Below are 144,179 nucleotides of genomic sequence, written 5' to 3'. Positions count from 1 at the left end.
CAAAGTAAAACGCTCTTTCCTGTGGAGATGTGGTAAGTGAAAAGTTGAGCCGCACATTCGCCATATTTACGTAACAAACACTACCTGCGCGGTTTCTTTTGCTTTTAACCAAGAATCAAAAGAGTTTTAAGTCCATAATCTATAGACCCCAATCACCAACATCACACAATCACGTGATTGCTGTATTGTGCCGCCATATTGTCCGTCATTGTGTGTCCGTATTGTCATTGATCGTAGTTTCTAAAGGTGGATTCACTTGCAAATTATGGAAGCCCCGGTGCTTTCAGACGCTGTTAACTCATTGGATAAGTTGTATAAAAGCCGTTATTTGGAAAAGCTTCGGTTGATCCAATCGCCAGATCCATATTTGGTGCCCAAACCGATGTTTCCTCTCGTCCGGTCCCGTGCGTCAGAGCACGTCCCAAGACCACAAAATTTCCGATCATACTCCAGTTTATGTCACGATGAGTCGGGTACCCAAAATCGGCACCGGCTCGAATATAAACCGACATTTGGTCAGCTGAGCGTCACCGTTGTCATGATTGTAAAATGAAACTTGATCGACAACGGGCCGGTGTGTGCCGAAAAATAGCTGCCCTACGTCTCCCCTGACGGGAGCGCTTATTTATAACGCTTTATTGACGTGAAAACATCAAATGTTTTCATGGACGCATTACAGTAATGGATTTACGACTGTAAGATCAGTTTTAAATAATTAAATTACACAAAATATTAGTACTATATTTTAGTAACAAATCGTGGACTGGGCCACATAATCACCTTTGAACAGAAATGTATTAGTCTACAGGTTTTCACGACCATATCCCAATGACAATCACACGGGTATGACATTTATCAGTTCAAGCAGAGTAAAATAATACATATTCAAGGTACAAGAAAGTCGTTTCCGTGTGGGCGCTCCCGTCAGGGGGGATATTTCACGGAGGGCGGCTATTTTTCGGCACAACACCTGTTGTCGCGCTCACCTTCTTGCTGCGCGACCGTGGCAACGAGCTTCGTAGTCTCCGTCTGATGATGTCTGCGATCGTGTTGGCATCATATCATATCGAGATTTTCCCTTTTAACAATGGGTACACAGCAACTACTAAAATGACCGTTCATCTTCTCTGTTACTGCAACCAACCGCCACACATGCCTTCACCATTTTGACTAATCAATGTTAACGATTGTCAGGAACGTTTTTGGGTTCGTTTACTAGGCGGTGATTCCTTAGACAAGCAGAAAAACACGCAGTAATAGGAGTAATATGTAAACACGATGAGCTGACGGACAATATGGCGGCACCAGTCAGGGGGGCGGAGTTGTGACGTCACGTGATTGGGTTCTATAAATAATTCAGGGATTAAAGCATTTATTCACAAGAGTTTCAATGTAAAACGCTTTTTGCTGTGGAGATGAGGTAAGTCATTATTTGAAAGCCAACTTGGAACAAGGATGGACTTGTACAGAAAGTGAAAACATCTTTTGGTGATAAAAGACTGAATTACAAAGGGCAACGCACTTGTAAGCTTTCTGTTGTGGAGTGTGCTGTACAAAATGTAATTCTTGTGTTGGAATGTTTGAAAGCTTACTGAATTGTGGTTATTTCAATGGTGAAAATTATTCATTTGTTTGTTGTTACTAGTACACATAATTTTGGTGGGAGTGTAAATAAACAAAGCCTAATTTCAGTCTCCCCAAACGTATTTTATTTTGGACTCACCATAACTTCCTGTTACGCTTTTATTTGGTGCATGTCCTGTTCCATGTGTTTTGCAATGTTTGAAACATGAAGGCGGGCCAAAATGAGTGACTTTGAACTGGGAGAGTTATGATCTAGTCTAGTAGCTCCTCTGGAAGAGGCAAAGCTCTTATTTACAGTGATCCTTTTATTTTCTAAGGTCATCGGTTGGTCTAATTGACTAGATTATATCAGTTCTAAAATTAGAGATTAACTAATACTGTAGCGCTTGCAAAGATTGGCAGCAGAATGTTGCTCCAGTAAATTAGCTCTCTTTTCACCACCAATGGAAGCCTCGCATTGCCGTATCGAACGCACCAACAGGAGCGTCACATTGCTGTATCGAACACACCAATACTGCGGCGCTGACAGTACAACCCCTCGCAAAAAGTATGGAATCACCAGTCTCAGACGAGCACTCAGGTATTTTATTATGTAGAAACAAACTCAGATAAAAACCTTGAAAAAATAATGAATTAGTTCAAAAGTTCAACTCCCTAGCATTCAGAAATACTAAAAGAAATGGAAAAAAAACATTGTGGTGGTCAGTAAATGTTACTTTTATAGAGCAAGTGCAGGGAAATATAGAATCACTCCATTCTGAAGGAAAAAAATATGGAATCACTCCATTTTGAGTTGAAAATACAGACACACCCAGTCAATTTCCTTACCTTAATTGGGCCCATGCCTCAGATTAGATCTGCTCATTAGACAGCAGTTAAAAACAGTGCAGTTATCACACCTTGAAGGGCTGCTGGACCAAGTGGATTCACAAGAATCATGGCTCCAACAAGAGAGATCTCTCTTGAGACCAAGGAGAGGATTATAAAACTTCTTGAAGAAGGTAACGCTACACGTATGGTTGCCAAAGATGTGGACTGTATCAAAAATCTGGACCAAGTACAAACAGCAGGGCAAGGTTGTTAAAGTTAAGCGTACTGGTAGACCGAGGAAGACATCCAAATGTTATGACAAACAACTAAAGGCCATATGTCTTGAAAGCAAAAGATGTACAACAAGACAAACGAAGAAGAAATGGTAGGAAGCTGGAGTTGATGTAAGTGACAAAACTGTGCAAAATCGCCTAAGGGAAATGGGATTTTCATACAGGAAAGCTAAAAGGAAACTATCATTGAGACTTTAACAGAAAAGAACAAGACTGCAGTGGGCTAAGGAGAGGCAATCATGGACTATGAATGACTGGATGAAGGTTATTTTCAGTGATGAGCCGAGAATCTGCATTGGACAAGGTGATGATGTTGGAACTTTTGTTTGGTGCCGTTCCAGTGAGATTTACAAAGATGACTGCCTGAAGAAAACATCAAAATTCACTCAGTCCTTGATGATATGGGGCTGCGTGTCAGGCAGGGGCACTATGGGTAAATCTTCAATAAATGCACAAGTTTACATTTAAATTTTAGACAGCTTTCTTATCCCTTCAATTGAAAATATGTTTGGGGATAATGACATTTCCCAAGATGACAATGCAACATGCCACAGAGCTAAAACTGTTACAGCATTCCTTTGAGAAAGACTCATCCAGTCAATGTCATGGCCTGCAAATACCCCAGATCGCAACCCTATTGAAAACCTGTGGTGGAAATTGAAAAAAATGGTCCACAGCAAGGCTCCGACCTGCAAGGATGAGCTGGCAACTGCAATGAAAGACAGTTGGCACCAAATTGATCAACAATACTCATCAAGTCCATTCCTCAGAGACTGCAAGCTGTCATAAAAGCCAGAGGTGGTGCAACTAAATACTAGAGATGTGTTTTGATTGTTATTCCTTTGTTTGTTTCTCATGATTCCATATATTTTTCCTCAGACTGGAGTGATTCTATATTTATTTCCCTGCACTCGATGCCATGGCGTAAACCTTACATCAGTTTACGGGTCTATTGCACAGCTACTAAGCAAGCAAAGCCACTATATTAGACTGAAAGACATTTCAGTACTTATGAGAAGCTACTATATTTGATTTCTGCCTCATTCGAGAAAAAAAAAATATCGCTTAGAATGACCTTGGATGGGTCCGGGCTCTTGCTCTTCTTTGATGCATGCAGACTCCTGGTGCTCAGGACGATGGGCTTGGTTGACGTATAGCTCTGCAAGACCACAAACACATGGGCCAACATGTCAGGTAAATCTATATTGCCTTGGATAATAGAAAAGTCAACTAATCTATAAGTGTAGAGAAAAGGAAATACAATTGCTTTCATCTCTCTTTTTTTTTTTTTTTTTTTTTTTTAAAGTTACTGAATTGGCCCCAATACTCCGTCGTAGCATCGTATCAATGGGGATCATTAGAGTTTTTTCACTCGAGTGATACGTGACATTTATCTACTCTGCTGGTGCTCACTCTAATGCTGGGAACAATATAGACAGTACACAAAAAGAGGAAGAATTGTTTTGAATCATTTTGGAAAAGTGAAGTCACAGTGTTTTGAAACTGTTTGAATTCCATTCTTTCGCACTAGTTCAGGGTTTCCCCTGCATAGAAAAGATTGTGGCGCACAGCCACACCAAAATAAAAGCCGCCATGCATTGCAAATGAGATTTTTAAAAAAAATTATTTTATTTAAAGATACATTCTATTTTCTAATCTGTATACCGTATTTTTCGGACTATAAGTCGGAGGTGGTTTTTTTTCAGTTTTTATGTGTGAAATTATTAACACATTATTATATCATTTCACAAGTTACTTTGGTATTTTGGAGTGACACTGATGGTTTGGTAAACTTGTTAGCATGTTCTTTATGCTATTGTTATCTGAATAACTTAATAGCTATGTTACGTTAACATACCGGCCACGTTCGCATTTTGTTGTTCATGCATCATGGAACATTATCATACTGTACACTTATTCAGCATGTTGTTCTCTATTGTATTTTTTATTTTAAATTGCCTTTCAAGATGACATATTTGTTCTATGTGTTGGATTTTATCAAGCAAATTTCCCCCCAAAATGCGACTTATCCTCCGATGCGACTTACACGGTTATTCAAACTAACTAATCGATATATTAATAGATTACCTAAATAACAAATAGCTGCAGCCCTAAATCAATAAAAAAAAGAGTTCAAAAGTTTTTTCACTTTGACCAAAAGTGAAAAAATATAATATATATATATACTGTATATATAAATATATTTTAAGAGGGCAATTTTCTTTTTGAATGTGAAATTTTTCTTTGATTCAAAATTGGGGGGTGGGGGGGATCGATTGAGACACAAAAAGGATTGCTTCTATCAAAGAAGACATTTTCAATTTAAAAAAATGAAGAGTTCAAATGTAAATTTTTGAGCGTCAAATATTTGTTCGCATTTAAAATTTTTCTATGATTGAAAAAACTTTTTTGATTAAAGTGATTTTTATAATGAATTTTTTTTGTTTGACGAAAATTATTTTTTAAATTTAATTCTAAAGACACTAGGGCTGCAGCTATCGATCATTTTAGTAGCCGATTAATCGATGAACTAGTTCGAATAATCGAGTAGTCGGATAAGGAACATGAAAAATTAAAATACCGAACGTGAGCCTCAAACGGTATAGAAAAATAAATAAGGATCTATGTACAACAAAAGAAAAATTGTCTAACTTATATAGCATAACGCCGCAAGCTTAAATGCTATAAAACGCTTTTTTCTAACAATGCTCTTGACAAATGGTTCAGACACATTCCTATAAATAAATAAAAAAACGGCTAAATATACATATAAACTAAATAAGGAATGCATTAAAAAAACATTAGCTCAAACAAACTTATGTTGGTCTTAACATGGAGAAGCTGGATTCAGCCATGTGAAATGAGGCATACTAGAGGGCAGTGTATCCACCCAAATCAATAAAACTAAATACACTTTCAAAATTGATCAGAACAACAATTTAATTAAACGAATACTCGAAGCAGCAAAATTTAATTTGAATCTTTTTTTCTAATTGAATACTCGAGTTAATCGATTAATCGTTGCAGCACTAAAAGACAAATGTCCGACCCAAAATGTGGCCCAAACTCAAAATAATAGTACTTCAAACAAAAACAAAAAAATTATTTTAAAAAAAGTTTTAAATTTTTTTTTTTTTTTTTTTTGAGTCTCAAATTTATTTTTAGATTCAAACACATTTCTTTTTATTCAAGAGACTTATTTTGATTGAAACAACTTTTTTACATTGAATAATAAAGACACAAATCTACCTTATTAATAAGGCATCTTAGAGTGAACTTGGGAGTAAACTTCTCGAACCCGGGCCGAGCGTCCTCTTTTTGGAAATCAAAATACAGTAAGGTAAATTACTAGCCAACTTTGGGTCTCGGAGCGGAACTTGAAACCACCCGGCGTTTTCGGACATACCCAAAGTTCCCCTATGCCTGGGGATCAATAAAGGATTATCTTTATGATTCAAAACGATAGACCTCCAATTCATTTAAACAGGGAGGTCTGCTCTTGATTGCTCATCTTTCAATTCAAATTCAACACCATGGAGGCAAAAAATGAATAGTATTTTTCGAATCGGTGAACCAACCTGCTAGTCCGCGAGGCACAACTTTTCCTTGCATCTTGCAAGCAGTCGAGAGTTGCTGTTGTCGCTGATCTTTTGCGCCACAAAGTTCCGCCTCGAACTTTAAGTCCGGCGTCCTTTTTGCGAGCATTTTGCACACTTTAGGAGGCTCCAACTTGGTGTTTAAGCGTCGAACCACGTTGTTCTGTGTTCGCAAGCTAAGCTAAGCTATGTAGGCTCCGAAGTTTCAACGCACACAATGACCACTTGAAGATGGACGGACCAAATCTTTCGATTTTGCTCCAGTTAAGTAGTTCTGAACCTCCTGCGACGCGAATTTAGTGGGTTAACTCCGCACAAAAAGCAACGTGTTGCTGGTAACTGCCCGTGTGTGGCGACCAGATGGCGGTGCGCATGTGCAGTAGGGATGGGCGGATCGATACCAAAATATCGATAGTTCGATCCAGTGTATTAAATTTTACGTATCGATCCCTAAGCAAAAGTATCGATATCTGGAATTCATATATTATATTTTCTTTGTCAATTTTTGGGTATATTTTTGTGCACACTTTTTGTACTGCTTTTCCCTTTCGCATTCTACACGCACGTAAGCAGTGCACACACATAAGCAGTGCACCGGCGTTTGCTCCCGCTCCCATTCACGTCCCCATCCTGTGTCGAACAATATGCCTTTCCTCTGCCCCTCTCACGCCTAATTTCTTACTGAACCTTTTTATTATTTCTTATTCATTTATTATTATTTCTTGTGAATTTATGTTTCATATTTTTATTTTTTCATGTAATATTTTTCCATATTTTTTTTATGTTACAAACAATTAAATGCTTGATTTCTTATGTTTTGTTGCTATTTGTTTTTATTTTGTTAAAGGTCTGTTTCAATTATTTCAAGATCTGTTTTTTTTAATTAATTAATTTATTTTTTTCAAAATTTGTTTGAAAATTGTGTTAGTAAAATAAAATTCAAAAACGGAAAGTGACTATTGATTATTGGATTTGGTTTTAGTGATCTACCATTTGAGGGCGGTAACATGCTACTATTAATTCGTTCTTTAATTAGATCAAAAATATTTAATTTAGGTAGATTAAAATTTGACCAAATACAACGTGTAGCAGGGAAATGTTCTGTGCATATGAATTTAAGGGTCATGGTTTAAGAGTGAGACTGACTAATCAGAGTTTGTTGTTGATGGATTGGTTTGTGAGTTTGAGGGAAACTGCTTTGCTTGTTATTAAAAGCAGCAGTTTTCTATTGCAAAGCATATTTGACACAAAGAGACTTACCGTAAAATCCGAACTATTGAGCGCCCCTGATTACAAGCCTCACCCAGTACATTTTTAAAGAAAAAAGCATTTTGTACACACATAAGCCTCTCCTGCCTATAAGCCGCGTGTGCCCACATAGTAAACTGAAATATTTATAAAGGATTACAGTTTTCTAAGTTTTAATACCATACTTTAACGAATCGGGTTATGATATAGCGCGTGACTTACAGGAAAGGGAGGTGCAGAAGAGCAAGAGACGTGCTGTTGTTGCGGGTGTGTCTGTGTGTGCGCGTCGGCTGCTAGAGGCAGCAGTCGTGTGTTGTTCGACGAGTTTCCAAAATAAAGAATTGCAACCTAACTTAGCGGGTTACTCTTTGTCATCGTTACATTACATTAATTTTCTTTCCAAACAGCGCCAGCAACACGGCTCTTAGCTGACTCCTCAAGCTCACTCAGAAGCGTGTGTCGTCCTCTTCGTCACGCAGCAGACCGGCTTTTGGAAACCCGTTGGTGATGGTGGATTTTTTTCATGCTGCTCCATGCTGTCAGACTTTTGCAAAAGTTGCTCTTCGCATACGGCCACTTTTGTAAACGATCTGACGCCGCTGGCCATCCAAGCCTTCAATTCAACTCGGCACGTCATATCCATTCCTTCTAGCATTTTCCATCATGCGGGTATGCTAATTTTACTAATGCACAACGATGAGGGTCTGCTACTTTTATTCGTGCACAAAGCACAAAATTAAGATACGGGTAAGAGTGCAAACGAGCGTCTTCCTCGACACATATATTGCACGTGTCATATGCTTACATTTTATGCTCTAGCGCTCCTGGCGGTCGTTAGAAAAATTGATAAATTGGCCGCATCATTGGATACGCCGCAGGATTCAAAATGAGGGAAAAAAGTAGCGGCTTGTAATCCGGAAATTACGGTAATAGTTTTTGAGTGCTTGATGTAGTTGTACATTAGATATCATCAGAATGGCTGAGAACACTGCAGGGTTGTCTATATATATATATATATATATACAGTGCCTTGCAAAAGTATTCGGCCCCCTTGAACCTTGCAACCTTTCGCCACATTTCAGGCTTCAAACATAAAGATATAAAATTTTAATTTTTTGTCAAGAATCAACAACAAGTGGGACACAATCGTGAAGTGGAACAAAATTGATTGGATAATTTAAACTTTTTTAACAAATAAAAAACTGAAAAGTGGGGCGTGCAATATTATTCGGCCCCCTTGCGTTAATACTTTGTAGCGCCACCTTTTGCTCCAATTACAGCTGCAAGTCGCTTGGAGTATGTTTCTATCAGTTTTGCACATCGAGACTGACATTCTTGCCCATTCTTCCTTGCAAAACAGCTCGAGCTCAGTGAGGTTGGATGGAGAGTGTTTGTGAACAGCAGTCTTCAGCTCTTTCCACAGATTCTCGATTGGATTCAGGTCTGGACTTTGACTTGGCCATTCTAACACCTGGATACGTTTATTTTTGAATCATTCCATTGTAGATTTGGCTTTATGTTTTGGATCATTGTCCTGTTGGAAGATAAATCTCCGTCCCAGTCTCAGGTCTTGTGCAGATACCAACAGGTTTTCTTCCAGAATGTTCCTGTATTTGGCTGCATCCATCTTCCCGTCAATTTTAACCATCTTCCCTGTCCCTGCTGAAGAAAAGCAGGCCCAAACCATGATGCTGCCACCACCATGTTTGACAGTGGGGATGGTGTGTTCAGGGTGATGAGCTGCGTTGTTTTTACGCCAAACATATCGTTTTGCATTTTGGCCAAAAAGTTCAATTTTGGTTTCATCTGACCAGAGCACCTTCTTCCACATGTTTGGTGTGTCTCCCAGGTGGCTTGTGGCAAACTTTAAACGAGACTTTTTATGGATATCCTTGAGAAATGGCTTTCTTCTTGCCACTCTTCCATAAAGGCCAGATTTGTGCAGTGTACGACTGATTTTTGTCCTATGGACAGACTCTCCCACCTCAGCTGTAGATCTCTGCAGTTCATCCAGAGTGATCATGGGCCTCTTGGCTGCATCTCTGATCAGTTTTCTCCTTGTTTGAGAAGAAAGTTTGGAAGGACGGCCGGGTCTTGGTAGATTTGCAGTGGTCTGATGCTCCTTCCATTTCAATATGATGGCTTGCACAGTGCTCCTTGAGATGTTTAAAGCTTGGGAAATCTTTTTGTATCCAAATCCGGCTTTAAACTTCTCCACAACAGTATCTCGGACCTGCCTGGTGTGTTCCTTGGTTTTCATAATGCTCTCTGCACTTTAAACAGAACCCTGAGACCATCACAGAGCAGGTGCATTTATACGGAGACTTGATTACACACAGGTGGATTCTATTTATCATCAGCGGTCATTTAGGACAACATTGGATCATTCAGAGATCCTCACTGAACTTCTGGAGTGAGTTTGCTGCACTGAAAGTAAAGGGGCCGAATAATATTGCACGCCCCACTTTTCAGTTTTTTATTTGTCAAAAAAGTTTAAATTATCCAATAAATGTTGTTCCACTTCATGATTGTGTCCCACTTGTTGTTGATTCTTGACAAAAAAATTAAATTTCATATCTTTATGTTTGAAGCCTGAAATGTGGCAAAAGGTTGCAAGATTCAAGGGGGCCGAATACTTTTGCAAGGCACTGTATAATGAACTTCCGGTTTCGATATCGGATCGGGATCGCAATATTTGGCCTTGGTATTACTTGGTATCGGATCGAATCCAAAATTACTGGTATCGCCCATCTCTAATGTGCAGACAAATGTGGCTAGCTCCGTGAGTAGCTCCGCTATTGCGCATGCGCCACTCACATCCTGTCGGGACTCAACATTGGGTTGTGACACACCTACTGAAACATGATGAGGGGCAGCTGAGTTCAATTCTTGAGCGTTTCACTCAAATGTTCATTTCCTTCTTAATTTATAGACTCAGAGGACGTAAAATTCAGGCCCGGATCTAGGTTTACCCACCAGAGTGGGCAATATGAAATCTTGAGGGGGCACCCCCAATGCAGGCTTTTTTTAACCCTCTGCATTTCTCCGGGCTTGGGACCGGTGCAAGTAGGACACTGGCTTGTGTCCCGTTGAGGCTGCATTAATTTTTTGGGGGTTTACTTGTTTGTTTTTTTTCATTCATCTATCTGCTTATTCTCGCAGTCGGTGTGATGTCACGATGACGTCATCTCGCATAGTAACGTGTCGCCATTTTGAGATGGGGGCACGCGCAGGTAAACTTCCATAGACAAACGTTGTCCAAAATTCATATATTTCAGCTGTGTTTTGCGTCTTTTTTTCATAAAATCGTCTTAAACATTACTTATTATTATCACAAGTCACTGCCGACAGACGCGAGGAGGCGATACAACTTAAAATTTGTGTGTATTGGCTTGCAAATCTGCCCATACAAAGTCGCATCTGATAGCTGGATAAATAATCCAAAGGAATTGCCTGCAGTGGAGTTCGGAAACATCTACAACTACCTCATAAAGTCACCCAGTAAGTCAACCTTTATCAATTACGTGGAATATGCACTGCGTGGAACTAAGAAAACTGGTAGTATATGCGGAGTGATTATTTCTGCCGTAACCGGTAATTCGTCTCCACGTGAACACGTCACGGCAAAATAATCAATTCCCACCAGGCCAATAATATACCGATCGACCTATCAGAGTAGTTCACGGCAAGAGAAACATAACGCTTTGCGAGTTGTCGGTTATGGTAATAATAACCACTGCCTTGTCTATTAATCCCAGCAGCTAATTGGGGCAAAAAAAAAAAAAAAATCGGTTAAAGTTTACTCATCAGTAATAAAATGTCGGCTGCAAACGTAAATGTGCCTGGATTTAAGTTCCCACTGGCGAGAATGATCCACAGAACAGTCTTCTTTTATTGTTCCTCGATTGATTGCTTTCAGCCATTTGCTTGTCCTTTTCTTCTCACGAGGAAGAATGAAGAACTTCAAATGCGGCTCTGAATTTTTCCTTGTGTTACTACCGGCAACACTGCAACTTTTAGTCATTCCGACGGAAAAAAAGACCGCAAATAAGACAAGACGCGTTTGTACTACAATCTACGACAAAGCAACTGCTTGTGACTCATGTTTTGCCCCCATTTCAATATGGCAACGTTTTGTTGTGGCTGGTGACGTCATTAACGCCCGGATGTCCGACTGCGAGAAAGCGAGAGGAAGCTTGCGGATAACAAGCGAGGTTGGAAAAACAGCTTGTTTTGGTGATTGCTTGTTCGGCGTGGTTGCGGCCAACAGTAACCGTTAATTCTGCAAAAAAAAGTAGGTGAGACCAACTCTCTGTGCGTTCTCTATATCTAGTGCAACATTATATAGATATTCCCGACATTTTGATTGGGTTGCCACGACTCACGTCTGGGTGGGCCATGCCCACCCCGGCTCCCTCATACATCCAGCCCCGTCTTGAAGCCTCTACTTTAAGCAAAACCAAACTTTTACCTTTTTGGTGGCACTTTTTCATTTACTGTAATTTGGACCTAAGCAAGTAAAGCAACACAAATAAAATTACAAGCCAGGAACATTTTTTTTTCTGTCACATGGTGTAATGTATAAAAATAACAACTCATTACCCTTTACTAAAGAAAATCATATTTTTTTATTGAACAATTGGTGAAATTGGTGTCATGGTTCGTTGTTTATGTCACGGGGTAAAAAGCAGTGAACCCGGGTGGAGAGCGACACTGTGCGACCAAGGAGATACTAGAGCTGTTTTACAGGTCACAATGATTATTAAAATTACAAAAGCTAAAAGGCTAAAATTACTATAAGGTTAAATGCTAAAAGGCCAAAAATGCTAAAAGGCTAAAAGTCACGGTCCAACAATGAGAAAAGGGCGCTGAATGTGTGCGCCTTTTAGTGACCAGGCTCACAGTTTTGTCTCGCCCGTCGGCCTCCAATGGCGTACCGCAAGCAACACGTCATTTCTGCTCATTAATATTCATGACGTTAGCTACTATTGTTAGGGGGACATGCTCCCATTTGTCCCCAATAGGAAATGAATGGAAATAGTGTACGAAGGAGATGTTTAGAGCTAAACCTACTAATTTTGTCCGAAAATGATGTCCCTGGTGCCAAATTCACTAATAAAGATGTGGAAGAACATACAAATGTTCAGTTAAAGAGATGGCTTGTGTGTCGAGGACTGAAAAAGACGGAAAAAACAAACGAGCCGACCTAAGCTAAGCTTTAGCTTTTTTATCGACACAATTTTCTTACGCCACCGACAATGACATTCTCCTGTTTCAACAATCCATCCTTTACCACCATATGCCCCGTCTTTCTTATACATTGTATCCTCTGGTTGTCTTACGTCTCTGACAGTTCTTTTGGGCAATTTCTTCGCTATTTTTGTGTAGCGATCGCAAATGCTATTTGTTGAGAGCTACCGAACACTTCATTAAAAACAAATCTTAATTCTAGAATTTATTTACACTTCCCCCTTACTAAAGTCCTTTGGGTTTTTTTTTTACACGAGAAAAGGTAACAGTGGCAGTCAGATACTATTTACATTTTTTTCCAGGTCATTCATTGTCAGACAGAAGCAGCACGGCAAAACGCCACGCAAAAAAAAAGGAAAAATATCAAAATGGCTTACTTATTCGTCCTCTGTAGGATCATGGCGCCCAACAAAATGTTTACTGCATATGAAATGTGAATAGCTTCAACTTACTGGCGTTAAACGTCCACGCAAGTTGATCCATTCTTTACATTTTTCCTCCGAGTTTTTGGTTTCAGGAAACGTATGAAGAAAACATCCTTCATATGTCATAATGTCTAGAGTCGTTTCTACAAGTTCCATAGTAGCAGGGTTTGATCGGCATGTTCGTTTTTGAAAGATTACTGGCAGAAAACTACCAGAAATATAATGGTTTGTATGCAAGGGTGCGTCAATAATGTCCCACTTCCGCTTTACGATGCAACGTCACGGTCTTAAAATAGCATTCGAGCGGTACGCTATTGTTGAGCATTTTACTCACTTAAATGTTCATTTCCTTCTTAATTTATCGACTCAGTTTGACCTGAAATACAAGAAAATGACATGAAACAAATACTGTATTTTCTTCAAAACTAGGAAGTAAAATCAGAAATCATGAAGCCTCTAATTTAAGCAAATTCATTTACTGTAGTTTGGACCAAAGCAACACAAATGAAATACAAGCCAGGAATATTTTTTTCTGTCACATAGTGTAATGTGTAAAAATAACAACTCATTACCCTTTGATAAAGAAAATCATATTTTTTAATTGAACAATTAATGAAATTGGTGTCATGGTTACATGGCTAACATTTTATAGATCAGTGGGTTGTGATGGTTGGTTGTGCAGCATTTGGATGCACCAATCCGCCCGAATAGGGCTATCGTATGTATGGTTTCCCCAAGGCAGGGGCGCCATATAGGGATGATAAGTGATACTGATTCTAAGGGCCCATGCCCTGATGGGGCCAACAAAGAAAATTAGAACATTAGGTAATTGTTTGCAAATTTAAGTATTAATCATGATAATTTTAATAGGAATAAAACAAAGTGTCTTGTTTTGTTTTTGGCAAAAAGTAAATACCCAGATAGCATATGTATTGCCAGCCATACCCCTGTATTTTCATTAAATGGTTTGGTCTGCCCTTCCTTCGATCAGAACGGGAATAGCGGTGCGCATTTACACCAGTCGATGACTGGGAGAGCGCGGTACAGCAGAAATGTTTTCAAAACAGAGATCGGGTTATCAAAAGTGGAAAGAAAAGAAAGCAAAACAGGAGAGGGGTAGAAAAGGCCAACAGAATGTGACAAAGTACTTCACAAAGGAAGGTTGGTGTCTTTTGTCAGTGTACTGCTGAAAATTAACCTGTTATCTTAGCCTACTCCAGCCCCATCTGGAACCTCGCGATGTCTATTACAAAGCTCCGAAGTGAGGTCCAAGTTCACTCCGTATGAAATACGGGATTTTCCGGGCCTCAATGAGCGACATTCACCTATTCAAAAACATCAATTCCAAATAACGACGGCAATTTTTGGGATCCTACAGATGTTGAAAGTTGGTGTGCAAATGTTCTTTTTTCAAATCTGCTTGAATCCAGTTTGTCAAGAATTTAGTTTGTCACCAAGGGACCTCGCTTCGGAGCTGTAGCCTATAGTGGAGATCGCAAGTTTCCAGATGGGGCTAAGCCTACTCCATAATGAAATACTGTAATTGTTTGCTCGCTAGTGTTTGCTCCACTTTTAGCTTACGTTTTAATAAGTACAGCAGGCAAACCCTTAGCAAGCTCTTCATACTAAAACAGTTGTCTCCGCCCTTGCTTGTTGCAACAGGCACAACTCCTCTTGCTGCGTCTAACACCACAGTTTGAAAATGAAGTAAGACACCCGAACACTGTGTATACTGCTACTTTCCCCCCTAACTTGTCCTCTCTTTGTCTCCTGAATGCAATTTGTAAGACGCAGCTGCAAAGCATTTTTGAAGGAGTGTGCATCGCTCTACTTATATTTTGCACACTGCCTGTTACGGTTGCAGGTGGCGAGAGCGCTTTCAGTAAGCTAAAACTCATAAAGAACTATTTGAGGTCCACTATGTGTCTGGAAAGGCTTTCTAGTCTTGCCATGCTGCCCACTGAAAGTCAGTTGGCTAGGAGCTAGACTAATGATTTGATCAGTGACTGTGCTAGCAAGAAGGCTCGGCGCTGGGCTCTTGGTGAGTAGCGCTGAGCAAGGGACCATGGATCCAGCAGTGACAGCTGTTAAATGTATACATTAGATCAATACACTTGCTACAGTATGTATACAAGGTCAAACAATCTACTGGTCGCTTTGTTATATCGTTCTAAAGATGATGTTATTTTCATTGTGGTTAATGTATACTGTAGTATAGTTAAAACATTTATTCTAAGTCATTTATTATGGTATTTGCTTTGAAAATATTTCTAATAAAATATAGATTGTAAAAGATGGCTTCAGTACATTTTTTATAGATGATATCTATTCATTATTGCTCTATACGCTGTGTGTTTACATAAATATATTTTCATCTTAAATTAATGCAGAAAAAGCACAAATTAGTCTGTAAAGATTCACCAGAATGCAAGAAATTACGTAGTTGATACTCTAAATGTGTGTGTCTGTGTGTGTGTCCCGGCACTGGTTGTGGGGCTCAAACTGATATCTTTTCATGGGGCCCAAAATCCCTGGCAGCACCCCTGCCTCAAGAACCTAGAGCAGCAGAAAAAAATGGATGGCAATGGTCAGCCGTCACAACATAAAATTGAAAGGCTTTTTTTTTTTTTTTTTTGCCGTTTTAAAAATGGGGCTCAGTCGCCACGGCATCAGCAGACACCGGCAGCTATCCCACCCCAGCATGATGTGCATCATGAAAATGTCATCGAAAAAAAAAAAAAAACATACATTAAATTAGTTTTCTATTTGAATTTTGTGTCTATTATTTGTTGTTATCACTTTTCAATATATACACTATGGCTGTCCAAAAACAACTAATTTTCTCCCAATTATTCAGGTTACTATTTTTACGAATAATCGACTAATCTGATATATACTGTATATGGCGGAAAACAGACAAGACTGAAAAAGCAGTTTCTGCTCTTGCACCCCTCTTTAAAATAAACTGCTGTATTTTAAGCCAAAAGAACTGTTGTGTTTGATAGAACAATATGTCTATATGCTGCCATTGCAGATTCATGGTGCACTAAGCCTCCGAACTATTTTGAATTTGTCCGTTTTACCCTGAAAACCCGTTTACAAACGTATCGCAACCGCTTTTGTTTCAACCTAGCCATAAAAAGAAGGTAAGTAATTATATTTATTATTCAAAATGTCTGTCATTTTTAGCTTAGAATCATTTATTGATGTCTAATATTTAGTTTGGAGAAAAAAAACGACTTTAAAAAATTATTCACTCGCATATTTTAAACTTTTAAACAGATTGCGTCACAATGAAAAATTTGGCGTTGGTAAAAAAGTCACGGATATATACCTCATAACTATCGCTTAATTGTATTTTTTTTGTTACTGTCGCATTTTCCCCAATATGTTAGATGATAAATAATCAATCCAAACACAGAAAAATTGAAAAATAACGTTTGAAAGGGTAACTATATGAAAAAGAAAATCTCAACCACTCCTTGTTGTCTGCGATTTCTGCATCGCGACCCTTGTTTTATCCAGGGCTGAAAGTGACTAGAATTTCTTGCCAGAACTCCCTGACGTGAAGGTCGTCACGGAGCCAAAAGTTTTTTTTTTTTTTTTTGGTGTGTGTGTGTGTGTGGGGGGGGGGGGGGGGGGGGGTGTAAAACCTCCCAAAACTACTGAAATGCAAAGAAAACTGTTTTGGCACAGTTATTTCTATAACATACAAAAACTGATTTTCATTCAAAATTCTATTTTTTCAATGATATGCAAAATAAAAGTTAACAAAAACAGCAATAACCCCAACCTCCATCTCCTAATTTTTATTTTCCCTCATTTACAAGTACAAAAGACTTATATAATGCAGAGTGAAATGGAATATATTTTGAAGATCACGCATTGACTTTTTTTAAATCATAAGGAAATGAATAAGTAGCCTAACATAAATGAACAAATATACCATATTGGCCCGAATATAAGACGTTTTTTGCAATGAAATAAAACTGAAAAAGTGGGGGTCGTCTTATATTCGCGATCATTTTGTTGTTTTATCACAATGGATTGGTTTATTTACATTTCAAAAACCAGAAGCCATTAATTTACGACTGTGATTGCACTTTAGTTTACATATTTAAATGTTCTGATATTAGATTTGAATGAGGCAAAATAACATGCTTTTTCTCTCAAATACATTGTTATAATCATGTTTCAGATGTACTGTATTTTCTGTATAAAAATTAATTTGGTGTTTAAAAAGTCTTTTTTCAAACTTCAGTCCTGAAAAAGAGGGGTCGTCTTATTTTCGGGCCAATACGGTAAGTCCAAAGTGCACATTGACAGCTAAGATGTTCTGAACCTCCCCATCAGCGCAAATAAAACTAAATATGATAAATAAGCCTCCTCAACTCTTTCCTGGCTCTTAAAGATTTGATCCATTTTCTGTTGCATTGTCCTTTTTTTGTCGCATCAATTCGGCTTTTTTTTGCTGTTCCAGAAAACATGCACATTTGAACCAATCAGAGGTAACTATCTCTGCTGATCACATGTCAGTATGTCAGCCAATTGAACGGATAAATGAGTCCAGGCGTTTTGCTTTGCTGCGTGCATTCGCACATTGACGTGACTCATCATCGTCAGACTCAGATAACTGCAGCAGCTGGGGAAACCTCCATGCCGTCGGTGGAATAAAATTAATAATAAATATCGGTGGAAACAGATTATGCTACACAAGCACTTTATTATGCTTGTTGTTAACACTTGTGTATGTAAATCTGATGTTGGTAGATTGTTTTCTTCTTGTAGATGAAATGCATATGTGGCAGCTTAGCATTTTTCTGTTGTTGTTTTTTTTAAATTTTTTTTTTACATAGCGTTTTGACAGTTGCCGTCATATTTTTGGAGTGAAAGCACTGTGTACCGCAACAGCATTCAGGCCCTGAATCTTATACCGGAACTGAATCTTATACCGGAACTGTGTTCCTGACCATTGTGGCCCACTTTCACCCCTGGTTATATCATGTTTCACCCATAACATTTAAAAAAAAAAAATCTGACTCTGGCCATTCACAGCTGTGTCTTGACACTCGGTGATACATGCTACATGGAGTTTTTCGGTCGAAACAAGGTAAGTACGCGATAATATCTAGTTAAAATTGTGGCGTCTTTAATTCTGCTCTCGCGTGCTCTTGCCTCCATTTTGGGTTTTGCTGTTTAATTTTTTTTTTATTTTTTAAATGCCCTCCTGTTCAGATTTTTTCTTCCTCCAGAAAATAGACATTTTAAGCTTTCCACGATGTATCACACATGCATATCGGACAATTTTGAAATTTGGCCAAATTGGGGGTGTCAGAGCGGAACTTCAAGTCACCTTAGTGTTTTCCGCCATATATATTTTACTAATTTAGCAATAAAAAAATGTTGGCGCTTATTAATTCACAAAAAAAAAAAAAAAAAAAAAACATTTTGGAACACTGAAATTATTAACATACAAATAATAAACATAAATAACAATAATAAATCACAAACAGTGAGGTCAAATGCTGCTGGCATTATCTAGTGAAAAGAACGTAAACGGAAACACTGACTTCACCTTTCCAACAGGAGTCAAAACAATTCTTACTCTTTTTGTGGTATGGCTATATTGTTCTAAACCAGGGGTCTGAAACCTATGGCTCATGAGTCAGATATGGCTCTTTTGACGGCTGCATCAGGCTCGCAGACAAATCTTCAATAGCGTACCGCATGAATGCTATTTTCAAACCGTGACGTCGCATCGTAAAGCGGAAGTCAAGCGGAAGTGGGACGTTATAGACGCATAGAAACAATGTAGTTCCCGTTCACCCCGAGATCGGCCAAAACAAATGTGCAACAAATGTGCGACAACTGTGGGACCACTGGACTTACGAGAAAGTGAGTAAACATCGTGTTTTGTATTATGTCAAATACTGGGATCATGGCACACGTTTTAATACGGAGGTGGATTGCATTTTGTGGCTGACATGCTCCTTGTCCAACAATAATGCCACTCGGCCGACGGCTTGTCGTACATCCCCCAGCCGGGAGAGCGCTATACTCGGCTTATTGCTCTCTTCATGTGCCTGGTGTTCTGTCAAATTTTCCACTTCATCAGAAATTGCAACATTGTGTTAAAAATGGTATTTTGGCCCATTCCTCCATGCAGTGATGTTTTGGGGCTGTCGTTGGGCAACACGCACTTTCAACTCCCTCCACAGATTTTCTATGGGGTTGAGATCTGGAGACTGGCTAGGCCACTCCAGGATTTTCCACTTGATCAGAAATTGCAACATTGTGTTAAAAATGGCCGCAAATACAGCGATTACAAAGTAAACACTACAGCTTTCTTTAAATTAAGGACTATTTATTTAGGTTTAGGTTATTTGGAGACTGGCTAGGCCACTCCAGGATTTTCCACTTGATCAGAAATTGCAACATTGTGTTAAAAATGGCCGCAAATACAGCGATTACAAAGTAAACACAACAACTTTCTTTAAATTAAGGACTAATTATTTAGGTTTGATCATGGACGGACATGTAGAAAAGATCCCCTCAGACACACCCTTCCATGTAAGCTGCACAACAACTGCCCGCCGCTCTTAGTTTTTCTTCGCCATATAGTTTAGGGTGACCAAACGTCCTCTTTTGCCCGGACAAGTCCTACTTTCATGCAGTATTCTCGTTGTCCGGGCGGATTTTATAAATTCATAAAAATGTCCGGTTTTTATTTTTTTTACGGGACGAACTTAAAGAGAATTCCTCCGGCCGCTAGGGGGCAGCGCTTGCCTGCGTTGACGTTGCTCCTACTAGTAGGGGCGGGAGAAGGAGTAGATCTTCTTTTTTGTTGGCAGTTCACCCTTTCTTTCATGGGGAATTACCACCATCTACTGACGGTTTGGCGAGAGCTCAGACTACAGTAAGGAGTTCAATAAGAATTTCTAAAAGACGTGGCTCCATACACCTCTCTGTAAGTTTCTCCTGTTAATGTCGATCACGTGTCTTCTGTTGTACATAGGGTTATATGTGTACAGAGAGATGCAGTATATTGTATGAGTCTTGTATTTGTTCAGCGTTAGTTAGTGGTTGAATGCTAGTATAGCTAAATAGCTGTGTTGCTTATGAGTTTTTTTTTTACGATGAATACGTATATAATGGCAACTGTTGACTTCTGTCGGAGATTTGTACTGGTGTAATCTGTAAAATCCCGTTTGTTGACGCATCTTTGCGCTGCCGATGGTAGTAAACTTTTATAGCAAAGTCTGATTTTGCCTCGGCTTCCGTATTCGCTAATAGGGTAACAATCAGTGAGCTCAGCTGTGCTAGGCATTATGGGCAATGTAGTTTTGAATTTGAACTGCTGCGTTTGGAAACATGCTGGTTGAATCGCTTGTCAGTTTCAGTTATTGTTTGCGTACAATTTAAAACATTGTATGAGAATAAAAATTGAGTAGGAATAACATTTTGTCAACGACAATTGTCGTGATCGTAATTTAAAAAAATGTTGAGTTGGCACATAGCCAACTGTGTGTGTATATTAACTGGACTACATTTCCATGAGTCTGCATTATATTATTTTTTTAATTTAAATTTTTTTTTTAATTGTTTGATTATTTTTTTTAGGAAGAATAAAGCCTGTTGAGTAAAAAAAAAGTGGGAGATATACGCATCTTTGAGTGATCTTCGAGTAAAATTAAGTATCTCGAGGCCGGGCCGAGTGTCCTCTTTTTTGGAAATCAAAATATGGTCACCCTAATGTAGTTAATTATTAATTTACGCCATATTCGTGTTGACCATGCGGCAGCTATACGCTCCTCCGACGTCGGCCGGTTTGTCCGGTGGTCATTGTCTAGCTCCTTCCCCTCAAACGAGCCCTCTGCCCTCAGCAGGGGAAAGACGAGCTCTAACTTGCTCGCCGCCGGGAGGGTTGCCGATCAGCGAAGACAATCGACAACCCTGCCGCCGTGTGACCCGGGTAGTTTTGAGTGATTTTTTGCTTCAAAAGCCAAGAATGACATGAAATACATTAGACTTGACAGTGGATGTTAGCAAGAACAAAAGATTTTGAATTGAAAATTTCGTAACTCACCTTTCCAAGCACAAGATAGATTCCTGCCGAATTTTCGTGGACGAGGACCTGTTTCACCCAACCAGCAACGAAGTATTTATAAGCCTCCAAGCTCTTAAAGTTTTTCAAACTTTCGTGAGAATAGGCTGATTTTGTGTGGACAAGATAGTTGTACATATCAGGCTAGCTAGCAGATGTCAGGCAAATACGGCGGAGACAGCGGGTCGAAAAACATCGATTTAGGCATCAAATATGGATCTGGCGAATGGATAAACTGAAGCTTTTCCACATTGCGCCTTTTATGCAACGCATCAAGTGAGTTTACGGCATCCGAAAGCACCGGGTCTTCCATGAAACCCATTATAAATTGCTCGATCAATTGAGACCATTGATAATACAGACACAAAATGACGGACAAGGGGGCGGAACAATACAGCGATCACGTGATTTTGTGACGTCGGTGGGTAGGGTCTCTAGTCGAATCGTCTCAAAATATGATTCTAATTCACATACTAATGCTATTTAATACTTTTTTTTTTCTGTCGTTGGCACTTTAAGGGACCCTCATTGTAAAGTGTTACCATATTTTCCAGAGCCAATTCAACTTGCATTGTGAGAACATTTTTTTCTAAAGATTGTTTCAAAAAACAAACAAAACAATATACAACAAAAGCAGTGCATCTAATCTGAATGTTGTTTTTAGAATTTGTTTAATTTGACTGTACCTAAAAATCAGAAATGACATGCAGTTCACAGCTCACGCAAATGTGAGGCTCTAAAATGGCAGTTCAGCTCATTAGAGTGACCATGCTGCTGGAAGCAATCAATATAGCTGAACTCCCAGATGAAGACTCTCAATACTTTGATCAATGAAATGATTTTTAGGAGAGGACCCCCCACACCCCGACAATATTGCAAATGGCAAACTTAATGATAAAAACAGACCCTCAAGAAGTTAACAGAATGAAATTATACAGTGGGGCAAATAAGTATTTAGTCAACCACTAATTGTGCAAGTTCTCCCACTTGAAAAAAATTAGAGAGGCCTGTAATTGTCAACATGGGTAAACAAACCTAAACCCTGAGAGACAATGTGGGAAAAAAACAGAAAATCACATTGTTTGATTCTTAAAGAATTTATTTGCAAATCATGGTGGAAAATAAGTATTTGGTCAATATCAAAGGTTCATCTCAATACTTTGTTATGTACCCTTTGTTGGCAATAAAGGAGGCCAAACGTTTTCTGTAACTCTTCACAAGCTTTTCAAACACTGTTGCTGGTATTTTGGCCCATTCCTCCATGCAGTGATGTTTTGGGGCTGTCGTTGGGCAACACGCACTTTCAACTCCCTCCACATATTTTTTCCATGGGGTTGAGACCTGGAGACTGGCTAGGCCACTCCAGGACCCTGAAATGCTTCTTACGAAGCAACTCCTTTGTTGCCCTGGCTGTGTGTTTGGGATCATTGTCATGCTGAAAGACCCAACTACATCTCATCTTCCATGCCCTTGCTGATGGAAGGAGATTTTCACTCAAAATCTCTCGATACATGGCCCCATTCATTCTTTCCTTTACACAGATCAGTCGTCCTGGTCCCTTTGCAGAAAAACCGCCCCAAAGCATGATGTTTCCACCCCCATGCTTCACAGTGGGTATGATGTTCTTCGAATGCAACTCTGTATTCTTTCTCCTTCAAACATGAGAACCAGTGTTTCCACCAAAAAGTTCTATTTTGGTTTCATCTGACCATAACACATTCACCCAGTCCTCTTCTGGATCATCCAAATGCTCTCTAGCGAACCACAGACTGGCCTGGACATGTACTGGCTTCAGAACGGGGACGTGTCTGGCAGTGCAGGATTTGAGTCGCTGGCAGTGCATTGTGTTACTGTTAGTAGCCTTTGTTGCTGTGGTCCCATCTCTCTGTAGGTCATTCACTAGGTCCCCCCGTGTGGTTCTGGGATTTTTGCCCACCGTTCTTGTTATCATTTTGATGCCACGGGATGAGATCTTGCATGGAGCCCCAGATCGAGGGAGATTATCAGTGGTCTTGTATGTCTTCCATTTTCTAATAATTGCTCCCACAGTTGATTTCTTTACACCAAGCGAAGAGCGAAGAGTGACAGAAAATGTTTGGCCTCCGTTATTGCCAACAAACGATACATAAAGTATTGAGAAGAACTTTTGGTATTGACATAATACTCATTTTCCACCATGATTTGCAAATAAATTCTTTAAAAATCATACAATGTGATTTTCAGTTGTTTTTTTCCACATCGTTGAGGTTTACCCATGTTGACAATTACAGACCTCTCTAATCTTTTCAAGTAGGAGAACTTGCACAATTGGTGGTTGACTAAATACTTATTTGCATTTTGTCTCTGCATTAGCATTGGTTTCAATTGATCGAGGAATTTAAAATGCATTTCATGGAAGACCCAGTGCTTTCTGATGCCGTAAACTCACTGGGTGTGTTGCATAAAAGGCGTTATGTGGAAAAGCTTCGTTCTATACAGTCGCCAGATCCATATTTGATGCCCAAATCGATGTTTTTCGACCCACTGTCTTCGCCCTGTCTGCCTGACATCTGCTACGCTGATATTTACAATTATCTTGTCCACACAAAATCAGCCTATTCTCACGAAAATTTGAAAAACTTGAAGAGCTTGGAGGCTTATAAATACTTCGTTGCTGGTTGGGTGAAACAGGTCCTCGTCCACGAAAATTCGGCAGGAATCTATCTTGTGCTTGGAAAGGCGAGTTACGAAATTTTCAATTCAAAATCTTTTGTTATTGCTAACATCCACTGTCAAGTCTAATGTATTTCATGTCGTTTGTCAATGGAGTTAAGGCTTTTAATGTTTATATGGTTTAGCGATAGCACTCTCACTACATACATACGTGTATGTTGTCGGCGATTAGCCTAGCAATGATCTTAATTGTGGTTATTTGTCAGCCCCAAACCCTCTAAGTATATCTTAAATGCATCTTACCGGATATAAAATGACTACTACATAGTCTGTGGTGATTTTTTGGTGCCCAGTTTTCACGTCGAATTGCAGCCGTCCATTTCGCTCTCCTCTTTGGATCCCTCGGAATACGGTAAAACTTCAAGTCTCTCCTTCCATCTTCTCTGTTAGTGCAACCAACAGCCACACACGCCTTCACCATTTTGATTATTAATGTTAAGGAGCAGAAAAACACGCCGTAAATAGGAAGAATGTACGTAGCCGTAACAGGTTAACACTATGTTTTGACGGACAGTTGGGCGGTACCATTCAGGAGAGCGGAGTTGTGACGTCACGTGGGTAGGGTCTATAGGTCATTCTAAAAAAATAGCATATTGTGATAAAGTTCATTATTTTCTGTAATGAAACTGATGAACATTACTTTCATATATTTTAGATTCATTACACACAACTGAAGTAGTTCAAGCCTTTTATTGTTTTAATATTGATGATTTTGGCAAAAAAAAGTAAAGAAAAACCAAAACTCCCCATCTCAAAAAATTAGCATATCATGAAAAGGTACTCTAAAGAAGCTACTAACCTAATCATCTGAATCAACAAATTAACTCAAAACCCCTGTGAATAATTCCTAAGGCTTTTAACAACTCCCAGCCTGGTTCATTACTCAAAACCGCAATCATGGGCAAGACTGCCGACCTGACTGCTGTCCAGAAGGCTATCATTGATACCCTACAGCAAGAGGCTGAGACACAGAAAGACATTTCTGAGCGAATAGGCTGTACCCAGAGTGCTGTATCAAGGCATCTCAGTGGGAAGTCTGTGGGAAGGAAATGGTGTGGCAGGAAACGCTGCACAACCAGAAGAGGTGACTGCACCCTGAGAAAGATTGTGTAGAAGGGCCAATTCCAGACATTGGGGGACCTGCAGAAACAGTGGACTGAGTCTGGATTTCCTGTCGTTTTTTGTGTGCTTATGCACAAAACAGCAGCTCAGAGTACCCACCCTTTTTGGAGTCCTCGGAGGGTGTGCTTGAGAGTGTTCCCTCTGGGAACTCCCTCGTTCTGGTGGGGGACTTCAACGCTCACGTGGGCAATGACAGTGAGACCTGGAGGGGTATGATTGGGAGGAACAGCTTCCCCATCAGAACCCGAGCGGTGTTCTGTTAATAGACTTCTGTACTCGTAACGGTTTGTCTATAACTTACACCATCTTCAAACATAGGGGTGTCCATTTGTGCACTTCGCACAGGGTCTTGCCGTTGAGCTGACTTCCCAGGTCTTGCCTTACTCATTGCAGATACTTGACTGTTGCATCATTTCTTGTGGCCTCTTCGTGACGTGATATTTCAAGGTACTTGTAGCTCTCCTCAACATCTGCTATCCGTCCCTCTGGGAGTGCAACCTCCTCTCTTTGGACTACCTTCCCTCTCTTTGTCACTATTCGGCCACATTTCTCCAGTCCGAGTGACATTCCGATGTCACCGCTGTAGACCCTGGTGGTGTGGATCAGTGAGTCAATGTCTCGCTCACTCTTAGCGTACAGCTTGTGTAGAGGAGGTGAGTGACGCTGGCCCCATTCTTAAGTTGGTATTTATAGCCAGTCTTGTTGATGCATTGGCTGAGGGGGATCAGGCCTATGCAGAACAGCAGTGGGGATAATGCATCTCCTTGTTATATGCCACATTTGACGGAGACTTGCGCAAATGGCTCAAAGTTGGCCTCAAGAGTAGTCTGCTACAGCCTCATTGAGTTTTTTTTCCAAGAAGCGACAGTTGTTTGTTAAATGTTCAGTCTTTTGAAAGCTGCAGTGGAGTGGGCCGGGCGGAAGGCGTGCCGTCTTGGGATCATCCTTCTGTGGCAGGTTTGGGCGGTCAAGTTCGTGTCATCTTTTGTGGCTGGGTCATGGTTGCCACGGCAACTGACACGTCTTGACGTCTAAGGCGCCCAGCTATCAACTTGTTATCTTGGTAGGGCGAGGGTGTTCTGACCTCACAGACGAGTCGCTGACGTCTTCTCCTTACCTTATCAGGCGAGGGCTGATAGGCTGGTCTACTTTACTGGTCAAAGGACATGGAGTATGTTTCCTTAAACTATGGTTTAATGCTTTACTATTATGAATGTGTTAGTCTAATGCAAACAGTTGTACGGTGTCTGCGAGAAAGGTAACTATCCCCTTCAGCTCTTAGGCTAGGTTCATAGTGCAGGTCTTAATGCACAATTCCGATATTTTGTCATATCGTTTTTTTGGCATGCCTGTTCAGACTGCCTTTGTCCATTGAGCCCCTTCAAGTATGTAAGATGTGCTTTAATGCTTTTGCGCGCTAAGGTTAATAATGTGTTTAAAACTAATAGCTATAACTACTTGTCTTACTTAAGTCTTAAGGCCTTACAAAAGAAAGAATGTGTTGTATAAGGTCACATCCAACTGAAGGACAGATGTCAGCATGACCCAGTGGGGCAGATTTCCTGTTTTAGGTTTCTATTGCTGACCATAAAGTTTCAACACAATGAGACAAGACAAATAACTGCCCGCACCCATCTCTCAAGATAACAGCTATTTCTCAAGAGGTGAAACTTACACATGTATGTTGAAACTCTCCCACTTTGTCAATAAAAGGCAACCCCAGGTAGAGGGCTGAGAGAGAATTACTGACTTGCGAGTAAAGCGTACAGCATAGTCAGTTCTCTCCCTGGCGGCCGCCGGTGAAAAAATATCTCCGTTCCTAATCTGATCCTTCTCCGGTCCCTCTCTAGGTCTTTAATTAATTACAAAAGTGAGTTTAGACCTAACAAAGTATTACACATGCGCACTAATTCACAGTCCGACACGCGCTGAGCAAACAGATTTGCATGCCCAGAAGCATCAAAACAAATTATTACACATGCTGGTCATATGCCATTCCAGAGTGATCACATTTTGATTTCCAAGAAGAGGACACAAATAACTGACATTAATAATCTGAGTTTAGTCTTATTGACAAATTTTATATGGACTAATAGAACGCACGCACGCACATAAGCCTTACGTGTGTGCGTCAGTTGATTATGGTGCAATTGCTCCTTTGGCACAGAGAAAGAAAAATCGAGCATTATCAGACTCATCTATTTCTTTCTTTATTTTTTTATGACTGGTCACGCCCACCACCTACAAAAACGCCGAGTTCAAGCTAGGTGCTAACGCTAATGCACAGCTACATCACTGCCGTCCTCGCTCTTTTCTGACGTAATTGCTGCATTAATTCCGATTTGGGAGACTTGACAGTTCAGACCGCCGCCACATTCTGGAAAAATGTGGTCCAGATCACATTTAAACCACATACGAAAGTGACCTATATCGGATTTGAAATGGTCCATTTGTCCCATTTGGACAGTCAAATTAATGCCTCACTCGAGTCGGAAAAACATGAAAAAAATCTGATTTGTGCATTAAGACCAGAGGTATGAAACTAGCCTTCGTGTGGTGTTAACTTTGTACAGCTTCAGGCTTTCCAGGATCCATGTATGCGGCACTGAGTCATAGGCTTTCTGGTAATCAATCCAAGCAGTGCACAAGTTTGTCTGTCTAGTTTTACAATCCCATGCAACAGTTCTGTCCCCCTTCAGTTTTTCTCCCCTAACAGAAGGAGACATGTAAAACACAATGGGAAAAGTGGCCCCGAGGTCTGGATTTGGTGAACCATGGTCTAGGTTCTTATACTTTCATTGTAGATTCTTTGAAATTAGCAGTAACAGTTCATGAAAATAAAAAAAAATGAAAAAAAAAACAAAGAAAAATTGTGAAAAGAATCAGGAACGAACGATATAATTTTTTGTTTTTGGCATGTAATGCAGGCCAAGGATCACGCAACTTAACTTCATCTATATTCACCTTCATTTTAAATCAGATGAGCCAGTTCTTGACAATAGTGTGAATACAATTCACACAAGGAACCAAAAAAACACCCGTATAGCACAAAAACTGCAAATCCTCAACAGGATTTGAGGAATGTCCACAGAATACAATCGTCTTGCATGCACAAACTGATGAAGCCAGCATGGATGACGGGCAAAATTGTCCTTGGCCACCGCTTCTCACATGTCTCTTAACATGACCCTTCTGATTAAATCGCGGACCAAACACTGAGCACAAAAAAAGGTTTTTCACCAATGTGGGTTCTCATGTGTATTGTTAAATTTTCCTTTAAAGAGAATCTCTGGCCACAAACTGAGCAGAGAAAAGGTTTTTCTCCAGTGTGGGTTCTCATGTGTATTGTTAAGTTTTCCCTTAAAGAGAATCTTTGGCCACAAACTGAGCAGGGAAAAGGTTTTTCTCCAGTGTGGGTTCTTTTGTGTCCTGTTAGGTATCTCTCTGCAGAGAATCTTTTGCCACAAACTGAGCAGGAAAAAGGTCTGTCATCAGCGTGGGTTTTTGCGTGTGGTTTTAAGTATTGCTTGTGAGCGAATCTTTGACCACAAACAGAGCAAGAATAAGGTTTTTCTCCAGTGTGGATTCTTGTGTGTGCTTTTAAGGAGCTATTGCGACTGAATCTTCGATCACAAACTGAGCAGGAAAAAGGTTTTTCGCCAGTGTGGGTTCTTGTGTGCGACTTTAGGGTGCTCTTGCAAGTGAACCTTTGACTGCAAACTGAGCAGGAAAACGGCTTTTCTCCAGGGGGGGCTTTTGTGTGTATTTTAAAACATGTCTTTTGAGCGAATACTTGACCACACATTGAGCAGGAGAAAGGTTTTTCTCCAGTGTGGGTTCTTGTGTGTTGTTCTGAGGTTTGCTTCAGAGAGAAAGTTTGGCCACAAACTGAGCACGGAAAAGGTTTTTCTCCAGTGTGGCTCCTCATATGCCTACAACAAATATACTTATTAATAAAGGTTTTCCCACATTGAGCACATTTCTCTTCGTTCTCACTGTTAGCTTTCTTTTGAACATCATCATTGTCAGGCAAGTGTGACATGGCGTCTTTGCTATCTGATAGTGGAGCAGTGAAACTGTCTGCCTGCAAGCCTTCTGTTGAGCTGCTGCTGCTGCTTGGAGTCTCCGCCCCTCTGCTGGTCTCACTCAGGGCCTCTTCAATCTTCAAAGGCTCACCAGTTGGCTTGGTGATAACATCCTCCTCTTTAATGTATCGCTCTTCCTCTAACGTGAGCTCTACCTCCTCTTTTTTGATTGGGAGTTGCTCATCTCTCTTTTGCCGTTGATGGTCTTCCGGCTCTTCCTTTTTCATTTGCGGGTGCTCAACTTCCTCTTTAATGCCAGGAGACCCTGACTCTTGCCGTTTAGGACCAAGGTATTTTCTGAAACCTGCAAGAGACAAAATAAAGACCAATAAAAAACTAGAAAAAATCAATAACATGTTGGATTAGCATAAAAAATCATGAAAAGTATTTCCAACTGATTAACTCATTCACTCCCAGACATTATCAATGGTGCAAACCCCTTCGCTTCCGGCCGTTTTACTGGATTTTGACTGATTTTGCAAGGCCCACAGAAAATTATTTTCTATTGCTATATAAACATGGAACCCACCAAAAGAAAGATTAGACTCTCTTCTTTCAGCAGGAAAAAGATATTTTTCCATTCTTTAGAAATCAGCATTTGAAAATAGCTTAGTTTGAGCAGTTTTCCAATTTCTGATGAAAAAACAGAGAAATTGAGCTTTTTGTAAAAGCATACATTTCAGACATAACTTTGACATTAACACAGCTATTTTTTCCTTTAGTTACATCCCAAACATCTGAATAATGTTTTCCTTTTACAAAATAACAAACAAAAAGACAACTAGAGCTTTTGATAGCAAAGTAACAATTTATTTACACATAACCAAGATGACGATGTTGTGGCCTCGACAGCCGGGGTAAACTTTTCCCTCATCGCCGCCTGTCTCATAGAGAAGGATTTTTTTTTTTTGTGGTGACCACTAGATCGTGGCAGAGTTCGCCTTGGGAACTTGTGCTCCTGGGGGGGAACTGGTTTGGCCGTGCACCTTTCTGTGCGGGACACTGGAGGGTGCGGGGGACGCGAGCGGCCGAGCACGGCGGCGCGGGCTCTGCTCAGCGTGCAGCACGGACTCAATGGCATCGTCCGCTGCACTGGTGGTCCCGGTCGTTCTGCTCGGTCAACAATTAAAAATAGAACATATTTATAGGGAGCAAATGACTTAAGTGGCTCCTTTCCAATTTGAAGCACTTGTGTTGCAACTAACTGCGTACCGCACGAGTGCTATTTTTAGACCGCAAGACAGCTTGACGTCACCATCATAAACCGGGATGGGGGTCAACGAAGTGGCTCCTTTCCAATTTGAAGCACTTGTGTTGCAACTAACTGCGTACCGCACGAGTGCTATTTTTAGACCGCAAGACAGCTTGACGTCACCATCATAAACCGGGATGGGGGTCAACAAAAAAAGCGCGCTCGCAGACAACCAATGCTAATACTGCTTGTTTTCTTCCAGTTATCACCCCAAAAAAAACATGCCGAGTAAACGCTGCTGCTGTGGAACTTGTAAAAACGACTCCAGACATTACGATCGTCCACATATGAAGGATGTTTTCTTCATTTGTTTCCCGAAGCCAAAATCCCTGAAGTATAAATGTGAACGATGGATCAACTTGTGAGGGCGTCGAAAAGACCAGTTTAACACCAGCAAGGTGAAGATATTCACCTTTATACATAGTAAACATTTTATTGGGGACCATGTCCTAGAGATGACAATCCTGATCATTGCCTGCCACAGCCTGCCCCGAAGAGGTAATCAATTTAGATATTTTTACTTTTTAGCTTGGCATTTTGCCGTGCTGCTCCTGTCTGACAATGAACTGTACAAAATGACCAAAACCATCCTTCGATTCATCATCTTCCGCTTTATCCGGGGTGGGGTCGCGGGGGCAGCAGCTTTAAAAGGGAAGCCCAGACGTCCCTCTCCCCAGCCACTTCAACCAGCTCCTCCGGCAGGATCCCAAAACGCTCCCAGGCCAGCTGAAAGACAGTCTCTCCAGCGTGTCCTGCGTCGTCCTCGGGGCCTCCCGCCGGTGGGACATGCCAGGAACACCTCTCCAGGGAGGTGTCCAGGAGGCATCCGAACCAGATGCCCGAGCAACCTCAGCTGGCTCCTCTCAATGTGGAGGAGTAACGGCTCGACGCAGAGTCCCTCCCGGATGACCGAGCTTCTCACCCTATCTGTAAGGGAGAGCCCGGACACTAAGCCTGAACGATATATCGTTTAAACATCGCCATCGCGATGTGCGTGTGCGCGATAGTCCCATCGCAAGCACGTGCGATAGTTTTAATTTTTTTAATCCACATACGCCTTGCTTTATGCTCTGCACACAGCCTCACACCCTCCCTCTCCCAGCCCTTTGTTCCTCTCAGTCACTGCGGCACTTGCTTATTAAAGTTAACGATGGCTTTGATCTGGCCAAAGAAGCCGGGCAGCAATCTGTCAATCACCGTTTAACTTGTTAAACAGTTTCTGCAAGGAAGCCGCGCTGGAATTAATGTGTGTGTGTGTGTGTGTGTGTGTGTGTGTGTGTGTGTGTGTGTGTGTGTGTGTGTGTGTGTGTGTGTGTGTGTGTGTGTGTGTGTGTGTGTGTGTGTGGAGACTTGGAGACATATAAATGCCAGAAGTGATCATGAGGAGTTTGAAATTTCTACATGTCACTCCAACGTCCACAGCTAAGGTAGATAAACAGAAGCATTTAATAAAGCCAAGCATTTATCTACTACAGTACTTTATTCTTGTTCAAAAATGAGTTGGTTGGATAGTTAGGTTTAAAACTGATCATAATTATGACATTTGAAGTGCTTGAAAACCATTTATTTATATACATTTTTTAAATCACTTTGGGGGGGAAAAAGAAAAAAACGTCTTATATGTATCTCTTTCCAATGCTAAATCTGAATAAATACATTGAGCACAAAAAACACACACAAAAAAAAAAAAAAAAAAAATTGGGGGGGTGGGGTGTGCTACTTCGCGGTTTTTCACTTATCGCGGCAGGTTCTGGTCCCCATTAACCGCGAAAAATGAGAGATCACTGTACACTGTGGTGATGGTGAGTCATTCAAAGTCTTTCCAAACAGCTATTCAAGTCATCTAGTGAAAATGTCTTTAAAAAATATATACATTTTTTCTTTAATATCGCAATATAATATCGCAATATATCGCAAACCCCCCCAAAAAATCGCAACAATAGTTTTTTCCAATATCGTTCAGGCCTACCGGACACCCTGCGGAGGAAACTCATTTCGGCCACTTGTATCCGGGATCTTGTTCTTTTGGTCACCACCCACAGCTCGTGACCATAGGTGAGTGTGGGAACGTAGATCGACTGGTAAATCGAGAGCTTTGCCTTTTGGCTCGGCTCCTTCTTCACCACTACGGATCCGCCTGTCAATCTCCCGCTACCTCCTTCCCCCACTCGTGAACAAGATCCCAAGATACTTGAACTCCTCCACTTGGGGCAGGATCTCATCCCCGACCTGGAGAGGGCACTCCACCCTTTTCCGACTGAGGACCATGATACTCGGCTGCAAACCGCTCCAGTGAGAGCTGGAGATCACGGCTTGATGAAGCCAACAGCACCACATCATCTATAAAAAGCAGAGATTCAATGCTGAGGTCACCAAACCGGACCCCTGCGCCTAGAAATTCCGTCCATAAAAATTATAAACAGAATCGGTGACAAAGGGCAACCTTGGCGGACTCCAGCCCTCACTGGGAACGAATTCCACTTACTGCCGCCAATGCGGAACACAGTCTGACACCGGTCGTACAGGGACCGAACAGCCCTTACTCACCAAGGGGCTCGGTACTCCCGTACTCTCGGAGCACCCCCCACAGGACTCCCCGAGGCAAACGGTCGAACCCCTTCTCCAGATGCACAACACACATGTAGACTGGTTGGGCGAACTCCCATGCACCCTCGAGGACCCTGCCGAGGGTGTAGAGCTGGTTCACTGTTCCACGGCCGGGACGAAAACCACACTGCTCCATCAGGAATCCGAGATTCAACTTCCGATGGACCCTCCTCTCCAGCACCCCTGAGTAGACTTTTCCGGGGAGGCTGAGGAGTGTGATCCCTCTGTAATTGGAACACACTCTGCGGTCTCCCTTCTTAAAAAGGGGGACATCATCCCTGTCTGCCAATCTAGAGGCACTGTCCCCGATGTCCACGTGATGTTGTAGAGGCATGTCAGCCACGACAGCCCCACAGCATCCAGAGCCTTTTGGAACTCCGGGCAGAGCTCATCGATCCCCGGGGCCTTGCCACTGAGGAGCTTTGACCAAAACCAAAGTGCTGGAATCACTGAAGAAAGCATGCAGGACAGCTCTGACATGTGATGCGTGGACTTCAGTTGCTCAATAATCGTATATGAAATGATGTTGAAAACGGACTACACTCACATTTCAGTCTAAGCTGCACTAGAAGCTATAATGCTGGGGGAAGTCCTATCCCGTTTCTCACTTTAGTTAGTTGGATCGTCTTCAACTTTTCTAGTTGACTAGTCTCTTCATCACTAGTCACCCGGTAAACCCTTTCCCCACCATCCCTCTCGGGGAGGGGCTATTTTTCCAGCCGTAGCCTCCTGACCCCTGGCTGGATGGATGTCTTCGTCCCCCCCGTCTCATCTGGCTAGTTGGACCCCCTCTTGTTTCTTCACGCCATTGCATCTCTATAAAGTGGACCTCCTGCTGCTAATATCCACCATTAGTCATGGTGCATCGATAAACAAAAGTTTTAAACATGTTACTGTCCCACCATGCCACCTTCATAATATGAATTCTTTTTAAACAACAACAACATAGAAAAATACTTGTCTTCAACAAATGCTTCACTGATTAGTGGACTAAAATTCACTCAGGCTGAAGAGAACAGCTTCTCACTTTCCAAAGCACACTACCGCTAGTGTAGAGCTGAAACGAATACTCGAGCAACTCGAGTAACTCGAGTTTAAAAACTGATCCGAATAATTTTATTCACCTCGAGGAATCGTTTAATTTTGCCAGCTCTAAGCATCACGTTTTGCCCGGACTACTTTCAATGCGGGACAACGCACTGCCGTCACATGCGTAGAGGAAGAAGGAATAAAAATAAAAAACAAAACCTTACTGCAGCCGACAGCCGCTTCAAACTACGCCGACGTTGCTAAAAACTACGCCCGCATGATGGTAGTTTGGTAGCGGGTAATGTCCAATGCGTCTCATAGCTATCGCATGCATTTAGAACGAGATGCGAAATGACAGACTCGGCCGCCACTGGACAGCGTTAGTACACAGCCGCCATCTTTAAGCAGTAGACATCTTAGCGCTAATAAATATAACGTTACTGTCACTAGCTCACGTAACGTTAGCCCTTCGGAGGGCTAGGTTTCTATTGATTATGACCACTGTCGATGCGTGGCTAACGTGTCTTACATACAGGCTTTATTTAATCTGTAAAAACACAGCGCTGTAGAGTGATGAGGGTGTAAAATTAAAACATAATAAAGCTAACTGTCAGTTTTAGCTCAGTAGTCATTGCTGAATAAAACACCAAGTAGCACTGGTCCCTAATGTGCTCCAATACAGCAGGTTTCATACATTTATTTTGAACACTTCAAAAACTCAAAATCCAATCAGTACTTACGACTGGTGTCAACAATAATCGATGCGGCGATGCATCCCGATGCGGGCCATGGACGATGCGATTCGATGCGGGCAACAAGCCGAATCGATTCAGCACATATTAAAATATATAAGTCCGTTCAAAAATCTTCCAGTGATGCAATGGATTTGGTTTCCCCATTTGTATTATTATTCTCATGTTTACCTGTAGAAGGAGCTACTGTACAAGCAATGGAGGGGGGGACGAGGAACTCAAATCTGCTTCCTCATGGGAGTAACGTCACAGACATGCGCAATTGCGCAGTGGCACTCGAGAAAGCAGAGATGAGACATAACAACAATGGCTGAAGCGCAGAAAGAGGGAGCGCGAAAGATTATTGACGCACCAAAGACATTGAAAGCAGGCATATGGAGACATTTTGGCTTCTATGAGGTTGGTGGGAAACTTGACCAAACTTATGCGGTGTGTAAAAAATTAAAGGCTGCTACTATGTGTAATAAATAAATAAATAAATAAATAAATAAAGCCCTGGTCTCATTCAAAGCACTAATTAAATGCCGTGATGTTTTTTTAATTATTTTTATATATATTACTATTTTCATTTGACTACAACCAGGAATGACACAAGAGCCTATAAAAAGGTGTTTAATGTCTGACCGCTTGTGTTGCCTCATGATTCACGAAAAATATGCTTTGCTTTAGCATTTTAATGCATCCCAGGCTTTAATGCATCGTGATGCATTGCCGAATCGAACCGAATCAAATCGTGGCCCTCTTAATCGAATCGAATCGTGGCCCTCCGAATCGTAATCGAATCGAATCGTGAGGGCAGTGCCGATGCACACCTCTAGTACTTACAGTTTAGACTAACCTAAAACTTAACTTTTTTGAGTGAAAGCAGTGAATTTTTTTTCCTAGTCACATCTGAGATGCAATTGTTGACTGTTTTCAACAATGTACATAGAAAATAAAAAATATTGATTGACTGAAAATGGTTCAATATAGGAATTAAATGTTTTATCCGATTACTCGATTAATCGATATAATTTTCAGTCGATTACTCAATTACTAAAATATTTGATAGCTGCAGCCCTACGCTAGTGTGTAACAAGCTAAATGCTGATTGTTGACATTGTTGACACATGGTTTCAATTGCTCTTCAAGTCCCCTTAGGCAGAGGGTTGCAAACAATGACAGAAGGGGTAAGTAAGTGACTTACCCCTTCTGTCATTGTTTGCATGCTATCCTCATTAAAATGTGAAAACCTATAAATGTTTGGGTGGTTTTACTTAAAGCAGACAGTGTTTTTTTCCATCTGTGTGATTTTAACAAAGATTAGATAACATTTGATGGTGATTTTATGCAGATATGTGAGAAATGCCAAAAGGTTCAGATACTTTCATACCACTGTAGCTACTTAAAGTTAATGATGTTTGACAGTTTTTCTAGCTTTGATCTTGCCAGAGAAGCTTGGTAGCTTTACGATCAAAGGCGGGATGAGTCCGTCATATCGTCAAACAACAAGGCGTTGCGTAAAACTATTGCGTAAAAACTAAGCGGGTGGAACAAATGACACCAAATGACAGTTCCGGCTTCTTCTTCAGAACGAGCCCTGCTCTCTCCTCAAGGTGAGTAACGTCATACTCACAGAACAGCGAGTGTGATGTGAAGTCGTCACTCTCTGATGGTCGAGCGATGAGGTTGTCTGCTTGGAATCCTTCTTTTGTATTGCTGCTGCCACTCTGAGGCTCCGGCCCTCTGCTGGCCTCACTCTGACTGCCATCTTCACCCTTCAAGGGCTGACCAGTCCACTCGGGGATGTCCACCACCTCCACTTTAACATATGGAGGGTCCTCCTCCTCCTTTTTGAGTGGATGAGGTTGCTGATGCTCCTCAATGTGGTGGTGCTCCATTCTAATCAAATACTCCTCCTGCTCCTCTTTAATGTGGACAAATTCGTCCTCCACCTTCTTGACATATAGCGACTCTTCCTTCTCGTCTTCTTCCATGCCAGCAAATCCCTGGCGTTTAGGACGATGCTCTTCACTGACATCTGCAAGAACAGGACCATAATCACACATTGCTGATTTTGGGTTACAGGACAGAAGGTGACTCAAGAATCTCCCCAATTGAATAGGCAGTGACGAGACCGGCAGGCAGGACGGTGTTCTTTCAAATGCAGCTGTGCATTAGCCTTAGCACCTAGCTTGACCTCAGCTTTTACACAGGAAGCGGGCTTAACCACAGTCATATAAAAAAAATAAAATGAAGAAATGGATACGCCTGGTAAAGCTTTGTTTTCTTTCTGTGCGCCAAAAAAGCAATATTTCAGTTTTGCTTACAGGGTCTCCCCTTCATATAAAAGATTGTTGCGCACCTCCACACCAAAAGAAAAGCCGCTACGCCTTGCAAATGAGATTTTTTTTTTTTTTTAAGATTTAAAGATCCATTCTAATTTATAATTTGTATAATTTAACATGACATCTAAATGAATATAGGAAGCTTGTTTTGTATGCACTATATGCCATATGTCATCTGAAATAGCTCGTCAAAAACAAATTGGATCGTCTTCAAAGTTGGTGAGACTATTCATGAGACATATGAGATCTATGAGATTTATAAAAATGGTGAGTTTTCATTCACGGGCCTGACCTGGGCCGGGTGCCAAAGTTGGCCTTTTTCTTTCTTTTTTTTTTTTTTTTAAAAACACCAAATTCGGAAAATGACTAGTAACTCCCTGATACAACATTAAATCTTTTTCATATTAGGCATGTATGTGAGGTATCCCAGCCTGAACATGACTGCATTGAAATACTGCCCTTTAGGCCTGGCGCGCCCTAATGGGATCAGGAAATAAAGGTGTGCAAAATTTCCGATTCTTAGATTATTCGCGATTCGGCCGTGGAAGATTCGAGAACGATTCACAAACATCCAAATTCCGATTATTGAAATATGCCAAGTAAAGCGGAAGTACAACACACTCAGCGCGCCGCGCGGTCTTCAGGACGGAACGGAACGGGAGTAGCTAAACATCATGCTTCTCATTAACCGGCCCCTCAGGTAATGCCAACGCTCAACTCACAGCTCTAGCTCAACTCATGCCACGAGATAAAAAAACACAACAACATACCTGACTGCTGCCGAAAAGCTGCTACAAGTACAGCTAAGCTACATAATGTTACGGTAGATATCATTTATATAGGACTAGATGCATTATACAGGACTGTCTCAGATAATTAGAATATTGTGATAAAGTTCTTTACTTTCTGTAATGCAATTAAAAAAACAAAAATGTCATACATTCTGGATTCATTACACATCAACTGAACTATTTCAAGCCTTTTATTATTTTAATATTGCTGAATTTGGCTTACAGCTTAAGAAAACTCAAAAATCATATCTCAAAATATTAGAATATCATGAAAAAGTATACAAGTAGGCTATTCAACTAATCACCTGAATCATCTAATTAACTTGAAACACCTGCGAGGGTTTCCTGAGCCTTAAAAACACTCAGCTTGGTTCAGTAAACTAAATCACAAGTATGGGGAAGACTGCTGATCTGACTGCTGTCCAGAGGACCATCATTGATACCCTCCATCAGGAGGGTAAGACACAAAAAGAAATTTCTCAAAGAGCAGGCTATTCACAGAGTGCAGTTTCAAAGCATATCCACAAAAAGTCTGTTGGAAGGGAAAAATGTGGCCGGAAACGCTGCACAACCAAGAGAGATGACCGCAGCCTTAACAAAATTGTGAAGAAGAGCCGCTTCCAGAATTTGGGGGAGCTTCAAAGACAGTGGGCTGAAGCTGGAGTCCAGGTATCAAAAGCCACAGTTCACAGACGTGTCCGGGAAATGGGCTACAATAGCCGTATTCCCATGGTCAAGCCACTTCTGAACTCAAGACAACGGAAGAAGCGTCTGACTTGGGCTATGGAGAAGAAGCACTGGACAGTTGCAGAGTGGTCCAAAGTCCTCTTTTCAGACGAAAGCAAGTTTTGCATTTCATTTGGAAGTCAAGGCGCCAGAGTCTGGAGAAAGGCTGGAGAGGAGCAAAATCCAAGTTGCTTGAAATCCAGTGTGAAGTTCCCACAGTCAGCAATGGTTTGGGGAGCCATGTCAGCTGCTGGTGTTGGTCCACTGTGTTTCATCAAGTCCAGAGTAAATGCAACTGTGTACCAAGAGATTTTAGAGCACTACATGCTTCCATCTGCTGAAAAGCTCTATGGAGATGAGGATTTCATTTTCCAGCATGATCTGGCACCTGCCCACAGTGCCAAAACCACCAGTAACTGGTGCACTGACCATGGCATCACTGTCCTTGATTGGCCTGCTAATTCCCCTGACCTGAACCCATCGAGAATTTGTGGGGTATAGTTAAGAAGAAGATGAAAGACACCAGACCTACAAATGCAAATGAGCTGAAGGCCGCTATCGAAGCATCCTGGGCATCAATAACACCTCAGCAATGCCACAGGCTGATTGCCTCCATGCCACGCCGGATTGATGCAGTAATCCGTGCAAAAGGATTCCCAACCAAGTACTGAGTGCATCAATGGACATTTTCAAATGTTTGATTTAGTTTTGCTGTTATAAAATTATTTTTTTACTTGGTCTGAGGAAGTATTCTAATTTTTTGATATAGGATTTTTGAGGTTTCTTAAGCTGTAAGCCAAAATCAGCAATATTCAAATAACAAAAGGCTTGAAATAGTTCAGTTGATGTGTAATGAATCCAGAATGTATGACATTTTTGTTTTTTTAATTGCATTACAGAAAGTAAAGAACTTTATCACAATATTCTAATTATCTGAGACAGTCCTGTAGTTCAGTTGATGTGTAATGAATCCAGAATGTATGACATTTTTGTTTTTTTAATTGCATTACAGAAAGTAAAGAACTTTATCACAATATTCTAATTATCTGAGACAGTCCTGTATATACTTGATTTAGCCTCCAAATGTGCACAACCGAAGAATTCAGCACACCAGCTCCTGAACCTCTCCCCTCTCTGAAGCCCCTGAGGTAGGAGGAGTTGAGGAGGCGGAGTTACACGACAAGAAGTAGTTGAATATTATGGCGGCTGTTACTAAAAGAAACGACGCTCTCGCCATCTGCGAAACATGTACCGCAGAAGTTCCATGAGGCGGAAAGAAAGCGTCCTCATTCAAAACCACTAACCCAGCAGCCATTTAAAACTGCATCACAAAGATTTTTGGAACGAATACGAGGCTGCTGCTAGCGGGAATTCTAAAGCTATTGTAAACACAAACTAAGTTAAACTACAGGGCTTGTGACGATACAGAGTTGGGCTGTTTGGGGATGCAGCCCAAGGCGGGTGGTGAATTCACATCTAAGCCTTGTGACGGAGTAGCCCCGTCAGATCCCGGGGGGAACTCGGCGTCCGCAATATAACGCGTCAGACACGGCGTTATCAATAGTAGAGCTGTCCCGACTAGTCGACGTAGTCGACGTCATCGATGACGTAAATCCGTCGACGAGCACAACATGCCGTCGACGGTTAATGAAGGGTTAAAAAAATATATGCATGGAAAGTTAGAATGTCGGATGCTCTGTTTGCAAGCGGGGAAAGCGGGACAAAGCCAAAAAAAGCGCACCAGAGTGTCCAAAACATTGACTTATTTCAAAGAAACAAAGGAGAGTACACTCTTCTGTCCTGTCTCTTCAGTGCCAAGCTTGGCTGCACGTCGGCCGTGAATAAACACCTCAAGCGCCTTCACGCAGTTTGTAAAGTTTTTTTTTTTTTTTTTTTTTTTCATTTTTGTACACCAGAGGGTGCTGTCGCCTTACTAAATAATAATGTTTCATTGACAATGGGCCTATAAGTGCTATTAGTATTGTTCTTAATGCTAATTGAAAGCTTTATTTCATGTTATGGTTTATTTTATGGTATAGAAAATTATATAAGGTTAAAAGGTCATAAATATATACAGTATATACAGTGATTGCACTCAAGGGAGAGATTGTCAATGATAAGGTAATAAGGTAAAGGCAATTCATATAGGCAATTAATTGATATATAAATAAGGTTTAAAAGGAAAAAGGTGAAAAGTTTTTGTTAATTTCTAATTGTGTTGCTTTATTTATGTGCACCATAGCTCTTACGGTGTGTTTACATCAAGGATGGAATAAAAGTTGTAAACCATCAGTTTAAGAGACCATCTTTTCAATCGGGATGCTACACTAGTTAATTCTATCAGCATTTGAACTCATTGTTTATTTGTGATTTATTATTGTTATTTACGTGTTTATTTGTACTTTAATAAATGATTTGAGTGTTCCAAGTATGTTTTTTTTTAATTGATAAGCGTCAACAAAAATTTCATTGCTAAATTAGTTAAAAAATAAAAAATAAAAAATTTAAATAAATTAATTATTAGATTAGTCGACTAATCGTAAAAATAGTCGGCTGACTAATCGGGAGAAAATTAGTCGTTTGGGACAGCCCTAATCAATAGTATTCATTTTGACACAATATTATTCATTTTGACACACACACACGTGCGCACGTCCACTCACACCGTACCTGTTAACTTTTTAGGCATCGTGGGGGACACTAGACTGCCGCCACAACATCGTTATGCCGTACTCTTAACTAGAGCTGGGCGATATGGCCTTAAATATGCATCACGATAAATTGAGCAGATTTATCTCGATAACGATAAATGCCGATAAATTCGCCCAAGCGGTCTGTTATATAATTTGAAAATCTGAATCAATGCATGAAATACAGATTAACTATTTCTTGTTGATTTATTTACCAGCATTCAATTTGATATACTGTATTTAACAATTGTACATGCAGTCTAAACATTAAGTTTATAAAAATGTATTGTAAGCAATAAGAATTCAAGTATGAACATTTATAACAGCGTGTATGACTTGAACAATGTACATTGTCACAATCAATATGCCTGTGCAAACATGTAATTGTAACACAAATGACTTGCAGCTTGAACAGTACACTTCAAAAAGACAACTTATTGTTAATGGCTGCTGTGACATAATTATTAAATACAAGTGTTTACTTTATGGTTTAAGGGTTTTTTCCCCCCCCAGTGCATTTTTTAATAAATGCACGCACAATAAAAATAGCTGGGGCCATTTCTCGGTCATTATAAGTTTTGCCGTTGGATTGTACTTTATGCTGAATGCTTTACCATCACAAAAGCTATCAGAGGAATAACACACAGACAGATACAAAATAACGCCACATACTAATTGCTAGATGCAGTCCGTGCCCAATCCACTCATTAAGTTCAGCCGTTTCGACAATGTTAGAGCCGCTATCCGACTCCATAACGTTCATTTGTAGCGTTAGCCGCTAGCTAGCGTTAGCCTCGCTACCAGTAGAAAGCACTGAAAGCACCATCTCCGGAAATCGTGAGAACAAAGGAGGACAGCGGGTGAAAGCCCGTCTGGATGCCACCAAGAGTCTACTAAATGTCGGTTGAAAGTTTGGTGAACCTCCCTTAAGCCACACTCCATCACGTTTTGCTTGTAGCGTTAGCTGCTAGCGTTAGCTTACCGGGCTTTTGTTTGATTGGCTTCCTGATGATCACGTGACTCCCTACGTAAGCACATTCACTGCTTTCTTAAAGGGGAATGAACATAGACGAACAACACAGAATCAAAGCGGGATGAAAAGACTATATTTTCTTGTTTTATTAATTTACCGAATTTACCGACATGGTCAAAATTACGTCGGTCATCGTTAAGAATTTCGGTGACGGTAAATTTTCGGTTTACCGCCCTGCTCTACTCTTAACAAACATTTCCACATGTAGTCATCCTCAATTCCCGTGCTGAACTGTCAAAACCGAGCGCACATTCACTTCCTGGTTTTATGACGTCGCGAGCGGGACGTCAGCGAGTGACGTCACCGTACGGGTTGAGTTTTTGGCCCAAGTAAATTTATTTTTCTTTCCAAATGTCATTTCGGTATGGTAGTACCAGTATTTTGTTTATTGTATTTTTCTTTAATTTATAGTGAAGCTAATATTACACAAACTGGAGTTATTAAGCAGATAACTGAACTTTTGGAGTTAATTGGCTGGAGGGGAGGGGCCAGGACAATATAAAGAGGGACCTACCTTTCCTACTCAGTCATTTGGAGTCACGCAGTGGTGCAGAGCAGGTAATAGACCTTTTTATTTTATTTGTTATACTATAAATGTTTTTGTAAATATGGTGAATGTATCTTTTGTAAATAATCACTTTTTCACTTTGTCACAGAACACTGCTGTTAATTTGTTGGGAACGTCGTTAATAAAAACACTTAAAAACCATCATTCAGCTTCGGTTGCCATTTTTGGGAGCAAGAGCCCCGCCACATATGGTGGCAGTGGTGGGATGGCAAACCGAAGAAAACGACGTTCCCAACAGCGAAAGATGGAGGAGGAAGACTTCTCAGTGGACCAGGGGGCTGCAGCAGCACAACAGCCCGTAGGGGAGCTCCTTGGCCTCATGAAAGAGTTTATGGCCAGTCAGCAGAGAAGAGAGGAGGGGATGTTGGACGAGATAAGCCACCTTCGTGTCTCGCTGAGACCAGCTACCCCGGCCTTTTCAGCTGAGCATGACGGGTTATCCAGCGTGGGCAGCCAACGGATGGAGCTGCCGACACCAGCCCATTCAAGGCGGCCTCTAGGACAGACCACGACATTGCGGGCAGGGCCAGAAGAGAGCGCCGCCGGAGCCAACCTTCCACCGCCAAATATGGAGCCGAGGCCATATGCAGCTGAGCCGAAAATTCCGCCATATGAGAAGGGAGAAGACCTCGAGAACTACCTGTTACGTTTCGAAAGAATAGCGAAGACTTGGCGATGGCCAGAGACTGAGTGGGCATGCCGGCTTGTGCCACTTCTCTCGGGGAAAGCGCTGGAAGCATATACAGCCATGGATGAAGGGGAAGCACACCGCTACTCAGACCTGAAAGCAGCCTTGTTAGCCAAGTTCGACATTTCACCCGAAACGTACCGACAGCAGTTCCGCACCACCATGATTCCACCTGGAGAGACACCGACCGAGACCTACCACCGTTTAAAAGGCCTTTACCGAAGATGGGTGCGTCCCGACCAGCTTACCAAGGAGCAAATCGGGGAGCTCGTTATCCTGGAGCAGCTGCTTCGTGTCCTGCCTGCTGACGTCCGCACCTGGGTCCGAGAGCATGAACCTGACGATGGCCTGACTGCAGCAAAGTTGGCTTTGCAGTACCAAAACGCTCGTCGGGGAGGAGTTCCACGACCCACCAGCTCAGCACCTAGACCTGCCCAGCAGTTTACACCAGCACGACATACGAGGGAGCCTATGAACAACTCGCGAGGTACACCCAACTCTGCTTCAAACCAGCCTGGGATGGGTAAGCCTTTTATTTGTTATTACTGCCAGCAACAGGGACATAAAGCCTCTGTGTGCCCAGTACGACGAGATAAGCTTACCGGGGCCTGTTACGCACCTCGTGCAGAGGGTAGACTGTTAATTAACCGGGACTCAAACAAGCATATGTTAAAAACTGTGACTTTAAACGGCCAGCCAGTGACAACACTGCTGGACAGTGGGAGTATTACCTCACTGGTAAAAAAGAGCTTGGTCCCAGTGACCGGTATTGACTATAACCATAAAACTGATATTGTTTGTGTTCATGGGGACAATCATTCATATCCCAAAGCGGAAGTGACTGTTAGAATTGATGGACAATCATATTTGATTACTGTTGCGGTAGTGGAAAATTTACCAGTTGACCTGGTCCTTGGTACTGATTTCCCTGTACTGTTAGAACTTTTGAAAAATGAGAAAGGGGGTGTAAATGGGTTGAATAACAATGGTTTCTGTCCGGTTGTAACACGGTCTCAAACAAAAACTGGTTTAGAGCCCTTACCAAACTTAGATGACAGCATATGTGAAGGAGGCCTCAAAGGGCCTAGAAAGTCCAAACGCCAGCGGCGATTCGAAAAACAGCTAGAATTAGGGGGGTCCAACTCTAGCAACTTAAATATTCAGGAGGGGTGGAAGATACCTGAGAACATCGCAGAATTGCAAAAAAAGGATAAGACCCTACAAAACTGTTTTAAGAACGTGAATGCTAATGCTATCGCTAATTCTAGTGCCACGGGTAAAGAACAGTTTATTCTCATCAATGATTTATTATACATTGTTAACGATACTCAAAAACGTCTGGTGATTCCGGCGTCCTGTCGGCAGATAGTCATGCACGTTGCACACACACTCCCGTGGGCTGGACATCTTGGGCGTCACAAAACCTATTTGCGCGTGAGTGCTCGGTTTTACTGGCCAGGAATGTACAATGACATACAAACATATTGCACCACATGTCCGACCTGCCAAAAAACATCGTCACCTCACAGATCTGACAGGGCTCTCCTTCATCCACTGCCGATAATATCCACACCATTTCGCCGAATTGCCATGGACATTGTTGGACCGTTGGTCAGAAGTGCTCGGGGCCATCAGCACATTCTCGTAATCTGTGACTATGCCACTAGATATCCCGAAGCCTTCCCATTACGTACAATTACTGCTCCTGCAGTCCTCCATTGCCTCGTTCAGTTATTTTCCCGAGTTGGGATCCCTGATGAAATCCTGACCGACCAGGGAACCAATTTCACTTCACGTCTCTTACAATTATTTCATAAACAGTTGGGGATCACAGCTTTGCGCACCACACCTTATCATCCGGAAACAGACGGCCTGGTCGAAAGGTTCAACCAAACGCTCAAGAGGATGCTGCAGAAATTTGTGAGCGACACCGGTAGCGATTGGGACAGATGGCTGCCATTCCTTTTATTCGCCTACAGAGAGGTACCTCAGGCTTCCACCGGATTCTCACCGTTCGAGCTTCTATATGGATGGGACGTGCAGGGACCCTTGGACTTGTTGAGCAAAACATGGGCAGCAACGGAGTCCAAAGCCAATGAGAGGGGAATCGTCCAGTACGTGCTGCAAATGAGGGATCGCCTGTCCGACTATCTCGAAGAGGCCGAAGAGAACATGAAGGAGGCGCAGAAGAAGCAAAAACTATGGTATGACCAACAAGCCAGACACCGTGACTTCCATCCGGGCCAGAAAGTATTGTTGTTGCTTCCATCATCCAACAGCAAGTTATTGGCAAAGTGGCAAGGCCCCTACACCATCCTGCGACGAATGGGACCTGTCACCTACGAAATACATCAGCCTGACAAGAAAAAGACCAAACAGACCTACCACGTGAACCTGCTGAAGGAATGGAAGGTGGCTTCTCCAGAAAATCCAGACATCACCTGTTTAGTGAGGAAAATGGACGTGGATGATGAAGATCCGGGTGTGCCTGTAGTCAACGATCCATCTGACCCTCACATAGCTCACCTCTCAGTTGACCAAGCTACCGACCTTCAGAACATCTTCGAAGAGATTCCATCGATCTTCAGGGCGGAGCCTGGCAGGACCACCGTAACACAGCATGTAATCCGGTTGAAGGACACCAACCCCATTCGTCAACGCCCATACCGGATCCCCCAGCAACTGACAGAACAGCTGAAGCAGGAGGTGGAGTCAATGCTGACACTGGGAGTCATTGAGCCATCAACATCAGAGTGGTGCAGCCCAGTTGTCATTGTTTTCAAGAAGGACGGGTCTTTGCGTATCTGCATTGATTTCCATAAGCTGAATTCCATCTCTGCTTTCGATGCTTATCCTATGCCAAGAATAGACGACCTCCTAGATCGCATTGGCTCAGCAACCTTCATTACAACATTGGACTTGTGTAAAGGCTACTGGCAGGTACCGCTAGAAGCCTCCAGCCGACCATATACAGCCTTCCGAACACCTACCGGCCTGTATCAGTTCACAGTAATGCCATTTGGCCTGCATGGTGCCCCAGCAACCTTCCAACGCCTAATGGACAGGGTTCTTCAGGGATGTGAATCATTCAGTGCAGCTTACCTTGATGATGTTGTTATTTTCAGTAGCACATGGCAAGAACATCTTGAACACCTGAGGGTAGTATTAGGGAAGATCAAAGAGGCAGGGCTGACCCTGAATGTATCCAAATGTGAGTGGGCACGCCAGGAAACCAGATACCTGGGGTATCAACTGGGCGGAGGAGAGGTACGTCCTCAAATGGATAAGGTAGAAGCGATCCAGAGTTGTCCTCGTCCTCGCACAAAAAAGGAGGTGCGATCGTTCCTTGGCCTTGCGGGATGGTATCGCAGGTTCGTCCCACAGTTTGCCACAATTGCAGCCCCACTCACTGCTCTGACTACAAAGGACAAAAAGAATCCAGTGATGTGGACAAAGGAGTGTGAAACCGCCTTTGAAAACTTAAAAACACTCCTCTGTTCATCTCCAGTATTGCGCAGTCCTGATTTCAACCAACGCTTCTTGGTCCAGGTAGACGCTTCGGATGTTGGCCTCGGAGCAGTTCTTGCACAAGGTGACCCCGGAGCTGAGCGACCCATTCTGTATCTGAGCCGAAAACTACTGCCACGTGAAGCCATATACTCAGTGGTGGAAAAGGAGGGACTAGCCATCAAGTGGGCTCTGGAGAGTCTGAAGTATTATTTATTGGGGAGGGAGTTTGATCTAGAGACAGACCATAGGGCCTTGACTTGGATCAACTCCATGAAAGACCATAACAGCCGGTTGACACGCTGGTACCTCTCGCTGCAGCCCTTCCAGTTCTCTGTCAAACACCGGTCTGGGAAATTGAACTTGGTACAGGGTGACCCAAAAAGATGCGTACCCATGAAAATTTTTTTCAAATTACAACCACACATTATTCAGTTTATGGAAGACCATTCACCAGAGTTTCAGCTATTTCTGTCAATTTTTAGTCAATTTATGGCTTTCCCAAGATGTGTTCCAAATGTCCACCATTCCGTTGCAAGCAAACCTGTACTCGTCTGACAAAGTTGTCAATCACTTTTACACACTCCTCTTTCGGGATCTGGTGAATGGTCTTCCATAAACTGAATAATGTGTGGTTGTAATTTGAAATAAATAGCTTTTTAATCAAAGTCACAATTGAAATTTTCATGGGTACGCATCTTTTTGGGTCACCCTGTAGCTGACTACCTCTCTAGGTTGCCAAGACTTTGTCAACCTTCGGGAGGAGGTGGATGGTGTGACGGAGTAGCCCCGTCAGATCCCGGGGGGAACTCGGCGTCCGCAATATAACGCGTCAGACACGGCGTTATCAATAGTATTCATTTTGACACAATATTATTCATTTTGACACACACACACGTGCGCACGTCCACTCACACCGTACCTGTTAACTTTTTAGGCATCGCGGGGGTCTGGGGTGCACACTAGACTGCCGCCACAACATCGTTATGCCGTACTCACTCTTAACAAACATTTCCACATGTAGTCATCCTCAATTCCCGTGCTGAACTGTCAAAACCGAGCGCACATTCACTTCCTGGTTTTATGACGTCGCGAGCGGGACGTCAGCGAGTGACGTCACCGTACGGGTTGAGTTTTTGGCCCAAGTAAATTTATTTTTCCTTCCAAATGTCATTTCGGTATGGTAGTACCAGTATTTTGTTTATTGTATTTTTCTTTAATTTATAGTGAAGCTAATATTACACAAACTGGAGTTATTAAGCAGATAACTGAACTTTTGGAGTTAATTGGCTGGAGGGGAGGGGCCAGGACAATATAAAGAGGGACCTACCTTTCCTACTCAGTCATTTGGAGTCACGCAGTGGTGCAGAGCAGGTAATAGACCTTTTTATTTTATTTGTTATACTATAAATGTTTTTGTAAATATGGTGAATGTATCTTTTGTAAATAATCACTTTTTCACTTTGTCACAGAACACTGCTGTTAATTTGTTGGGAACGTCGTTAATAAAAACACTTAAAAACCATCATTCAGCTTCGGTTGCCATTTTTGGGAGCAAGAGCCCCGCCACAAGCCTAAACACTAGGGGTGTAACGGTACACAAAAATCTCGGTTCGGTATGTACCTCAGTTTTGAGGTCACGGTTCGGTACATTTTCGGTACAGTGAGAAAACAAAATGCAAAATATAAATGTGCTAGTTGTTTATTACACACTTTTGTGCTTTCAACAATAGGAACATTAGCCTATGAAAAGCTTTAACTCCGCTCAAAAATAGAAAATACAATATTCTGAAATGTAGATATTTTGAAAAACAAAAGAAAAAATAACATTGGCTAAGACTTTTTCTTTAAAAAAATATCTGATGTGCAAAATTGAACAGTTGCAACACTGATCAGTTTCAAATTTCTCATATTAACTTTATGACTGTTTCTTCCATGTCTACATTTAACCGTTACCCACGCTGCTCACTCCACTTCTGAGTGGTGCGACGGCCCTGGCCGTTTAATTGTTATCTTTTTTTGAGTCTGTCGGTCAGCTGATTGTTGCATCCGCCAGCTGGCTGCTTCCCCTCCCAACGTGACGTACTCTGATTGACGCTGGAGGGGCAACCGCCACCGCAACCGCCGCTGATGGGCCACCCAAGGAAGTGTGCCAATTTCAGAAACTAGCCGCTGTCTGTCATGTATCCATTGTGCAGCCCTTTGTTTACATTTGCGGCAATAACAACACTTACTTTACGGCAGCTAAACCGATCCAAGGTAGTACTATTAGGCCGTTGTTTGAGCTCACATCCGCGTGTGTGTTGTATTGTGCCTGAGTCTTGTTAACCAAATAAAGGCAGCGTTAACAAAAGTCATCTGACCGCTCGTCATTTTACAGCCAACACTCAGAGTTCGCATTTGACAGCATATGTGCCGCGTACCACCTCGCCAGCTGTTTGCTCGCCATTCATTCACATGTGCATTTAATCGCTATTTTGTTACACTCCCGCTTTTTCGGTGAGGTATTTTGTGTTCATTCGTTATTGGATCGTTTTTGTTCACCACTGTAAATAAGAGCACTGCAGCAGTTGAGGTAAACTGCCGTTTTCGTTCAACCCGTTTTGTTTAGTGTAGAAGCCAGGGTAGTGGCGGTCTTTTTTTTATTTCTCTTTTACGACCAGGGTTTACTTAGCAGGTGGGGTTTAAGTGTAGTTTCATTTTGTTTGTTGTTTTGGCCTGGGCTTACGCTGAAGCCAGCTCCTTCTGCATTTTGTATATTTTGTTCATTGCAAGTTCGACTTATGTGAATAAATTTGTGTCCACTTGCAACTTGTGTGTGTGGCTCGTTTTATGTAACGCACATAGCGAGCCATCCGTGGGGCGTAATTAACGGTGGGATTATGGGATGCATGAGCGGGCATTCCGCGCTTGCGCTAAATGCGTCAAACATTTTAACGTGATTAATTCAAAAAAATAATTACCGCCCGTTAACGTGCTAAATTTGACAGCACTTTACATTATGTCAGAAACTCGTTCGGTATGCCTGCGTTCCGAACCGAGGACCCCAAACCATGGCTTCGGGACCTCTGGTGAACACCCCGGTTTCTCGAGCGTTCCCCCCCGGCGTGTGAGCAGAGCCAGGACCCGAATACGCTGCGGCGAACTGGCCAGGGCGGGCGGATTATCCGGTACGAACGTAGCTGCCGCCAACGAGACAGGACACGTTTTTTTTTTTTTTTACCGAAATGACCCAAGAACCAAAGCCCTGGATAAAAAAATAATGCAGTTTATACAACCACCATTCTTCATGAAAAACATGCCAATCACATCATTTTTTAACCACGGACATTTGGACAAGTGATGCCCAGTAACCAAGCTTATCATGACGGCACAGTGGTTAGAAAATAATTTAAACATGGAGAAAACGAAGTCAGCCAGTCAATAATGCGTTCAGTATGTAAAATTACAAGGCGGTCAGATGACTTTGTAACGATGCCTTTATTTTCGGCTTAACAAAACTCAGGCACAAAACAACACGCACGCGATGCGAGCTCCAAATCCGTCCAAATAGTTCTGCCGTATATCAGTTTAGCTGCTGTAAAGCAAATGTCGAGAGTGCCGCAAATGTAAACAAAGCGCTGCAGAGTGGGTACATGACATCTCGCTCTTTTGAGTTAATCATTTTCACAGTGTGCAACAAAGCATATAACATTAGCAATCACTTTTCAAATTATTTAACTTATTTGTCTGCTCAATTACAGTCACAGTAGATAATCAAAACTTATTGGCACTAATTAAGACTTATCAATATGCACATTCCTGTTGTAATGAAATAACAATATTCTGTAGCCACAAATATTATTCAAAATCTTTCGTTCTTCCAAGTTTTTTTTTTTTTTTTAGGATTAAATATGATAATGTATTGCTTAAAATAAGGCTGTTAAGATTATTTTTAGCTAGCTATTTTTCTTCCAAAAAATCTGAGAGAAATACACTTGAAGCGCTGGGAGATAATTTCACTTATTTCCAATATTTACACTTAAAACTGACTAGTTTTAAGGAGGTTTGTTTTGCAGTGTGTTAATGTTATATATGTTAGGAATGGCTTACTTTTAAAGGCATTTTTGTGCAACTTAAGTAATTGTTGCCAAAAGTTTACCATTACACAATGTCAGACAATCTGTCATTATTTTGATGTTGGAATTGACGACTTGTTCATATTTTATGTTGAAAAAAAGAGCAATAAATTATATTTTTGCACAGTAATATTTTCTTTTGTGTATACTTTAAATAAATTTACATAAATCTTTGAATAGAATTATCGGCTTGACATTATCGGTTATTGGTTGGAATGAGGAGGAAATTATCGGTATCGGTTCAAAAATGTATTATCGTGCATCACTGGGAAAAAATCTATTGACCTCAAACCTGCCATCAGGGGAGCCTTAAGACATGTGTTGAGGTGCCTGATGAAAAATATTGAGGTTTGGTTGAAGAAGAAGGGTCCAACAGGAAAGTGAAAATGAATGTCAACTTCCCGTGCTTGTTGAGAGTCATACTCTGACGGGTCCTGTAGGGGTAATTTGCATCAACCCTACAGCGCCAACTAGTGGTGACAGAAAGGAGTTTTAAAAAAAGGCCTCTCCTATTAGGTTTTTTAAACATAGAGCAATGAAATTTGGGGAGCCGATACCTTATGCAAAACTGCTCCAAAAAGTCTCTTGCACCCATATTCCAAATCTAACAGGAAATCAGGTACTTTGGATCGAATGTGAAATTTTTATTGATTTATAGTCTAGTTTATATTTGGAGGCCTGAACATGCACAAAAACTGACCAAATTTTGCACCCACATGCGGATTTGCGTAAATTTCGATAATCTTGCGACATTACGAAAAACCGTAACAAAATGGCTCAGTGGCGCCAACTTGAATTGAGGAGAGTTTCGAGCAAGTTTGGTTCTCATGAGATTACGAGACAGGGACAATCTGCAACAACCCTGACCTGCCTGAGTTTGTGTGACGTCCGAGTTGCGCCAAACTGTGAGGGCCCGTTTAGTCCTGCTTGCAGGCCTAGTTATTATTATTATTTATCATTTTTGTTATTATTCTCTTCAGTTATCTGATGGGTGAGGAAATCAATGTCAATGTTTGAATATTTGCTGATCATTTGTGACCTATTTTGTGTGTTTCTTGTCATTGAACATCAATATGTGGAATATAATAAATATACTTAAAATAATATAATAGATATTTTTATTACATTTTATCCAAATATTAAGGTTCTTCACTAATGCTACTGACCTGGATCAGGCAAAGGAGGCACTAAAGGTAGAGGTGATGAAAATGGAACACGAACTGAAGACCATGGCCTCTGGAGAAGGTGTGGCTGAGACTGAGACAGCAAGGCAAGGAACGGAGGCTGGAAGCTCAACCAGCAGCCCGGGCAGCTACTTTGACGAGATACCGGAGGAGTGCTGCACAGCAGGTCTGTCTGAGCAGCAGATCACCCCAGGGGCACTGTTTCAGTTGGAGAGCTACCTCAATGAGCCTTCCCTTGGGCGTAAGAACAGTCCTTTTCACTACTGAAGAGACAATCAGGCTCAACTGCCCACCCTGGCAGCAACAGCAGCCCAGTTCCTCAGTGCTCCTTGCAATAGTGTTGGGAGTGAGAGGCTTTTTAGCGCAGTCTCACTTATCATGGATGAACACAGGAGCAGGCGGTCACCTGAGCATCTTGAAATGCTTGTCTTTGTCAAAAAAAATCTCCCCATCATGCTTGGACTGCAGCAAGGGCAAACAGCTGAAGGGAGTGTGTACAATAGATAGAGATGGAGCAACAAAGTGTGGAGAAGATTGGGAAGTAGAAGCCATTTTTGGTTTAAAATAGTATTATTTGCACTGATTTTTTAAAGCCCTGGTACAGTTGTTCAAGAGCAGAGAACTGATGCTGAGTTAATAGTAGTGGTGCACGATAATACATTTTTCAACCGATACCGATAACCGATAATTTCCTCCTCATTCCAACCGATAACCGATAATGTCAAGCCGATAATTCTATTAAAAGATTTATGTAAAATTTTAAAGTATACACAAAAGAAAATATTGCTGTGCAAAAATAAAATTTTATTGCTCTTTTTTTCCAACATAAAATATGAACAAGTCGTCAATTCAAACATCTAAATAATGACAGATTGTCTGACATTGTGTAAAAACTTTTGGCAACAATTACTTACAGAGTAAATACCTAAGTTGCACAAAAATGCCTTTAAAAGTAAGCCATTCCTAACATATATAACATTAATACACTGCAAAACACCCCTCCTTAAAACTAGTCAGTTTTAAGTGTAAATCTATTGGCAATAAGTGAAATTATCTGCCATCGCTTCAAGTGTATTTCTCTCAGATTTCTTGGAAGAAAAATAGCTAGCTGAAAATAATCTTAACAGCCTTGTTTTAGGCAATACATTATTATACTTAATCCTAAAAAAAACAAAAACTTCGAAGAAGGAAAGAGAAAATAATATTTGTGGCTACAGAATGTTATTTGTGGCTACAGAATGTTGTTTTAAGAATTTGATTATCTACTGTGACTGTAATTGATCAGAGAAATAAGTTAAATAATTTGAAAAGTGATTGCTAATGTTATATACTTTGTTGCACACTGTGAAAATGAATAATTCAAAAGAGCGAGATGTCATGTACCCATTCTGCAGCGCTTTGTTTACATTTGCGGCTTTCACGACATTTGCTTTACAGCAGCTAAACTGATACGCGGCAGGACTATTTGGACGGAGTTGGAGCTCGTATCCGCGTGTGTGTTGTTTTGTGCCTGAGTTTTGTTAAGCCGAAAATAAAGGCAGCGTTACAAAGTCATCTGACCGGCCGGGGTGGGGTGGAGTTGGGGTGGGGGCCGGGGGGTGTATGCGGCAGCCATGGTTCCCTCCCAGGTCCGCCCGGCCGGAGCCGCGTCTCCCTGTACCGGGTGCCGGGGAGGTGCCCTCTGGTGCCATACCGCGCGCCCTTCTTGGCCCGGGGGTGGGTTGTGGGGGGTGCGCTTCCCTCCCCTTGGTTTGTTTCCGGCCCTGTCCGCCTCCCTGGGCCGCGGCGGCCGTGGCTGCCCCTCGGCCGGCGGGGTCGTTAGCGGGGCCTCTTGGGGCCCGCGGGGCCTAGGGTGAGGCTTGTCCCTTGCCGGTGGGGTGGACGCCCCCTGGTCGCCGGCGCTTGGTGTGGCGCCTGCTCGGGGTGCGGGGTGGGTGCTCGGTGGGTGGGAGGGGGGTGGGCGGTCGCGGAGGCGCCGCGGGTGGTCTGGGGCGGGGATTGATCGGGGCCCTGACGCTTCTTCCGCCCTGGGGCCAGTGGTTCTGGTGGATGGGGACACGCCCGCGGGAGCCTGCCTCTTAACTCACGCACTTCTCACTTCGGCACTGTAAATATTTTTCACCCTGGCACTTACATGCTCATACATTTCTCCGGGGAGAGTTGGGACGGGGCTTTACAGTCCCAGCCCGACTCCCCCCTGTTTTTAATGCACCACACACCAAGGTTGTGGGATGGTTGGGACCTGTTGGGGGGGGGGGCTCACGGCTGCCTCCTCACCACAGGCCCCGCCATCCCTGCACCTTTTTTAAATGCACCACACACATCATACTCCACAGGAGAGCTCCGGCAAAGGGCGGTGGGACGGACGGCTGGACAGAAACTCCATGCTGCGGTCCCACTGCCCCAAGCCAAGCTCTCCTATTTTAATGCATACATTGCACTACCCTCCCCTCACACCCCCATCACGGTGCTGGGTGATGGCTGCCAGTCGGGAACCTGGCAGCCACAGTAATAGGGTGGTAAGTGGGTCCCACACTTTTTCTATATGGCGTGGCTCCCGGGGTGTGGCCTCCCCTCTGCCTCGGCTGCCGGCCGCGGGAGTGGGTTGGGGGGGTCGGGTCTCCGATCTTGCATCGCCCCGTGGCAGTTCCTGGGCGTTCTCCTGCCTCCGCCTTCCCCTCTCTTCTCTGGCTGGGCATCCGCCCTGCGCTCCATCGCGGGTCGCTGGCTGGGCGCCGGTGTATCAGCGGGGTGTCGCCTGCACCGGCGGGGGACCCTGCCTTGCCTGGGGCTTGGTGGGCCGCTGGGGGTCCCGTGGCGTGCCATGCCGGTTGGGGGGCTGTGGCTGTGGCTCCTGGCCCGGGTGGGCGGGCGGGGGTGGGTGTAGGCGTGGGGTTGGTGATGCGTCCCCTCCTGCCATCCCTGAAGGCCGGTTGATGGGCACGCGGGTGGCCCGGGGGACCACCCTGGGTCCCGGGGGGGGGGACGGTGGCTCCTTTGCTGGGCGGTGGGAGGAGGGATGGGCTGCGCATGGCCCCCCCACCCCCCCGCCCGCCCTCCCTCCCCGGGCTGGCTGGGTGGGGGCCGTGGCCCTGGGTTGGCGCCCGCGCGGTTTCTCCGCCCGTCTGCGTGGCTGTCGCGCGCCGGGTGGGGCTTGCGTGCTGCTGGATGTGGTAGGGCATGCTCGGGTTGGGGGTTCCGGTGCCGGGATTGGCGATGCGGCGGCGTAGGGTTGGTCGCCAACGGGCTTACACTCATAAGAGATTCACACGATTACTGGGTTCTAGATCACAGAACTGATTTGTGTACACTCTACCCCTTTCAATCACTTAGCTTATAGTCTTATAGACACCCCCACCCCCATTCTCCTCTTTCACTGGCCAATAGGCCCCCACATGGTGTAAACCGGAAATACATCTCGCTGACGATAGCACCAGCATATTAGTAACTAGTTTAGATGTTCAATGTATTTCTTGTTGTTGTTTGTGTATGTGTTTCTTTTCTTTCTTCTCTTGTATTTCTTTTCTTCTGTCCCCCCATAATCCCTTCCTGTTCGCTGCTTTGTCATAATAAAAAGGTATTTTGAATGATCACAATGGGAGTATGTCAGACTCTCAATGTGAAACATTAAAACTGTTCAGAATCCGGGCACTTAGACTTCCATTCTCTGTGTCAAACAGCTGAACAGGACAGGTTAAAAAAAAAATAAATAAATAAATAAATAAATAAACAAAGTCATCTGACCGCTCGTCATTTTACATACTGAATGCATTATTGACTGGCTGACTTTGTTTTCTCCATGTTTAAATTATCATCTAACCACTGCGCCGTCATGATAAGCTTGGTTACTGGACATCACTTTTTCATGAAGAATGGTGGTCCTATAAACTGCATTATTTTTTTTTTATCCAGGGCTTTGGTTCTCGGGTCATTTAGGTAAAAAAAAAAACGTGTCTCGTCTCGGCAGCGGCGGCAACTATGTTCGTACCGGATAATCCGACTGGTTCGCCGCGGCGTATTCGGGTCCTGGCTCTGCTCGCACTCCGTGGGGGAACGCTCGAGAAACAGGGGTGTTCGCCGGAGGTACCAAAGCCGGGGAGTCGGGCTCGGTCCGCCCCGCCTATGGCGCGGCGGTGGCGGCCTGCCGGACCGGTGTTCTGTCAAAATTTGCTCTCTTATAAAATTTTGCTCCCAAAGCTTTTGTGGCGCTGAAAAAGCCCTCTTTTACATTTAATTGGACTCTAAATGTTATCCAAAGGTGCTAACTAAACTACACATCATCATAAACATACATGTGCAACACGAAAATGGCGTAAATTTATACTTAACGACACAGCGAAGTCGTCAACAGTGAGAGCGCGGGGTGCAGTTGCTGTGTGCAGCTAATATGGTAGGATGTGTTTGAGAGCTTTAGTACATGTCTTTACATGATCCAACTTAAGTAAATATTCTTTTCTTCAAAGAAAGTTTGTAATGTTTACTTTGGAGTCGCTGCATTCGCGGCCATTTTTAACGTTACGCGCATGCGCAAAACCGCAAGGTAGCAATTTTTGATGGGTTGCAAAATTTGTCAGAACACCAGCCAGAGCGGCGGGCTCCGTCGGAAGAAGGCTACTTGACGACTATCGGTCTCCAGTCGTGCCGGTGTTTAGCCTTAGATGCGAATTTACCCCCCACCTTGGGCTGCATTCCCAAACAGCCCGACTCTGTATTGTCACAAGCCCCGTAGTTTAGCTTGTGTTTACAATAACCTTAGCATTCCCACTAGCAGCAGCCTCGTAATTGTTCCAAAAATCTTTGTGATGCAGTTTTAAATGGCCGCTGGGTTAGTGGTTTTGAATGAGGACGCTTTCTTTCTGCCTCGTGGAACTTCTACGGAACGTGTTTCGCAGATGGCGAGAGCGTCGTTTTTTTAGTAACAGCCGCCATAATATTCAACTACTTCTTGTCGTGTAACTCCGCCTCCTCAACCCCTCCTCCCTCAGGGGCTTCAGAGAGGGGAGGGGTTGAGGAGGCGGCGTGCTGAAATCTTTGGTTGCGCACATTTGGAGGCTAAATCAAGTATATAATTATCGGATTGCATTATCGGTTGAATTTTTTTATTATCTGGATTATCTGTGTGACGTCATAATTGCCATTTTCGGCCGATAATTATCGGTGACCGATATTATCGTGTATTTTTAGTTAATAGTTTATTTTCCATTGAGGTGAGGTTGTTTGTGTGTTTTGCTTTTTTAAGACAGTTTACAATATTATTTGCACCTTTTACTGACTGAATGTGCCATTTCTGTTTGTTATTTATAATGTTTTGTGTTTATCACAGAATAAACAGGTCAGTTTCTTGTTACCAACCATTGTTTGTTATTCAAACTCCCCAAATTCAGCTGGCTAGTTGTTATCAAGAGTACTAAAACCCTTTTCAACATGAGTCTGACAACTAAGTAAGGAGGCTAAATAACTTTAAACTTTAATACATGCTCAGATAGGCCAGTATCGGTCCGTTTCACTTCTGGATCGGAAGTGCAAAACAATATCGGTATCGGATCGGAAGTGCAAAAACCTGGATCGGGACATCCCTAGTTAATACATTGCTTATATTTGTCAATTTAGCAATATTGTTTTTATTTAAGCTATTGTTAAAGTCGCCAGTAGCAGATGGGCTTGATTATACGACATATTCACAGCATTAAGAACGACAAGCAGACAAGGACTGGGAGACAATAGAATCCTGCAGTTCCAAAGGGATATTATAGCTGATATATTATTTTACATTGGATAAACTGCAGATTGATATTCTTAGTCGGTGTAAATGTATTTTTAGAGATTTGTGTCCAGCAACTATGATCGGACGTTACTGAAAGGTCGTTTCTCCATTTTTCGATTGGGTTATATGTGGAATTGTTACATGATAATAATTTACTCCACATCACATTCAAATTAGTAAGAGACGATCAAACACAGTAAAGAATAAAAACCACAAATGGGGTGCTGCGTGACAGCACTAGTCATTCATTTGTGTCTATAAACATTCGAAATGTAATGTACAGTATTTGCGAGTCAAAAGTCAACTTACTCACCTGACATGTTGGGACTTGATGTTTGCTTGCTCGGCGACGTGTTGATCCCAGGAACGTTGTTTGTTCTCTTTGTTAGCAGCTAAACTAGCCTGGGCTAGGCTAACCTGAGCAGGGTTCGAAGTTTCAAATGTTTCCAAATGACTCGAAGCAGAAGCGAGATTGAACGGATTCTTGAAGTGACCGAAGATTTCTGCAACATTTCAGTCAATGACATAATTAAATTACGTCATGAGGCTAAGGTGAGATGAAAAGTGGATCGTCTCCAAAGCAGCACTTTTCCAAAGCAATCGAACGACAACTCCTCCTCCAGCCGTAGCCATCACTCACATCCTGTACGTCATGACGCATGACGCGCACGTTCTTCTTCTGTTGATTTCCGGCAGACTCGATGCCTACTGGCACATTGCTGCCTTTTCTCAATGTGGTCAAATCACGTAATGACGTTTATATCCAACTTAGCCCGGAGCAGAGCCATATCGACCCTACTCACCAACGTCACAGAATGACGTGTCGCTGTATCCGGCCGCCATATTGTCCGTCTTTGTTTATCCGTATTCTCAATGGTTTCAATTTGTCGTGCAATTTATAGTGCAATTCATGGAAGCCCCGGTGCTTTCAGACGCTGTAAACTCATTGGATGCGTTGCATAGAAGGCGTTATGTGGAAAAGCTTCAGTCTATCCATTCGCTAGATCCATATTTGATGCCTAAATCGATATTTTTCGACCCGCTGTCTTCGCCCTCTCTGGCTGACATCTGCTACCCTGATATCTACAACCAGGGGCGGACTGGGACTAAAAAGCAGCCCTGGACTTTGACTCAGCCCAGCCCACAAGAATCACTATATGAAGGGAAACACAGACCCCCTAGGGGCATTCGTTTTTTTTTTTTTTTTTTTACATTTCATTGTAAAATGCATCAATTTTGTGCACTTTGAGAGAAAATGAAGAAAATGTGTCTGTCTTATATATCCTCTGGTTGTCCTACGTCTCTGACTGTTCTTGGGGGTAATTTAGTTAGCTTTGTGTAGCGATCGCAAATGCTACTCAGTGACAGCCAACGAACACTTTTAATTTTTTCATTGATAACAAATCTCAATTCTATAATTTATTTATACTCCCCCCTTTCTGAAGTTGTTTATATAACAGAAACGGTAACAGTGGCAGTCAGACACCACTGTAATTCTTTTCAGGTCATTCATTGTCAGACAGAAGCAGTACGGCACAACGTTACGCTACAAAAATAAGTTAAAAATATAAAAATGGCTTACCTCTTTGTCCTCTGAAAGACCATGCCAACCCAACAAAATGTTTACTGCATATGAAATGTGAATGGATTCACCGAGCTGGTGTTAAAGTCCGCGCAAGTTAATTCGGTCTTCAAATTTTTTCCTCCCGAGTTTTTGGTTTCCAGAAACGTATGAAGAAAACATCAATCATGTGTCGTAATGTCTAGAGTCGTTAAGTTCCAAAAAAGCCGTTGCAGCCAGACTGCTGCTTGCGAAAATATTTGTCAATTTATGACATTTTAATGCTTCGCTCTCCAGTATCTTGAATTTTTTTCTCCCTAACCTTCTCCGCGCCACCCCTCTCTTTTCTTTTTTTGCCACCACCATCCATATTGTACATTAACGCTCATCGCTATTTTGCTTCCACAAGGAACCAATGAAGGCTACACTGTGCTTTCTTCGTTCTTCTAACAGCCAGGCGCATTGCTGCTACCTGTTGGATTGGATGCAAACTGTAGATAATCAGAGGCTGGGGGGATTAAAACAGTGATGTGTAATGAATCGCGGCCGCCGGCCGTCCAGGGCACCAGCCGTTCTGTGATCCTCCAGAACCCACAGATTATCAGTCCGCCCTGAAGGAATTTAGTCCTCCCAGCCCAAACTGCACGGGGAGGCCGGCAACAGAACGGAAATGTGCTCCGTCGCTGACTCCCCCGAGGAGCCAGGCTAAGGAGGAAGCTAAACTCCGCGCGTTCCTGTGTTAACCCTTTGCACACTGACTCCATGTTTCAAAAGCTTGAAGAACACTCGCCGAAAACAGGTTGACAATTTATTCGTCGACAATGGTCAAAGACAAGGCAAAAACAGACGACGGAGGGACAATTCTGGATCCAAAACAAGGCTACATGTTTCCGAGCAGAAGAAAATCTGTCTTATCTCAGTGTCCAGTCTTTTTGAAGTCTTTGCTGACGCGGGTCTCGTCGAAGGCGTTTCTGGGCGTTGCTTTGGGGCCGCCCCCGCTGTGGCCGGTTTTGGGCGGTTTAGGTTCGTGCGCGGATTGGGACGCCCGCTATCAACTTTGCTGTCCGGGCTGGTGGTGCTTGTTTTAGGACAAAGCGCTTTGTCCTTGGAGTTTGCTGAGAGCAGATTCCCCGAGTATGTGCGTCACTCTTGTGATAAGACGGCATTGTGTATCTCTATTTCTTCTCATTAAACTATGGTGTGCTATTTATTTTATATTAGTAGTGTAGTCCTACCGTAAATATGAAAATGATACACATTTCCTGATTAATTATATTACGTGTGTTAGCCTAATGCAAACAGTTAGACGGTGCCTACGAAAACCTGTACCATATGTATGTGTTAGACTATATATGTGTTAGACTAATGCAAACAGTTATATGGTGTGTGCGATGACGATATCGTTTCCCCTTCAGCCCCTGTCTACAACTATCTTGTCCACACAAAATCAGCCTATTCTCACGAAAGTTTGAAAAACTTTAAGAGCAGCACTCTATGCAACATTACCCCGCATGACCCTTTACGACAATCAATTAAAAAAAAAGACTGCAATGGCCGACGCTTCAAGGACAGGTGGATATTGGACTATTTCTTCAATAAAACACGCAACAACTGTGTCTGCCTCATTTGCAAAGAGACAGTCGCTGTTTTCAAAGAGTTCGATGTGACGCGATAATGATATTACCGAACAAGACACGCTGACATATACGACAACATTACAGGGAAGATACGCAGCGAGAAATTATAGCAACTTGAAGCTAGTTTAATTTCACTGCAGCAGTATTTCGCAAGAGCCCGAGTGTCGAAAGAGAACGCCACAAAGATGAGACTGTTGAAATAATGAATTAAAAAAATAATAAAGCAAATGCTACACAAATACGAATTGCAGCAATCCATCTCGCTCTCCTCTCCGGGTCTCTCGGAATACGGTAGAACTTCAAGTCTCTCCATCTATCTTCTCTGTTATTGCAACCAACTGGCACACACGCCTTCACCATTTTGATTATTAATGTTAACGAGCAGAAAAACACGCCATAAAAGGAGGAATTTACGTAGCAGTAATGCGTCAAAACGACGAGTAGACGGACAATATGGCGCGGAGGCGTGGTTGTGACGTCATGTGAGTAGGGTCTATAGGAGACGCGGAATGTTGCTATGGGTTTCTAAAACAAGCAACATTGCAGCGATCGTGTCAAGCAACGACACGAGCGAAAATGAACAAAAGAAAAACGCATTCGAAATTTGATCAAAAGGCATCGAAACGATGCTATATGCATCTGTCATCTGTCCAAGGGCGAAAAGGGGCAGGAATTTGGCCAAAACGGTGGGCAACTTGCAAAGCCTTCGTGGCTACGTCAGACAATGGCTTTCTCTCCAGGTTCCCTCGAAGGATCTTGCTGAAAATGTTAAACATTGCCTCGACATGGGTTTTTAATGACATTGACTACAGGTAAGCCACACACACGCCTTTTGTTGTGAATAATTATGGAAGTTGGGGGGCTTCTGGTCAGATCACATATGAAGTTAAGACTTGCAATGTGAATTCTGGGCTGTAGCGGTCATTATGATGTTAGATTGTTAACTTTGAGTAAAAGGTTTAGATTGACAAACAACATAGTACGGTATTTATTTTGTGTAACTGTAGTTCCAAAAACCCATTTGATAATTTTATTCAGGAAAAAAATGGCAGAATAGACAAGCCTAGATAATTTTGACTGGAAGATTATGTAAATATGATAAGGGTGAAACAGTTCACACATGATTTATGTGTGTGTGCGTGTTTTTCAAAACTGAAACACCCTTCACTTACAGCTAAAACTTCTTCTGTGAGACCGTCGTCCGTTAAAAGATTAGAGTTGACCAGGAAGTGCTGCAAATGGACAAGCTTGTGGATATATGGCTTTATTGGGACCATTGAAAAAGTGCTTAGAAAATGGATTTCATTCCACTACGCTTGATCTATGCGTTCAATGCATTTTTTCAAAAACAATACCCTCCTAACTTAATCACCAGCCAGAAATTTATCTTGATGTGAATACACAAAAATACAGATCTATGGTTGCTGTTTTTGCTTGTTTTAAGTGGTATATTAATTCTGGCAACACAAAATCTTTATCAAATGTCATAAACACATCTACCAAATATTTGAAACGAATATTGGTGCCTTAGTCTACACATACAGTAGGTGAATTCAGAATGAGAAATGTAGCTAATTTCTTGAAGGAAATGCTTCAACATTAATGATTTGCACCCAGCACAATGAAATATATATTGAATTTAGCTAAAACCTTATGTGTCATATATTAAAAATATCACAACCTACTATGCAATGAAATATATAAATTAAAAAATGCACATCATGACCTAAATCTGAATCGTGGCAAAAATGGAATAAGACAAAAAAATACAGGCTGATTAAAAATTAATGTGCCAAAATCATCAGGTGATACTTCAAAAATGAAATACATCACAAAAGATGTGATGGACACATGTGTTGAAGATAACTTCAAAGTTTTATTTCATGTTTCACAAGTACTCAAATGTGAGCACCACCAGCTGCACGGACAAAATCAAGCCACGATGAGAATTCCCCTCAAATGTGTGCATGTCGCAGTCCATCATCTTGATTGCAAATGTTGTTCGATATTTCACATCATCAGTACTTGCTGGACGTGTTGGTATGTTAAAGACAAAGTTCATGATCCATCTTTATGGCACATAACGTACAGTGGGGCAAATAAGTATTTAGTCAATTACTAATTGTGCAAGTTCTCCCACTTCAAAATGTTCGAGAGGCCTGTAATTGTCAACATGGGTGAACCTCAACCGTGAGAGACAAATTGTGGGAAAAAACAATAGAAAATGACATTGTTTGATTTTTAAAGAATTTATTTGCAAATCATGGTAGAAAATAAGTATTTGGTCAATACCAAAAGTTCATCTCAGTACTTTGTTATCTACCCTTTGCTGGCAATAACAGAGAACAAACGTTTTCTGTAGCTCTTCACAAGCTTTTCATACACTGTTGCTGGTATTTTGGCCCATTCCTCCATGTAGCTCTCCTCTAGAGTAGTGATGTTTTGGGGCTGTCGTTGGGCAACACGGACTTTCAACTCCTTCCTCACACCGTGGCGTCAAAATGATGACAAGAACGGTGAGCAAAAATCCCAGAACCACACGACCTACAGAGAGCTGGGACAACAGTAACAAAGGCTACTATCAGTAACACAATGCGCCGCCAGGGACTCAAATCCTGCACTGCCAGACGTGTCCCCCTGCTGAAACGTACACATCCAGGCCCGTCTGCGGTTCGCTAGAGAGCATTTGGATGATCCAGAAGAGGACTGGGAAATTGTGTTATGGTCAGATGAAGATGAAACCAAAATATAACTTTTTGGTAGAAACACAGGTTCTCATATTTGGGGGAAAAAGAATACTGAATTGCACCATACCCACTGTGAAGCATAGGGGTGGAAACATAATGCTCTGGGGCTGTTTTTCTGCAAAGGGACCAGGACGACTGATCTGTGTAAAGGAAAGAATGAATGGGCCCATGTATCGAGAGATTTTGAGTGAAAATCTCCTTCCATCAGCAAGGGCATTGAAGATGAGACGTGGCTGGGTCTTTCAGCATGACAATAATCCCAAACACACAGCCAGGGCAACAAAGGAGTGGCTTCGTAAGAAGCATTTCAAGGTCCTGGAGTGGCCTAGCCAGTCTCCAGATCTCAACCCCATAGAAAATCTGTGGAGGGAGTTGAAAGTCCGTGTTGCCCAACAACAGCCCCTAAAACATCGCTGTTCTAGAGGAGATCTGCATGGAGGAATGGGTCAAAATACCAGCAACAGTGTGTGAAAAGCTTGTGAAGAGTTACAGAAAACGTTTGGCCTCCGTTATTGCCAACAAAGGGTACATAACAAAGTATTGAGATGAACTTTTGGTATTGAGCAAACACTTATTTTCCACCATGATTTGCAAATAAATTATTTTAAAATCAAACAATGTGATTTTCTGTCCCCCCCCCCCCCCCAAATTCTGTCTCTCATGGTTGAGGTTTACCTACAGTGGGGAGAACAAGTATTTGATACACTGCCAATGGGTTTTCCCATAGGCAGTGTATCAATCAGTGTATGTTGACAATTACAGGCCTCTGTAATATTTTCAAGAGGGAGAACTTGCACAATTAGTGGTTGACTGAATACTTATTTGCCCCACTGTATGTTCCACCACTTCAAGCAAATATTGATGACATGAAAGATCGAATAAAAGACTCAATTAACGCAGTGGAACGCCACATTAGGGAGGAATTCTCATGTCAACTTGATGTTGTCCATGCTGTTGGTGATGGCCATATTTGAAAACTTGGAAAACATGAAATTGAACTTAGTTACTTCCAACATTTGTCCAAGGTAGAGTTTTGTAATGTTTTTCATTTTTGACATGGTATTATGATTTTGTCTTTTTGAATCACACTGCATATACACAAAAGGTTGGAATTACTCAAAAGTATGGTACACATTTTTTTTTTTTAAACGTGGTAGTCTCATTTTATGAAAATACACATTATTACACATACAAATATTAAAAAAGTAAATAAAAATACAGTGGGGAGAACAAGTACGGTATATAGAGAAATAGAAAATAGTAAAACTGTACATGACAACATGATTCCTCAAAATCGCTTTCATCAAAGTCATCATCCCATCCGAGTGTCTTCTGTTTCATTGGAAACATTCTCGCATGCTTGACACCGACATAAATCAGTACTAGAACGTTTTGCAGACATACAAGAACGTCTTCACATCTTTCCATGTCACAATTGGTTGCCTTTCATTCACAGTTGACTACTTGCAAAACAGAATCAGGGGCAGGATTTTTACTCATCTATGTCACTGCCAACTGCCCATCCTCAATGTCCCACCCACTCCCAATGGGTGAAGAGGCACACATTTTACCTGTCAGACAATGTTTCATAATTGCTGCTTGATAGTTGGTTGTCCAGCAATGTTGGTACAGAGGATCAGTTGTTGGGGGAATAGAATGTTCTGGCATACAGAAAATCTGCATCTGGCATAATTTTTGACAGATGACTCGCCATACAGGTGGCACACGTATTTACACAACCTGTTAAATGTTTGTAGGCCAAGTTTAAAACTGCTGCCCAGCTTTGTAAACCCAGTCAGGTATTCTTTTTTATGACATGCAACAGAAAACGTTTTTTTTTTGCCTTTGCCATGAAAGGCACAGAGTCACAACCTGTGAATGTATGGCTGCCAATGAGTTCTGAACACACACTAGTGCCAAGAGCTGCGGAGACCTTAGAGACGTCAGTCCTCGTTCTGCTGCCTCCTCCTGTGAAAAAATGCAATCTGCACTGTAAATCTTTCTGCAGCCTTACAGCAATCACTGCCACGTATCAGGGCTTTTTATGACTACAGCTTGATGTTCTTGTCACCCATAACAGGTATGCAATAAAAAGTTCTACTGGATTCACTTTCTATAAACTGTATACAAATTTTAAAACAAAGTGGTATTGATATCTGGGCCAAAAAATGGTATTGGTAAAACACTAGTTTAAATAAGAATTTTGGGAGCATAAGTTAATAACAATTAACCTTGTAGTAAAGGCGTGCGTGTGGCTTACCTGTAGTAAATGTCGTTAAAAATCTCAGTCAACGCATTTTCAGCAAGATCCTTCGACGGAGCCTGGAGAGAAAGCCATTGTCTGACGTAGCCTGGCGACTTGCCCACCGTTTTGGCCAAATTCCTGCCCTTTTTCGCCCTTGGACAGATGAGAGATGCATATAGCATCGTTTCGATGCCTTTTGATTAAATTTCGAATGCGGTTTTCTTACCTTTTATTCATCTTCGCTTGTGTCGTAGCTTGACATGGTCGCCGCCATGTTGTTTGTTTTAGAAACCCATAGCAACATTCCACGTCTCCTATTGGTGCACGTGACCTAAAATAGCTTCACACACTGAAGATACAACTCCGCCGTATTAATATCACTGTGCCACGGGGGGAAAAAAAGACCGACACAAAAACGCTAATTACTAAAAAAAATGACTGGAAACCGTGAGTGGACTTTTTTTGGGGTACTAATTAACAACGTATGTATATTATAAAGCAGAGTTCATATAGATCCATTTGAGTGGAACGAACCAACACAATTTCGCTCAGCCAATACAGCCTATTAAAGGCATTTTTCATTTTGGACCCAAGGAACACAAACGATTACAAGACAGGAACAACATTTTATGATTTTCCTCAACATGGTGTAATGTATAACAATAACAACTTATTACCCTTTGATAAAGAAAATCACATTATTTATTAAACAATTGCTAAAATTGGTGTCATGGTTCATTGTTTACACGTAACATTTTATAGATCAGTGGCCTGTGATGGTTGCTTGTGCAGCATGTTTTCCCCCAGGACCAAGAGCAGCAGGAACTAGAAACGGCAATTTCTGGAGAAATTACTCTGTGTCTTTGCACTGTGGAGATACATATTTTAGCCCAGCCTATGTTGCTTTGGGGACATTATTAGGTCACTTCCTGTTGATTTGGGGAAATTTTGGGGCGTGGCCTGGTCAAATGAGGTCATTGGAGAACATTTGGGGGCGTGGCCTGGTCAAATGAGGTCATTTAGGGACATTTGGGGGGGCGTGGACTGGTCATATCAGGTCATTTGGGAACATTTGGGGGGCGTGTCCTGGTCATATCAGGTCATTTGGGGGGCGTGGCCTGGTCATATCAGGTCATTTGGGAACATTTGGGGCGCGTGGCCTGGTCATATCAGGTCATTTTGGAACATTCGGGAGGCGTGGCCTGGTCATATCAGGTCTACTCACCCACGTCACAAAATGACGTGTCGCTGTATCCGGCCGCCATATTGTCCGTCATTTTTTAGCCCTATTCTCAATAGTTTCAACTAGTCGTGCAATTTATAGAACAATTCATGGAAGCCCCGGTGCTTTCAGCAGGAATTTACGAAGCGGTAATGCGTCAAGACGAGTTGACGGACAATATGGCGCGGGTCGTGGTTGTGACGTCATGTGAGTAGGGTCTATACCCGCGGACCAGTTCGGGTCGGGCTGGATTTTTAAGGCCCGATTTTACCTCTATCTTAAAGTCTTGATGAGCTTAACTTGGCTGCAGTTACGAAGTTGGGAATGCTCCTGTTGTGTTGTGAAATGAAGTGAACGCTAGGGGGTGCACTTGGATATTGCAATGAAGGGCATCCTAACATGTTGTGTAAAAAAAAAAGGAAAGGAGATTAAAAGAGGGATTGAAGCCACTCCACGTCTCCTGCTTGCTTTGTTACTTGCCTTGCTACAATACCACATTTTTTGCGACGAGGATGGGATTTCAGTGCCTTTGCCTGCTCCATTCATGCCCTGCCCTGGGGAACCGACTATTCCATTTTCAACATGGATGAAAATGTTTGAAAACTACATGTTGGTGATAGGAGCTACGGGAGACGCCTGGCCTGACGAGAGAAAGCGCGCGGTACTCCTTCATGCTTTGGGAACGGAGGGCCAAAGAGTTTTCTACACCCTGCCTGAAACTGGGACTACATATGCTTCTGCTATTACGGCGCTGAGGAACCATTTCGTGCCCAAAGTGAACGTCATTGCTGAGCGGCACAAGTTTCGTCAAAGAGGCCAGAGACCAGATGAGACGGTAAAACAATTCCTAGCTTCGCTACGTGAGCTAGCTGCAGCATGTGATTTTGGTAACATGGAAGACCAAATGCTTCGTGATCAGCTACTCGAACGTGTTGCTAATACACGCATAAGAGACAGACTCTTACTCGAGGCAGATTTAACACTGGACAAGGCTACTACATTAGCGCTGCAGATAGAGAGTGGATTGAGAGATGCTAACGTCCTTTCGGAGGCTAATGCTATGGCGGCTGCTGTTGCTGCTCCGGTGAGAGCTCTTCAAAGACTGCCCAAATCAAGTCGTCGCGGGGATAAAAGGAAACCAACGACTTATTGTCCTGCCAAAAATCAACCTGCTGGTAACAACCGCTCTTGTTATCGTTGTGGCTCCACTGCTCACCTGGCTAACAATCCTGCTTGTCCAGCTGCAAAAGTTACCTGCAACAAGTGTCAAAAAGTGGGACATTTTTCACGTGTGTGTCGTTCAAGTCAAAAAGAGGTGCGTGAAGTTGTGATCAATGAGCCCACAGTTCTTTACATGAACAATGCTGCACGGGATAAGATCCTATGCACAATACAAGTTACTGTTGATGGACAATGTAAGGACATTGAACTGATTGTGGACACAGGATCTTCTGTTTCTATTGTTCCCGAGAGTATTTGCCGCACTCTTTTTCCAAAATGTGTCTTAACTCAACCTACATTTGCTCTTGTTACATATGCGAAAGAGAAAATTGCTGTAAAAGGCTGCTTGAAGGCGACTGTTACACATGATGGTCACTCTACTGTTGGCACATTAGTTGTAGTTGAGTCAAGAGCTGCTCTCCTTGGCTTGGACTTATTTGAAGCTTTGCAAATGAAACTTGAAGGGAGGAAAATTTTAACAACAGCTCCTTCTCAAGTTCAACTGCCTACTCCTGCCACTGTTACTATGCGATGTGAGCCTACTATGGTAAATACTGAACCGAATAATGCTACAGAGGTTCTAGTGCAGGAAATTGGATGTGCTAAGAATTTTGTTCATAAAGTGCGAATACTACCCAATGCTGTTCAATTCCAACAAAAACTCCGAAGACTCCCACTGTCAGTGAGACAGGCAGTTACAGAGGAGCTAAATGATCTTCAACAGAAGGGGATCATAGAACGCATTGATGCTTCTCCTTGGGTCTCTCCCATAGTTGTGACACAGAGGAGAGATGGTGGCAAGCCACGCATGTGTGTGGATTTGAGAGAACCAAATAAAGCAATCGTTGCGGATTGTCATCCCTTACCTCATATGGATGAACTATTCTCAAATCTCAGAGGGTCAACTGTTTTCTCCACAATTGACCTGGCTTCAGCCTACTACCAAATGCCGCTACATCCCGAAAGTCGTGATATTACTGCATTCATCACACATGATGGACTGTTCCGTTTTTGTAGAGTGCCATTTGGTTTGGCTTCTGCTCCATCAGCGTTTCAGAAAATGATGTCAATCCTGCTTTCGGGTTTGCCTGGTGTACAGGCGTACCTTGATGACATCATCTGCTATGGGAAAACACAGAAGGAACATAATGATAACTTACGCCGAGTGCTACACACATTGACCAATGCCGGCCTCAAGCTGAACATGCAGAAATGTAAGTTCAACCAACAATCTCTGAACTACTTGGGACACACCATTTCCAAAGATGGACTTCACCCAGACCAAGACAGAATTACAGCTGTCATCAATGCTCCAGCCCCACGTGATACATCTTCGCTGAGATCTTTCTTGGGTCTTGCATCTTGGTATAGCAAGTTCATTCCGGATTTTGCTACGGTTGCTGAACCACTACGTGCAGTGCTCAGAGACTCTAGTGATGTAAACTTCAGGTGGTCAAGTCAAGCTGACACAAGTTTTGCTGCACTTAAAAGCTTGATCGTGAATAGCCCTGCTTTGGCTCTTTATGACCCTGAGTTGCCTACTTATGTCACTACTGATGCTTCTGATTACGGACTGGGAGCAGTACTGACACAAATGCACGTTGATCAGACTGAGAGAGTTGTAGCTTTTGCCTCCAGGACTCTCTCCCCAGCTGAACGGAAATACTCTACTGTGGAACGTGAAGCTCTTGCCTGCGTGTGGGCTGTGGAAAAATGGAGAACTTACCTCTGGGGACGTCGTTTTGTGTTGCGCACGGATCATCAGGCGCTTACGACACTACTCACCTCCAAAGGTTCTAGCCGTGCTGGATTGAGAATCGCTAGGTGGTCAGCACGCCTGCTCTGCTTCACTTATGATGTTACATATCGCCCAGGCTATATGAATGTGAATGCAGATTGCCTTTCTAGGTTGCCACTGGCTGATACAAATGAGGACACTGATGAACCAGACATGATTGCAGCTATATTCAGAGAATCACTGTGTGCTATTTCCCTTACAGAATTTTCAGTTGCGTCTGAAAATTGTCCTGAGTTGATATTATTACGGCGGCAGATTCAAGAAGGTTGGCCTAAAACAAAAAAAGACCTGCCACAGTATGTTGCACCTTATTTTCAGTTACGGGATGAACTATCAGTGCACAATTCACTTGTCCTGAGAGGCACTGACCGTCTAATTGTTCCAATTTCACTCAGGGCTAGAGTAGTTGATTTAGCACATGAGGGACATCAAGGCATTGTCCGTACTAAACAGAGGTTACGTCAGCTTTACTGGTGGCCACAACTAGATGACCTAGTTCATTCTGTCATTTCATCTTGCATTAACTGTCAATTCAGTGATAAAGTTGCTATTACTGCACAGGCACCACTTACACCTGTTGAACTTCCAAGTAAACCATGGGAGAAAGTAGGTGTTGACATTACTGGCCCATTTGAGAATGCTACTTGGGATTGTCGTTATGCCATTGTACTTACAGATTATTACAGTAAATGGCCTGAGGTTGCATTCTCCTCTACTGTTACTACAGAAGTTGTGGTTCGCTTTTTAGCCACTGTGGTATTGTAGCAAGGCAAGTAACAAAGCAAGCAGGAGACGTGTAGTGGCTTCAATCCCTCTTTTAATCTCCTTTCCTTTTTCTTTTACACAACATGTTAGGATGCCCTTCATTGCAATATCCAAGTGCACCCCCTAGCGTTCACTTCATTTCACAACACATTTTCCCTTTCTCTGAAGCAATTACTTACATTTTTGTATCATACAACAAACTTTGTACAAAGTAACATTTGAATTAGTACAATAACAATTTTTCAACCTGTATTACACAATGACATTTGAAATGGTTAATAACACTTGTGTAACCTCATTTTAAACATCTGTCATTTTAACTTCTTATTTTACCTTTAGAACAGTAACAATGATGTATTTTCCCTCTATCTTACAAAACCTGTCAACCATCTTGGTGTGTTTCTAGATCTCTGGCTGCGTCTAGGAACAGGATCAGGTACATTAGGGTTTTCAGGCAATGCAAGAGAATCAAATACGGTGTCATGATTTTCAGTGGCAACGTTTACAGCTTGTTTTGGAAAGTGTGCGAGTTTTGAAACATTCCACTTACGTCCATCACTCAAAAGATAGGTGTTCTGTCCTACTTTTCTCATTACGGTCAACGGTTCTGTGAACTTTGACGATCCTTTGGATACATGTTCTGGTCTGCGGACACGAACAGTATCATTCACTTTAAATGAAGGTTGTGTTGCTCGGATTCTTTTGTCAGTGTATTTTCATTTTGTTTTCTTTTCACCGTTTCTTTCACCTGTTCATGGATTCTGTTTTTGTTAACAGTTGGAAGAATGTTTAGTTTGGTGCGCATTTTCCTGTTACGGAGTAACTCAAATGGAGTAGCACCAGTAGTCGCATGAGGAGTAGCTCTATAATTGTGTAAGAACTCTGTAACAGCTTCCTTCCATGGTCTACAGTTTCTTTCAGTTGTCTGTATGCACTCCTTTAGCACTCTGTTAAATCTTTCAACAGCGCCATTTGCTTTAGGATAGTACACACTAGATCTCAGGTGTTTTATCTTTGGAAAAAAACACGATTTGACCAACATTATGTTTAACAAACTTTTCCAGCTTTATTTCATTGTGTAAATGCATTTATAATGATCATAAAAATATGTAGACTATTTAAACATTAAGAAAATGTGCGTTTTTTTTTTCTGCCAACTGAAAATTCGTTACAAAAGACAGTTACGACATCGGGAACGCTCCCTCTGGAACAAAACGATGTAAAATTACGTAACATCCGAAACAGATCACCAATGGACTCATTTGAAGTATACAGTGCCTTGCAAAAGTATTCGGCCCCCTTGAACCTTGCAACCTTTCGCCACATTTCAGGCTTCAAACATAAAGATATAAAATTTTAATTTTTTGTCAAGAATCAACAACAAGTGGGACACAATCGTGAAGTGGAACAAAATTTATTGGTTTCATCTGACCAGAGCACCTTCTTCCACATGTTTGGTGTGTCTCCAAGGTGGCTTGTGGCAAACTTTAAACGAGACTTTTTATGGATATCTTTGAGAACTGGCTTTCTTCTTGCCACTCTTCCATAAAGGCCAGATTTGTGCCGTGTACGACTGATTGTTGTCCTATGGACAGACTCTCCCACCTCAGCTGTAGATCTCTGCAGTTCATCCAGAGTGATCATGGGCCTCTTGGCGTCATCTCTGATCAGTTTTCTCCTTGTTTGAGAAGAAAGTTTGGAAGGACGGCCAGGTCTTGGTAGATTTGCAGTGGTCTGATGCTCCTTCCATTTCAATATGATGGCTTGCACAGTGCTCCTTGAGATGTTTAAAGCTTGGGAAATCTTTTTGTATCCAAATCCGGCTTTAAACTTCTCCACAACAGTATCTCGGACCTGCCTGGTGTGTTCCTTGGTTTTCATAATGCTCTCTGCACTTTAAACAGAACCCTGAGACTATCACAGAGCAGGTGCATTTATACGGAGACTTGATTACACACAGGTGGATTTTATTTATCATCATCGGTCATTTAGGACAACATTGGATCATTCAGAGATCCTCACTGAACTTCTGGAGTGAGTTTGCTGCACTGAAAGTAAAGGGGCCGAATAATATTGCACGCCCCACTTTTCAGTTTTTTATTTGTTAAAAAAGTTTAAATTATCCAATAAATGTTGTTCACTTCACGATTGTGTCCCACTTGTTGTTGATTCTTGACAAAAAAATTAAATTTCATATCTTTATGTTTGAAGCCTGAAATGTGGCGAAAGGTTGCAAGATTCAAGGGTGCCGAATACTTTTGCAACGCACTGTATGAATGGTGGTCTGTTTTGGTGTTCAGAATCCACAATACTTCTGCCCGCAGGATTTTCGTTCCACCGACAAACGGACGCATTCCCGATGCAGAGGTGGATGGATTCTCCGTTTTGCCGGTTGTGGTGGTTTGGCACGCACGAGTTGCATTTCGATTTGTAGTGCAGTGCATCGTAAATATTTTATGCGTCATCTTCGTTATGGCTTTTAAAAAAAATTAATAAATAAACTTTGTCATGGATATAATTTAGGTTGCACTGAGATGTTCTTGAAAATTAAGACCACGGTGAAAAAATTCTAGACTTACAACAGCTAATTTAATACTTTTAATACCTTTATTAATGGAAAACTAAATTAAATGCTTTTTTAATACTTTTAATAACCCGCGGGTACCATAGACTCATTGCATATCGCGACAGGCTTAGCAACTTCAATATAACGTCGTTAGTTAGTTAGATGGACTTACAAACTGGGTGACGGCGCTTTAGGTGTTTATTCACGGCTGACGTGCAGCCAAGCTTTGCATTGAAGAGACAGGACACAAGAGTATATATATATATATATAAGTATAACACCATTTACCAAGAGCGTACCCTCCTTTGTTTCATTGAAATAAGTCAATGATTTGGACACTGGTGCGCTTTTTTGGCTTTGTGCCGCTTTTCCCGCTTGCATGCAGAGCGTACGACATTCTGAACTCTCCCGGTATGTATATTTTTTAACCCTTCATTAACCGTCGACGGGATGTTGTGCTCGTCGACGGATTTACCTCATCGATGACGTCGTCTATGTCGACTAGTCGGGACAGCTCTACAATGAACACTTCATTTTTTTATTAATAGCAAATCTTAATTCTGTAATTTATTTACACCTTCCCCTTACTAAAGTTTGTTTTACAACAGAAAAGGTAACAGTGGCAGTCAGATACCATTTTAATTCTTTACAGGTCATTCAGTGTCAGACAGAAGCAGCACTGCACAACGCCACGCTAAAAAATAAGTTAAAAATATCCAAATGGCTTACCTTTTTGTCCTCTGAAGGAGCATGCCAACCCAACAAAATGTTTACTGCATATGAAATTTGAATGGCTTTACCGTGACTTCCTCGAGCTGGTGTTAAAAGTCCGCGCAAGTTGATTCATTCTTCAAATTTTGTCTCGAGTGTCTAGAGTCATTTCTACAAGTTCCATAGCAGCAGTGTTTGATCGGCATGTTCTTTTTTGAAAGATTACCGAAAGATAAGTAGCAGAATTAACATTGTTTCTATGCGAGGGCGGGTCGATAACTTTCGCTTTACGATACGACGTCACAGTCTAAAAATAGCATTCGTGTGGGACGCTATTATATATGAGACAATGGTGCGATCTTTTGACCAAATGAAGGTACTTGGGGATATGAAAACATGGGAGGTGCTGTACTCAACTCGTGCCATTAGGTTGCCTATACCTGCACGAACTGTATGAATAACAAACTTTGCATGTCTATATTAGCAAATGGGCTATGAATAGTAATGGAATGTACCATGTGAGCTGTAACTGAAAGACAGTTAAGAACAAAGCCATTCATGTTTTTATTTTTTCTATACAAACATCTATATTAGGGTGAGACATCAAATTGAAAAGATTGTGATTGTAAGGTGTTCTTGTGAATGAATATAGCAGGGGAAAGGTTTTTCTCTGTGTGGGTTTTTTTGTGTGATGTTAAGGTGTTCGTGTGACTGAATCTTTGACCGCAAACTGAGCAGGAAACAAATTTTTCTCTGTTGTGGGTTCTTTCGTGTGATTTTAAATTTGACCTTTGAGCAAATCCTTTACCACAAACTGCGCAGGTAAAAGGATTTTCACCTGTGTGTTTTTTTCCGTGTGTCGCCAATTGGTACTTTGAAGCGAAGCTTTTACCACAAACTGAGCAGGTAAAAGGTTTTTCACCTGTGTGTTTTTTTTCGTGTGTCGTCAATTGGTTCTTTGAAGCGAAGCTTTTACCGCAAACTAAGCAGGAAAAAGGTTTTTCTCCCGTGTGGGTTCTTTCGTGTACTTTTAAGGCACTACTCTGGTAGAATCTTTGACCACAAAATGAACAGGAAAAAGGTTTTTCTCCCGTGTGGGTTCTTTCATGTATTTTTACGGCGTTCCTATACCTGAATCTTCGACCACAAACTGAACAGGAAAAAGGTTTTTCCCCGGTGTGGGTTCTCGCGTGTGATTTTAAGTTTCTTTTTTGAGGGAATCTTTTACCACAAACTGAGCAGGAAAAAGGTTTTTCTCCCATGTGGGTTCTTTCATGTAATCGTAAGGTGTTCTTGTGACTGAATCCCTGACCACAAACTGAGCAGGAATAAGGTTTTTCTCCCGTGTGAGTTCTTTTGTGTATTTGTAAAAAGTTCTTGCAACTGAATCTTTGACCACAAACTGAGCAGGAAAAAGGTTTTTCGCCAGTGTGGATTTGTATGTGTTCTGTTAAGCTGCTCTTGCGACTGAATCTTTGACCACAAACTGAGCAGGCAAAAGGTTTTTCACCAGTGTGGTTCCTCATATGCCTACGACAAGAATACTTATCAGTAAAGGTTTTCCCACACTGAGAGCATTTGCGTTTGTCGACACTGTCGGCTCTCTTATGACCATCATCACTGTCAGGCGAATGTGACATGGCGTCTTCACTATCTGATAAATGAGCGGTGAAACTGTCCGCTTGCAATCCTTCTGTTGAGCTGCTGCTGCAGCTCGGAGGCTCCACCCCTCTGCTGATCTCACTCAGACCATCTTCACTCTTCAAGGGCTCACCAGTTGCCCTGCTGATACCTTCCTCCTCTTTAACATATGGCAGCTCCTCCTCCTCCTCCTGTTTGATTGAAAGCTGCTTTTGTTGACATGGTTCTGGCTGCTCCTCCTCTTTGATTTGGGGGAGCCCAACATCCTCTTTAACGCCAGGAGATTCTGGCCCCTGCCGCTCAGCATCAAGATATTCTTTAAAAGCTGCAAGACACAAGAAAACTATTGAAATATTTTATGGACCACCACCGCATCATCGGCCAGTCTTTCCTTTATGCAAAACTTTGTCCACGTCGCGCGGTTTTAAAAAGGTATTCATCAAAAAAAAAGTTCATAGGTAATCAACCACTTGCCCTACAAACATGCAGAACAATACAACGGGTGAAAGAAACAACCAATACGGCAGGTATAGGAAACAATCGCAGAAACAAAAATGTCACTCCCAGCCAGTGTTGTTTTGGCAGCCATTTTAATTTTTGTCTTAGTCATTTGGACGAAAATACTTATTAGTCTTATTAATATTTTAGACATTTCCAAATGTGTTCATTTTCATCTAGTTTTAGCCGACAATTCTCGTTGTTTTCGTCTATAAACTTTAAAGGGCAACTGAAGACCTTTCCGGATTTTGGTGTAATTTTACGAATATAAACTTTGGACGAGTTCATCAAAACAACCACGAAATTATCAACACGTAATTGCAAGGACAATTTGCGTTTTTTTAAAAAGTTTTTTTGCACTCCGTTAATGGTCCCTTCGCAATCCCGGAAGTGTGACGTAGATTCCCCGACGCAACTGAGAAGACAAAGCTATCCAAAGCTAGCATAGCAGCAACAACAATGTCAGTGATATTTCCACCAAAGGTAACCATTCAGGATCGCTCTTTCGTGACGCTACCGATGGCAAAGGGTCCCAGGAAAGATGAACTACAATTAATCCCTACATATTTGAACCTGAGGCGTCAGATGACGAGTCGTCATGACGCCAATTGACAGCTCGACACTTCACGAACGGGAGAGTGAGTGGTAAGCCGAAGTCCAGCATCGTGATTTTTTTATTTGAGAGAATGTGATTACATGGTTGTATATTTTTCATGCTCTCCACATAGCTAAAACTGGATATTAGGTCATGGGACAGCTCCTACCGATCTAAATATGGTAAAGCTAGCCCAAATGTGGCTAAATGAATGATATGTTATTGATTTTTCAAAATAAATGACAAAACGATTTTATTTTCCAGGTGTTGCTGTAAACCGTCAAGTAATTACCCTTCCAAGAGTATGCCTGTGTCGTCAGGAGATCCCAGACGTGAGAGCCAAACTTGAGGAGGCTGAAGCACTGACAGGGGCATGAATTACATAAAAAAAATAAAACCATAAATTGTAAACAACACTGACACATTTTGTCGAGTCTTTAATGTATTCTTTTGGTATATATTGTAATTATATTACATTCTGAAACACTATTCAATAGGCCACAATAATAAATGATACCAGATTTATGTTGAATCAGCATCACCTTTTGCTGTCAGATTGTGATGCAACATAGAACGCTAAGTTATACCAAGCACACAATGGCACATATCAAAGAACATAAATTTAGTAAGCAATACTAAGTTAGTAAGCAATACAAAGTTAGGATAGCAACAGACTAGCGCAACATTGAAAAATGATCATGGCAGTGGGAAATATGTATTTACTGTAGCATTAAGTGTTCTCTATACAAAGATACTGTAAATCATTATCATTAAAATATGAAGGTAACTAGATTTTTCTTTTAAAAAATGTGTACTGTATATATGACTAGTTTATGATTTCATGTCATCAAAACTTGCTACATTTATTTCTCCTAAGTCATCGTCATCTGATGTCGCAGACGGAAGAAATTCAGCATCTGGCAGGCCTCATAGGATCTCTTCAGTCATCATCGCTGGACATCGCATGACTTTGGTCATCATATGACTCGATCCACTCTCTCTTGATTTTGGGAAACTGGGTGGCGACTGACTTGCAACGCTTTTTTCATCGTGTTGAGGGTTTCCGCCGCTTAATTTTTTATGTTTGGCTTCCTGGAGAAAAAAAAAAAAAAAAATCACAGCAGCATGAAAATATTGGATGAATCCTAATTTAATAATAATTTCTTGGTGATCAAATAATAATGCCCCAGTCAAAGCAGCATCTATTTGATGCTATTGTTCCCTCTTCAAATGTGCAGAGCGATGCCAGGGGTGGCGCATTTGACCTCAAGGAATATGCTTTTTTTTTTTTGCCGTACTAGAATAAAGTGTACTTGCACATCCACTCAGTGGGTGGCAGTGGCGCTCTCATTTTCAGAGTGCGCGCAGTATTTTTGAACTAAGCAAGAGCACACAGAAAAGAGATATGAAGAGCTGTGCGCCGCTTTCGAAAGCAGTTTTCTGGACGGACTCACGCAGCGACCCACTGTCTTATCCGGTTCTCACGTGTCCGCCCGAGAAGTGCCGTTTTCGGCTTGGGATCGTCACGACGACCGCCCCAACCTATGGTTCTCCCTCGGCCGCCGAGAATGCGCTTTTTTCGTGCTGTTTGCCTTTTTGATTTGACTTTTAATACAGTGGGAGATGAGGAAATACCACTGTTTAGTGTGTCTAAAAATGATTATGGCGGACAGCCGGAAGCCAAATCAAATAAGACGCCACTTAAGGACATTAGACCCCAATCTAATTGATTAGCCGCTTGACTGTTTTTCAGCGAAAATGATCTGAATATTGCCAACAATCGTCCCAGTTTTTCAGTGTTATATCAGTAAACCAGTGAGCACTGTTAGCATGCTCAGTGCAAAATAACCCCACACCATTGCAAAGGAGGTGATACTGTGACAGCAAAAATAAAAACTGTCCTTCTGTCCAAAAACACACTTTTTTTTTTCCTTCTATTCAGTTTTGTTCTTTTGGTCAAATTTTTTTGGCATATTGACTTCATGAGTTAATGTTTCTAATCAATTTGAATTTGTTATTATTTACTGATTTTATTATTTTTCTGTATCAAATGGTCAAAAATGTACCTTAAGTGTATTTTTACAGCTTGGATCTGACTTTTTTTTTAATTCAGGCAAATTGATGCACGTCAAGTCTTTTCTGTTACAAACAAAACAATGTTAATAAAGTTATACTTTATTATAAGTTGATCTATGTTACTTTTTTTCTTTAATAGAAAAAAAAAGGACACACTGTTAGGCAGAGGCGTATTAATAATAGTCAATTTATAGACAAATGATACTATACAGTGGTGGCAGAGAGTTTTGAGGGGGCGCGAAACATTTATGCCTTCCTTGGGGGAGGGGGGGGGCGTAACAGAAAATAATTGAGAAGCACTGCATTAGGGCCTGGCAGGTGAATTGTTTTATATATAGGCTTTATATTTACTCAGTGACAGGCCAAAAAACAACGAGCCAAGGACCTATTTGGTGCTGGGGGCATTTGAATTTACATAATACCTATTGATATAGTAATAAAATCACATGAGTAGACCTGTCAGCAAACCTATCTACTTATGACAGGGCAACAGCAACAAAAAAACATTGCGCTTCAACAAGCAGGCAGTAGGAGTCCCCCTCGTTTATCAACAGAAGTGCATCAAATTTTAAAATCAGAGGGTCTACTTACGTCTTTGTAAAACCAAGGTTGCATTGTTGTAGGTTTTCAAAGCTGCCGTCGCTGAAATGATGAAAACAATGAGCTGATTGGGGACCTGTATGCATGCTCACAAAAACGGTCCAAACATTTGCAGAAGTTTTTTTGGACCACTCAGAGTCTCGAGTCTTCCTGTGAGCAATTCATCGCTACACATCGAGATGGCATGACGAATCTCGCGAGTAAAACCCAGAAAATGTTTGCAATTTATGGCGAGGATAGCGTGGTGCTATATTTCCGTGTTCAGAGTGGTGGCGAGGCTCCTTGGAAGTTACGTCATCAAGTAGCGGTTGGCAGGGCGGCGCGTCCCTCGTTGCTATGGCCATAACTCAAAAACTATCAATTATTATTATTATTTTTTTTTTATGTGACTTTTTGAGACAGCGAATGATGCATTTAATACAATTCAACTGAGTAAAACACTCGAGCGAAATCCAAAAAGCTCTTCAGTTGCCCTTTAAAATTTTAGTCCTTGATAAAAGTTTCCAACAATTTTGAAAAAACATTGACAGAGGAGCACATAATTGTCGAGTCTACAAGGAAGTCACCATTTCCTTGATGAAAATACACACTCAGCAGGAAAACAGAACATTATTTGCAACTAGAAACTGCAATTTCCGGAGAAATTACTCTGGGTCTTTGCTGTGTGGCAATACAGATCTTAGCCCCGCCAAGGTTGGTTTGGGGACATTTCGGGGAGAATATCACTTCCCGTTGATCTAGGAACACTTGGGGGGCATGGCTGGTCATATCAGGTCATTTGTGGACATTTGGGGGCGTGTCCGATTGATATCAGGTGATTTCCAGTTGATTTGGGGACATTGTTTTTTTTGTCATTGAAAATGAACGGGAAAAAATTGGGACGTCCATGGCCGTCAATGGCATCGACTTACGTAGCATTAATCAAAAAGTGGCATTAAACATAGTAAGTGTCATTGGAAATGATTGGAAATTTGGCCGTCCATGGTCCTCAATGGCAGCGTCCTCCATAAGCATCAATGGAATCGGAGACATTTGGGGGGCACGTTCTATATACATCTGGTCATTTGCTTTTGATTTGGGGATATTGGATTTTTTGCCATTGAAAATGAATGGGAAAAAATTTGGACGTCCATGGCCGTCAATGGCATCGACATCCATATGCGTCAATGGAATCTGAGTACATTGGCATCGATAGAGCCGACATACATGGCTGTCAATGGCATCAATGCAATGTAAATTTCACTGGAAATTCCTTTGAAAGTGAATCAGGAAATTTGAACGTTGCATCCCATTTAAAATGAATGGAAAAGTTTTTGGCAAATTTCCGGGGAACTGCAAATTTTTTCCAAATTCTGTATACAATTTTATGCCCCTCCCCGTCCCGGAATTTGTATTGTCCAAATTATGTGATTTGGTCAAAAATTGTAGGACTAGATACATTCTGAAAAATTGTTTTTTCTCGAAAAATCGTCGTTTACGAGCTAACGGAAAATTTTTCGGGGTCGTTCAAAGAATTTCCTGCATCGCGTGAAAATTCCGGTCGTTTCAGTATTTGAATGGTGTCGATCAGTCAAACAGTTCGGGCTGTGTGGCCCGCCGAAGAAATCCCATTCCAAAAAAAAAAAACAGAATAACACTATCTGGGTCTTTTTTCAAAGAACCAGATAATTAATTAAACTCATCTGGACGCCACGAACTGTATCTAAAATGTTTTCCCAAAGTCTAAGAAGACACTCACCTCGTCACCGCGCTAAATGCTAATGCGAACACAATGCTAAGCTACAAGTTAGTTTAGATTTAGATTGATAGGACATCAAGCCAATCAGTGCATTTTGTCCCCCGACTGACGCCGTAGCTCCATTTTTTTTTTTTTAGACTGGGTCTATTGTGATTCATTTGGGTGTTGTCTTCACAAGACTCCTGAAAATCCTGACTAAATATTGCCATCCAGTGTATTTGTTGAGCTAAAGGAGTTGCTAAAATGTTTAGACATAATTTGACCAAAGTCTGAGTAAGTTTTATGTGTATTTTGCGCATCTATTTTGATTGTGAATGCCACTTCTCTTTGCATTGTTGTGTTAACTGTGTGAGAATAGGGCCTCAGTAATCAGTGTCCCCCCAGGATTGATAAATCTAAATTCAAGACTTTTAAGACCTTTTTTCATGCCATTTTAACTGAAAATTAATAATTTTCTCGCACCCATTATTTAGATCATATTGAATCATATTAAATAAATAAAGCACTGAACATCAAATTTAACCTCAATTACTAAGTGTGTTTGACAAAAGAATGCATATATATTGAAGATACAATTAAAACACATTTAAAGTAACATTATAAAGTGTCAGAATTTTTTTAAACACACACACACACAATAATTATGGACAAAAAGAGGAGGAGGGCAGGACTCAGACAAGCCATCTTCTGTAACAGGCTAGCCGCTCGTGCACCTGCCAAGACCCCAGTGAACATGGCTAACCATCAAATTAAAACGGCGAAATTCACATTCATTCAAAAGGCAAACCGAAATGTTTAAGCAGGTCCACTGCCTTCGCATGACCCATAATCTGCAACCTAAAGTATCTGGATGTGACTTGAGCCCCTATCACATACTCCAAAACAACGGGAATATCGCGGGACTTAACCGTGCAGCAGTTGTGTGTGAAAACAATTTCCCGTGTCGACTGATATGGGAAGCAGTGTGCGTGAAAGCAGGCGTTAAATTCCCGGGTCACAGCAGATGGCTGATGACTTAAATATCATAGCGGCGGTAAGCCTGTCGCAATATGCAATAATTCCATTTATCGCGCGATATATAAAAATGAAGGCGGTAATTTTTTCCGCTGCGATTTATCGCCTCGCGTGCACGTGTGTGCGCGCGTGCGGCAGACGTGCTGTTAAAAGTTCGTTACCAACTGCGCAAAATGCATCTTCGTTCCAGGTCGAGCAAAAACTAGCGCCAGAGCTAATCGTTCCCATTATATCCTATTGTTCAACGTATATCGGCCGCGTCAGTGCTCCGGAGTGACTGTGGACCATCTATGGCGCGCCGGTGTTGTTGACGTGTGGGCGCTCCCGTCAGGAGTGACATTTCACGCGGGGCGGCTATTTTTCGGCACAACGCTGGATATTTACAACGAAGTCCGCCAAAACATTGTTACCGACTTGGCTGCTACGAATAACCTCACTTTGACAACGAACAGCTGAATGAAATTAAGAGCGCTGTGCTTCAAACTCGTCCTGTTTATGAAAGCCATCATATGCTGGTGTTGTGTAGTAATGAGCAGACGTGACTTCAGCGGTGCTTGCTAACTTTTTTAATGCGCGGGTTCACGCACACACTAGATATCATGAAATGGCAAACTAGATGTGCTATGGCTCATGCCATTGGCTACGTGAGCCCAGAGTGATTATGAGACATGTAGTCCATATACTATATCTATGAATTCTAAACTGTCATTTGTCGCATGAGGTTAAGAAGGCCAAATCAATCCATACCAGTGACTATAGATAATGTTGCAAATATTGTTAATTCAGTACGTGACACAGATGGATTCGGACCATAAATAGAATGTCTTGCTCATATAGTAAACCTAGCTGCTAAGAGAGCTGTAGCAATCAACGGTGTGCCCTGCCTCACTTTACAAACAGTAAAGATTGTTCTCAGCACTTTTATACAAATTTTTTTCATATCAGTAAGAAGTAAGCACGTAAATATTATGCACTAAAATGCATGTTTATATGATGGCAATTTAATTTTTGCTCGTTAGCAAAAAAAAAAGAAACAAAAAATACAATAGTTATTTTTTTTACAGAGCATTAAATACATTGAATCAGATCGAAAATCGTGTCCCCCGTATCAAAATTCGTACCGAACCATGACTTAACTGTATCGTTGCATCCCTATGGAACACAACTGCAGAAGCTATGACGGGAAATGTTTTCATTTTCCTAAATGCTTAAGTTATTAAGTGCATTTTTTTTTTTTTTAAGCACATTGTATTTATTCTGTGTTTCTGTGCGGTATCAATATTGTTGTTTTTTACTTAAGAGGTTGGGTCTATTGTTTTTAGTTGTGATTTCTTAAAACGTGTATTTGAATTTAAGAGTAAATATTTATCGTGTTTAAATGGGTGTGCTTGATCTATTAATATATACTGTATTCGCACTGTGTTATTGTAAATTGGTTAAAAAAAATTGGGGGGGGCGCAATAATATCGCATATCGCAATAATTTATGAGAATAATTATCGCACACTAAAATTTGTTATCGCAACAGGCCTAAGCGGCGGCCGATGTAACTTCCTCCCTCTTCGCAGTAAGAAGAAAAGCGGTAAACAAACATCGCAATTATAAACATAGCAAGCTGGAAACAGCTAAATTAAACTGAAAACATGACCAAAATTAAAATGTCAATTATTACGTCGGGCCGGGCCAAGGTTCTTTCTCACTAACTTTTTGAAATACAGTGGGGAGAACAAGTATTTGATACACTGCCAATGGGTTTTCCATTGGCAGTGTATCAAATACTTGTTCTCCCCACTGTAACTATATATTAACGATGTATGAATGATAAACTAAGGAATACTTGTTATAAAATAAATAATTTGGATAAAAAAAAAAAAAAAGAAGGCACTGGATGGTCATTGCAGAGCCAGAGCGTGCCTATAGACCCTACTCACCAACGTCACACAATGACGTGTCGCTGTATCCGGCCGACATACTGTCCGTCATTGTTTATCCGTATTCTCAATGGTTTCAATTTGTCGTGCAATTTATAGTGCAATTCATGGAAGCCCTGGTGCTTTCAGACGCTGTAAACTCATTGGATGTGTTGCATAAAAGGCATTATGTGGAAAAGCTTCGGTCGATCCATTCGCCAGATCCATAATTGATGCCTAAATCGATATTTTTCGACCCGCTGTCTTCGCCGTCTCTGCCTGACATCTGCTACCCTGATATCTACAACTATCTTGTCCACACAAAAACTCAGCCTATTCTCACAAAACTTTGAAAAACTTTAAGAGCAGCACTCTAAGCAACATTACCCCGTGTGACCCTTTACTTCCAATTTTCTTAAATGGCGACAATCCATAAAAAGAAAAAGTTGACTGCGATGGCCAACGCTTCAAGGATAGGTGGATATTTGGACTATTTCTTCAATAAAATACTCAACAACTGTGTCTGCCTCATTTGCAAAGAGACAGTCGCTGTTTTCAAAGAGTTCAATGTGACGCGATATTACCAAACAAGACACGCTGACATGTACGACAACATTACAGGGAAGATACGCAGCGAGAAATGAAAGCAACTTGAAGCTAGTTTCATTTCACAGCAGCAGTATTTCGCAAGAGCCCGAGTGTCGAAAGATAACGCCACAAAGGCGAGATTGTTGAAATTATGAATAAAAAAGAATAATAATAAAGCAAATGTGACACACAGAAGGGCTCGCTAAAATTTGTTTAAATATATTGTTCTACGTAAATCAGCCAAGGTAGCCCCCCACATTTTTACCACACAAAATCTGGCCCCCTTTGCAAAAAGTTTGGACACTAGAGCTGTCCCGACTAGTCGACATTGTCGACGTCATCGATGACGTAAAACCGTCGACGAGCACAACATCCCGTCGACGGTTAGTAAAGGGTTAAAAAAATATATGCGTGGAAAGTTCAGAATGGACACGCTCTGTATGCAAGCGGGGAAAGCGGCACAAAGCCAAAAAAAGCGCACCAGAGTGTCCAAAACATTGACTTATTTCAAAGAAACAAAGGAAGGTACACTCTTTCTGTCCTGTCTCTTCAATGCCAAGCTTGGCTGCACGTCGGCCGTGAATAAACACCTCAAGCGCCGTTGCCCAGTTTGTAAGTCCATCTAACTAAGTAACTAACGACATGTTTTATTGAAGTTGCTAAGCCTGTCGCGATATGCAATGAGTCCATTTATCGCACGGCACATAAAAATGAGGGCGGTAATTTTCACGGCTGCCTTTTTTATTGCTGCGCACGTGCGTGCGTGCATACATTGGTGCGTGCGTGCTGATGGCATGTGAGACTCCTTTCTCTTATCAACACGCTGTAGAATTAAAGTTCAGACATATAAAATAAGAAAACACATCTATATTAAACACTGTAACGTTAGCATTGCTACACTGAGGTGAATGGGGGGAAAAAGGCAACCTACCGGTACTTTAGCCTGCTATGAAACATTGGCAGTCGTCTCGTGAAAGCAAACTTGCGGTTAAAAGGTGACACTTCAAACATGAAAAATCGCTGGTTATTTTGCATACGAAAAAAATGACCAAAAAAATCTATTACTGACACATGCAATGACAAAAAGTGATTTTTTTTGCGTAGTGTAAAGCTAAAGTTAGCGGTTTAGCGAACGTACTTCCGGTTAGCGGTTTAGCGAACGTACTTCTGGTGAACATTTCAAAATAAAAGCATGTCATGTTCATCATATAAATAACGATTTCAGGAGTTAATCCTGCATACTTCAGAATTTAGATTCTACACTAAGAATACCTTTAAAATGACACCCTTTATGAAAAATCTGATTGGTAATGAATAATTATTATAATTATTATAAAACTATTATATATAGTACTATACTATAATATTAAGGCTAGGTGTTTTTTTAAGAATTGTTTTGAATCATGTTGGAAAGGCGAAGTCAGTGTTCTGAATCTGTTTACATTCCATTGTTTTGCACTAGTTAATTCTACCAGCATTTGAACTCATTGTTTATTTGTGATTTATTATTGTTATTTACGTGTTTATTTGTACTTTAATAAATAATTTAAGTGTTCCAATATGTTTTTGTGAATTGATAGGCGTCAACAAAAATTTCATTGCTAAATTAGTAAAAAAAAAAAAAATCTTTTTTTTTTAAATTATTAGATTAGTCGACTAATCGTAAAAATAGTCGGCTGAGTAATCGGGAGAAAATTAGTCGTTTGGGACAGCCCTATTGGACACCCCTGTTTAACTGATGATCCGTAGACAAGGCCAGCTTCTTTCACTTGTTACCAGCCAAATATTATTCAAAAAATAATGATGGTGGAGGGAATAAGCATCTTGAATTTGAAACTGTATGTTGTCGGCGATTAGCCTCGCAATGATCTTAATTGTGGTTGTCAGCCCAAAACCCTCTAAATATATATTAAATGCATCTTACCAGATATAAAATGACTACTACATAATCTGTGGTGATCGTTTGGTGCCCAGTTTTCTCGTCGAATTGCAGCAGTCCATCTCGCTCTCCTCTCCGGGTCTCTCGGAATACGGTAGAACTTCAAGTCTCTCTGTCTATCTTCTCTGCTACTGCAACCAACCGCCACACACGCCTTCACCATTTTGATTATTAATGTTAACGAGCAGAAAAACACGCCATAATAGGAGAAATTAACGTAGCGGTAATGCGTAAACACGACGAGCTGACGGACAATATGGCGCGGAGGCGTGGTTGTGACGTCATGTGAGTAGGGTCTATACGCCCTTCTTAATCTTCCCCTCTGCGAGTCGGCAAAACCGCATCTGTTTATTTATATTTAACAAACTTTTCCAGCGTTATTTCATTGTGTAAATAAATTTATAATGATCATAAAAATATGGAGTCTATTTAAACATTAAGAAAATGTGCGTTTTTTTCCGGCCAACTGAGAATTCGTTATAAAAGACAGGCTTTTATGCAGACATCATCATAGATGCTATCACACAAAACGCGGGTTGGGCTTTAATACCTGCGGACTAGTTGTCTTGATGAGCTTAAATTGGCTGCAGTTACGAAGTCGGGAATGCTCCCTCTGGAAAAAAAACACAATTTGAGCAACATTACGTTTAACAAACTTTTCCAGCGTTATTTCATTGTGTAAATGGATTTATTATGGTCATAAAAATATGTAGACTATTTAAACATTAGGAAAATGTGCGTTTTTTTTTTTCTGCCAACTGAAAATTGATTACAAAAGACAGTTCAGACATCAGGAACGCTCCCTCTGGAACAAAACGCAATATGACCAACATTGTGACAGCCGATGCCGACCAAAAATGACGTAATATCCGAAACAGATCACCAATGGACTCATTTGAAGTATATGAATGGTGGTCTGTTTTGGTCTTCAGAATCCACAATACATCTGCCCGCAGGGTTTTCGTTCCACCGACAAACGGACGCATTCTCGATGCAGAGGTGGATGGATTCTCCGTTTTGCCGGTTGTGGTGGTTTGGCACGCACGAGTTGCATTTCGATTTGTAGTGCAGTGCTTCGTAAAAATTCTATGCGTCATCTTCGTTATGAAAAAAAAAAAAACTTCGTCACGGATATAATTTAGGTTGCACTGAGATGTTCTTGAAAATTAAGACCAGGGTGAAAAAATTCCAGACTTACAACAGCTAATTTATTACTTTTAATACCTTTGATTATGGAAAACTAAATTCAATGCTTTTTTACTACTTTTAATAACCCCCGGGTACCCTGAGTAATACAGATTGAAGCACTTTTCTTCTTGGCGCCATTTTTGGAGAGGTATGAGTATTTGCTTTGTAGTATTTCGACAATATGATACTTGTGTGTTGTGAAAGAGTTGCGGAAGCTTATGCCAATAAGCGGCGCGGTCCGAGCTATGAATCAGAATGCCTCTGCCCACTCTCCTTTCTCTCTCCCACTGTGGATTAATGAAACTACAGCATCAGTCAAGGGGAAAGAAAACGCACTCATTGGCTTGATCCCTAATTAATGTAAAGCTCACCATTGACACCTTGTGGCGTATTTAAATCACTACCTTACATAATTAAAGAGTGATAGTTTTTTTAATCTTTCTTTTTTTTTTTTGAAGTGACAGGTGGAATGGCCACGTCACCGCCCTGTGACGTCACCGCCCTGCGACGTCAACAACAATGGCGACCTACTAGTTAAAACAATTTTACAAATTGTATAAAAACGTAAACATCAAGAGGGGTTTCAACATCAAATCATAATAACTTGTGCTAACATTTATCTTTTAAGAACTACAAGTCTTTCTATCCGTGGATCCCTTTAAGAGCACGTGTGTATGACTCGTGTCATATTTCATTATGCATACAATTTCCTTCTCAATAAAGACAGTTGCCAGAGAGAAAAAAAAAAAAAAGTTAGAAAAAAAAAAAGTTTTACCACCACTAGGCCTGTCGCGATAACAAATTTTAATGTGCGATAATTATTTTCATAAATTATTGCGATATGCGATATTATTGCGCCCCCCCCCCCAATTTTTTAAACCAATTTACAATAACACAGTGCGAATACAGTATATATTAATAGATGAAGTACACCCATTTAAACGCGATATTTACTCTTAAATTCAAATCTACTTTTTAAGAAATCACAACTAAAAACAATAGACCATACCTCTTAAGTAAAAAACAACAATATTTATACCGCACAGAAACACAGAATAAATAAAATGTGTTTAAAAAAAAAAAAAATGCACTTAACAACTAAAAAAAAATTTTCCCGTCATAGCTTCTGCAATGGTGTTCCATAGGGATGCAATGATACAGTTAAGTCATGGTTCGGTACGAATTTTGATATGAGGGACATGATTTTCGATCCGATTCAATACATTTAATGCTCTGTAAAAAAAACAAAAAACAACTGTATTTTTTTTTTTTTTTTTTTGCTAACGAGCAAAAATTAAATTGCCATCATATAAACATGCATTTTAGTGCATAATATTTATGTGCTTACTTCTTACTGATATGAAAAAAAATTGCATAAAAGTGCTGAGAACAATCTTTACTGTTTGTAAAGTGAGGCAGGGCACACCGTTGATTGCTACAGCTCTCTTAGTAGCTAGGTTTACTACATGAGCAAGACATCCTATTTATGGTCCGAATCCATTTGTGTCACGTACTGAATTAACAATACTTGCAACATTATCTATAGGCACTGGTATGGATTGATTTGGCCTTCTTAATCTCATGTGACAAATGACAGTTTAGAATTCATCGATGTAGTATATGGACTACATGTCCCATAATCACTCTGGGCTCACGTAGCCAATGGCATGGGAAGTAGCACATCTAGTTTGCCATTTCATGATATCTAGTGTGTGCGCGCATTAAAAAAGTTAGCAAGCGCTGCTGAAGTCACGTCTGCTCATTACTACACAACACCAGCATATGAGGGCTTTCATATACAGGACGAGTTTGAAGCACAGCGCTCTTACCGGTAATTTCATTCAGCTGTTCTTTGTCAAAGTGAGGTTATTCGTAGCAGCCAAGTCGGTAACAATGTTTTGGCGGACTTAATTGTAAATATCCAGCGTTGTGCCGAAAAATAGCCGCCCCGCGTGAAATGTCACTCCTGACGGGAGCGCCCGCACGTCAACAACACCGGTGTTCTGCCAAAATATCCTACATCGGCGAAACGTCCTACATTAGTCGAATTTGAGACCTAAAGTACTACCGTGCGCTCTAAACTTGTTTTGTTTAGATGCATACAGGAATAAGGTACTAAAAAAATGCCTGCTTCAAAGCTAACACAAAAAAACACAATGGTTAAAAGTATGAGAGGGTAATACATGCAAAAAGTATCTTTGAGGCTGTGAAAAGGTTCTAAATAACTAAATAAAAACAAAAATAGTGAGTAATCGCCGCCTCTAACAGATGTGCGCATGCGTGTGAATGCATGCGCAAGCGCCCTGAGCATTGTGTAGGACGTTTCGCCGCGTAGTAAGGAATGGCCGAACACCGGCGCGCCATAGATGGTCCACAGTCACTCCGGAGCACTGACGCGGCCGGTATACGTTGAACAATAGGATATAATGGGAACAATTGGCTCTGGCGCTAGTTTTTGGCGGACCTGGAACGAAGATGCATTTTGCGCAGTTGGTAACGAACTTTTAACAGCACGTCTGCCGCACGCGCACACACACGTGCACGCGAGGCGATAAATCGCAGCGGAAAAGTTATCGCCTCCATTTTTATATATCGCGCGATAAATGGAATTATTGCATATTGCGACAGGCTTAACCACCACTAGATACACTAAACACGCTTGAGTTAACGCTCGTTGCTTTCATGACAGTGTTTACTAACCTTTAATTTTGTATAAATGCGAAATCATATTGGAGGTATTGGCTCCTCAGCAGCCCCCCTCCGCAAACATGTTTTACATGTCGGTTGGCCCTCCTCCTCTAAGCCGCGGCAGTCTATAACTTTTCTGTAGCCGAAGTATTCCCATACCAGCAATTGTTTTCTTCAATGGTGGAAAAAGTTCAGGAGTTTCCCCTCACCCAGCCATCGTGCACAGCTGATTCACTGACACTGAGCAACAACCAGTGGGGGAGAATTGAGCTTTACAGCTGCAAGCGAGGGATTTCTCCCTGCATTTTTGGGACATAAAAAATAGCTAATACCGGAGGGACGTTATGAAGGAAAATTTTTGCTGTTTTGAAACCATGACGTTTTCATACCCCGGTATACCTTGAAAATGGTCATCGGCACATGTTTAGAAGGTACAATATTTAATTTCTGCCTCATTTGAAAAAAAATTAAAAAACACGTGGGATGACCTTGAAGGTGTATGAACTCTTTCTCCTCCTCCGTGAAGCATGGCGACTCTTCCTCCTCCTCCTTGATGCATGCAGACTCCTGGTGCTCAGGAAGATGAGCTTGGCTGACATCTGCAAGACCACAAACACGTGGGCTCAGTCTTATTTTTTCATTTGCAAACTTGTGTCAGGCAAACTGCAAAGTCAAAACGCCATTAAAAAGCACAAATGCAAATAGCCACAACACGAATGGCAATTCTGAATGCTTCGCAAAAGAAAAAGGAACGCATGGACAATGGCCAAAGCGCAATTGCAAATACCCACGCAAACGAACCTCAACAGCCCGCAACACGAATGAAAATGGCTCGCAACACGAATGCAAAAGGACGTAGCCTAATTTCCTCGGAAGTAGACATAAGGACTACAACTCCCGCCCTGCTGCTGCCACCGTATGGATGGTCATACAGCAATATATACCAAACTGCAAATTGGTTAGGGATGTGACGAGATTGTGCTGTGGTCTGGGTTGTCAGATGGGAAAGACGATCTCCAGCCCAATTACAGCGTAACCCCAATCACAGCGTAAATAGAACAGAAAGCCTTTATTGTCATTGTAGCGAATACAACGAGAGTTAAAGCTTCGCCATAACATGCACCACATCAAACAAAAGTACAAGGCTAATATGAAAACATAGGTTCCAATGTACACAAATTGGGAATGAAGTGAATAAGTGACAAGTAGCGATGTAGTGCAACAGTGCATACATGACAATTTACAGTACTCATACAAGGAGGCAAATAGTTGGCCTATGCAGTACCCAGAGAGAGACAGCTGTCTGAAAACAATATACTTAGCGAGATGCATGTGACAATGTTGTAACATTAGCAGTGCAATGAACGTGACATTTCCGTTCAAATTGGAGTAGAAAGAAAATCTGTGTTTGTTTAGGCTTTTATGATCCTGTAGCCCCAGCCACAGGACAACAGGTTGAAGCTGGGTGTATAGACCCCAATCACCAACGTCACACAATCCCGTGATCCCTGTATTGTGCCGCCATATCGTCCCTCATTGTGTGTCCGTATTGTCATTGATCGTAGTTTCTAAAGGTGGATTCACTTGCAAATTATGAAAGCCCCGGTGCTTTCAGACACTGTAAAATCATTGGATGAGTTGTATAAAAGCCGTTATTTGGAAAAGCTTCGGTCGATCCAGTCGCCAGATCCATATTTGATGCCCAAACCGATGTTTCCTCCCGTCCGGTCCCGTCCCGTGCATCAGAGCTCGTCCTGAGACCCACAAAATTTCCAATCATACTCCAGTTTATGTCACGATGAGGAGTCGGGTTCCCAAAATCGGCACCGGCCCGAATATAAACCGACATTTGGTCAGCTGAGCGTCACCATTGTCACGGTCGTAAAATGAAACTTGATCGACAACGGGCCGGTGTGTGCCGAAAAATAGCTGCCCCGCTTGAAATGTTCCCCCTGACGGGAGCGCTTATTTATAACGCTTTATTGACGTGAAAACATCAAATGTTTTCATGGACTGAGCCACATAACCATCTTTGAACATAAATGTATTTGTCTACAGGTTTTCACGACCATATCCCAATGACAATCACACAGGTATGACATTTATTAGTTCAAGCAGAGTAAAATAATACATATTCACGGTACAAGAAAGTTGTTTCCGTGTGGGCGCTCCCGTCGGGGGACATTTCACGCAGGGCGGCTATCTTTCGGCACAACACCTGTTGTTGCGCTCACCTTCTTGCTGCGCGACCGTGGCGACGAGCTTTGTAGTCTCCGTCTGATGATGTCTGCGATGTGTTGGCATCATATTGATGTTTTCGCCGCTGTCTAATGGCTGTCGACAAATACATCATGGACCGAGATAAAACAAACCGTGCTGTTTTCGAGATTTGCCCTTTTAACAATTGGCGCACAACAACTACTAAAATGACCGTTTATCTTCTCTGTTACTGCAACCAACCGCCACACATGCCTTCACCATTTTGATTAATCAATGTTAATGATTGTCAGGAAGGTTTTATGGTTCGTTTACTCGGCGGTGATTCTTTAGACAAGCAGAAAAACACGCAGTAATAGGAGGAATGTACGTAACGGTAATATGTAAACACAATGAGCTGACGGACAATATGGCGGCACCAGTCAGGGGAGCTGAGTTGTGATGTCACGTGATTGGGGTCTATACTAGTCCTTCTCACAAAATTAGCATATTGTCATAAAGTTCATTTTCTGTAATGTACTGATAAACAGACTTTCATATATTTTAGATTCATTACACACAACTGAAGTAGTTCAAGCCTTTTATTGTTTTAATATTGATGATTTTGGCAAAAAAGTCAAGAAAAAACAAAAATCCCTATCTCAAAAAATTAGCATATCATCAAAAGGTACTCTAAAGAAGCTACTAACCTAATCATTTGAATCAACGAATTAACTCAAAACCCCTGCGAAAGATTTCTGAGGCTTTTAAAAACTCCCAGCCTGGTTCATTACTTAAAACAGCAATCCCTGGTTCATTACTTAAAACCGCAATCATGGGCAAGACTACCAACCTGACTGCTGTCCGGAAGGCCATCATTGACACCCTCAAGCAAGAGGCTAAAACAAAGAAAGAACTTTCTGAGCGAATAGGCTATTCCCAGAGTGTTGTATCAAGGCACCTCAGCAGGAAGTCTGTGGTAAGGAAAAAGTTTGCCTGGTACACCAGACTCACCGCTGTTCCAGCTAATGAGTCTGGCCACCATTCAGCGGATACAATTTCCAGGGCGGAGCAAGCCACAGCAAACAGACAATGGAGTGGACCAATCAGCGACGGGCAGACGTGACGTTAGTAAAACGACGAGGGCAGGACGAGGGACTTGCACCCGGAAGGAAACATACGAGGAGAGCGGAGTTTATTCAACATGGCTAGCCCGAGACAGACTTGTCAATGACTCGTGTCAATGTGTTTTTGGTAATTTAAAACTGATTTTACCGTGGATTGGAACATATTCTCAGCTCTCCTGTTCACCATCTGTGGTGTTGTTGTGGAGACGACTTCCGACGCGCAAGAGTGACGTTGCTCGTTAAGAACACGTCACGCAAATAAACAAATCTGATTTGTCGATTGATTTTGTACCTGCTCGAGAGGCCGTTAATGGGCTGGGTCCCAGACTTTTCTCTCAGTGTTTGAAAAATACAGGGAGAACAGTCTGGCCGTGCCAGGCAAGGAAAAAGTGTGAAAGGAAACGCTGCACAACCAGAAGAGGTGACCGCACCCTGAGAAAGATTGTAGAGAAGGGCCGATTCCAGACCTTGGGGGACCTGCAGAAACCTGGAAATGGGCTACAGGTGCCGCATTCCCCAAGTCAAGCCACTTTTGAACCTGAAACAACGGCAGAAGCGCCTGACCTGGGCTACAGAGAAGTAGCACTGGCCGGTTGCTCAGTGGTCCAAAGTACTTTTTCAGATGAAAGCAAATTTTGCATGTCATTCCGAAATCAAGGTGCCAGAGTTTTGAGGAAGACTGGGGAGAAGGAAATGCCAAAACGCCTGAAGTCCAGTGTCAAGTACCCACAGTCAGTGATGGTCTGGGGTGCCATGTAAGCTGCTGGTGTTGGTCAACTGTGTTTTATCAAGGGCAGGGTTAATGCAGCTAGCTATCAGGAGATTTTGGAGCACTTCATGCTTCCATCCGCTGAAAAGCTTGATGGAGATGAAGATTTAATTCTTCAGCACGACCTGGCACCTGCTCACAGTGCCAAAACCACTGGTAAATGGTTTATGGGCCATGGCATTACCGTGCTTGATTTGCCTGCCAACTCTCCTGACTTGAACCACATAGTGAATCTGTGGGATATTGTGAAAAGGAAGTTGAGAGACACCAGACCCAGCACTGTGGATGAGCTTAAGGCCTCTATCGAAGCATCCTGGGCCTCCATAACACCTCAGTAGTGCCACAGGCTTATTGCCTCCATGCCACGCCGCATTGAAGCAAAAGGATTCCCAACCAAATATTGAGTGCATAGCTGATATAATTAATTGAAGGTTGACTTTTTTTTTGTATTAAAAACACTTTTTTGTATTGGTCGGATGAAATAGGGATTTTTGTTTTTTCTTGACTTTTTTTTCCAAAATCATCAATATTAAAACAATAAAAGGCTTGAACTACTTCAGTTGTGTGTAATGAATCTACAATATATGGAAGTCTAATGTTTATCAGTACATTACAGAAAATAATGAACTTTATCACAATATGCTAATTTTTTGAGAAGGACTTTTATGATGCTCCTTGCCCTTCCTAGGCAATGATAGTTGTAGCTGGTGGACAAGAGGCCAGTCGATGACTTTTTGTGCTGTTTCAATCACCCTCTGCACTCTTTTCCTATCCGCTTCTGTGCAGCTTGAGTGCCACACTGATATAGCATAGGTCAGCAGGCTCTCAATGGCTGAGCGGTAGAGGGTCACCAGCAGGATGGTGTCGAGTTGCCCCTTCCTGAGCACTTTCAGGAAGCGTACTACATATCTTACAGCTGAGCTGAGTTCACTATATTTCTCACAGTTTAATTAATGTTAGCAGAGTAGAAAACACATACAGGTGGACACTTCTCCTAAGCAGCTTCCTACTCAGGTTCGCATGTTCACACAGTTTAATGTAATGGTGATGCTAAGCTGTGATGCAGGTCGGACTTTCAGTAGCAAAATTAGTTGTGCGTTTCCCACTTTCACAAGGACTTCTATCATTACTTACAGCGGCTGCTGGCCGAAAAAATACTAATATCCCTTCTCTTCGAAGCGGGTGGAGGAGGCAGCATGTCGACATGTAACGCAATTCTGTACTGTGAGAATGTATGTGCGTGTGTGTGTGTGGGGGGGCATGTCCATAGTTAGAGACGTGAAGCACCCGGCGGTGTCTGTCAGGTGTTACCCAGGGGCCAGAGTCGGTGACATCGTTTGTCAAGCCGAGACGAGCCTCTCCCTGGTATAATGCTGAAACACGCTCTCCTAACACAATCGACACGTAAATTAGAAAGACTTTGGCGCCGTTCCAACACCGAGCACACTCTCTCTTGCCTGGTACACCAGACTCACCGCTGTTCCAGCTATTGAGTCTGGCCACCATTCAGCGGATACAATTTCCAGGGCGGAGCAAGCCACAGCAAACAGACAGCGGAGTGGACCAATCAGCGACGGGCAGTGACGTTAGTAAAACGACGAGGGCGGGACGAGAGACTTGCGCGCGAGAGGAAACATACTAGGAGAGCGGAGTTTATTCAACATGGCTAGCGCGAGAGACTGTTGTCAATGACTCGTGTCGATGTGTTTTTGGTAATTTAAAGCAGATTTTACCGTGGATTGGAACATATTCTCAGCTCTCCTGTTCACCATCTGTGTTGTTGCGGAGACGACTTCTGACGCGCAAGAGTGACGTTGCTCGTTAAGAACACGTCACGCAAATAAACGAATCTGATTTGTCGATTGATTTTGTACCTGCCTGAGAGGCCGTTAATGGGATGGTTCCCAGACTTTTCTCTCAATGTTTGAAAAATACAGGGAGAACAGTCTGGCCGTGCCAGGCAACACTCTCTCTGGCTGGAAACACAGTTTAGTGACCTATAAACAGGCCTTGCGCACGACTAAAACCAGATATTACTCATCCTTAATAGATGAAAACAAAAATAATCCTAGGTTTCTGTTCAGCGCTGTAGCAAGGCTGACAGTCACAGCTCAGTAGAACCTTATATCCCAACCACCCTAAGCTGTGATGACTTCCTAAAAAAAATTAACAATAAAATCGCAACAATTAGACATAAATGAATTACTTCCAACTATTAGGTCTGATAAAGTGCAGACTAAAAATTCAGAATGTCCTATAAACCTCTCTAAAATATTAAATAACTTTACCACTGTAGACCAAATTGATGTAATTTCAATTATAATGTCCTCCAAACCATCAACGTGCCTCCTAGACCCGATCCCAACCAAACTTTTTATGGACACCCTGCCTCTAACTATTGATATTATCTTAAATATAATAAATACCTCATTAGTTACTGGCCACGTGCCTCAGTCCTTTAAATATGCAGTTATTAAACCGCTTTTGAAAAAAACTACTCTTGATCCTGATATTTTGGCCAATTATAGACCTATCTCTAATTTACCATTTCTCTCCAAAGTCATTGAAAGAGTGGTAATTAACCCTTGAGAGTTGAAGGACGCGCCGGCGCGTCCTCAGCCCACGTCGTCTTTGAAGCGCCCTCACGTTTTAATTACGTCACCCACATGCCTTTGGTTGGTCTCGTTTTAAAGTGCGGAAGTTGCGGTTTACTCTCGTTATTATTTGAAGTCAATCGACCAACTAGAACGTGAGATATTGTCATTTAAGTTTTATAGTTTTATTGTCCTCTGAAAAAAACATTAAAACGCTGCATGGATCGTTTGTTTATGTCTATATTTCCATCATTTCTTGTCCTTTTTCAAAATGGAAGCTCCATGAAAAAAACACAAATCAAACGAACCCTTTCGAAGTCACAGTGGAAGCACAAAATGCGTTTTTTTTTTATTTTTATAAATATAACTGCCGTGCGAGGTTCTACCGAACGAGAGGGAGGAGTGTTCTGAAGCAGCGAGGTGACGACTGACGAGCGACGGCCGTTTGGATCCAGCAGCGACTTTGTGTGACTTTGACAATGAACGGAAAACTAAATTTAGCGCAAGCAATTGTGCTATTTGATCAACTTGAGGAAGAGGATGGTCCAAATTCGTCATCATCGTCTTCTTCGGAAGAGTCCTCGAGTGAAGGTAGTGACGGATTTGAACACGTGGGTGACGCCATCGACGAGCAGAGGTAAACCAACTCACTCTTTTTTTTTAATGCTGCAAAAGTTTCTTTTGAAAGTTTCTTTTGGTATTGCAAGACAAAGTTAATTTTGATGCAATATAAGTGTGTGTTTGTGTATATAATAATAAAATGTGCATATCAGATCAAAGTCGTACGTGCACTGTGGGTATCCCAGGCAGGAATTTATAATTTGTGGTGTTCTTCTTTCTATATGAAGATTAGGGATGTAGCACATATTCAGCTATGGTATTCTTTCTATTGTCATACATATAGATTTCCATTATTATTTATTGCTGTATATATTTTTATTTTATACTTTATTATTTTCATAAATACTGACTTTTTTTCATGTACATTTATAGTGACAATGAAAGTAAAGTGAAATGAAAATGGAAGGGTGGAAAGAGGACCGACACCCCATGGAAGTGTGAGCTGTGTGATGTAGCCCTGTGTCTAATTCCAGGACGAAACTGCTTTTCGGAGTGGCAAGCCGGACAAAAATTTAACTTGTTTATTGTAAATATTTTTGAAAATACTTTTTTTCCCAATGTTATATATATATATATATTTTTTTTTTCCCCCACAATCAGTCTTCTCAATTTGTGTATATAAATGTGTGTTCAAGAAGCTTGATTGTGTACATAGTTTTCATCAGGTGATGGGCCGCATTACCTAAACTCATAAAGAGATGGCCTCTAAACACTTTTTGTGTTAGATGGTATATATTTTTTCACTGTTCTTCACTGTTTGGTCTGCTGTATATAACCTGTTTTGACTAGAGCATGTATAAATGCAAAAAACGCCTATGGCTATACCTGTTGTTTATGTTGAATTGTCAAATATAAGACTATTTATTCTAAATTTTTTTGGTTGAATGTTCATCCTAACATGTTGAATAAATATTACAAAGTTTCAAAACGGTTCGTTACGCATGTTTGGTTGTCAATTGGACATCAATATTAAAAATTTTGACAACACGATTTTGGAATTTTTGGTCTTTTTGGGTCCAAAATGATGATTTATAATTAATTAGTGAAGGAAACAACAGTTTGGACATGAAGTTCAAGGTGTCACAAAAAAAGGGACCAAACCAGGCCATCGTAAACAATTCTTTCTTTGAAATATAAAGGCAACTTCAAAGGCATGCAAAATCAGACAAAATAGGCCCAGACCTTAAAGGGTTAAACAGCTCTGTCAGCACCTACAGGACAATAGTTTATTTAAACATTTCCAGTCTGGCTTTCGAGCTCATCACAGCACTGAAATTGCATTAGTCAAAGCAACTAATGACTTGTTACTAGCCGCTGACGTTGGATTAGTCTCGATCCTGGTTCTGTTGGACCTGAGTGCAGCCTTTGACACAATCAACCATAATATCTTATTGCAGAGACTAGAATGTGACATAGGCATTAGAGGAGCAGCCCTCTGCTGGCTTAAATCATATTTATCTAATAGGTACCAGTTTGTCAATGTAAACCAGCAATCATCACCGTACTCTAGAGTTAGTTATGGTGTGCCGCAAGGATCGGTCCTCGGGCCCATCTTGTTTACGCTGTATATGCTTCCTCTAGTTAATATCAGAAAACATAGCATTAACTTTCATTGTTACGCTGACGACACACAACTGTATTTATCAATTAAACCTGAGCAGATAAGGCAAGTGGACAAACTAAGCACCTGCGTCCGAGATGTAAATACCTGGATGAGCACTAACTATCTCCTACTTAACCCTGAAATGACAGAAGTCCTTATAATAGGCCCGAAAAGTGTGGGAGACTCTTTAGCTGCCCAGATAGTCACTCTGGACAATGTAAGTGTAGCCTCCAGCACCACAGTTAAAAACCTAGGAGTTTTATTCGACCCTGACTTATCGTTAGAAATTAGAAACTGAATTAGAAATATTTTATCTAAAAGCGAGGCAGAAAAATTCACGCGTTCGTTACATCGAGATTGGATTACTGTAACTCCCTACTTGCAGCTTGTCCTAAAAGTTCTCTAAAAAGCCTTCAGCTTGTCCAAAACGCAGCAGAAAGACTTTTAACATGAACCAATAGAAGAGAGCACATCACCCCTGTGCTCCAGGCCCTTCACTGGCTTCAAGTCGAGTTTAGAATTAAATTTAAAATCCTCCTTCTTACATTTGAGACCAATTAACGGGTTGGGGCCATCTTATCTCACCGATGCTCTGGTTCCATACCGCCCCAACAGAACACTCCGCTCTCAGAACGCAGGTCTACTGGTAGTTCCCAGGGTTTCTAAAAGTACTGTCGGAGCTAGAGCCTTTCGCCACCAAGCCCGTTTTATGGAATCAGCTTCCAGCTAATATTAAAGAAGCAGAGACAGTCTGCACATTTAAGATTAGATTAAAAACGTTCATGTTCAACAAAGCTTATGGTCAGGCTAGTTGAAGTCATAGTAGACTCAAAGTTTAGTCTAAGCTGCAATAGAAGCTATAAAGCTGGGGGAAGTAAAGCCACTGAGTTCTATCTCCTTTTTCTCACTCTACCTACCACTTATCTTACTTTATTTCTATTTTCCAATGTTAATATCTAGTTGTCTAGTCTCTTCATCACTAGTCACCCGGTGTCCCTGAGGGGAGGGGCTATTTTTCAGCTGCAGCCTCCTGACTGTCCGGACCCCTGGCTGGATGGACGGCCTCGTTGCTACCCCCGTCTCATCTGGCTAGACACATCTTGTTCCTTTACTCCAATGTCTCTTTACGGACTGTAACTTCGCCTGTTAATTCCCATTAGCATTCCTGGGGCTTCCTGTCTATCTGTCCTGGGAGTGGATCTCTCCTGACTGTGGTACTCCCCAAGGTTACTCATTTTCTCCCAAAGACTCTGGAGTTTTTGGAGTTTTTCCTTGCCGACATGGAGGGTCTAAGGATGGGGGATACCCAGGACTTGAATTTATTTATTCATCTTTGTTGCTTCATTTGCTATTTCTAATTCTTTATCATATTGCCTCTGCAAAGCCCTTTGAGACAACGTTCTTGTGATCCAGGGCTATACAAATAAAATGGAATTGAATTGAATGTGTGTGTGTGGGGGTGCTTCAGGATGTCTGCCCTCATGTTTGATGACTTGTTGCAACTTACGGATATCACCCTACATAAGTCATGCAGGTACACATTCTGGCCCAGTGAAACCGGAAGAAAGACTTTCCGTCACTCTCTATTTGCTTGGTTCAGGAAACAGCCAGCAGAGCCTTTCACATAGTTATATGCTAGGGGCCACAACGGTCTCTCACATTGTCACAGAGGTCTGTGCAGCAAATTTGGTCGGCACTGTCGAGCAGATGTGTCCTATTTCCAGATAAGGACAAATTGACTGATACAGCCAATGAATACTGGCGTGTGTGTGGAATTTCCCAAATTGTTTGTGTTGCATCGATTGGAAGGATGTGGAAATAAAAGGGCCTCCTAATGCAAAAAGTGACTACTTTAATTATAAAGGCTCTCACTCCATAGCAGGGTTTCCACTACATATAAAAGATAGCGGCGCACCGCCACACCAAAATAAAAGCCAACACGCTTTGCAAATGAGATTTTTTTTTTTTTTTTAAGATTTAAAGATCCATTCTAATTTATAATTTGTATAATTTAACATGACATCTAAATGAATATATGAAGCTCATTTATTAGGCACTATTTGCCATAAACATAAGACTTTATAATATATTGATGTGACACATTCCCCATTCACTGCGTCACTGCGTTTACGAAAAATAACTGCTAACTGCCCGTTTGCTTTTAACCAAGAATCGAGACTGTTTTACGTTCATATCTATAAATAATTCAGGGATTTAAGCATTTATTCACAAGAATTCTCAACAGAAAAAGCGGTTCGTTTGCAAATGGCGGCCGCTAATTTGCTTACTGACTAGCATCATAGTTTGCAATATTTACGTAAAATAAATAATTTTTTTTTTTTTTTTTTTTTTTTTTTTTTTTTTTTTTGTGCTTTTAACCAAGAATTGTGACTGTTTTACGTCCATATCTGTAAGTAATTCACGGATTTAACCCTTAGATGCATAAGTGGGTCAAAAATGACCCGGTGAGGTTTTCTTGAAATATCTTTGGATTGAAAAATTGTTATCAATTCATATTCCAGGTATTCCTCAAAAAACATGTTTTTGATATCATGCCATTCAAATTTTTGATGAATTTTTTTAACATTTGAAGAAATTGTCATTTTTGCATTACTACCCTAAGCTTCCACAAGTGGGTCAAAAATGACCCACATGCATTTTCTATGGAATCCAATGGGAATCTTTCATTCTTATCAACTTTGGCTGTCAGGAATAAATTTACCGTGGACAACACAGACTACGCATGTAATAAGTGACATCCCTTAAGAAGATTTCACAGCATGAGCTGATACATGTACTGTAAGTATTATGTCCATATAGTATGTTGTGTGTGTGTGTTTCATGACTCTTTATTATTATTTATCAACAAATTAACTTACTTCATAACTAGCTAGCTAACTAAGGCTAGGTTCATACCGCAGGTCCTAATGACCAATTCCGTTTTTTTGTCATATCCGTTTTTTTGGCGCGTCCGTTCAGACTGCCTTTGTCTATTGAGCCTGTTCAAGTATCACATATGTGCTCTAATTTGCAGTCCGAGATGCGCTGAGCAAACTGGCCCGCTTGCGCAGGAGCATTGGAGCAGAGAGAAAACCGAGCATTCTCAGACTTATCATCAACCCATTTTATTTTTTTATGACTCTTGTCCAGCCCGCTTCTTCCCCCAAAACCGTAGCGCCGTCTCTCTGGTTTTTTGCTGACGTTAATTGCTGTATGGATTTCAATTTGGGGGACTTGACAGTTCAGACTGCACCCACATTCTGGAAAAATGTGGCCCGGATGGGATTTTAACCACATACGAAAGTGACCTGGATAGAATTTGAAATAGTCCACTTTTATGCGACTTTTCCCGTCTAGTCGAGTCGGAAAAACACGAAAAAATCAGATTCATGCATTAAGACCTGTGGTATGAACCTAGCCTAAGTTAGCTAACATTGCTGTATATATATAGTGTGTGTGTGTGTGTGTGTGTGTGTGTATTTTAGGGCTGCAGCTATCGAACATTTTAGTAATCGAGTAATCGACTTAAAATTCCATCGATTAATCGAGTAATTGGATAAAACATTTTTTTTTTTTTTAGGTAAAGCGCAATTATAAATAAACATGAGGAAAAAAAGACATTTAATCCAATATTGAACCATTTTCAGTCAATCAATGTCTTTATTTTCGATGTACATTGTTTAAAACAGCCAACAATTGCATCTAAGATGTGACTAGAAAAAAAATTCACTGCTTTCACTCCAAAAACTTTTAGATCTTATTAAAAAAAAAAAAAAACATATTTCTTACTTAAAAATGTAAATACGCTTGATAACACACATCACTTGAAAGCTACGTTTTTCCCACGTGTTTCAATTTAATTTCCATTTGTGTCAAGCTATTTTTAAGTTTTAGTTAAGTTTTAAGTTAGTCTAAACCAGGGGTGTCCAAACATTTTGCAAAGGGGGCCAGATTTGGTGTGGTAAAAATTTGGGGGGCTACCTTGGCTGACGTCCTTTATGTCGAACAATATATTTAAGCAAATTTTAGCAAGTTTAGTGTGTCACATTTGCTTTATTATTTTTTTCATTAATAATTTCAACAATCTCGCAACTAACCTTTGTGGCGTTCTCTTTCGACTCTCGGGCTCTTGCGAAATACTGCTGCTGTGAAATTAAACTAGCTTCAAGTTGCTTCAATTTCTTGTTATGGATCTTCCCTGTAATCTTGCCGTACATGTCAGCGTGTCTTGTTTGGTAATATCGCCTCACTCTTTAAAAACAGCAACTGTCTTTTTGCAAATGAGGCAGACAGTTGTTGCATATTTTAGTGAAGAAACAGTCCAATTTCCACCTATCCTTGAAGCGTCGGCCGTCGCAGTCAACGTTCTTTTTTTTGTTGTTGTTGATTGTCGCCATTTTAGAAAAGTGGGAGTAAAGCCGACACGGGGTAATGTTGCTTAGCGTGCTGCTGCCTTTTCGTGGGTAAATGAGGAGCAGCATTTAGTGTGTAAGATACTTCATATGCTGGTAGCAGTACTGCTGACCAATTTATTAAGTCTGTGTGTGGGCCAGACGTTATTGATTTTATGACAGATGCTGGGGTCCAGATGAAATTTGTCCACGGGCCGCATTTGGCCCCCGGGCCGGACTTTGGACATGTCTGGTCTAAACTGTAAGTACTGGTAGGATTTTGAGTTTTTGCAGTGTTCAAAATAAATGTATGACACCAGCTGTATTGGAGCACATTTATTCAGCAATGACTACTGAGCTAAAACTGACAGTTAGCTTTATTATGTTTTAATTTTACACCCTCATCACTCTACAGCGCTATGTTTTTACAGATTAAATAAAGCCTGTATGTAAAACACGTATGATCCTAGGAGCTATGTTGTCTGGGGCTTCAAGCCCCTGGTAGGGTCACCCATGGCAAACAGGTCCTAGGTGAGAGGCCAGACAAAGTATGGCTCAAAAAGACCCCTTATGATGAGCAACATTAATGAACCCCAGTTTCCCTTGCCCGGACGTGGGTTACCGGGGCCTCCCTCTGGAGCCAGGCCTGGAGGTGGGGCTCGAAGGCAAGCGTCTGGTGGCCGGGCCTGTCCCCATGGGGCCCGGTCGGGCTCAGCCCAAAAAGGCAACGTGGGTTCCCCTTCCCATGGGCTCACCACCTGTGGGAGGGGCCAAAGGGGTCGGGTGCGTAGGGAGTTGGGCGGCAGCCAAAGGCGGGGGCCTTGGCGGTCCGACCCCCAGCTGCTGAAGCTTAACTCTTGGGACATGGAATGTCACCTCTCTGGCAGGGAAGGAGCCTGAGCTGGTGTGTGAGGCAGAGAAGTTCCAACTAGATATAGTCGGACTCTCCTCCACACACAGCTTGGGTTCTGGTACCAATCCTCTCGAGAGGGGTTGGACTCTCTTCCACTCTGGAGTTGCCCATGGTGAGAGGCGCCGGGCAGGTGTGGGCATGCTTATTGCCCCCCGGCTTGGCGCCTGTACGTTGGGGTTTACCCCGGTAGACGAGAGGGTAGCCTCCCTCCGCCTTCGGGTGGGGGGACGGGTTCTAACTGTTGTTTGCGCTTATGCACCGAACAGCAGTTCAGAATACCCACCCTTTTTGGAGTCCTTGGAGGGTGTGCTAGAGAGCGCCCCCTCTGGGGAGTCCCTCGTTCTACTGGGGGACTTCAACGCTCACGTGGGCAATGACAGTGAGACCTGGAGGGGCGTGATTGGGAGGAACGGCCCCCCCGATCAGAACCCGAGTGGTGTTCTGTAATTGGACTTCTGTGCTCGTCACGGGGTGTCCATATGTGCACTTGGGCACCAGGACACCCTAGGCCGCAGTTCGATGATCGACTTCGTAATCGTGTCATCGGACTTGCGTCCGCATGTTTTGGACGCTCGGGTGAAGAGAGGGGCGGAGCTGTCAACTGATCACCACCTGGTGGTGTGTTGGCTCCGATGGCGGGGGAAGATGCTGGCCAGACCTGGCAGGCCCAAACGTATTGTGAGGGTCTGCTGGGAACGTCTGGCAGAATCCCCTGTCAGAAAGAGTTTCAACACCCATCTCCGGCAGAACTTCTCCCTTGTCCCGGGGGAGGTGGGGGACATTGAGTCCGAGTGGGCCATGTTCCGCACCTCCATTGTTGAGGCGGCCGATCAGAGCTGTGGCCGTAAGGTGGTTGGTGCCTGTCGTGGCGGCAATCCCCGAACCCGTTGGTGGACACCAGCGGTAAGGGATGCCGTCAAGCTGAAGAAGGAGGCCTATCGGGCCTTTTTGGCCTGTGGGACTCCGGAGGCAGCTGACAGGTACCGGCTGGCCAAGCGGACTGCGGCCTCGGCGGTCGCCAAGGCAAAAACTCGGACATGGGAGGAGTTCGGTGAGGCCATGGAAAACGACTTCCGGACGGCTTCGAGGAAATTCTGGTCCACCATCCGGCGTCTGAGGAGAGGAAAGCAGTGCACCATTAACACTGTGTGTAATGAAGATGGTGTACTGCTGACCTCGACTCGGGACGTCGTGAGTCGGTGGGGAGAATACTTCGAAGCCCTCCTCAATTCCACCGACACGCCTTCCTTTGAGGAAGCAGTCTGGGGACTCTGAGGTGGGCTCTTCGATCTCTGGGGTTGAAGTCACTGAGGCGGTTGGCAAGCTCCTCGGTGGCAAGGCCCCGGGGGTGGATGAGATCCGCCCGGAGTTCCTAAAGGCTCTGGATGTTGTAGGGCTGTCATGGCTGACACGCCTCTACAACATCGCGTGGACATCGGGGACAGTGCCTCTGGATTGGCAGACCGGGGTGGTGGTCCCCCTTTTTAAAAAGGGGGACCGGAGGGTGTGTTCCAATTATAGAGGAATCACACTCCTCAGCCTCCCCGGTAAAGTCTATTCAGTGGTGCTGGAGAGGAGGGTCCGTCGGGAAGTCGAATCTCGGATTCAGGAGGAGCAGTGTGGTTTTCGTCCCGGCCGTGGAACAGTGGACCAGCTCTACATCCTCAGCAGGGTCCTCGAGGGTGCATGGGAGTTCGCCCAACCAGTCTACATGTGTTTTGTGGATTTGGAGAAGGCGTTCGACCGTGTGCCTAGGGGAATCCTGTGGAGGGTGCTCCGGGAGTACGGGGTACCGAGCCCCTTGGTAAGGGCTGTTCGGTCCCTGTACGACCGGTGTCAGAGTCTGGTCCGCATTGCCGGCAGTAAGTCGAATTCGTTCCCAGTGAGGGTTGGACTCCGCCAAGGCTGCCCTTTGTCAACGATTTTGTTCATAATTTTTACGGACAGAATTTCTAGGCGCAGCCGGAGCGTTGAGCGGGTCCGGTTTGGTGACCTCAGCATTGAATCTCTGTTTTTTGCAGATGATTTAGTGCTGTTGGCTTCATCAAGCCGTGACCTCCAACTCTCACTGGAGCGCTTCGCAGCTGAGTGTGAAGCGGTTGGGATGAAGATCAGCACCTCCAAATCCGAGACCATGGTCCTCAGTCGGAAAAGGGTGGAGTGCCCTCTCCGGGTCGGGGATGAGATCCTGCCCCAAGTGGAGGAGTTCAAGTATCTTGGGGTCTTGTTCACGAGTGACGGTAGGAGGGAGCGGGAGATCGACAGGCGAATCGGTGCAGCGTCTGCAGTAATGCGGACTCTGCACCGGTCCGTAGTGGTGAAGAAGGAGCTGAGCCGAAAGGCAAAGCTCTCGATTTACCAGTCGATCTACGTTCCTACCCTCACCTATGGTCACGAGCTTTGGGTCGTGACCGAAAGAACAAGATCCCGGATACAAGCGGCCGAAATGAGTTTCTTCCGCAGGGTGTCCGGGCTCTCCCTTAGAGATAGGGTGAGAAGCTCGGTCATCCGGGAGGGACTCGGCGTCGAGCCGCTACTCCTCCGCGTAGAGAGGAGCCAGCTGAGGTGGCTCGGGCATCTGGTTCGGATGCCTCCCGGACGCCTCCCTGGAGAGGTGTTGCGGGCATGTCCCACCGGCGGGAGGCCCCGGGGACGACCCAGGACACGCTGGAGAGACTATGTCTCTCGGCTGGCCTGGGAACGCCTTGGGATCCCGCCGGAGGAGCTGGTTGAAGTGGCTGGGGAGAGGGAAGTCTGGGCTTCCCTGTTAAAGCTGCTGCCCCCGCGACCCGACCCCGGAACAAGCGGAAGATAATGGATGGATGGATGTAAAACACGTTAGCAGCGCATCGACAGTGGTCATAATCAATAGAAACCTAGCCATCCGAAGGGCTAACGTTACATGAGCGAGTGACCGTAACGTTATATTTATTAACGATGAGAAGTCTACTACTTAAAGATGGCGGATGTTTACTAACGCTGCCCAGACGCGGCCGATCTGGTCTAGTCGACTTGATTCATCTAGTCCTAAATGCATGCGATATCTATGAGACGCATCGGAGACTACCTGCTACCAAACTACCATCATGCGGGCGTAGTTTTTAGCAACGTCGGCGTAGTTTGTAACGGCTGTCGGCTGTGGTAAGTTTTTATTTTATTATTTTTTTTATTGCTTCTTCCTCTACGCACGTGACGTCAGCGCGTTGTCCCGGATTAAAAGTTGGCCGGGCAAAACGCGATGCTTAGAGCTGGCAAAATTAAATGATTCCTCGAGGTAAATAAAATTACTCGGATCAGTTTTTAAACTCGAGTTACTCGAGTATTCGTTTCAGCTCTAGTGTATTTATATAGCTACATATTGATCTATTGAAAACACTACTCTTATGTTTCCTTATTCAAAATGTCTTAGCTGCTAGATTTACAGCTGAAATGGTCCTACAGATGTTGGATGATGGCGAGGCAGTGACGGGGTTGGACTCAAGTGTCCGAAATTTCTGTTGATGAGGACCCAGATTATTGTCCATGTGGCAGTGGCAGTTGTCCACCTGGAAATCCAACTGAACAGGATCAATCGGACTCATAAGATTCCACTTTTGTGTCCTCTGAAGAAGAAAGTGTCCAAATCATGGCCAACAGAATGAGTTGGTAGGGCTCTTACTAGAGAGAATTACCACCCACCCAGGGCAGAACACAGAGCCACAATATCCTCAGAAATCAGTCAGTGCCTCCACAAGGGCTTAGCACCGCTGGTTCAACCAAAAGATGCATGGGAGCTCTTCATCATTGATGATAAAATACAAGGAAGGATAAAAGTCTGTTGCTGTTCTGTTTCCCCTCCCCGAAAAATGTTAATTGAATCATAAAGATATTTCAAGCATGAAATCATTCTTGTGTGGCCCTAAATATAATACTAATTAATATACAAGTGATTATTATTCACCAAAATGGCATAAAAACACATAGGTTCTAATATGGGTCATTTTTTACCCACTTATGGAAGAGTGTAGGGTCCAGTAACTTGTGCATCTAAGGGTTAAGCATTTAGTCACAATAATTTTCAACGGAAAAGCTCTTTCTTTACATATGGCAGCCGCTAATTTGCTTACTGACTAGCATCATCGTTCGCAATTTTCCGCATAGACTTCATAATTGTATTGACGGGTCATTTCCGTCAGCCACTGCGCAACGCCTTCAAGTAGGGGGGTGTCCTACAGTCCGCTTCAGTTATTCGCAGTGAGACGCAACACATGCAGGGATCCAACGCCGGATTTAGGTTGAAAAGGTACGAAAGCTGTACCACATACAAACAGGAAGGATTGTCTCAGGAGTGATTTATTCGAGTATTCAAAGTAATTATTATATTTTTCGCACCATGCATGCATTTTGAAATGTGAAAAAAAAAAAAATCAATGGGAGAAATTAACCACTACGGCGGACATGTCCAAAGTCCGGCCCGGGGGCCAAATGCGGCCCGTGGTCCAATTTCATCCGGCCCCCAGCCTCTGTCATAAAATCAATAATGTCTGACCTGCACACAGACTTAATAAATTGGTCAGCAGTACTGCTAACAGAATATGAAGTAGCTTATACACTAAATGCTGCTCCTCATTTACCCACTAAAAGGCAGCAGCACTCTAAGCTACATTACCCCGTGTGACCCTTTACTTTACCAATTTTCTAAAATGGCGATAATCAACAAAAAAAAGAAAGTTGACTGTGACGGCCGACGCTTCAAGGATAGGTGGAAATTGGACTATTTCTTGACCAAAATACGCAAAAACTGTGTGTGCCTCATTTGCAAAGAGACAGTCGCTGTTTTTAAAGAGTTCAATGTGAGGCGATATTACCAAACACACGCTGAAATGTTTGACAAGATTACAGGGGAGATACGCAGCGAGTAATTAAAGCAACTTGAAGCTAGTTTAATTTCACAGCAGCAGTATTTCGAAGGAGCTCGAGAGTCGAAAGAGAACGTCACAAAGGCTAGTTGCGAGATTGTTGAAATTATTCATTTAAAAAAATAATAAAGCAAATGTGACATACAGAATGGCTTTTTAAAATTTGCTTAAATATATTATTCTACGTAAAGGAGGTCGGCCCCCCACATTTTTACAACACCAAATCTGGCCCCCTTTGCAAAAAGTTTGGACACCCCTGCACTACGGCATTGGTGTCATTCTTTGACATACTGAAGTAAACCAAATGCTAACTGCCTGTTTTTTTGCTCTTTTAACAAAGAATGGAGACTGTTTTACGTTCATATCTATAAAGAATTTGGGGATTTAAGAATTTATTTACAAGAATTTTCACCAGAAAATCTGTTTACATATGGCGGCCCCCACATTTCCTAACAGACTTCCACATATTTAAGTAAAATAAATCCTAACTGCACGTTTTTTTTTGCTTTTAACTAAGAATCAAGACTTATTTACGGATAAAGAATTCAGGGATTTAAGCATTTATTCACAAGAATTTTCACTAGAAAAGCGCTGTTTACATACAGTTGTGGTCAAAAGTTTACATACACTTGTGAAGAACAATGTCATAGCTCTCTTGAGTTTCCAGTTATTTCCACAACTGATTTTTCTCTGATAGAGTGATTGGAACAGATACTTCTTTGTCACAAAAAACATTAATGAAGTTTGGTTCTTTTATGACTTTATTATGGGTGAACAGAAAAAAGTGATCAAATCTGCTGGGTCAAAAATATACATACAGCAGCGCTAATATTTGGTAACATGTCCCTTGGCCATTTTCACTTCAATTAGGCGCTTTTGGTAGCGATCCACAAGCTTCTGGCAAGCTTCTGGTTGAATCTTTGACCACTCCTCTTGACAGAATTGGTGCAGTTCAGTTAAAGTGCCTGTGACACGAAAAAGCATGTTTATTTCATAATACACGCGGTATTTTATGCCCCTGAATGATATGGACCGCTTGGATGTGTGTGGAAGCGATCGCTATATTTATTCAGTTTTTTTAATCCCGCGCCATGAAAATGAGTGACTTCCGGCTTCGGTCTTGCATTGACGAGGAGGGCGCTGTGACATGTACGGTAGAAGACGTTCTCTTCACTAAACAGTGTACTGTTGTGTAAGAGGACGAAGGATTCAGCTGATTTTGCGGATTAATACTTTTATTTTTTGCATCACGCCAGCCAAACGGCTGCAGAAAAATCATTCTGTATGCGGGAGAGGCGTATGCGCCTTTTTGGAGTTTCAAAAGGTTCCCATTCACCGTGGATATTTACTGTGGGACCATTGGACTTACAAGGAAGTGAGTAAACATCTTGTTTTGTATTATGTCAAATACGAATACAGTGATTACAAAGTAAACACTATAAAATTCCTTTAAATAAAGGACTACTTACGTTTGATCATTGATAGGCATGTAAAAAGCTATCCTCATGCTCATTAGCAGTTAGCTGTTAGCACGTTAGCTGCACAACAATTCCAGCCACCCTCCTCCAGGGAACGAACTGTAAATTGCTCTCCGCCGGGCGGTTTGCCGATCCGCAAAGAAACTCGACAACCGGGTCGTCATGTCAAATAATCCAGGCTAGTTATGTGTGATTTTCCACTTCGAAGACTTTGAAACATCCCTCGGTTCGGGTTAGCATGTCGGCTAGCTGTCACTCCTTCTGGTCTGTTTACATTCTCCGAAGCCGGGGAAGGGAAATTACATATGTCCGATTTAGGTGTCATAAAATATCGTTCGGGAGGTGTGACAGTAAAGGTGAAGTCGACTGTTTTGACCATTATGGAGTAATTTTGCCATGTCGTCTTGAATAAATGGATTTTTGTTATTTTCCATTTAGCACAAGATTGTTATTTGTCATGACCATGCCATTTATTTAGCAATTGGGGAAAGTACTTGGGTAAAAAGAATATCCTGTAAAAATATTGAAGTAAAGAGACAGAAACAATGACATTTTGCCGCTCTCTTCGTCGCGTTTTCCTCATTGTGAATAGTTCCCCCTCGACGGGCTGACTGGTCCTTCTCAAGCCATTTATATAGAGCCTACCCACGTACCACGTGCTCGCTGTATGGTTCCACCCACTTGTCCGTCATTTTGACTCTGTATTAGCATTGTTTTCAATTGATGGCGGAATTTAAAATGCATTTCATGGAAGACCCGGTGCTTTCTGATGCCGCAAACTCACTGGATCTGTTACATAAAAGGCGTTATGAGGAAAAGCTTCGTTCTATACAGTCGCCAGATCCATATTTGATGCCCAAATCGATATTTTTCGACCCACTGTCTTCGCCCTGTCTGCCTGACATCTGCTACGCTGATATTTACAATTATCTTGTCCACACAAAATCAGCCTATTCCCACAAAAATTTGAAAAACTTCAAGAGCTTGGAGGCTTATAATACTTCGTTGCTGGTTGGGTGAAACAGGTCCTCGTTCGGCAGGAATCTATCTTGTGCTTGGAAAGGTGAGTTACGAAATTTTCAATTCAAAATCTTTTGTTATTGCTAACATCCACTGTCAAGTCTAATGTATTTCATGTCGTTTGTCAATGGAGTTAAGGCTTTTAATGTTTATATGGTTTAGCGATAGCACTCTCACGACATACATACGTGTATGTTGTCGGCGATTAGCCTCGCAATGATCTTAATTGTGGTTATTTGTCAGCCCCGTAGACGAGGCCAGTTTCTTTCACTTGGTACCAGCTAAATATTATTCAAAAAATAACGATGGTGGAAGAAAGGGAAGTCACAAACATCTTGAATTTGAAACTATGTCGTACTACGTCGTATGTTGTCGGCGATTAGCCTAGCAATGATCTTAATTGTGGTTGTCAGGCCAAAACCCTCTAAATATATATTAAATGCATCTTACCTGATATAAAATGACTATTACATAGTCTGTGGTGATTTTTTGGTGTCCAGTTTTCACGTCGAATTGCAGCCGTCCATTTCGCTCTCCTCTTTGGATCCCTCGGAATACGGTAAAACTTCAAGTCTCTCCTTCCATCTTCTCTGTTAGTGCAACCAACAGCCACACACGCCTTCACCATTTTGATTATTAATGTTAAGGAGCAGAAAAACACGCCGTAAATAGGAGAAATGTACGTAGCCGTAACAGGTTAACACTATGTTTTGACGGACAAGTGGGCGGAACCATACAGCGAGCACGTGGTACGTGGGTAGGCTTTATAGCTATTGGGGAAAAATACTTGGATAAAAAGAATATCCTGTAAAAATATTGGGAGTAGAGAGACTGAAACAATGACATTTTGCAGCTCTCTTCGTCGCGTTTTCCTCGTTCTGAACAATTCCCCCTCAATGGGCTGAATAGTAAAACCGATGAGCCTAGTCTACCGCTGACGTCATCCACCTGTTGGGGACGCTAAAGCCCTATAATTGTAGGTGTGGCTAACCGGCAGATTAAAAGACTAATTTCTCGTCATCTGCGCTTTGCTAAATTGTTGTATATAGTCGAATCGTCTCAAAATATGATTCTAATTCACATAATAATGCCATTTAAGACTTTTTCTGGTGTCATATGCTCTTTAAATTTGATGGCTTTCTGACATGGACTTGTTTCTTCAGCATTGTCCACAAGTTCTCAATGGGGTTTAAATCAGGACTTTGGGAAGGCCATTTGAAATCCTTAATTGTAGCCTGATTCAGCCATTCCATTACCACTTTTGATGTGTGTTTGGGGTCATTGTCCTGTTGGAACACCCAACTGCGCCCAAGACCCAATCTTCGGGCTGATGACGTTAGGTCATCTTGAAGAATTTGAAGGTAATCCTCCTTCTTCATTATCCCATTTACTCTCTGTAAAGCACCAGTTCCATTGGCAGCAAAACAGCCCCACAGCATAATACTACCACCACCGTGCTTGACGGCAGGCATGGTGTACTTGGGGTTAAAGGCCTCACCTTTTCTCCTCCAAACATATTGCTGGGCATTGTGGCCAAACAGCTCGATTTTTGTTTCGTCTGACCACAGAACTTTCCTCCAGAAGGTCTTATGTGATACGCAGCAAACTTCAGTCGGGCCTTAAGGTGCCGCTTTTGGAGCAAGGGCTTCCTTCTTGCACGGCAGCCTCTCAGTCCATGGAGATGCAAAACACGCTTGACTGTGGACACTGACACCTGTGTTCCAGCAGCTTCTAATTCTTGGCAGATCTGCTTTTTGGTGATTCTCGGTTGAATCTTCACCCTCCTGACCAATTTTCTCTCAGCAGCAGGTGATAGCTTGCGTTTTCTTCTGATCGTGACAGTGACAAAACAGTGCCATGCACTTTATACTTACAAACAATTGTTTGCACTGTTGCTCTTGGGACCTGCAGCTGCTTTGAAATGGCTCCAAGTGACTTTCCTGACTTGTTCAAGTCAATGATTCGCTTTTACAGATCCATGTATGTATATTTTTGACCCAGCAGATTTGATCACTTTTTCTGTTAACCCATAATAAAGTCATAAAAGAACCAAACTTCATTAATGTTTTTTGTGACAAAGAAGTACCTGTTCCAATCACTATCGGAGAAAAATCAGAGTTGTAGAAATAACTGCAAACTCAAGAGAGCCATGACATTATGTTCTTCACAAGTCTATGTAAACTTTTGACCACAACTGTATGGCGGCCGCCACATTGACTAACAGACTATCATTATACTTTGTAGAGGTGTGCATCGGCACTGCCCTCACGATTCGATTACGATTCGGAGGGCCACGATTCGATTCAATTCGATTCGATTCGATTCAGAGGGTCACGATTCGATTCGGTTCGATTCGGCAAGGCATCGCGATGCATTAAAGCCTGGGATGCATTAAAATTCTAAAGCAAAGCATATTTTTCGTGAATCATGAGGCAACACAAGCGGTCAGACATTAAACAACTTTTTATTGACTCTTGTGTCACTCCTGGTTGAAGTCAAATGAAAATAGTATACTTTCAGATATATATTTAAAAAAAAAAAAAAAAAAAAAAAAAAAAAAAACATCACAGCATTTAATTTGTGCTTTGAATGAGACCAGAGCTTTCTCTTTTTTTTTTTACACACAGTAGCAGCCTTTCACACAGTGCAACATCTGAACTCCTGTGCAAAATCAGTAATAAGAGTCACTGTATTTTAGTCACAACGGCCCATCAATAAAAATATTCAAGTAAATATTAAAGAAAACGACAAAGAAAATATTGTAGTGCAGCAGCATCTTTATCGCAAAATGTCAATCATTTACGTGCGGGTCGGGTCGGGTTAGGCCGGACTTCTCTCTCGCTAACTTTTTTAAATAAATATATATTTGCAGACTAAAACGATGTATGGAAGTTAAACTAAGGAATACTTGTTATAAAATAAATACATTGAAAAAAAAAAAAAAACAAGGCGCTTTGGTAATCCCAACCATGAGCCACAGATGAGACAGTGCATTGGTTGCGCACATGAATGCCGTGGCCCCGCCCTCCTTTTAATCTTCCCCTCGCGCTCTCGTGCTCTCCGCGAGTCTGCATCCTGGTATTTCCTTTTTGGATTTCAATATAGAGCACCAAGAGGCGAAAAGCAAACTAAAGACGGGGGGATTGAAAAGGCAAGAATCCACGAGTGGTGTGTGGAAAGGATTTAAATTGATAGTGGAAGATGCATACAGAAAAATGTGTCAGCCTGGCCGAATGCAACAAATGTGGCGCGCGCTTTGCTCTCGTACGAGAGCAGAAAGACTGGCACTTTCACGCTGAGCAGGCATTTTAAAAACAGTACCTGCCTACAAGATGATATTAGTCACACATCGTTATTATCATTTGTTTCGAGGGCTGCGCCTCTTCGTGCTAAGCAGGACATCGTGGAGTTCGTGCATGGTGTTCCTTAAAATGTTATTATTTATTTTGTTTCAGTGCTCCTTAAGGCAGCTTGTTCTTTTGTGTTCTGATGCGAGTCATGAAAATAAAGAATGTTATTTAAAAGTTTTTTAGTTTATTTTTGCATATGCAGCTGTTCCTCTGTCAGAGAGGCACGTCCATGCATGTGAGCACAATATCCGAAACAGAAATATATTTAACATACATTTGCAGCGTTATTTCGTTGTCTACGCTCATTTATAACGATGATAAAAATATGTAGACTTTTTAAACATTAAAATAACTTACGTTTTTTTCTGCCAACTCGAATAAATTAAAATAAATGTCTGTTGCTGCATTATGCCAAGTAAATGAGCATAAACTATCCACCTGATAGAACAGACACACAAATATAAACGATATAAATGTTTATTGAATATGCATCTTACAGTCTTGTTTATCTGGGAGAATTTGTGACAAAAGACAGGTTTTTATTTAATTATGCACATAGGCATCATCACAATCGTGATCACACAAAACGCAACCACGCATTGCATCCCCGCATTTGCTCCTCCTGCTGAAATGGGCTCGGGCCTACAAATGAAATGTACATTTTCGGGGGGTTTTCGGGCTCGAGCCTACAAATAAAACCTAAAAATTTGGCCTCTCGGCCTTTAATACACGCGGGCCGGGTCGAGTCGGGCTGGATTTTTTAAGACCCGAATTAAGCTTTAATCGAGAGAGCAGAGAGGTAGGACATAACATAACAATGGCTGAAGCGGAGAAAGAGGGAGCGAGAAAGATAATTGATGCACCTAACACATTGAAAGCGGACGCCTGGAGACATTTTGGCTTCTACGAGGTTGGTGGGAAACTTGACCAGAGTTAGGTGGTGTGTAAAAAATGAAACATGAGAATAATAATAAAAATGGGGAAACCAAATCCGTTGCATCACCGGAATTGCGCAGGGAAGATTTTTGAACGTACTTATATATTTTAAAATGCGCTGAATCGATCGGCTTGTTGCCCGCATTGAATCGAATCGTCCATGCCCCGCATCGGGATGCATCGCCGCATCGATTATTGTTGACACCCTTAATACTTTGATATATTTACGTAAAATGAACGCTAACTGCACGTTTTTTTTTTTTTGCTTTTAACCAAGAATCCAGACTTTACATTCATATCTATAAAGAATTCAGGGATTTAAGCACTTATTCACAAGCATTTTCAACAAAAAAAGCTCTTTGTCTATGATACCACTTGTCAGCTTTGATGGCCAAGCCAACAATGCAGGCCCCCTCTTAATCGGCCCCGCACACCGTGTCCCGTCAACATCATTATGAAGTCTATGAGTTACGTAAAATAAATGCTAACTGCACGTTTTTTTTTTTTTTTTTGCTTTTAACCAAGAATCGAGACTGCTTTACGTCCATATCTATAAAGAATTCAGGGATTTAATCATTTATTCACAATATTTTTTAATGGATAAAGCTCACTGTCTGTGTTTCCACTCGGTCAGCTTTGATGGAGATAGGCCCCCTATGGATTGGGTAGGCCCCCTATGGATTGGCCCCGCCCCCCCGTGTCCCGTCAATACAGTATGAAGTCTATGCCATAAGTCGTCTGAAATAGTAGTAACATTTAAGTTCTTTATGGCGTGTCTTTGATCCAAATCGTCACGTCCTAGCATACCATTTGTTCGGCGCTGACATCACTCGATGTAATTTTAGATGAGTATTTTGAAGTGCAGTATTTTGGAAAGAGAAATGGTGCTGCTAAATTAGGACCGCATTGCATTATTTCTGCCTTGCACATATTTCAGTCCTAAGGAAGCTATGCACTTATAGCTCTAAAGCATATATTTTCCTATTTTTTTAAATTTTATTTATATATTTCAATTAGGATCTGAGACTAATTCAGTGCTTCTCAATTATTTTCTGTCACGCCCCCCCAAGGAAGAAGAAAAATGTTTCGAGCCCCCCCCCCCCAAACTCTCTGCCGCCACTGTAAATAGTATCATTTGTCTATAAAATTACTATTATAAATATGCATCTGCCTAACATTGTGTCCTTTTTTTCTAATAAAGAAAAAAAGTAACATAGATCAACTTATAATAAAGTATAACTTTATTAACATTGTTTTGTTTGTAACAGAGAAGACTTTATGTGCATCAATTTGCCTGAATTTAAAAAAAAAAATTCACATCCAAACTAAAAAATACACTCAAGGTACATTTTTGACCATTTGATACAGAAAAATAAAATGTAATAAAATCAGTAAAATAACAACAAATTAAAATTGATTAGAAACATTCACTCATGAGGACAATGTGCCAAAAAATTCTACCAAAAAAACAAATCTGAATAAAAGAGAAAAAAAGTGTCCTTGGACAGGAAAGTTTTTATTTTTGCTGCTCACAGTATTTACCCCCTTTGCAATGGTGTGGAGTTATTTTGCAATTAGCATGCTAACAATGCTCACTGGTTTACTGATATAACACTGACAAAGCAGGACGATTGTTGGCAATATTCGGCACGTTTTCACTGAAAAAATCAAGCGGCTTAACAATGAGATTGGGGTCTAATGTCTTTAAGTGGCGTCTTAATTGATTTGGCTTCTGGCTGTCTGCTATAATTATTTTTAGACACAGTAAACAGTGGTCTTTCATCATCACCCACTGTATTAAAAGTCAAAGCTAAAAGGCAAACGGCACGAAAAAAAAGTGCATTCACGGCGGCCGAGGTAGAACCGTAGGTGAGGGCGGTCGTCGTGACGATCCCAAGCTGAAAATGGCACTTCTCGGGCGGCGACGTGAGAACCGGACAAGACAGTGGGTCGCTGCGTGAGTGAGTCCGGTTGGAAAACGGCTTTCGAAAACAGCGGTGGCACACTGCTCTTCATATCTGTTGTCTGTGTGTGCTGAGTGCTCTTCCTTAGTTCAAAAATACTGCGCGCACTCTGAAAATGAGAGCGCCACTGCCACCTACTGAGTGGATGTGCAAGTACACTTTATTCCAGTACGGCAAAAAAAAAAAAAAAAAAAAAAAAAACATGTTCCCCGAGGTCACATGCGTCCCCCCGGCATCGCTCTGCGCCCCCCCAGGGGGGCGCGCCCCACTATTTGAGAAGTACTGGACTAATTAAATATTTCTGAACGTAAGGCTCACGGTATTAGCGCCCAGGTTCCAAGGAGTACAAATAGCCACATGGTTATGGCAAGCGTTGCATTTTAATGTTGAGGTAACGTTTTCAAAAATTGAATGAGGCAAGATCACAGCTGGAGACTCATATCAGGAATGGGCACAGTCCATGGTAGGAGGAGTCTCAACTAAGCACAAACAGGGAATCTAGCTGGGACCCAAAATGGACAGAAATGGCAAAGTTCAAATCGTGGCTGTACCACACAAATCAAGGTGAGTGTTAAGAATCGTGCACCTACTTTTGATAATCATGACTCTATTATTTTACCTTAAATTGTGCCTTGTACCTTAAATTAAATCCTAGGGTAAACCCTGTTGTTGTAACGAAAAATTTCTGCATGCGTGTCATATCCCTGCTATGTTGTATGACATAAATTGTATATATTGTAACTTCCTCTGAAATCCTCTTAAGAGAGAAGTTGGCGGCACAGGATGACCTGCTGTGGCACGATGCTTACTCATCGAACCCAATCTCGTTATTTGTACTTGTACAGTGTATCAATGACAATTAAAGCAATCTAATCTGATCAACTCTGCTGGTGCTCACTCTAATGCTGAGAACAATATAGACATCCCACAAAAAGAGAAAGTAAGAATTGTTTTGACTACTGTTGGAAATGTGAAGTCACAATGCTCTGAATCTGTTTACATCCCAGTCTTTTCCACTAGTTCATGCAATCAGCATTTGACCTCATTAATTGTGATTTGTTATTGTTATTTATGTGCTTTTCACGTTTTTGTGAATTAGTAATCATTGACAAAAATTTAATTGCAAGTTAAAAACAAAAAGTTCATAAATTTTTGGGGGGGGGACTAGTCGACTAATCGTTAAAAAGTCTGCAGAATAATCGGGAGAAAAATAATCATTTGGGACAGCCCTAATGTAAACATTTTAGATCTATGGTCATATATTTATACACACGCATTAGAGCAGGGCGGTAAACCGAAAATTTACCGTTACCGGAATTCTTCAATAATTTTGACCATGTCGGTAAATTCGGTAATTTAATAAAACATCCCGCTTTGACTCTGTGTTGATCGGCTATGTTCATTCACCTTTAAGAAAGCAGACAGTGTGCTTACGTATGGAGTCATGTGGTTTTCAGGAAGCCAAACAAACAGAAGCCCGGTAGGCTAACGCTAGCAGCTAACTCTACAAGTAAACGGGATGGAGTCGGGCTTAAGTTAGCTTCGCCAAACTTTCACCCGACATTAAGTGAACTCTTGGCAAGTTCCAGACGGTCTTTCACCAGCTGTCCTCCCTGGTTCTAACGATTTCAGGAGAGGATGCTTTCAGTGCTTTCTTCTGGTAGCCAAGCCACAGGCTAAAGCTAGCGGCTAACGGTACAAATGAACGTGATGGAGTCGGATAGTGGCTCTAACCTTCTCGATACGGCTGAAATTAACGAGTGGACTGGGCACGGACTTCATGTAGCAATCATTATGTCGCGTTATCTGGAGTCTCTGTGTGATTTCTCTGAAAGCTTTCATGATGGTAACACACTCAGCATAAAGTATAATCCAACAGTGAAGCCTATATATAATATGACAATTTAATGGCCACACCTATTTTTCTGTATGTGTTTGCTTTATTCTGCCATCATAAAATCTTAAATGTTTCATTGGCATCAGAGCAATACAGCTTTAATCTGGTTGTGTCTGTGTGGGGGGTGCATGTATTAAAAACTGTTCTGGAAAAAAAAACTGAAACCTTGACGTAAACACTTGTGTTGAATAATTATGTCACAGCAGCCATTACCAATAAGTTGTCTGAAATGTACTGTTAAAGCTGCAAGTCATTTGTGTGAGAATGAAATGTTTGCACAGTCGTCATATTGATGTTTATAATGTTGTACATAGGCCTGTCGCGATAACAAATTTTAGTGTGCGATAATTATTTTCATAAATTGCGATATGCGATAATATTGCACCCCCCCCCCCCAATTTTATTAAACCTATTAACAATAACACAGTGAGAATACAGGATATATTAATAGATCAAGTACACTCATTTAAACGCGATAAATATTTACTCTTAAATTCAAAAATACTTTTTAAGAAATCACAACTAAAAACAATAGACCATGCCTCTTAAGTAAAAAAACTGCAATATTGATACTGCACAGAAATACAGAATAAATAAAATGTGTTTTAAAAAAAAATTGCACTTAATAACTTAAGCATTTAGGCAAATGAAAACTTTTCCCGTCATAGCTTCTGCAGCGGTGTTCCATAGGGATGCAACGATACAGTTAAGTCACGGTTCGGTATGATTTTTGATACGCGGTACACGATTTTCGATCCGATTCAATACATTTAATGCTCTGTAAAGAAAATAATTATATTTTTTTTTCTTTTTTTTTCTTTTTTTCTTTTTTTTTTTTTTGCTAATGAGCAAAAATTAAATTGCCATCATATAAACATGCATTTTAGTGCATAATATTTATGTGCTTACTTCTTACTGATCTGAAAAAATTTGTATAAAAGTGCTGAGAACAATCTTTACTGTTTGTAAAGTGAGGAAGGGCACACTGTTGATTGCTACAGCTCTCTTAGCAGCTAGGTTTACTACATGAGCAAGACATCCTATATGTGGTCCAAATCCATCTGTGTCACGTACTGAATCAACAATATTTGCAACATTATCTATAGTCACTGGTATGGATTGATTTGGCCTGCTCAAGCCCCATTCAGTCATGACAGTTTAAAATTCATCGATGTAGTATATGGACTACTAGTCCCATAATCACTCTGGGCACACGTAGCCAATGGCATGGGACGTACACATCTAGTTTGCCATTTCATGATATCTAGTATGTGAGCGCATTAAAAAAGTTATCAAGCGCCGCTGAAGTCACGTCTGCTCATTACTACACAACACCAGCATAAGACAAGCACATCGCTCTTAATTTCATTCAGCTGTTCGTTGTCAAAGCGAGGTTGTTCATAGCAGCCAAGTCGTTAACAATGTTTTGGCGGACTTCGTTGTAAATATTAGTGATGCACGATAATACGTTTTTCAACCGATAACCGATAATTTCCTCCTCATTCCAACCGATAACCGATAATGTCAAGCCGATAATTCTATTAAAAGATTTATGTAAAATTTTAAAGTATACACAAAAGAAAATATTACTGTGCAAAAATATAATTTATTGCTCTTTTTTTCAACATAGAATATGAACAAGTCGTCAATTCCAATATCTAAATAATGACAGATTGTCTGACATTGTGTAATGGTAACCTTTTGGCAACAATTACTTAGAGTAAATACCTAAGTTGCATAAAAATGCCTTTAAAAGTAAGCCATTCCTAACACATATAACATTAATACACTGCAAAACATACCTCCTTAAAACTAGTCAGTTTTAAGTGTAAATCTATTGGAAATAAGGGAAATTATCTGCCAGCGCTTCAAGTGCATTTCGCTCAGATTTCATGGAAGAAAAATAGCTAGCTGAAAATAATCTTAACAGCCTTATTTTAAGCAATACATTATTATACTTCATCCTAAAAAAAAAAACTTGGAAGAAGAAAAGATTTTGAATAATATTTGTGGCTACAGAATATTATTGTTATTTCATTACAACAGGAATGTGCATATTTAAATTGATAAGTGTTAATAAGTGCCAATAAGTTTTGATTATCTACTGTGACTGTAATTGAGCAGACAAATAAGTTAAATTAATTTGAAAAGTGATTGCAAATGTTATATGCTTTGTTGCACACTGTGAAAATTATTAACTCAAAAGAGCGAGATGTCACGTACCCCTCCTGCAGCGCTTTGTTTACATTTGCGGCACTCACGACATTTGGTTTACAGCAGCTAAACTGATACACGGCAGTACTATTTGCATGGAGTTGGAGCTCGCATCTCCGTGCGTGTTGTTTTGTGCCTGAGTTTTGTTAAGCCGAAAATAAAGGCAGCGTTACAAAGTCATCTCACCGCTCGTCATTTTACATACTGAATGCATTATTGACTGGCTGACTTCGTTTTCTCCATGTTTAAATTATCATGTAACCACTGTGCCGTCATGATAAGCTTGCTTACTGGACATCACTTTTCCAAATGTACGTGGTGAAAATGTGATTGGCATGTTTTTCATGAAGAATGGTGGTCGTATAAACTGCATTATTTTTTTATCCAGGGCTTTGGCTCTCGGGTCATTTCGGTAAAAAAAAAAAAAAATCGTGTCTCGTCTCGGCGGCGGCTACGTTCGTACCGGATATTCCGCCCGCACCGGCCGGTTCGCCGTGGCGTATTCGGGGCCTGGCTCTGCTCGCACGCCGTGAGGGAACGCTCGAGAAACCGGGGTGTTCGCCGGAGGTCCAGAGGCCGGGGAACCGGGCTCTGCCCGCCCCGCTGATGGCGAGGCGGCGGCGGGCTCCGTCAGAAGACGGCTACTTGCCGACTATCGGTCTCCAGTCGTGCCGGTGTTTAGCCTTAGACGCGAGTTTACCACCCGCCTTGGGCTGCTTTCCCAAACAACCCGACTCTGTATCGTCACAAGCCCCGTAGTTTAACTTAGTGTTTACAATAGCTTTAGCATTCCCGCGAGCAGCAGCCTCGCATTCGTTCCAAAAATCTTTGTGATGCAGTTTTAAAGCTGGGTTAGTGGTTTTGAATGAGGACGCTTTCTTTCGGCCTCGTGGAACTTCTAAGGTACGTTCCGCAGATGGCGAGAGCGTCGTTTTTTTAGTAACAGCTGCCATAATATTCAACTATTTCTTGTCATGTAACTCCGCCTCCTCAACCCCTCCTCCCTCAGGGGCTTCAGAGAGGGGAGGGGTTGAGGAGGCGGCGTGCTGAATTCTTCGGTTGTGTACATTTGGAGGCTAAATCAAGTATATAATTATCGGATTGCATTATCGGTTGAATTTTTTTATTATCTGGATTATCTGTGTGACGTCATAATTGCCATTATCGGCCGATAATTATCGGCAACCGATATTATCGTGTATCTTTAGTAAATATCTGGCGTTGTGCCGAAAAATAGCCGCCCCACGTGAAATGTCACTCCTGACGGGAGCGCCCACACGTCAACAACACTACAGATAGTAGGTAGATGGTCCACAGTCACTCCTGAGCACTGACGCAGCCGCTATACGTTGAACAATAGGATATAATGGGAACGATTAGCTCGAGCGCTAGTTTTTGCCGGACCTGGAACGAAGATGCATTTTGCGCAGTTAGCAACGAGGAATCCGAACTTTTAACAGCACGTCTGCCGCACGCGAGCACACACGTGTACGCGAGGCAATAAATCGCAGCGGAAAAATGACCGCCTTCATTTTTATTTATCGCGCGATAAATGGAATTATTGCATATTGCAACAGGCTTAGTTGTACATTTTTCAAGTCATACAAGTAAGCCTGTCGCAATATGCAATAATAAATAATGGAATTATTGCATATTGCAACAGGCTTAGTTGTACATTTTTCAAGTCATACAAGTAAGCCTGTCGCAATATGCAATAATTCCATTTATCGCGCGATAATTTTAAATGAAGGCGGTAATTTTTCCGCTGCGATTTATCGCCTCGCGTGCACGTGCGTGCGCGCATGCGGCAGACGTGCTGTTAAAAGTTCGAATTCCTCGTTACCAACTGCGCAAAATGCATCTTCGTTCCAGGTCCGGCAAAAACTAGCGCCGGAGCCAATCGTTCCCATTATATCCTATTGTTCAACGTATACCGGCCGCGTCAGTGCTCCAGAGTGACTGTGGACCATCTACGGCGCGCCGGTGTTGTTGACGTGTGGGTGCACCCGTCAGGAGTGACATTTCACGCGGGGCGGCTATTTTTCGGCACAACGCCGGATATTTACAACGAAGTCCGCCAAAACATTGTTACTGACTTGGCTGCTACGAACAACCTTGCTTTGACAACAAACAGCTGAATGAAAATAAGAGCGCTGTGCTTTGAACTCGTCCTGTTTATGAAAGTCGATTTTCATATGCTGGTGTTGTGTAGTAATGAGCAGACGTGACTTCAGTGGCGCTTGCTAACTTTTTTAATGCGCCCACACACTAGATATCATGAAATGCCAAACTAGATGTGCTTCGTCCCATGCCATTGGCTACGTGAGCCCAGAGACACGTAGACACATGGGACACGTAGTCCATATACTACATCGATGAATTCTAAACTGTCATGACTGAATGGAAGTTAAGAAGGCCAAATCAATACATACCAGTGACTATAGATAATGTTGCAAATATTGTTAATTCAGTACGTGACACAGATGGATTCGGACCACAAATAAGATGTCTTGCTCATGTAGTAAACCTAGCTGCTAAAAGAGCTGTAGCAGTCAACAGTGTGCCCTGCCTCACTTCACAAACAGTAAAGATTGTTCTCAGCACTTTTATACAATTTTTTTTCAGATCAGTAAGTAGTAAGCACATAACCATTATGCACTAAAATGCATGTTTATCTGATGGCAATTTAATTTTTGCTCGTTAGCAAAAAAAAAAAAAAAAAAAAAAAAAAAAAAAAAAAAAAAAAAAAACGAAACAAAAAATTGTTATTTTTTTTTACAGAGCATTAAATGTATTGAATCCGATCGAAAATCGTGTCCCCCGTATCAAAAATCATACCGAACCGTGACTTAACTGTATCGTTGCATCCCTATGGAACACCATTGCAGAAGCTATGACGGGAAAAGTTTTCATTTGCCTAAATGCTTAAGTTATTAAGAGCAATTTTTTTTAAAAACACATTTTATTTATTCTGTATTTCTGTGCGGTATCAATATTGCAGTTTTTTTACTTAAGAGGCATGGTCTATTGTTTTTAGTTGTGATTTCTTAAAAAGTATTTTTGAATTTAAGAGTAAATATTTATCGTGTTTAAATGGGTGTACTTGATCTATTAATATATACTGTATTCTCACTGTGTTGTTGTAAATTGGTTTTAAAAAATTGGGGGGGGCGCAATAATATCGCATATCGCAATAATTTATGAGAATAATTATTGCACACTAAAATTTGATATCGTGACAGGCCTACATACAAGCTGTTATAAATGTTCACACTAGAATTCTTATTGTTTACAAGATTTTTTTAAATACTTAATGTTTAGACTGCATGTGCGATTGTTAAATTGAAAGCTGGTAAATAAACTTAATGAGAAACGGTTAATTTGTATTCCATGCATTGATTCAAATTATTATATGATTTTATATGATATGATATTATATGATATGATTTTAACCCATAGCAACGCCCTTGACAACGAAAATGCTTTTCTTCGGCAATCTTCGGAAATTACGTCACACAGGGTAGTGCGAGGGAAGTCCGCCATAGAACAGTATTGTTTGTTGCATTGCTTCTCGGTAAGATGCCACGGCGGTGTGTGGCGATGTTTTGTTCTCACTCAAACGAAAAGTTGTATGAGTGGCCAAAGGATAGCAGGGCACGTAAATGGACATCGTTCGTTCGCACGAAGCGAATGAATTTCACGCCATCATCGAGTCGTCTTCTCTGCTGCAAACACTTCGAAGATGCCTGCTTCCTTAACCGGTCTGCTTATGATCAAGGATTTGCCAAAAAGTAAGTGTGATTTTTGGATAGATGACTGATGACTTTGTCAAAGCTGAGCTGCTAACTGTTGTGGAATAAACAGTATAAGCTAGCGACGTTAGCCGAAAGTTAACTCGTGGCAATCCCCGATAATAGTTGTTGTTGCGTTCGCTAGGTTAAGCGTGTTTTAATTGTGCGTCATCTACGATCTTGTCTGAAAGGGTTAATCCACTGTCAATCGGGAAAGGGGTGTAGATGTGCATATAAGCGGGTCGGCGTCGCGGTAATTCACGGTCACGTTGCCCTAAGAGACACACCGCCGGTGAGTTTGTGCACATTTATTTGTACAGTGGTACCTCTACATACGATCGCTTCGACAGACGAACTTTTCGACATCCGACGCAAAATTTGACTCGCCATTTGTTTCTACATCCGACGACATGCTCGAAATACGACGACAATGGCAGCACCGCAGACGAATGCACGGCGGATTTTCTTGTGTGACAAATCAACACAGGTTTCAGAAAAGGTTGGTACAGGTGGTGAAACAAGGAAAAAGTTGATGCTTACCTTCGAAATGAAGATGCAAATGACAGAAAAATATGAGCGTGGGGTGGGCATCCGTGAAATGGCTCAACAATACATCTCCACGGTCCTCCTCCGACCATCGTTCGCCAGTCTTTATAAATTAAGCTGACAATTCTTATTGTCTCCAAAGAAATCGCCAGCTTTCATCATTTCTTTCACAACTTATTCAACACAAAACGCATGCTGTCTGCCTCAATTGACGGTGTTCTCAAGAGAACATTCAAAGTGAAAGTGAAACTCAAACTCACCGGTCCGTCTCTGGCACGTGAGCCCCGCGGTGTGGAACGAATTAATGGAATTATAATGTATTCCTAAGGGAAAATCCTGCTCGACATACGACCATTTCGACTTACAAACAAGGTCCTGGAACGGATTAACTTCGTATGTAGAGGTACCACTGTATTTGTATTATGTATTTACACCTTCATGCTTCAAGCATTGCATTGCATTTGTACGGTTCGGCGTTTCTTTCACGGTGATCGCTTGATTGCCTTCCAGTTTGTGTTTTACGTAGGAGAGCCGCTGACAGGTGACAACAACAAGCGTGTTGCTTTTAATGTCTGACACTGAATCAGCGAGCGCGCAGGTCACGCAGTGAATCATGGGAAATGTAGTCTCGGGACAACACTGAAGTGCTGCTTTGTAATCTGTTCGCTTGTGTGAAAAAACTACATTTCCTCACGCCATTAGACGCCACTTCCTGCCGAGAGCCCCGAGCTGTGTTCGTACCGTTAGCTTCATGTGTTAATAAAAAAAAGTTGTCAGCACGTCGTGTGTTTGATACATTTGTATACAAAAAGCTCATAACAAGACACTATGCACAATCCGTTTAAGAGACGTTGGAGTAGTAGGAGGCGAGGAGGAGATCAGCGAGAAGCAAAACTTCGCAGTCGAATGTGGCGGCAGTCCGCTATTATTTTGTTTTCTCATTGTTGCCACTATAAAGTGGAGAAAGCCATCAACGATTCATCTCCTTCTTTCCCCCCAATGTTTTTATATTATTATTATTTTATATGCACGAAAACTGCCGGATCTGCCAAAATGAACATGGAAGTCTTTTTTTTTTTTTTTTTAACAATGTCATCAGATAGACAAAAACAAAATTATCTACAAATGCCTGCATCTTCAAATCATGAAAATAATAACAGCCTATATCTTACAAATCTTGTAATCTCAATGGGTCTTGCATCCATTCCATGTCAGGTAGTCTAGGCACATTGTTTGCATCCTGATTAGCGTCTGGCTAATACGTTAGGTCCAACATAAAATTCCAACCTCCTCTTCTTCCTCCAACTCTTCAAAAACTTGGATCTCCTCCCTTGCGCCCGATCTATCGCTTATATCACTGTTTGAATCATTGTTTGAAGAGCTTTGTATGGCGGCCGTGTGTATGGAGCTGCCATCGCTGTTCCTGGTGTGACGTATCACTTCCGGGTTCGTCCCCTTTCAGGCTCGAACTTCGGAAACGCGATTATTTTGTCAAATATACAACATCTAAATTATTTTTTCATGCTTTATTTGTTGGACAATGTTTAATTACTTTACTTGTGACCCTATTTGGCATGTTATGAAATTACTTCACATTTCTGCTTTTAGTTTAAATGTCCCGTGATACAGACGTGCTTCCAATATGGCTGCGTTGTCGCAAATCTCGCATGATCCCGTGTTGCTCTGACGTAAACGCTCGAGCCTAATACACCCCCAAAAATATGTTTGAAAAAAATAAGGGGGGTGAGTCGGTGACCCTACTTCGCGGTTTTTCACCATAAACAGCAATAAGTGATGTATTGGGAAAGGGAGGGGGATAATAAAAGTGCGAGTTAACTACCGCTGAACTATGAAAAATGCGATTAAAAATTCGAATCCCTTCATAGCCCTACTTTTAACATTAAAAATGACTCATCACCGGGATATGTCTCTCATGTACAGTATACGTATTATCGAACGTGAACCAACCTTCTAGTTTGTGAAGAAAACCCTCTACGTGCATTGTTTCGCACAAAGTCCAGTGTTGGTGATGTGGGGGCTCCTCTTTTACTCCACAAAGTTCCTCCTCACCCGCTGTCGTTCTCCCGGACATTTTCTGAACGCTTGACGACGTGCCTTGCAGCTTTGTTAGCGGTTGGCCAGCTAGGCTACGGTAGCAAAACTTCAACGAGTGCTAAGACTCGAAAACTGATGTTTCAGTCCGTAATGTGGCTAATGCTGGACACGTCGTCGAGGCTTCGGTTTAGTGAAGTGACTGAAATCGAGGAAAAACAAGCCAAAGACAAAGAAAAATATGTTCCACCTTGGCCACGTTTATCTTTTGCTTTTCCGACCAGGATTGCATGATGGGAAAGACAGTCTCCACTCTCCAGTCCAATCACACAGTAAAACCCGCCTAGTTGAAGAATATAAATCAAAAACAGCCCAAATTACAACTAAAAATGTATATTGTAAAAACATGTAAATATGTAAAAACTATATTTTGAAATGATAAAAAAAAAAAAAAAAAAAAAAAAAATCAGCGATTGTAGCGTTATTATTTCTCCTATAAGGATCATGGGAGGTGTAGTTCTTCACAGGAATCATTCAATGCGTTCAGCAACGCCCTCTGGCGGTCAACAGGGATGAAGTAAGATGATTTTCATTTTAAGAAATACAATAATTACTAGGCCTGCAAGCAGGACTGAACGGGCCCTCGCAATCTAGCGCAACTCGGACGTCACGCAACTCGGACTGTGTGCAGGTCAGGGTGGTGGCAGATCCTCCTCTCTAATCATCTCATTAGAACCTAACATGCTCGAATGTCGCCTATTTACATTCCCACACCCAAGAGATAAAAACCCCTATTGGAGAGAGTACTACAAAAAAGGAGCCACTACTGAGCTGTGCAGCCAAGCCCTTATTCAAAACCAAAATTAATCTTCTAACTGGGCCAATTCGACCAAGTGTGCCAACTATTGTGGCTCTATAAGCTCCCTGAGTCTCTGAAAAAAAATATTTCCTTTAAATGGCGAACAAAGGGTCGTCACGGCAACAGACAGAGACACGTGGACATGGGCCGTAAAAAAGTATTTTAATAGGTCTTGAAACTACAATGACCAACATGAAAAGAACTGGACATGTTTTGGAAAAACGAGTGACTTTCTATCGCCACTAGTTGGCGCTGTAGGGTTGATGCAAATGACCCCTACAAGGCCCTTCAGGGTATGACTCTCAACAAGCACGGGAAGTTTGGCGCAGATATCTTGTATATCTGCCGAGTTATGACTGTTCAAAGTTTTTGGAGAGAAAAATTGTTGACAGTCATTTTCACTTTCCTGTTTGGACCCCTCCGCTTCAACGAAACTTCAATATTTTTCATCAGGCACCTGAAGACAGGTCTTAAGGTTTCCCTTATGCAGGTTTGAGGTAGATTGATTTTTTCCCTTTAGAGGAGGAGTGTGTCCCGTAAAAAAGGGCATTTCCTGTTCCCACTAGGAGGCGCCAGGCACAAATGGTAAATTTTCAATCCAGTCCTGCTCAGGCTGGTATACCTCACACACATGGCAGATTTAAAATAGATTGAAGGTTGTATGAGGGAGTTATCAGTCATTTTCCGAATTCGGTGTTTTGGCGAAAAAATGGCCGACTTTGGCCGCCCGCCCAGGTCAGGCCCGTGAATGAAAACACACCATTTTTATAACTTAAGATTTCATATGCCTCATGAACAGTCTCACCAATTTTGAGAATGATCAAACTAATTCCCTAGGTGCCAAGGTGTAAAATGTGCACACTGTAAATCGATAAAAAGTTCACATTCAATCCAAAATACCCGATTTCCTGTAGGATTTGGAATGTGTGTGCAAGAGACTTTTTGGAGCAGTTTTGCACAAAGTTTTGACTCTCCAAATTTCATCACTCTATGTTAGAAAAACCTAAATGGAGAGGCCTTTTTGAAAATTTCAAGGGGGCGCCAGTGAGCCATTTTGTTACATGTTTTCGTAACGTTGCAAGATTATTGAACGTTATGCAAAGCCGCATGTATGTCGAAATTTTTGTGAGTTTTCGTGCATGTTCAAGCCTCCAAATGTAAACTCCTACTGTGAACCGATAAAAATTTCACATTTGATCCAAAATACCCGATTTCTTGTTGGATTTGGAATACGGGTGCAAGAGACTTTTTGGAGCAGTTTTGCATAAGGTATCTACTCCCCAAATTTCCTTGCTCTATGTTGAAAAAACCCAATAGGAAAGGCCTTTTTTAAAACTTCTTTCTGTCGCCACTAGTTGGCACTGTAGAGTTGATGCAAATGACCCCTACAAGAACCTTCAGGGTATGACTCTCAACAAACACGGAAAGTTTGGCGCAGATATGTTGCATATCTGCCGAGTTATGACAGTTCAAAATTTTTGGCGAGACAAATTGTTGACGGTCATTTTCACTTCCAGTTTGGACCTCTCCGCTTCAACGAAACCTCAATATTTTTCATCAGGGACCTGAACACATGTCTTGAGGCTCCCCTGAAACAGGTTTGAGGTCAATAGATTTTTTTCCCTTGGAGGAGGAGCCTGTCTCGTAAAGAAGGCCATTTCCTGTTCCCACTAGGGGGCGCCAGGCCTAATGGGTAATATTTCAATGCAGTCGTGTTCAGGCTGGGATATCTCATATACATGCTAGAAATGAAAAAGATTGAACGTTGTATCACGGAGTTTTTAATCATTTTCTGAATTTGGTATTTTGCCCAAAAATGGCCGACTTTGGGACCACGCCCAGGTCAGACCCTTGAGTGAAAACTCACCATTTTCAAAACTTAAGATCTCATATGTCTCCTGAATAGTCTGACCAATTTTGAAGACGATCCAACTATTTTCTTCAGCGACAAGGTCTCAAATGTAAATCGATAAAATTTCACATTTGATCCAAAATTTCCGGCTTCCTGTTGGGTTTGGAATATGGGTGCAAGAGACTTTTTGGAGCAGTTTTGCACAATGTATCGACTCGCCAAATTTCATCATTCTACGTTGAAAAAACCTAATAGGAAAGGCCTTTTTGAAAATTTCAAGGGGGCGCCACTGAGCCATTTTGTTAAATTTTTTTGTAGATTATCAAAATTTACGCAAAGTTGCATGTATGTGCAAATTTTGGTGAGTTTTCGTGCATGTTCAGGCCTCCAAATGTAAACTCCAACTGTGAACCGATAAAAATTTCACATTTGATCCAAAATATCCGATTTCCTGTTGGATTTGGAATATGGGTGCAAGAGGCTTTTTTGAACAGTTAGGCATAAGGTATCTACTCCCCAAATTTCATTGCTCTACGTTGAAAACCTGAGAGGAGAGGCCTTTTTGAAAATTTTAAGGGTAAAGGGGGCGCCACTGAGCCATTTTTTGACATTTTTTCAAAACGACACAAGATTATCGAAATTTACGCAAAGCCGCACGTATGTGCAAATTTTGGTGACTTTTCGTGCATGTTCAGGCCTCCAAATTGGCCATTTTCATTTGCCCTGAAAAAAGAAGAATAATAATAACTAGGCCTGCAAGCAGGACTGAACGGGCCCTCGCAATCTAGCGCAACTCGGACGTCACGCAACTCGGACTGTGTGCAGGTCAGGGTGGTGGCAGATCCTCCTCTCTAATCATCTCATTAGAACCTAAGATGCTCGAAAGTAGCAAAAACCCCTATTGGAGAGAGTACTACAAAAAAGGAGCCACTACTGAGCTGTGTAGCCAAGCCCTTATTCAAAACCCAAAACTAATCTTCTAAGTGGGCCAATTCGACCAAGTGTGCCAAATATTGTGGCTCTATAAGCTGCCTGAGTCTCTGAAAAAAAATATTTCCTTTAAATGGCGAACAAAGGGTCGTCACGGCAACAGACAGAGACACGTGGACATGGGCCGTAAATAAGTATTTTAATAGGTCTTGAAACTACAATGACCAACCTGAAAAGAACTGAACATGTATTGGAAAAACGAGTGACTTTCTATCGCCACTAGTTGGCGCTGTAGGTTTGATGCAAATGACCCCTACAAGGCCCTTCAGGGTATGACTCTCAACAAGCACGGGAAGTTTGGCGCAGATATGTTGTATATCTGCCGAGTTATGACTGTTCAAAGTTTTTGGAGAGAAAAATTGTTGACAGTCATTTTCACTTTCCTGTTTGGACCCCTCCGCTTCAACGAAACTTCAATATTTTTCATCAGGCACCTGAAGACAGGTCTTAAGGCTTCCCTTATGCAGCTTTGAGGTAGATTGATTTTTTCCCTTTAGAGGAGGAGTGTGTCCCGTAAAAAAAGGGCATTTCCTGTTCCCACTAGGAGGCGCCAAGCACAAATGGTAAATTTTCAATCCAGTCCTGCTCAGGCTGGTATACCTCACACACATGCCAGATTTAAAATAGATTGAACGTTGTATGAGGGAGTTATCAGTCATTTTCCGAATTCGGTGTTTTGGCGAAAAAATGGCCGACTTTGGCACCCCGCCCAGGTCAGGCCCGTGAATGAAAACACACCATTTTGATAACTTAAGATTTCATATGCCTCATGAACAGTCTCGCCAATTTTGAGAATGATCAAACTAATTCCCTAGGTGCCAAGGTGTAAAATGTGCACACTGTAAATCGATAAAAATTTCACATTCAATCCAAAATACCCGATTTCCTGTTGGGTTTGGAATATGCATGCAAGAGACTTTTTGGAGCAGTTTTGTACAAGGTATCGACTCTCCGAATTTCATCCCTCTACGTTGAAAAAACCTAAATGGAGAGGCCTTTTTGAAAATTTCAAGGGGGCGCCACTGAGCCATTTTGTTACATGTTTTCGTAACGTTGCAAGATTATTGAACGTTATGCAAAGCCACATGTATGTCCAAATTTTTGTGAGTTTTCGTGCATGTTCAAGCCTCCAAATGTAAACTCCTACTGTGAACCGATAAAAATTTCACATTCGATCCAAAATACCCGATTTCCTGTTGGATTTGGAATACGGGTGCAAGAGACTTTTTGGAGCAGTTTTGCACAAGGTATCGACTCCCCAAATTTCATCACTCTCTGTCAAAAAAACCTAATAGGAAACGCCTTTTTGAAAAATTCAAGGGGGCGCCACTGAGGCATTTTGCTACATTTTTTCGTAACATTGCAAGATTATCGAACGTTATCTAAAGCCGCATGTATGTGCAAATTTTTACGAGTTTTTGTGCATATTCAAGCCTCCAAATGTAAACTCCTACTGTGAACCCATGAAAATTTCACATTCGATCCAAAATACCCGATTTCCTGTTGGATTTGGAAAATGGGTGCAAGAGACTTTTTGGAGCAGTTTTGCATAAGGTATCTACTCCCCAAATTTCCTTGCTCTATGTTGAAAAAACCCAATAGGAAAGGCCTTTTTTAAAACTTCTTTCTGTCGCCACTAGTTGGCACTGTAGAGTTGATGCAAATGACCCCTACAAGAACCTTCAGGGTATGACTCTCAACAAACACGGGAAGTTTGGCGCAGATATGTTGTATATCTGCCGAGTTATGACTGTTCAAAGTTTTTTGCGTGACAAATTGTTGACGTTCATTTTCACTTTCCTGTTTGGACCCCTCCGCCTCAACAAAACCTCAATATTTTTCATCAGGCACCTGAACACAGGTCTTAAGGCTCCCCTGATGCAGGTTTGAGGTCAACAGATTTTTTTCCCTTGGAGGAGGAACCTGTCTCGTAAAAAAAGGCATTTCCTGTTCTCACTAGGGGGCGCTAGACCTAATGGGTAATATTTCAATGCACTCGTGTTAAGGGTGGGATACCACACATACATGCCAAATATGAAAAAGATTGAACGTTGTGTCAAGGAACTATAAGTCATTTATTGAATTTGTCATTTTGCCGAAAAAATGGTCGACTTTGGCACCACGCCCAGGTCAGACCCGTGAATGAAAACGCACCATTTTCAAAACTTAAGATTTCATATGTCTCCTGAACAGTCTCACCAATTTTGAAGATGATCCAACTAACTCCCTCGGCGAAAAGGTCTCAAATGTGCACCCTGTAAATCGATAAAAATTTCATATTTGATCCAAAATAACCGATTTCCTGTTGGGTTTGGAATATGCGTGTAAATGCTTTTTTGGAGCGGTTTTGGACAAGGTATAGACCCCCCAAATTTCATTGCTCTACGCTGACAGACCCTAATGTTATAGGCCAATTTTAAAATTTCAAGGGGGCGCCACTGAGCCATTTTGTTATATTTTTTTGCAACGTTGCAAAATTATCGAAATTTACAATTTTCCGGACGTATGTGCAAATTTTGGTGACTTTTCGTGCATGTTCAGGCCTCCAAATTGGCCGTTTTCATTTGCCCTGAAAAAAAAAAAAAATAAATAAAATAAAAAAAAAAATAATCCTTTGCAAAACAATAGGGCCTTCGCACGCTTAGTGCTCGGGCCCTAATAATAACTAGGCCTGCAAGCAGGACTGAACGGGCCCTCGCAATCTAGCGCAACTCGGACGTCACGCAACTCGGACTGTGTGCAGGTCAGGGTGGTGGCAGATGCTCCTCTCTAATCATCTCATTAGAACCTAACATGCTCGAAAGTCGCCTATTTACATTCCCACACCCAAGAGATAAAAACCCCTATTGGAGAGAGTACTACAAAAAAGGAGCCACTACTGAGCTGTGCAGCCAAGCCCTTATTCAAAACCAAAATTAATCTTCTAACTGGGCCAATTCGACGAAGTGTGCCAAATATTGTGGCTATATAAGCTGCCTGAGTCTTTGAAAAAAAATATTTCCTTTAAATGGCGAATAAAGGGTCATCACGGCAACAGACAGAGACACGTGGACATGGGCCGTAAATAAGTATTACAATAGGTCTTCAAATTACAATGACCAACCTGAAAAGAACTGGACATGTATTGGAAAAACAAGTGACTTTCTATTGCCACTAGTTGGCGCTGTAGGGTTGATGCAAATGATCTCTATAAGGCCCTTCAGGGTATGACTCTCAACAAGCACGGGAAGTTTGGCGCAGATATGTTGTATATCTGCCGAGTTATGACTGTTCAAAGTTTTTGGAGAGAAAAATTGTTGACAGTCATTTTCACTTTCCTGTTTGGACCCCTCCGCTTCAACGAAACTTCAATATTTTTCATCAGGCACCTGAAGACAGGTCTTAAGCCTTCCCTTATGCAGGTTTGAGGTCAACAGATTTTTTTTCCTTGGAGGAGGAACCTGTCTCGTAAAAAAAGGCATTTCCTGTTCTCACTAGGGGGCGCTAGGCCTAATGGGTAATATTTCAATGCACTCATGTTAAGGGTGGGATGTCGCACATACATGCCAGATATGAAAAAGATTGAACGTTGTGTGAAGGAACTATTAGTCATTTACTGAATTTGTCATTTTGCCGAAAAAATGGCCGACTTTGGCACCCCGCCCAGGTCAGGCCCGTGAATGAAAACACACCATTTTGATAACTTAAGATTTCATATGCCTCATGAACAGTCTCGCCAATTTTGAGAATGATCAAACTAATTCCCTAGGTGCCAAGGTGTAAAATGTGCACACTGTAAATCGATAAAAATTTCACATTCAATCCAAAATACCCGATTTCCTGTTGGGTTTGGAATATGCATGCAAGAGACTTTTTGGAGCAGTTTTGTACAAGGTATCGACTCTCCGAATTTCATCCCTCTACGTTGAAAAAACCTAAATGGAGAGGCCTTTTTGAAAATTTCAAGGGGGCGCCACTGAGCCATTTTGTTACATGTTTTCGTAACGTTGCAAGATTATTGAACGTTATGCAAAGCCACATGTATGTCCAAATTTTTGTGAGTTTTCGTGCATGTTCAAGCCTCCAAATGTAAACTCCTACTGTGAACCGATAAAAATTTCACATTCGATCCAAAATACCCGATTTCCTGTTGGATTTGGAATACGGGTGCAAGAGACTTTTTGGAGCAGTTTTGCACAAGGTATCGACTCCCCAAATTTCATCACTCTCTGTTAAAAAAACCTAATAGGAAACGCCTTTTTGAAAAATTCAAGGGGGCGCCACTGAGGCATTTTGCTACATTTTTTCGTAACATTGCAAGATTATCGAACGTTATCTAAAGCCGCATGTATGTGCAAATTTTTACGAGTTTTTGTGCATATTCAAGCCTCCAAATGTAAACTCCTACTGTGAACCCATGAAAATTTCACATTCGATCCAAAATACCCGATTTCCTGTTGGATTTGGAATATGGGTGCAAGAGACTTTTTGGAGCAGTTTTGCATAAGGTATCTACTCCCCAAATTTCCTTGCTCTATGTTGAAAAAACCCAATAGGAAAGGCCTTTTTTAAAACTTCTTTCTGTCGCCACTAGTTGGCACTGTAGAGTTGATGCAAATGACCCCTACAAGAACCTTCAGGGTATGACTCTCAACAAACACGGGAAGTTTGGCGCAGATATGTTGTATATCTGCCGAGTTATGACTGTTCAAAGTTTTTTGCGTGACAAATTGTTGACGTTCATTTTCACTTTCCTGTTTGGACCCCTCCGCCTCAACGAAACCTCAATATTTTTCATCAGGCACCTGAACACAGGTCTTAAGGCTCCCCTGATGCAGGTTTGAGGTCAACAGATTTTTTTCCCTTGGAGGAGGAACCTGTCTCGTAAAAAAAGGCATTTCCTGTTCTCACTAGGGGGCGCTAGGCCTAATGGGTAATATTTCAATGCACTCATGTTAAGGGTGGGATGTCGCACATACATGCCAGATATGAAAAAGATTGAACGTTGTGTGAAGGAACTATTAGTCATTTACTGAATTTGTCATTTTGCCGAAAAAATGGCCGACTTTGGCACCCCGCCCAGGTCAGGCCCGTGAATGAAAACACACCATTTTGATAACTTAAGATTTCATATGCCTCATGAACAGTCTCGCCAATTTTGAGAATGATCAAACTAATTCCCTAGGTGCCAAGGTGTAAAATGTGCACACTGTAAATCGATAAAAATTTCACATTCAATCCAAAATACCCGATTTCCTGTTGGGTTTGGAATATGCATGCAAGAGACTTTTTGGAGCAGTTTTGTACAAGGTATCGACTCTCCGAATTTCATCCCTCTACGTTGAAAAAACCTAAATGGAGAGGCCTTTTTGAAAATTTCAAGGGGGCGCCACTGAGCCATTTTGTTACATGTTTTCGTAACGTTGCAAGATTATTGAACGTTATGCAAAGCCACATGTATGTCCAAATTTTTGTGAGTTTTCGTGCATGTTCAAGCCTCCAAATGTAAACTCCTACTGTGAACCGATAAAAATTTCACATTCGATCCAAAATACCCGATTTCCTGTTGGATTTGGAATACGGGTGCAAGAGACTTTTTGGAGCAGTTTTGCACAAGGTATCGACTCCCCAAATTTCATCACTCTCTGTTAAAAAAACCTAATAGGAAACGCCTTTTTGAAAAATTCAAGGGGGCGCCACTGAGGCATTTTGCTACATTTTTTCGTAACATTGCAAGATTATCGAACGTTATCTAAAGCCGCATGTATGTGCAAATTTTTACGAGTTTTTGTGCATATTCAAGCCTCCAAATGTAAACTCCTACTGTGAACCCATGAAAATTTCACATTCGATCCAAAATACCCGATTTCCTGTTGGATTTGGAATATGGGTGCAAGAGACTTTTTGGAGCAGTTTTGCATAAGGTATCTACTCCCCAAATTTCCTTGCTCTATGTTGAAAAAACCCAATAGGAAAGGCCTTTTTTAAAACTTCTTTCTGTCGCCACTAGTTGGCACTGTAGAGTTGATGCAAATGACCCCTACAAGAACCTTCAGGGTATGACTCTCAACAAACACGGGAAGTTTGGCGCAGATATGTTGTATATCTGCCGAGTTATGACTGTTCAAAGTTTTTTGCGTGACAAATTGTTGACGTTCATTTTCACTTTCCTGTTTGGACCCCTCCGCCTCAACGAAACCTCAATATTTTTCATCAGGCACCTGAACACAGGTCTTAAGGCTCCCCTGATGCAGGTTTGAGGTCAACAGATTTTTTTCCCTTGGAGGAGGAACCTGTCTCGTAAAAAAAGGCATTTCCTGTTCTCACTAGGGGGCGCTAGACCTAATGGGTAATATTTCAATGCACTCGTGTTAAGGGTGGGATACCACACATACATGCCAAATATGAAAAAGATTGAACGTTGTGTCAAGGAACTATAAGTCATTTACTGAATTTGTCATTTTGCCGAAAAAATGGTCGACTTTGGCACCACGCCCAGGTCAGACCCGTGAATGAAAACGCACCATTTTCAAAACTTAAGATTTCATATGTCTCCTGAACAGTCTCACCAATTTTGAAGATGATCCAACAAACTCCTTCGGCGAAAAGGTCTCAAATGTGCACCCTGTAAATCGATAAAAATTTCATATTTGATCCAAAATAACCGATTTCCTGTTGGGTTTGGAATATGCGTGTAAATGCTTTTTTGGAGCGGTTTTGGACAAGGTATAGACCCCCCAAATTTCATTGCTCTACGCTGACAGACCCTAATGTTATAGGCCAATTTTAAAATTTCAAGGGGGCGCCACTGAGCCATTTTGTTATATTTTTTTGCAACGTTGCAAAATTATCGAAATTTACAATTTTCCGGACGTATGTGCAAATTTTGGTGACTTTTCGTGCATGTTCAGGCCTCCAAATTGGCCGTTTTCATTTGCCCTGAAAAAAAAAAAAAATAATAATCCTTTGCAAAACAATAGGGCCTTCGCACGCTTAGTGCTCGGGCCCTAATAATAATAATCCTTTGCAAAACAATAGGGCCTTCGCACGTCTAGGAAATATATGACGGTCAGTTATGCTTTATCAAACATTTAAATTACATTTTGTTAATACAAATCACTACAGAAGTACAACTTTGACAATATTGTTCAGAGCCAATTCAAAGTGCATCGTGTGAACATTTTTTTTTTTTAAAAGATTGGTGTCAAAAGCTGAAGTGAATCTACGTGTCACGAGTCAATGCTTCCAAAAAAAAAAAAAAAAAAAAAAAAAAAAAAGAAACACTGAATCTACAGTGCTGGCCAAAAGTATTGGCACCCCTGCAATTCTGTCCGATAATGCTCAATTTCTCCCAGAAAATTATTGAAATTACAAATGCTTTGTTAGTAATATCTTCATTGATTTTGCTTGCAATGAAAAAAGCAAAAGAAAATGGAAAGAAAATACATCATTATCATTTTACACAAAAGTCCAAAAATGGGCCGGACAAAAGTATTGGCACCCTGTGAAAAATCTTGTGATGCTTCTCTAATTTGTGTGATTAACAGTACCAATTACTTACCTGTGGCACATAACACGTGATGGCAATAACTAAATCAAACTTGCAGCCAGTTAAAATGGATCAAAATTGACTCAACCTCTGTCCTCTGTCCTTGTGTGTACCACATTGAGCACGGGGAAAAGAAAGAAGACCAAAAACTGTCTTAGGACTTGAGAAGCAAAATTGTGAGGAAGCATGGGCAATCTCAAGGCTACAAGTCCATCTCCAAAGACCTGAATGTTCCTCTGTCTACCGTGCGCAGTGTCATCAATAAGTGTAAAGCCGATGGCACTGTGGCTAACCTCCCTAAATGTGGACGGAAAAGAAAAATTGACGAGAGATTTCAACAAAAGATTGTGCAGATGGTGGATAAAGAACCTTGACTAACATCCAAACAAGTTCAAGCTGTCCTGCAGTCTGAGGGTACACCAGTGTCTATTATCCGTTGGCTTCTGAATGAAAAGGGACTCTTTGGTAGGATCCCCAGTAAGACCTCACTTCTGACCCAGAGACATAAAAAATCCAGGCTGGAGTTTGCCAAAACTTACCTGAGAAAGCCAAAAACGTTTTAGAAGACAAAAGTAGAGCTTTTTGGGAAAAGCCATCAACATAGAGTTTACAGGGGGGGAAAATGAGGCCTTCAAATAAAAGAACACGGTCCCTACAGTCAAACATGGCGGAGGTTTCTGATGTTTTGGGGTTGCTTTGCTGCCTCTGGCACTGGACTGCTTGACCGTGTGCATGGCATTATGAAGTTTGAAGACTACCAACAAATTTTGCAGCATAATGTAGGGCCCAGTGTAAAAAAGCTGGGTCTCACTCAGAGGTCACGGGTCTTCCAGCAGGACAATGACCCAAAACCTGATTCAAAAAGCACCAGAAAATAATTTGAGAGAAAGCACTGGAGACTTCTAAAGTGGCCAGCAATGAGTCCAGACCTGAATCCCATAGAACACCTGTAGAGAGAGAGAGAGAGAAAATGGCAGTTTGGAGAGGCACCCTTCAAATCTCAGATACCTGGAGCATTTTGCCAAAGAAGAATGGTCTAAAATTCCAGCAGAGAATTGTAAGAATCACATTGACGGATACCGGAAGTGGTTGTTCGCAGTTATTTTGTCTAAAGGTTGCGCTATCAAGTATTAGGCTCAGGGTGCCAATACTTTTGTCCAGCCCATTTTTGGAGTTTTGTGTAAAATGATGATTTTTTAAAAATTTTTTATTCTCTTTTGTGTTTTTTTCATTGCAAGTAAAATAAATGAAGATATTAGTACCAATTTGTAATTGCAATCATTTTCTGGTAGAAATTAAGCATTATCTGACAGAATTGCAGGGGGTGCCAATACTTTTGGCCAGCACTGTAAGTTTCTTAGTCGAATAATTTTCTCCATCTCGTTTTGAGTGACTAGTTAACAGATCAATGAGTCAGATTATTCCATTTAGTTTAAGTAAATATTACCATTTGTTCTTATTAGCCCCACACATCTAAAAGTTGGCAATTTTTCACCAATATCAAGAAAAAAAATGCTTTCAAATAATGTTCTGAAAATTTCAGATTTTTTAAAATTAAATAAACTCATTTTTTGCTTAAAATAAGTGCTAAGATTATTTTTAGATAGCTATTTCTCTTATTTCAAGAAATCTAAGTGATTAAAATCTACTTCATGTAGTGGCAGATAATCTAACTTATTTCTGGTAGATTCACACTGAAAACAAGGGAATTTAACTAGTTTTAAGGAGGCACATTTCTGCAGTGCATATACAGTGCCTTGCAAAAGTATTCGGCCCCCTTGAACCTTGCAACCTTTCGCCACATTTCAGGCTTCAAACATAAAGATGTAAAATTTTAATTTTTTTGTCAAGAATCAACAACAAGTGGGACACAATCGTGAAGTGGAACAAAATTTATTGGATAATTTAAACTTTTTTAACAAATAAAAAACTGAAAAGTGGGGCGTGCAATATTATTCGGCCCCCTTGCGTTAATACTTTGTAGCGCCACCTTTTGCTCCAATTACAGCTGCAAGTCGCTTGGGGTATGTTTGTATCAGTTTTGCACATCGAGAGACTGACATTCTTGCCCATTCTTCCTTGCAAAACAGCTCGAGCTCAGTGAGGTTGGATGGAGAGTGTTTGTGAACAGCAGTCTTCAGCTCTTTCCACAGATTCTCGATTGGATTCAGGTCTGGACTTTGACTTGGCCATTCTAACACCTGGATACGTTTATTTTTGAACCATTCCATTGTAGATTTGGCTTTATGTTTTGGATCATTGTCCTGTTGGAAGATAAATCTCCGTCCCAGTTTCAGGTCTTGTGCAGATACCAACAGGTTTTCTTCCAGAATGTTCCTGTATTTGGCTGCATCCATCTTCCCGTCAATTTTAACCATCTTCCCTGTCCCTGCTGAAGAAAAGCAGGCCCAAACCATGATGCTGCCACGACCATGTTTGACAGTGGGGATGGTGTGTTCAGGGTGATGAGCTGTGTTGCTTTTACGCCAAACATATCGTTTTGCATTGTTGCCAAAAAGTTAAATTTTGGTTTCATCTGACCAGAGCACCTTCTTCCACATGTTTGGTGTGTCTCCCAGGTGGCTTGTGGCAAACTTTAAACGAGACTTTCTATGGATATCTTTGAAAAATGGCTTTCTTCTTGCCACTCTTCCATAAAGGCCAGATTTGTGCAGTGTACGGCTGATTGTTGTCCTATGGACAGACTCTCCCACCTCAGCTGTAGATCTCTGCAGTTCATCCAGAGTGATCATGGCCCTCTTGGCTGCATCTCTGATCAGTTTTCTCCTTGTTTGAGAAGAAAGTTTGGAAGGACGGCAGATTTGCAGTGGTCTGATGCTCCTTCCATTTCAATATGATGGCTTGCACAGTGCTCCTTGAGATGTTTAAAGCTTGGGAAATCTTTTTGTATCCAAATCCGGCTTTAAACTTCTCCACAACAGTATCTCGGACCTGCCTGGTTTGTTCCTTGGTTTTCATAATGCTCTCTGCACTTTAAACAGAACCCTGAGACTATCACAGAGCAGGTGCATTTATACGGAGACTTGATTACACACAGGTGGATTCTATTTATCATCATCGGTCATTTAGGACAACATTGGATCATTCAGAGATCCTCACTGAACTTATGGAGTGAGTTTGCTGCACTGAAAGTAAAGGGGCCGAATAATATTGCACGCCCCACTTTTCAGTTTTTTATTTGTTAAAAAAGTTTAAATTATCCAATAAATGTTGTTCCACTTCACGACTGTGTCCCACTTGTTGTTGATTCTTGACAAAAAAAATTATATTTCATATCTTTATGTTTGAAGCCTGAAATGTGGCGAAAGGTTGCAAGATTCAAGGGGGCCCAATACTTTTGCAAGGCACTGTATATTG

At 41.7% G+C, this 144,179-nt stretch overlaps 3 protein-coding genes across 5 annotated transcripts in view; all 3 read right to left on the bottom strand.

Annotated features, from left to right (window-relative positions):
• Positions 1 to 6,631, bottom strand: part of LOC130929095 (gastrula zinc finger protein XlCGF26.1-like) — a 14,260-nt gene extending 7,629 nt beyond the window's left edge. The window contains exons 1-2 of the mRNA XM_057856030.1: positions 6,266 to 6,631; positions 3,763 to 3,846 (exon numbers count right to left, since the gene is read on the bottom strand). Coding sequence (XP_057712013.1) covers positions 3,763 to 3,846; positions 6,266 to 6,392 — 211 coding nt within the window. The 5' untranslated portion in view covers positions 6,393 to 6,631. The remainder of the gene's footprint in view (positions 1 to 3,762; positions 3,847 to 6,265) is intronic.
• A 17,143-nt stretch (positions 6,632 to 23,774) lies between these two features.
• On the bottom strand, positions 23,775 to 58,877 carry LOC130929101 (zinc finger protein 391-like). Of its 2 annotated transcripts, XM_057856047.1 has the most exons (4): positions 58,579 to 58,877; positions 36,485 to 36,889; positions 29,141 to 29,533; positions 28,968 to 29,076 (listed from the first exon to the last, which is right to left on the bottom strand). In XM_057856047.1, exons 1-4 carry the CDS (start codon positions 58,583 to 58,585, stop codon positions 29,069 to 29,071), a joined length of 813 nt encoding a protein of 270 aa, XP_057712030.1. In that variant the 5' UTR covers positions 58,586 to 58,877; the 3' UTR covers positions 28,968 to 29,068. The 2 variants fall into 2 exon arrangements, with proteins under 2 accessions (XP_057712029.1, XP_057712030.1); XM_057856046.1 differs by having other exon boundaries at positions 23,775 to 29,533.
• A 13,957-nt stretch (positions 58,878 to 72,834) lies between these two features.
• Positions 72,835 to 129,980, bottom strand: LOC130929100 (zinc finger protein OZF-like). Of its 2 annotated transcripts, none has more exons than XM_057856044.1 (3): positions 129,489 to 129,976; positions 91,701 to 91,811; positions 72,835 to 76,704 (listed from the first exon to the last, which is right to left on the bottom strand). In XM_057856044.1, the coding sequence occupies exons 1-3, from the start codon at positions 129,610 to 129,612 to the stop codon at positions 75,329 to 75,331; spliced, it is 1,611 nt and encodes a 536-aa protein (XP_057712027.1). In that variant the 5' UTR covers positions 129,613 to 129,976; the 3' UTR covers positions 72,835 to 75,328. The 2 variants fall into 2 exon arrangements, with proteins under 2 accessions (XP_057712027.1, XP_057712028.1); XM_057856045.1 differs by lacking the exon at positions 72,835 to 76,704 and adding an exon at positions 77,499 to 78,564 and having other exon boundaries at positions 129,489 to 129,980.
• Between the last annotated feature and the right edge of the window lie 14,199 nt (positions 129,981 to 144,179).

This window comes from Corythoichthys intestinalis, chromosome 13, assembly GCF_030265065.1.
Source record: "Corythoichthys intestinalis isolate RoL2023-P3 chromosome 13, ASM3026506v1, whole genome shotgun sequence".
Classification (NCBI taxonomy): Eukaryota; Metazoa; Chordata; class Actinopteri; order Syngnathiformes; family Syngnathidae; genus Corythoichthys; species Corythoichthys intestinalis.
Note: the sequence above shows the minus strand (reverse complement) of the source record. Positions and strands in the feature narration are given on the sequence as shown.

Excerpts from the sequence above, each read along its gene's own strand:
- LOC130929101 (XM_057856046.1), bottom strand. Across the intron at positions 29,534-36,484 it reads CACATCACACTCGCTGTTCT|GTTTCAGAAAATACCTTGGT; the intron begins GTGAGTATGACG and ends TGTCTCTTGCAG.
- LOC130929100 (XM_057856044.1), bottom strand. The coding sequence starts at position 129,612 with ATGTCCGGGAGAACGACAGCGGGTGAGGAGGAACTTTGTGGAGTAAAA. Across the intron at positions 91,812-129,488 it reads TTTTCTTCACAAACTAGAAG|ATGTCAGCCAAGCTCATCTT; the intron begins GTTGGTTCACGT and ends GTGGTCTTGCAG. Across the intron at positions 76,705-91,700 it reads AGAGTTCATACACCTTCAAG|CTTTTAAAGAATATCTTGAT; the intron begins GTCATCCCACGT and ends TGTGTCTTGCAG.